Below are 144,179 nucleotides of genomic sequence, written 5' to 3'. Positions count from 1 at the left end.
ACTGGCGATAGTGGTGGCAGCGGAAGGAACATGAAGCTAGTCTAGCTCCCAAAGACCCTGAGAGTCATGGCGACGAGGGCCAGCCCCAACCAAAGTGTGAGTTCGACGATCCTGAACAGAACAAGAGTCAATGTCAAGGATGACGCGACAACCAGAATCAGTAAGTTGACCAGCAGAAAAAAATATTCATGGTAAGTCGAGGAACATGAGCAACATCAGGAATAGAGTAAGAAGGTGTGGTAAGATTGCCTCGACTAGCAACAGAAAGAGGAGTACCATCAGCAGTGAGTACATGAACAGGAAAATCAAGTGATTTAAGAGAGGACAAATTGGAAGAATGAGAAGACATATGAAAAGAAGCTCCGGAGTCCAGAACCCACGAGGATGTACCTGACTGTGTAGTGGGTGGTTGCTCAATGCAGGAAGCATCAGCCACAGAACCTGCAGTACCCGTCGAAGGAGAACCTGAAGCGGCAAGCAGACATTTAAGTCGCAAAATATCCTGCTCAGTCAAGGCGGTGGCTGAAGATGTTAGAAGAAGAAGTCCCTGAAGCTGATGATCGCGCCTTACGCAGGTGTTTCTTCTTCTGGAAGCACTGATACTCAACATGACCATCCATATTGCAGTAGCCGCAGTGAGGACGAGACCCACCCTGGTCGCCCGTAGGAGTAGGCAAGAGCGGAGGAGCACTGGAGCGGGATGGAGTCGGTGCAGCAGGCGACATAACAGGAACTCGAGCGGCAAGCACAGAGGGAACCTCAAGTAGACCAGCACCACGTAGGCGAGTCTCCTCAGCACGAATCTCAGAAAGCGCCTCCATGAGGGAGATACGACCATGAGCAAACAACTAAGCACGCCGGGGCTCAAACTCCTTACGGAGCCGAGATAAGAACTCGTAGACACGATGAAACTCCAAATCAGCCCACACAGCCTGGCAACACTGACAAGTACGACAACCAGCAGTGCGAAGAGAATCAAGCTGACGCCAGATAGCAGAACTCTGTGCATAAAAATCGTCAACATTGGAGTCACCTTGCTGAAGAGCATGTTCCTGCCGGACCACAAACAAATATAAGGCATCACCAGAGGGCTGACAGCGCTGACGAAGACGGGTCCACATCTCAGATATGGTAGGGAGCCCCAAGAACTCAGAGGCAAACTGAGGCAGAACACTAGCAGTGAGAACAGCTGCGGCACGGGCATCCTCATCAAGCCACTGAGTGTAAGCAGAAAGAGCCTCATGATAAGTCTGAAGAGCCTCCTCATAAGTCGAAACCTACTCATCATAAGCATGGACAGCAGCGTCATCTGCAAGCTTAGCTGCATTCTTCGCAGCTTGATCAGCATCGGCAGCAAGAACCGGTGGCGTCGGCGGAGTAGGGGCCACATGTGGAACCGGACACGGCAGACAACGGACCTCGCCAGAAAGAACGCCCCAAGGACGAATGGCACGCATATGAATGCGCATGAAGCCAACAAACTCGATGTAGTTAGTGCCATCAAAGATCACCGGACAGCGAGAAACTGCAACATAGCCTAACGGTGTAGACATTTTTTTTGCGTCAACAAGCAGGCAACAACAGCTTTCGGCCGTAAGGCTTAGAGCCTAGGCGAAGGCAGAACCAACAGCAGGACGACGGAGATCAGCGGCGGAATCCGGCAAGGGCGGCGAAGATGGCTGAGATCCGGCAAGGTCTGCAGTCTGGGATCCGGGATCGGTAGCTGGTGGCTGAGAGCCTGGTCCCGGAGCTGGTATGAGACGACGGCTTGTTGGCGGGGCGATCTGTCGAGTGAACGAAGATTGCAGGGGGGGCGATCGATCGGGAGAGGCCCGTCTGCGGGGCGAGAGCGATCGAGCGGGAGAAGCCCGACTGCGGGGCAACGACGACCAGATCGGGAGAGGCCCAAGGCCCGACTGCGGGGCGGGGCGGAGCGATCAGATCGACCTGGCGGGCGAACGAAGACTGCAGGGCAGAGGAAGACCGTGGGGCGAGGCGGGCAGAGAAAACCCAGCGGCCGGAGGAGCGGATCAATGGCACGAGTTGTGGCGTGCAAAAAATTGACCTAGCTCTAATACCATGTTAGGAAATATGCAACTTGTATTTCCAGAAGGCCATAGGCCAGTATATGTATATGTACAGGTGTGGAATATATGTAGAAAACCCCTTATACAATAGGGTAAATACAAAAGGTTACATGGCTATATATATATACACACACACTCTAATAGTGTGAACTATATATCATTGTGTGATGTATGGCCTGCAAAAATCCGGCCTGGCATTTGTGTTACGTATTTGTTTTGGTAAGGTCTGCAACGAGACTGAAGCAGCCGGAAGATCAAAGCAATTATGTCTCTAATGACCCTAAGTAAAAGTAGTTTTATTGTAAAAAGTTAATCATGCATTAGAGACAGTGAAAATTCGAAGAGCTCGTTATGTTTTGGAACAAAAGGGAGTGCTAGTTTTTTTTTTCTTAACGGTTATTTTGTGTCTTTCTTCGTCAACTCTGAACCCTAGTTCCTTTGACACTATATTCGTGAACATGGTAAAGGCACACAGAAATCCTTGGTTAACAAAATGCTAGCTGTAGATTAATCACACAAAATTATGCAGTAAATAGGTGCCTATATATGCATGACTTTTATCTACATTCGCCCTTGCGCTTCTTCTTATAGTAGTTGGCAAGCCAGCAGCGTGGGAGTGATTTGGCTGTGTGATCCAGAAGAAACGAAGGCATGATCATCTACCTCTTCTTCAGTAACCCAATTGATGGCTTAAAATTGTCCTCTGGTTGGAGAACAAAATGAATGTCCAGTTTATTGCATTGGCCATAATAAATGCCCAGTAACAAATGATGTGTCATGGTGATGTCCCGCTTGAGACAATCTGCTTTCCACCAATGGTTACGGAGAAGAAAGGAGCATGGCTGACAGTTGGGAGTGTGAACATTTCAATATCTAACCAGATGCGATGGATACAAGGAGAAGGACGAATTGAAACAAAGCGTTTCGCTGGGACTTCGTTCAACTTGCTAGGATGGACTCTGATTCCATTGTCATTGTCAGCTAGAACAAAAGGTAGAAACAGGGAACCTAAGTATACTGGCTACATATTTAGTACTCCCTCCGTAAACTAATATAAAAGCATTTAGATTACTACTTTAGTGATCTAAACGCTCTTATATTAGTTTACAGAGGTAGTATTAAGAAGATCACCAGGTAATCTAAGAAAAAGGAACTTGATAATGGGACAAGTAAATTGTTCAGTTCATTCAGCACAGAAGGATATTCAAACAAGTACCCGTATACACTTCATGCAACCATGAAACAAGCCTTTTGACCATAACTTGTATACATCAAAAACAAAATATAGCCGACTCATAGTGGACCCAGTTCATACACAATGCGCCGGTCACAGCAAAGAAAAAAACATGGCTGGCAGTCTAAAGGGGAACACAATCTGGATCTGAGCCTAACCATGGTAAATCTTTCTTCTGCTCGTCACTACAAGTTCCATTTCCCATCATATATTAAGGTCGACCAACACATGAAGCTTTGATTCATTAACATAGTTAGCAGTTAAAGTGAAATGATTTATTTAATTCCAAATGATGCAACTGGTGGTCAGAAGAAAACCACCTGTTGGCCAGTGAACTCCTTAAAGAAGATAAGACAACACTCCTCAGTAGATGGTGATTGTACTGATAGACTGGCATTTTACTTGGCGGATGGCCTCAAGGCACGCTTGGCTGGTATCGGGAGTCAGGTTTATCGCGACCTAATGAAGGGGCGAACAAGTACCGCATAGTGGTTAGGGGCTTTACAGCCTTTTTCTTGCATCTTGCCCTTTCAACATGGCGTCATACTACTTTGCCAACCAAACTATTCTTGATGTCTCACAAGGGCAGCGAAGGGTGCACATCATCGATTTTGGCATTGGCTTCGGCTTCCAGTGGCCATTAATGATTCAGAGGTTTGGATAGAAACAATAGGGAGCCCTTAACACTAGTAAAAAAGGGCCATTTGTCCCGGTTCGTAAGGGCCTTCTGTCCCGGTTTAGGAACCGGGACTAAAAGGTCGTTACTAATGCCCTTGGCCTTTAGTCCCGGTTCTTACACGAACCGGGACAGATGGGCCTCCACGTGGCCGCTACGGCCAGCCCAGGCAGGGGGCCTTTGGTCCCGGTTGGTGACATAAACCGGGACCAGAAGGCATCCACGCGTCAGCAACTGGCTGGATCTGAGTTTTTTTTAAAGGGGCTGGTTTAGGGGTTTTGGGAGTTAATTTAGGTTGTTATTAGCTAGCTAATAGAGAGAAGTGTCCTCTCTTATATCTCCGTGCTTGGTTTACCAACGCTACTGCTATGCCTAAACATGGCTTAGATTGAAGTGAAGGCAACATGTGGTGCATGTCGAAAGTAATACTAATCCTAACTTGATCAAGTTTGGATTGTACTACTTTCGACAAGCACCACATGCATGTTGCCTTCACTTCAATCCAATCCATGTTCATTTCACCCGCTCATATATAATAACTCTTCATGCTCGCATCATGCATCATCATATATAATAACAAGTCCTACTAATCATGCATCATCATACAACTTCTACTCGTTATTAATAACAAATCATACGATCATCATCCTCATAGTCATCGAACCAACCCTACTTAATTGTTCTTAGCACATGATCATCAGTATTAGGTAGGACCTAAATACCCTCTTTAAGGTAAAATAGCATAAAACAATATAGACCCTGACTCTCTATTATGGAGAATGGAGATCATCCTGTCTCCAATTCTTGCGCTTCACTTCCTTTTGCTTCCAAGAACCTCCTTACAACTGTCCATACATTTTTTCCATTCTTTGATTGTCATGTCTCCACTTCTTTTAGAAATCCGGTATGGACAGTTGAGATTCATAGGATGACCTGGTTGTATGTTCAAAACATCAAGGCGACCATGCTGATACATCAGATGAGGCACACAATCATTCGGGATTATCTGTTGAAAAACATAGTAATAACTTCGTAGTTAGCAATGATGTACTAGTTTTAGAAGTATGCAAAAGATGCACGGATGTCGTAATAGTAAAAAATCTTACCAGGGTATCTCCATGGTAGTTACCGTAGTTTAACACGTGCACTAGTGGCACGTATTGACCATAATGTTGAGGAGTTCGATTGTAGATATTGTAATTCTCAAGATCAGTACCAAAATGCGATCAGATGATTTTTCTCCTGATAAGTTAATTCGAAGCCATCGGTGTAGTGGGTTTTGTCTATCATCTTCCGCACATTCTTTAAAGAATGAAAATAAGCTGTCAATGGAAATAAGCTGTCAACTATTTTGAAATAAACAATATAAATTACTTAATAACTATGTTTGAGAAGCTCACATAGGGGAAGAATTGGAAGCGTATCAACAAGGACCCAAATGTCCATATTGTCTTGCTCGATTTTAGGGGGCGCGGGGCGGCGACGGCGTCTGGGCGGGGCCGGCGGCATCGGGGCAGGGGGCGCGGGGCGACTACGGCGACGGTGAGGTGCAGAGGGGCAGCCTGGCGGCGTCGTCGGGGCGGGGAAGACGAACTGAATGAAAATTTTCACAAGTGCTAGTTATATAGACGAAGCATTGGTCCCGGTTCGTGATAGCAACCGGGATGAATGCCTTCTTTAGTCCCGGTTGGTGCCATCAACCGGGACCAAAGGCCTCTTTTCAGCAGCCCAAAGGGCGGGAAGCAGAGGCCTTTGGTACCGGTTGGTGGCAACAACCGATACTAAAGGGCGGCATTGGTCCCGGTTGGCGCTACGAACCGGGACCAATGCTCCCCTTTAGTCTCAGTTTGTGCCACCAATCGGGACCAAAGGCCTTGCACAGCGGCGTGGTGGTGGGAGTTTAGTCCCACCTCGCTAGCTGAGAGAGAGCCGCACCTGTTTATAAAGTGCGGTGCGCCTGAGCTGTTGAGCTCCTCTCTAAAGCAGGCTTACGGGCCTAACCTCTCTATACATACCTGTGGGCCTACTGGGCCTTCTGCGGGACTGAATCCTGGCCCATGGATGGGTTTCTAGTCGTATTCAGGCCGTGGAGGCCCGGTAGGTGGCATAATTTTTATTTTTTCCCTGTTTTTTTATTTTCCTTTTTGCTTTATTTATTTTGTTTTGTTTCTACTTACAACAAAAAACTTATTTATTTTTTTATTTTGTTTCTAATTACTTATGTATTTTACTTTATGATAATTCTTTTTGCTATTAAAGTTTCTAACAAAAAAAGTTCTTTATGAAAATTCTTTTTGCTTTTAATGATTTTGAACAGAAAATACTTTGATAATTTTAGTTGCATCAATTTTATATAATTTTAGTTTCAATAATACTAGAGGTTTCTTATAATGTTTTGAACAGAAAATACTTTGATAATTTTAGTTTCATAAATTTTATTTATGTTATTAAAGTTTATTTTTTTATTTTTTTGTTTCTACTTATATATTTTATTAAAGTTTATATTATTTTGTTTCTAATTACTTATTTATTTTCTTTTATGATAATTCTTTTTGCTATTAAAGTTTGTAACAAAAAAGTTCTTTATGAAAATTCTTTTTGCTTTTAATGATTTTGAATAAAAAATGAACTCTGAAAAGGTTGAAAGTTGGCATGGTATCATCATTTCATCCACATAGCATGTGCAAGAAAGTTGAGAGGGTTACGGCAAAAACTGGATGCACTTCGTGTATAAAACGGACAATCTCTTTCGAAGTATCTGGATTTCATACGGAAACTTGTCTGTTACAACAGGAATTTCGAATGAACTACGAAAAGGTTAATGTTGGCATGGTATCATCATAATAGTTGTGGAGAAAGTCTTTACTTTTTCTTCGCTTGTGTCCTTTCCTTATTGCGCCGTAACCATGGATAATCTTCATCATTTATTAGGATGCTTGGGTCAGCCTTGACTTTGAAGGGAGGAATTTCATGAAACTTTTCATAATCTTCGGACATGTCTGTCTTGCCCTCCACTCCCATGATGTCCCTTTTTCCTGAAAGAACTATGTGGCGCTTTGGCTCATCGTATGATGTATTCGCTTCCTTATCTTTTCATTTTCTCGGTTTGGTAGACATGTCCTTCACATAGATAACCTGTGCCACATCATTGGCTAGGACGAACGGTTCGTCAGTGTACCCAAGATTGTTCAGATCCACTGTTGTCATTCCGTACTGTGGGTCTACCTGTACCCCGCCTCCTGACAGATTGACCCATTTGCACTTAAACAAAGGGACCTTAAAATCATGTCCGTAGTCAAGTTCCCATATGTCCACTATGTAACCATAATATGTGTCCTTTCCCCTCTCGGTTGCTGCATCAAAGTGGACACCCCTGTTTTGGTTGGTGCTCTTTTGATCTTGGGCGATCGTGTAAAATGTATTCCCATTTATCGCGTATCCTTTGTAAGTCAATACAGTCGAAGATGGTCCCCTGGACAACGAGTACAGCTCATCACAAACAGTGTTGTCACCTCTGAGACGTGTTTCCAACCAACTGCTGAAAGTCCTGATGTGTTCACATGTAATCCAGTCGTCGCACTGCTCCGGGTGTTTGGAGCGCAGACTGTTCTTATGTTCATCGACATACGGGGTCACCAAGGTAGAGTTCTGTAGAACTGTGTAGTGTGCTTGAGACCAAGAATATTCGTCCCTGCATATTATTGAGTCCCCTCCAAGCGTGCCTTTTCCAGTTAGTCTCCCCTCATACCGCGATTTAGGGAGACCTATCTTCTTAAGGCCAGGAATGAAGTCAACACAAAACCCAATGACATCCTCTGTTTGATGGCCCATGGAGATGCATCCTTCTGGCCTAGCGCGGTTATGGACATATTTCTTTAGGACTCCCATGAACCTCTCAAAGGGGTACATATTGTGTAGAAATACGGGGCCTAGAATGACAATCTTGTCAACTAGATGAACTAGGATGTGCGTCATGATATTGAAGAAGGATGGTGGGAACACCAGCTCGAAACTGACAAGACATTGCACCACATCACTCCTTAGCCTTGGTATGATTTCTGGATCGATCAACTTTTGAGAGATTGCATTGATGAATGCACATAGCTTCACAATGGCTAATCGGACGTTTTCCGGTAGAAGCCTCCTCAATGCAACCGGAAGCAGTTCGTCATAATCACGTGGCAGTCATGAGACTTTAGGTTCTGAAACTTTTTCTCTGGCATATTTATTATTCCCTTTATATTCGACGAGAAGCCAGTCGGGACCTTCATACTAAGCAGGCATTCAAAGAAGATTTCCTTCTCTTCTTTGGTAAGAGCATAGCTGGCAGGACCTTCATACTGCTTTGGAGGCATGCCGTCTTTTTCGTGCAAACGTTGCAGGTCCTCCCGTACCTCAGCTGTATCTTTTGTCTTCCCATACACGCCCAAGAAGCCTAGCAGGTTCACGCAAAGGTTCTTCGTCACGTGCATCACGTCGATCAAGAGCGGACCTCTAGGTCTTTCCAGTAGGGTAGGTCCCAAAATATAGATTTCTTCTTCCACATGGGTGCGTGTCCCTCAGTGTCATTCGGAACAGCTAGTCCGCCGGGACCCTTTCCAAAGATTATGTGTAAATCATTGACCATAGCAAGTACGTGATCACCGGTACGCATGACGGGCTTCTTCCGATGATCTGCCTCGCCTTTGAAATGCTTGCCTTTCTTTGGACATTGATGGTTGGTCGGAAGAAATCGACGATGGCCCAGGTACACATTCTTCCTGCATTTGTCCAGGTATATACTTTCGGTGTCAGCTAAACAGTGCGTGCATGCGTGGTATCCCTTGTTTGTCTGTCCTGAAAGGTTACTGAGAGCGAGCCAATCGTTGATGGTTACAAACAGCAACGCGTGCAGGTCAAATTCCTCCTGTCTGTGCTCATCCAACGCACGTACACCGTTTTCATTCCACAGCTGTAAAAGTTCTTCAACTAATGGCCTTAGGTACACATCAATGTCATTGCCGGGTTGCTTAGGGCCTTGGATGAGAACATGCATCATAATGAACTTCCGCTGCATGCACATCCAAGGAGGAAGGTTATACATACATAGAGTCACGGGCCAGGTGCTGTGATTGCTGCTCTGCTCCCCGAAAGGATTAATGCCATCCGCGCTTAAACCAAACCATACGTTCCTTGGGTCACGTGCAAACTCAGCCCAATACTCTCTCTCGATTTTTCTCCACTGCGACCCGTCAGCGGGTGCTCTCAACTTCCCGTCTTTCTTACAGTCGTCACTGTGCCATCGCATCAACTTGGCATGCTCTTTGTTTCTGAACAGTCCTTTCAACCGTGGTATTATAGGAGCATACCACATCACCTTCGCAGGAACCCTCTTCCTGCGGGGCTCGCCGTCAACATCACCAGGGTCATCTCGTCTGATCTTATACCGCAATGCACCGCATACCGGGCATGCGTTCAAATCCTCGTACGCACCACGGTAGAGGATGCAGTCATTAGGGCATGCATGTATCTTCTGCACCTCCAATCCTAGAGGGTATACGACCCTCTTTGCTGCGTACATACTGTCGGGCAATTCGTTATCCTTTGGAAGCCTCTTCTTCGATATTTTCAGTAGATTCTCAAATCCTTTGTCAGGCACAGCATTCTCTGCCTTCCACTACAGCAATTCCAGTACGGTACCCAGCTTTGTGTTGCCATCTTCGCAATTGGGGTACAACCCTTTTTTGTGATCCTCTAACATGCGATGGAACTTCAGCTTCTCGTTTTGACTTTCGCATTGTGTCCTTGCATCGACAATGACCCGGCGGAGATCATCATCATCGGGCACATCATCTGGTTCCTCTTGATCTTCAGCAGCTTCCCCCGTTGCAGCATCATCGGGCACATCTTCTGGTTCCTCTTGATCTTCAGCAGCTCCCCCCGTTGCAGCATCACCGTATTCAGGGGGCACATAGTTGTCATCGTCCTCTTCTTCTTCGTCGTCTTCCATCATAACCCCTATTTCTCCGTGCCTCGTCCAAACATTATAGTGTGGCATGAAACCCTTGTAAAGCAGGTGGGTGTGAAGGATTTTCCGGTCAGAGTAAGACTTCGTATTACCACATTTAGGGCATGGACAACACATAAAACCATTCTACTTGTTTGCCTCAGCCACTTCGAGAAAATTATGCATGCCCTTAATGTACTCGGAGGTGTGTCTATCACCATACATCCATTGCCGGTTCATCTGCGTGCATTATATATAATTATGTGTGCCAAAAGTAAGAAAATCAGACAAGTATCTATCTAAAGTAAGAAAATCAGACAAGTATCTATCTAAAGTAAGAAAATCAGAAAGAAGATAAGAACAAGAGGCTCACCACGGTGGTGTCGGAGACGAGATCGGCGCGGGCGATCAACGGCGGTGAAAACGGGGACGGGGCGTGACGGACCGCTAAATCTAGAAAAATCTCAGGAAAAATGGAGCTCTGAGGTCGAGCTTCGAGAGGAGAAAGCTTAACTAGTGTGGCTCGGGCATTTCATCGAACACCTCATGTGCATAGGAGGTGAGCTAGAGCACCCAAATGCCCTTCCCACGCCAGCCAGAAAAAACAGAGCACTATGGAGTGCTCTGCCGCGGCGATGGGTACATATAGGCAAATTATTTGTCCCGGTTCGTGGCAGGAACCGGGACTAAATTCCCCCTTCTATACCGGTTCAAGGCACGAACCGGTACCAATGGCTGTGGGCCAGGAGCACGGCCCATGGGTCCCGGTTCGTGCCTAGAACCGGGACAAATGGATCCAGACGAACTGGGACCAATGCCCACGAGGCCCCAGCCTGCCCCCTGGGCTCATGAACCGGGACTAATGCCCCCCATGGGTCCCGGTTAGTGAAGAACCGGGACTAATGGGCTGGCCAGGCCAGAACCAAAGCCCTATTTTCTACTAGTGTAAGCTTTGGATCACAGGTATAGACGTTCCCCAGCCAAGTTTACACCCCTGTGAAATGATTGAGGAGACAGGGAAGCGGTTGGCTGATTATGCACACATGTTCAAGGTACCTTTTCGGTACCAGGGGCATTGCCGCTTCAAGATGGGAGATCATTAAAATTGAGGATCTGAACATTGACGAGGACAAAATTCAGATAATCAACTGCATGTTCCGGATGAAGAATCACGGTCATGAAACCGAAGGCGTAAATAGTGCAAGGGATAAGGTGCTGAAAACTATGAGGAGGATGAACCCAAGAATTTTTATTTCTGGCACAGTGAGTGGGCTACGCGGTTCTCCCTTCTTCATAGAACGGTTCAAGGAGGTTATGTTCCATTACACTTCAATGTTTGACATGCTTGATGCAAATGTTCCACGGGACAATAAAGAAACAAAGTTGATTGAGAGGATCCTATTCGGGCAGGAGGCACTTAACATCATAGTATGTGAGAGTGCGGAAAGAACTGAGAGGCCAGGAAGTTACAGGCAGTGGCAAGCCAGGTGCCTCAAGGCTATGTTCCAGCCGCTTCCTGTCGATCCAGCCATCGTAAAGAACATAGTATAAATGAAGAACACACTTTCTATAAGGAATTCTTTGCTGCTGAAGATTGCGATTGACTGCTATAAGGATGGAAAGGGGGAGTACTTTATGCTATATCTAAATGGAAACCTAATGAAACATATGATGATAAGTAAGATTCGAACAGTTTTACAAGTGAATCTAGTGTTCTTTTAAACGAATATTAACTATGTGTACTTGGTCATTGTTTTGTGTAGTGTACAAAAAGGTGACTGTAAAATACTTTGCTTCTGTACACTACTGGAATCAGCATCTTTGCCATCCGCCATGGCAGACGGCAAAGGCATGGATCACGGACGGCAAACTTCTTTGCTGTCCGCCAGCGGACGGCAAACTGTCCGTCTTGACACGTGCCAGCAAAGGCCTTCTTTGCCGTCCGCTTCCTGGAAACGGACGGCAAAGGATTGTCCCGTCCGCCGTTGGTGTCCAGCAGATGGCAAAGATCGTGGACGGCAGTGAGGTGGGGTGAGAGCCGTTAGGGCTTAACGGCGTGATTTGCCGTCAGCCAGCGGACGGCAAAGAGGCTAAGGTCTTTGCCGTCCGCTGGCAGACGGCAAAGTGCTCAAACATGCTAGTCCCAGGAATCACAGGTAGCTGCCACGTGGCATGTTTGCCGTTAGCTAGCTGACGGCAAAGAGCCTGTACATCCCTGTTTTTAATTTAATTCATTCAATTTGACAGCAATTCACAGATATGCACAGATATACATATATACACAACAAGCATATCCAACGCACAAGTTTCATCATATATACATACATAACGAACACATATATAGTTCCATCCTTACATATTACAAAAGTTTCACATTGTTCATCCAACACTGTTATCCATCCATCCATATAACAAGTTCCAACCATGCAAGTTCATTGATACAAAATAAAAGCACAAATGGAAAAGAAGCACTCCATCCATGCAAGCTTCCGTGAATTAAATCATCTGCAAAATGATAAACAAGATGTTAGAAGAAGAAGAAGAAAATGAAGAAGAAGAAGAAGACTATAAGAAGTAAGCATACTTAAGTAAAATGGAGCTAACCTAGAATAAAATGAAGAAGAAGAAGAAGAAGAAGACTAGAAGAATACTAGAAGAAGACTAGAAGAAGAAGAAGAAGAAGAAGAAGAAGACTATAAGCTTATTATGTAAACTTGGTCATTTTGTGCTAACATAAGTAATTTTGGAGTTAACCTATAGGAAACTAAGTATATTAGAGCTAACTTATGTCATTTTGGAGAAGAAGAAGACTATAAGCTTATTATGTAAACTTAGTCATTTTGTGCTAACATAAGTAATTTTGAAGCTAACCTATAGGAAACTAAGCATATTAGAGATAACTTAGCATATTAGAGCCAACTTAGGTAAAATGGAGCCAACCTAGCTAATTATGCCATCTTTGAGTGAACTAAGCATATTAGAGCTAACTTAGAGCTAACTTATGTCATTTTGGAGAAGAAGAAGAAGAAGAAGAAGACTATAAGCTTATTATGTAAACTTGGTCATTTTGTGCTAACATAAGTAATTTCGGAGCTAACCTATAGGAAACTAAGCATAGTAGAGATAACTTAGCATATTAGAGCTAACATATGTAACTAAGCATATTAGAGCTAACATAGGTAACTAAGCATATTAGAGCTAACTTAGAGCTAACTTATGTCATTGCGGAGGAAACAAAGCTAAGTATATATAGATCATTTTGGAGAGTGGCGAGATGCGCCAAGAGTTGTTCTCCTTCTCCTTCCTCAGCCTGATGCGCCAAGAGCGGCAAGGCGGTGGAGGCAGTGGGATGTAGTCTTCTACCACAATTGACGTGGTCATGTCGCCCAGCTGTGGGATCGCCGGCGCCACCACCGGCGCGAGGTCATTGGCAGGCACCACCACCATCGCGAGGCCATCTTCAGGCAGGACAGGCACAACCATCGCTAGGTCATCCTCAGCCACCACCAACTCTTGCCCATGGTCAGCCACCACCATCTCTTGCCCTTGGTCAGCCACCACCATCCTCAGCCTGATGCCCACTCTGCTCCTCTTCTTCCCCACTCCAATCCGGATCATCCTCCTTGTTGTCTTTGTTGCAGCCAGAATCGCTGTTGCTTTTGCTACAGCCAGAATCGCTGTTGCTTTTGCTACAGCCAGAATCGCTGCTGCCTTGGCAGTAGCCAGTGTCGTTGCTGCTGCTCCCATTTCCTGTCCAAATGCAACAATCACCGTTAACAATCGATGCGAGACAAAGCCAAATGTAGAGGAATAAGAAGAGGCAGAACGTACTGGCATCATCGTTGTTAGCTTAGCACATGCGACACATAGTCGCGTTGAACACCTTCACGATGAGCACGGTGGCGTCGTCGTCGTACCTGAAGAGAAGGAAGTACCCCAGCCGCAGGTCATAGGCACGGTAGAACTTCTCCCAGCCATGACACAGGTACATGTGGCCCTCCTTGATCACCAACTTCACGTCCCACAGCCTGCGAAACCCGCTGCCGGCCTGTCGCAGCTTCACATTATTTGGCGGATCTTCACCCAGCATGTTCATAAAAGTGTCAAGCAGCCTCTGCAGTTTGGGACAATGAGTGATGTAGCAAACAACAGAGTTATCATAATGAGATGGGTGAAGGGGAGATCTCTCCTTTTATATACCTGCCTCATGGATGATACTGAAGTCCCAAGTATGATACTGAAGAACTCGAAAGCATCCAACTCGTACTCCGGTGTGGCAGCGCGGAGTCTGCGGTGGCGGCTTCCCCCCATCTCTGATAAGCAGTAGAAGAGACCAATTAGTACCCTTACAACATTATCATACAACATTATAACATAAGAAATTTTGAGCAGAAGATAATCAACTACACCAAGTTATCATTTCTCATTCAAAAAACAATGCACTTGTGGACATATGATGGCTCTAATTGAATTTATTAGTAGCACTAGTCATCAAAAATATTGACTTTAGTTGAATTTCATATAATAACTATTCTAACTTCTTTCGGTCAACAAACTAGGCAACTAGCTAGCAGTATAAAAATATTCAACTAAAGAAAAGAAAGAAACTGCAAAACGGGGCGGAACCCTAAATAAGAAAGTATACAAAGTGTCTTCTTCTTCTTCTTCCTCTTCTTCTTCTTCTTCTTCCTCTTGTTCGTCTTCTTCTTCTGCTTCTTCTTCTTCTTCTTCTTTTTCTCCTACTCTTCTTCTTCTTCCTTTCCCTTTCCCTCTTCTTCTTCCTTTCCCTCTTCTTCTTCCTTTCCCTTTTTTCTTTTTCCTTTTTTTCCTTCTTCTTTTCTAATATGTAAACTATCTAAAACTATTTATTATCTAAAACTATATCTAATATCTAAAACAGAAAAGAAAAAAAAAGAAAAAAAGAAAAGGGGGTGTGGAAGTGGAAGAGGGGGCTCACCGTGGGGAGGTGGAAGAGGTTGGCAGGCGACAGGGAGGGGCGACGACGGGGCGGGAGGGGGGCGGCGACGGGCGGTGACGGGGCGGCAGGACAGCAGGGAGGGGCGGCGACGGGCGGGAGGGGGACGGCGACGGGGCGGCAGGACGGCGGGGAGGGGCGGCGACGGGGCGGCAGGACGGCGGGGAGGGGCGGCAGGACGGCAGGGAGGGGCGGCGACGGGGCGGCAGGACGGGGGGGAGGGGCGGTGACAGGCGGGAGGGGCGGTGACGGGGGGCAGGACGGCGGGGAGGGGCGGCGACGGGCACAGGGGACGGGGCGACGGTGGCGGGCTGGTGGGTGAGAGAGAGAGAGCGCAGGTGTTCACGGTGGGGGGAGGTTAGCGATTCAACGCCGTGCCCGGGTGGGCCCCCTACCCTCTTTGCCGCCAGCCTAGCGGACGGCAAAGAATTGTTTGCCGTCAGCCAGCGGACGGCAAAGAAATGGCACACGGCAAAGAGCTGACCTAGCCACAGCCTTGCGTCCGTGGGCCCACAAGGTTCTTTGCCGTCGGCCAGCTGACGGCAAAGTACTGGCTGATGGCAAAATAACCTATGCCATCAGCTATTTCTTTGCCGTCTGCTTTGGAGAAACTGACGGCAAAGAAGCTCTTTGCCGTCAGCTAGCTGACGGCAAAGAAGTGGATTCCAGTAGTGGTAGTTCTTTTTAATTTCTGATGAACAAACTGTATTGGGCCTTCAAGACTCAAAGATGGCAACGGGGACGAAACCCGTCGGGCTTTGCTTGCCCGTCCCCGTAACAAAAATCCAAGCCCATCCCCGTCCCATCCCTGTACAAGGGGATAGTTTTTTGCCATCCCCGTCCCTGTCGGGTTTTTTGTACCCGGGCGGAACCCGTCCCCGCGAGCGATAAGCAAAACTAGCAGCAACATTCCATCAAAAAAGCATTTTTCGGGGTCTTTTTGGGCTAGGCCTAGGGTTTAGATGAGGCGGGCAGGCAATTAGAAGTGTAATTTTCGAGCGAGAGGGGCGGGATAATAGGGTTTTGGCTAGCCCATGTCTATTTCCAACCCATATGTCATATGTTTCACGGGTTTGGCAGGTTTCAAGTATGGAGTGCTGGAATGGGTTTGCACCCGAAAAACTCGATGGGTTTTAAAGTTTACCCAACAACCACCCCATGGGGATAGAAACTATCCCATCCCCGTACCCTAATAATAAGGTAAAAACCCGCAGGGATGCGGGTTTCAGGCCCTGTGGCCATCTTGATTGAAGACATGAGATTGGTGGAAATACCATGCCTAGACACCGGATTTGCTGTAAAGTGGATCATCGCGCTGAATATCTCTCAAAACTGGCCATATGGAAGATCAAAGGATTGTCATTTCTGATTTGAAGACGGCAATTGGACTTAATCTAAACAGGAATCCAATAGAATGCACTAGTGTTCACATACTCCCTCTATTTTTGTATACAAGGCCTCTTTGTCTTTCGTGCCAAACTTTGACTTATAATTTTGGTCAACAAAATATGAGTTATATGCCATCAAAAATATATCATCACAAAGTTCTTTGAAAATTGCATCCAATGGCACACTTTCCGTGGCATATAACTGACATTTGGTTGATAAAATTAATGGTCAAAGCTAGACATAAAAATATGAAGTGGTCTTGTATACTGGAATGGAGGGAGTATTATTACTCTCTCCATATCACAACTAGGTGGGTGACGTTCTGCACATGTTTTCATATAATTTTGATCATTCCGATTGGAAATTTAAAAATCATATGCATAGATTCTTCTCAAAAAAGATGTGGACAATATTATGGGGTGAGCTCCTAGTTCCCCGAGGGGACAGCCAAAATCACTAGGGTCTAGGGTCACAGAGACACATGGAACAGAAGACGGGGGAGGGAGGGACCTTGGAAGCGGGCGCAGATGGTGGGGTGGAGGCCGAGGTCGGCAAAGGAGCGAGAGGAGAAGTGCCCCTCCTCACCGTCTTCCTTGGTCTACGCCTTCGCATTCACCGCCGCCGGCGACCAGCCGAGCTTCCTCTCGGACGCCATGGAGAGGTCACGGACGAGAGGAGGGAAGAGAAGGAGAGGGATCTGTTTCCGCCTTCGTAGAGTGTTTACATTTTTTGAGGGATTCGTAGAGCATTTACATACTTGATGAAGTGTTGAGTCATGTTTTAACTAGGCCTGGGCCTGGGCCTTGGGCTGTGTCATGTTGGGCCCACCTGTTCAAAACTCTATCCCTCAAAAAATAATTTAAAACTCCACCAAAAGAGAGTACCACCCCTATAAAAAGGAAACTACCACAACGTTTTAATAAGAAATGGTGTGGGCCTCCAAGAGTCAAGGGTTCAAATATAGTTCCTGAATGATGAGGCGGAAAGAGGGCGGTTTTTGTAAACATCAATGATTCCTAAACTCGGAGGCATCAACATGGATTAATTAAGGCAAAATCTTACAGTTAAGGGTAATATCAGATTATGTGTGTGTGTGTGATGTCGATGTGGACGATTCTTCATTTCCATGTTGGTTTGATAGGTGTTCCTCTCTAGAGGATGTTGCTTCATCGATGCGAAGAAGCAGATTATGAAATGGATGTCAAGACACATCGTAAGGAAGAAAAAGTATTTGATGGAACACCTAAGTTTGATTGAGGAACGGAATCAACTATTGATGGACGGCATGCCCGTCCATGTTCACATCCACGTGGAAATCCTCGTGGATGCCTAACCCCCACTAGTAGAAAAACGACCTTATGTTCAGCTCATTAGTCCCGGTTTGTAAATGAACCGGCACTAATGTGACCATTAGTGCCGGTTCCAATGGCTAGGCGGGCAGCGATCAGTAGTACCGGTTCGTGGCGAACCTTTAGTACCGGTTCGTGGCACGAACCGGTACTAAAGAGGTGGTGGCAGGCTGGTGTCAGGCTGCGGCCCCACCAACACTTTTAGTCCTGGTTCGTGGCACGAAACGTTACTAGAGGCTGAGCTTTAGTTCCGGGTTGTGCCCTGAACCGGGACTAAAGGTGTTCCTATATGAACCCTTCGTCCACCCGCGATCGGGCTCGCTCTGTTCTTCCCCTTTTCCCTCTCCTCTCTGTTCTTCCCCTCTTCCTCGAGCTCATCACACGTTTTGCCCAAATTTTGTCAAGATTTGAAGGCCCCCATCCTTTCAAGTGATCACAAAGGTTAGCAACTTTGTCCTTTCATCTCTCATTGCTAGATTAGCTCTTGCAATGCTTTATATAGTGATTAATTTGTGAGTTTTAGTAATTTGGGAGGAATTATATGTGGTAGTTTATTTGATTTATATGCAATTTGAGCTCAAAATAACTCTTAGTTTGCATATGTAAGTGTGGTTTACTTAGTGCCTTCTCGTCTCTGTCCTAACCACCGTCGATCGTCCGCACCGACCCGTCGCCGGCACCACCTTGTGGTGAGCCTCTTGTTCTTATCTTTTTTATAAAAAAAAATCATGTTCCTGTGATTTAGATATATAGTTACTTGTATAATTATCTTACCCGTACGTTGTTTGTTATACATAGTGCCATGGTTTTGATATCCGTCCCCGTCGACCCTCGTCCCGGTTATGATTCGGATGTGGTATATTCTCTTTTAAAACTATTTGTTGCATTTCATGTTTATGACAAATTATGCCCATCAAGTTGACATAGATATTTTTATCTAGGAGGTATGTGAACCAGAAATTCCAACCGACCCTATTGTCGAGAGGTTAAATTTAGTTGAAATAGAAAACGAGTATTTGAAAGAAAAATTGAAAAGAATTGAGGAGGAGAAGATGGAATTGGAGTTGCATGTTGCCGACGTCGTGCATGATCACAAGATCAAGATGGAGAAAATGCGCTTGACGAATAGAAAGATTAGAAAATATGCCATTGATAGTGAGGCTTGGTATCATTATGCTGTTGGATCAATTGTTACCTTAGTTGCGATCTTGATCGCATTTGTTGTTGCATTTAAATGCTTTAGCTAGAGAGTTATTTGTATGTTTGTTTTATGATAATAAGTGTTGTATGAACTTTATGTATGAACTTGTATTAATTTGGTCTATTCGGTGCTGTGTAATGAAGATGAGCCGACAATGGATGTATGATGACCGATTATCTTCCTAGTTCGTTGATGGCGTGCATACTTTTCTGCTTGCGGCTGAGGCAAACAAGCGGGCGGATGGTTTTATGCCTTGTCCAAGTGCTGGCTGTAAGAATGGTCACAATTACTCTAACTCAAGAACCATTCACGTCCACCTGTTTGAGTCCGGTTTCATGCCCCACTATAATGTTTGGACCAAGCATGGAGAAAGAGGGGTTATGATGGAAGACAATGGAGAAGAAGAGGACGACGATAGCTATCCTGGCCATGGGTTCCCTGAATACGATGATACAACAATGGGGGAAGAAGCTGAGCCGGCAATGCGAGAAGAAGCTGAAGAAGAGGCATCAGATGAGCCCGCCGATGATCTAGGTTGTGCCATTGCCGATGCAAAGAGAAACTGCGCAAGTGAAAAGGAGAAGAAGAAGTTGCAGCGCATGTTAGAGGATCACAGGAAATTGTTGTACCCGAATTGCGAAGATGACAAGAAAAAGCTGGGCACCACACTGGAATTGCTGCAATGGAAGGCAGAGAATGGTGTATCTGACAAGGAATTTGGAAAGTTGCCGGTAATGTTAAAGAAGATGCTTCCAAAGGACAACGAATTGCCCGAGAGTACGTACAAAGCAAAGAAGGCTGTCTGCCCTCTAGGGTTAGAGGTGCAGAAGATACATGCATGCCCTAGTGACTGCATCCTCTACCGCGATGAGTACGAGGATTTGAACGCATGCCCGGTATGCGGTGCATTGCGCTATAAGATCAGCCATGATGACCCTGGTGATGTCGAGGGCGAGCGCCCCAGGAAGAAGATTCCTGCCAAGGTGATGTGGTATGCTCCTATAATACCACGGTTGAAACGTTTGTTCCAAAACAAAGAGCATGCCAAGGCGATGCGATGGCACAGAGAAGACCGTAAGAAAGACGGGAAGTTGAGAGTACCCGCTGAAGGGTCGCAGTGGAGAAAAATGGAGAGAAAGTACATGGAGGACTTTGCAGGTGAGCAAGGAGCGTATGGTTTGGTCTAAGCGCAGATGGCATTAATCCTTTTGGGGAGCAGAGCAGCAACCATAGCACCTGGCATGTGACTTTATGTATGTATAAACTTCCTCCTTGGTTGTGCATGAAGCGGAAGCTCATTATGATGCCAGTGCTCATCCAAGGCCCGAAGCAACCCGGCAACGACATTGATGTGTAACTAAGGCCATTAGTTGAAGAACTCTTATAGCTGTGGAATGTAAAAGGTGTACGTGCGTGGGATGAGCACGCACAGGAAGAATTTGACTTAAGGCATTGCTGTTCGTGAGCATCAATGATTGGCCTGCTCTCAGTAACCTTTCAGGACATACAAACAAAGGATATCGCGCATGCACGCACTGTTTGGATGATGCCGACAGTATATATTTGGATAATTGTAGGAAGAATGTGTACCTGGGACATCGTCGATTTCTTCCGAGCAGGCATCCCGTAAGAAAGAAAGGCAAGCATTTCAAAGGTGAGGCGGATCACCGGACGAAGCCTCGCCACTGTACTGGTGCTGATGTACATGATATGGTCAAGGATTTGAAGGTAATCTTTGGAAAGGGTCCTGGCAGACAACCTGTTCCGAATGATGCTGACGGACGCGCACCCTGTGGAAGAAGAAATCTATATTTTGGGACCTACCCTATTGGAAAGACCTAGAGGTCCGCTCCGCAATCGACGTGATGCACGTGACGAAGAATCTTTGCGTGACCCTGCTTGGCTTCTTGGGCGTGTATGGGAAGACAAAAGATACACCAGAGGCATGGGAGGACCAACAACGTATGCACGGAAAAGACGGCATACATGAGGGTCATGCCAGCTACACTCTTACCAAAGAAGAGAAGGAAATCTTCTTTGAATGCCTGCTCAGTATGAAGGTACCGTCTGGCTTCTCGTCGAATATAAAGGGAATAATAAATATGGCAGAGAAAAAGTTCCAGAACCTAAAGTCTCATGACTTCCACGTGATTATTATGACACAACTGCTTCCGGTTGCATTGAGGGGGCTTCTATCGAAAAACGTTCGATTAGCCATTGTGAAGCTTTGTGCATTCCTTAATGCAATCTCTCAGAAGGTAATCGATCCAGAAATCATACCAAGGTTAGAGAATGACTTGGTGCAATGTTTTCTCAGTTTCGAGTTGGTGTTCCCACCATCCTTCTTCAACATCATGACGCACGTCCTAGTTCACCTATGCAAAGAGATTAACGTTTTGAGTCCTGTATTTCTACACAATATGTTCCCCTTTGAGAGGTTCATGGGAGTCTTAAAGAAATATGTTCATAACCATGCTAGGCCAGAAGGAAGCATCTCCAAGGGCCATGAAAATGAGGAGGTCATTGAGTTTTGTATTGACTTTATTCCTGATCTTAAGCCGATTGGTGTTCCTGAATCGCGGCATAAGGGCGGAGTGGATGGAAAAGGCACGCTAGGAGCGGATCAAATAATATGTATGGACGGGCACTCTCTCACTCAAACACACTACATAGTTCTACAGAATTCCGCCTTGGTGGCTCCATATATGGAGGAACACAAGAATTTTCTACGCTCCAAACACCCAGAGATAAATGGGACTTTCGCCGGTTGGTTGCAGACACGTGCCATTCATGACTCCGCTGTTGAAGATGACCTGTACTTGCTGTCCCAGTTACCATCTTCGAATATAATGACTTTCAAAGGGTACGAGATAAATGGGAATACCTTTTACACGATCGCCCAAGATAAGAAGAGCACCAACCAAAACAGTGGTGTCCGCTTTGATGCAGCAACCAAGACGGGAAAGGACACATATTATGGTTACATAGAAGACATATGGGAACTTGACTATGGACGTGGTTTGAAGGTCCCTTTGTTTCGGTGCAAATGGGTCAATATGACACGAGGCGGGGTAACGAAAGACCCGCAATACGGAATGACAATAGTGGATCTCAACAATCTTGCGTACGCAGACAAACCATTCGTCCTAGCTAATGATGTGACGCAGGTTTTCTATGTGAAGGGCATGTCTACCAAGCTAAGAAAAAGAAAAGATAAGGAAGCGAATACATCATACGATGAGCCAAAGCGCCACATAATTCTTTCAGGGAAAAGAAACATCGTGGGAGTGGATGACAACACAGACATGTCAGAAGATTATGAAAAGTTTGATGAAATTGCTCCATTCACAGTGAATATTGACCCGAGCATCCAGTTAAATGATGAAGATTGTCCATGGTTACGGCGCAAAGGGACACACGCGAAGAAAAAGTTTCACACCCAAAGATCCCACTCTGGGATGTGATCGGCTTCACTGTCATCACTTTCTTCTCTAATGAGTTTCCGGACTTATATATCTGGAAAGTCCCACTTCGAACAAACCGGAGGGAATCTTTGTAATAGTTAGGGTACTTATGTGTTTTGGCATTTGAAACACGAAGAATATTATGTGCAAACAAATTCTTTCATGCATTATGTAGGACTTCATTTGCTATTTTTTGAGTTAAATGACCCTTAAATTGAAAAGCACTACAAATGAATGCAAGACATGATAGTCTATCAACAATGCAAGAAGATCCATACTTCTCTAACTTCAAAAATTGTGCGTTCAATATGCACCATTCAAAGCCACGTCATCAATTTTCAACCCTTTCTGACTTCATTTGCTATTTTTCATGCATTTACTGATTTTTTTAGCTAAATGACCCTGAAATTGAAAAACACTTCAAATGAACTCTGAAAAGGTTAAAAGTTGGCATGGTACCATCATTTCACCCACATAGCATGTGCAAAAAAGTAAAGAGGGTTACGGCAAAAACTGGATGCACCTCGTGTACAAAAGGGACAATCTCTTTTGAAGTATCAGGGTTTCGGACGAAAACACATCTGTTACAAAGACATTTCATTTTCTGAACTTATTACAACTCCAGACTTTTTGTGCGTTCAGTATGGACCATTCAAAGCCACGTCATCAATTTTCAACCCTTTCTGACTTCATTTGCTATTTTTCATGCATTTACTGATTTTTTTAACTAAATGACCCTGAAATTGAAAAGCACTTCAAATGAACTCTGAAAAGGTTGAAAGTTGGCATGCTATCATAATTTCACCACATAGCATGTGCAGAAAAGTAGAGAGGGTTACGGCAAAAACTGGATGCACTTTGTGTACAAAAGGGACGATCTCTTTCGAAGTATCAGGGTTTCGGACGAAAACTCATCTGGTACAAAGACATTTCATTTTTTTTAACTTATTACAACTCCAGACTTTTTGTCCGTTCAGTATGCACCATTCAAAGCCACGTTATCAATTTTCAACCCTTCCTGACTTCATTTGCTATTTTTCATGCATTTACTGTTTTTTTAGCTAAATGACCCTGAAATTGAAAAACACTTCAAATGAACTCTGAAAAGGTTGAAAGTTGGCTTGGTATCATCATTTCACCCACATAGCATGTGCAAAAAAGTAGAGAGGGTTACGGCAAAAGCTGGATGCACTTCGTGTACAAAATGGACAATCTCTTTCGAAGTATCAGGGTTTCGAAGAAAACTCATCTGTTACAAGGCATTTCATTTTTTAAATAACCTAAGTATGACCAAATTGAATATAATGATAAAACACACTAATATTAAACAAAAGAAAAAAGAATCCCTAAAAATCTATTTTTAAAGTTAAGTTATTCACAAACTAGTGATTCACACAAATTTCAAATAATTCAAATTTAAACTATTCAAATTTGAAAATACTGGCACTAACAGAAAGTTTGTAATTTTTTGTACCTAAAGCAAAAATATTCACAAAGAAACTCTAAATACACCAAAAACTAACTCAGAAATAAATAAAAGAAAATAAATAAAGCAGAAAAGAAAAAAAACTAAATAAAAAAATTGTGCGCTGCCCAACGGGCCTGCTTGGCCTTGGGCCAGGATGCAGGCCCACAGGGCAGCACGGCAAAGTTAGGCCCAGAAGCCTGCTATAGAGAGGAGCTCGACAGAGCTACCGCACTGGGGCTTATAAACCAGTGCGGACGCCCCTCGGCTGGCGAGATGGGACTAAACTTGTCACACGGCAGCTGCGCCAGCGCAGCCCTTTAGTACCGGGGCGTGGCTCCAACCGGTACTAAAGAAGGGGTCTTTAGTACCGGTTGGAGCCACCACCCGGTACTAAAGGGGTGTGCCTTCCCGCCGCTTGGCCTGGCCAAAACAGGCCTTTAGTACCGGTTGGTGGCTCCAACCGGTACTAAAGGTGCCTCCTATATAGGAAACACTTCAAAAAAATTCAGTTTCTCATCTCCCACTTCTCTCTGCTTCGACATCGCCGATGCCCCGCCCCCGTCCCCGTCGACGCCCCGGCCCGTCGTCGACGTCCCCGTCGTCGTCGTCTCGCTGCCGCCCCGTACGCCGCCACCGTCGCTACCCCCGTCACCGCCCCAGTCGCCGCCCCCCGTCGCCGCCCCCGTCGCCTTGCCGCGCCTCGGCCCGTCGCCCCGCTGTGAGAACCCCGGCCGCCCCCAAGCCCGCACACACACACACACACACTTAGATGTTTTTCTGTTTTTAGTTTTTAGTTTTTAGTTTTTTCTGTTTTTTATACAAAGGTTTTAGATGAATTAATTAATTAGATTAGATTAATGTCAAATATCAAATGTCAAATGTTAGATGAATTAGCTAGATATATATATTAATGTTAGATGAATTAGCTAGAATTTGCATATAGAAATTTCGTATAGAATTAGCTAGATATATATATATATTAATGTTAGATGAATTAGCTAGAGTTTGCATATAGAATTTAAAAAATGTTATATTTGCATATAGAATTTTGACATATGCAACGATATCATTTTTTAAATTTGTATATAAGAAATCACAATCCAATCATTTAAAAAATGTTACATTTACATATAGTATTTGTTCCCGACGATGCCCGGCCCGCATCCTCGCCGTCGACCCGTTCGCGACGACGTCCTGCTTCAGAGGACCCATGTCCGGGACTGGGCTCCGCCGGGCTGGCACTGGAAGGTGCTACCTTTAGGGGGGCGCCGCTTGGTGAGGACCCCGGCCCCGGGTCCCGTCGTCGACCCTGAGCTCCTTTGGTGGCCTTCGCGTGGGCCACTTTCGGTGCGGAGGGAGCCGGCCCCGCCGGAGGTGGTACGTCCACTACACCACGACACTGCATTCCCTACAGACGTGTGTTGGGAAAAGTCACTTTCACCGACCGACTATTTGCTGGTAAAACTGTTATCAGACAGTTGGTCGGTATTACTCGCATGTAACGACCAACTGTCAGTCGGTAATACTGAAATCTATAGCATTGAACCATTGGTCGGTAATAATTGCACTCTCGTCACACAGTCGGTCGGCAAATGTGTTTCGATTTTTTCGAAAAAGAGAGGTTTGTTCCTGACGGACGGTGGGTCGGCAGCTGGGCCGCCGGAAATATCAGTTTGCGCGCCTGCAAAAACTTAGCGCGAAGCCCATCCGAATTTTCATGCCGCGCGCCCCCACAGCCCAACCTCCTAATACACTGTCCACTTGAAAAAAAAACACCACACTGCTATCTCTCTGCTCTCTCTCCCTTACAGCATGTTTGGCAATATTTGAGAAGGGGAATGGGAGTTTAGAGTAGGGAGTTGGATCAAGATTAGACATGGGATAAGTCATTTTATTTCCAATCCTCTGTTGGTGCGTGATAGGAGTTATTCGTGAGAATTTGAGAAGAAAATATACTCCCTTGTTTGGTTCGTGGGAATTGACATGGGACTATACAAGGAAAGTTAAGATGAACGGTTAAAATTAACTCACTTAAACAATTCCCTTCCAACTCCCACCCCCTCCCCTGTTAATAAAACGGTGGGAGTTGGAGTCTCAATTCCCATGCCTTTTTCCTTGTAAATTTCTAATTCTTCCAACCAAACAATAGATTTAAAGTCTCATACCCCTTCAATTCCCATTCCCTGGCTCTAATTACCCCCAACCAAACACGCTGTTATCTCTTTCTCTCCCGATCTGAGCGGCGGCGGCGACGCTCGCATCTGGCAGCGCCCGGTGAGGCCACCTCTCCCCTCCGTCCCATGGCACCACCGCCCCAACCCATACCCAGCTCCCTCTCCCCCTCGCATGGTAGCAGATCTGAGCGGGACAAGGCCCCTTCGGTTCTGGTGGTTCGGAACGGGGCGGGTGACCTCTGCTCCCTTATCTTCTGGCGACTAGGAGCGTGGCGGCTGGTGCCCCCATCTTCTTAGCCGTCCATGGCGGCAACGACATCCGGAAGCCCCCCCCCCCCCCCCCCCCCCCCCTCTCTCTCTCTCTGCAGATTTTAACTCCCAGCAATGAACCTTCCATAGCTCTGGTGGTTGGTACGGCCATCTCTCTGCAGATTGTTCTCTTTTAAAAAAAAATCAGTGCTGCTTTGATTCATGGAAATAAAGAAGCTTTTGAAGCAGTAAAGTTCAAACCCTAGCCATCGATTACTATTATTGTCTATTTATATTGTGCGATTGTTAGCCACTGAATTGGATAATGGTTTTTGCAGGGCTACCTTTAGAATCCGCAGGTAGAAGATTTCTGCAAAGATAAAGCAAAATGAGGTACAAAAAAATTCATTGGAACTTCTAGCAGTAAGTTCTCCTTTGCTGAACATATACAACCATAAGAATAGAGAAAAGTATTTATGTACTACATGGAGTAAACATGCCCTCCAGAAGTTCAATCTAGTCTGGTAGATGTCATGTTACCATATCATACATACATATACTGTAGAAAGAAGATAAATCATGATGTTGTTGATGGATTGGCTCAGCTGAGAATGCATGAAGTGTATTTGTAAGAAAAATAACAGTAATACCATACGAAAATATGTAATAATAAATAAATAACAGCAGGTTAACATACAGGGGCTGAATTCTCATGGTTTTTGACACTAATAATCTCCAAGCCTGAATACTAGCTCTATATAAGACGACATTTACCATAAAAACTGAATTCTCATGGTAGTTCACATTAATAATCTTCAGTGTAACACAAAAGCGAGCATGACTCCATTTTGCTGCTCCAGACATAGTGCAACACATGTGCCCAGATGTTTCACATAATCACATGTGATTAGAAATTACCAAAAATGATAATATATCCATCCACGGTGCTCTTTATAAGACAACATTACAATTGATATTAGCCACTAAAGATGATCAGATTAGATTTTCAGGTAATAAGATATGTTACAATTGAATGTCGACAGTTGGTTGGACATTTTGCATCAGTCCTGAAAATTTTCTGAAATTTCAAGTTTGTACCTAACCAACTGAATATTATAGATGCATTTGTTACTTTACTTGACACCATTGACACTCTGAAGGTTGTAGGGTTCAATTGATACATGGCGTGTCAGCATTTGTCTATCTAACTAAAAGGTCAGCCATGAGTGTTCCCAATATCAGTGTGCTTTGTGCTGCAGAAAATGGATTTTCGAAAACCTGTAGCACATGGTGTCCTGGGAATTCCTCGCTATGTACAAGTTTAGCAAATACTGTATGGAAGTGGGCATCCTAGGTTGCAGTTGGATCTCTTAAGTTGGTTGCTGTTATTCTTGTTATTTTGCATGAAAATACAGTATTTGTGAATCACCTTTCTGCTGTTTTTTGAGAATATACACTTAGACTTCTAATAGACTAATTAATCAATAAGACAGAATCGTATGTTGTGTATGATAAAAAGAACCAGAACATGGATAAATTTTGTATAGTTGTAGTTGTAGTATCTTATGCACATATCTCAACTCATTCAGGAAAGCAGATAATAGCAGGCAATAGCTACTGTATCTGTATAGTCGTAGTCGAACTTAGCATTCAACTTTACTTTGTCACCATAGCCCTGTGTTGATACTGTAGTCAATAGGCAGCTGGGCTACCATGTACTGGTAGAGTTTGTTGTACGTTACCCTTCTGAGGAAACTGCATGTATCTATAATTTTGTTGGACAGAAGATCCTGAAGATTATGTATTAGCTTATTCCTTTTTGGTGGGCTGCTATTAAAGGTCTGAGCTATATAGAAGTCATCATGGTAAAAAAAAGTCTGAAGTATCCTGTAAACTCTTACTTATTTGTGGCCCATTATGTTTAATCTTTGTTGATAAATACAATTCCGCTCCATAAAATGAGTGAATGCCAGAGAAGGTCTCTCTCAGTTTCAGTTTAAATTTTTAATGCAGTCACAATAAAGTCATCTAGTGAACGGCTCCTTGTGTGTTTTAACTCTTTATGGTTATCAATGAACTTAGTGTCTAGAAATTAGGACATTTTAACTAGTGCTTAGCATGCCCTTTACATGGCCACCTATACCTGAATGGAGTGCTTTTCTTAGTAGGTGTTTCGGTATTAGCTTGCCCTGTGAAGTAATAGTTGTCAATGATATGATCTATACAATTTTTTTAGGTGCCATTGTCTTTATGAAGTATGAATGTAATCACAACTTCTTTACATTTTGTAGGCAAGACATGCAAGAGGACGAGGAACCATGAAGCTGGTGGTTCATGGCAATAGGATATTTTTTGTAATGGTGACTGAATCTTTGGAGATGCGTTTTATGTATCATTTTGTAAACACACATTGTGCCTGAGAAAATGAACCATATTGTTTCCTCTTTAATTAGTTACATTAGTTTATGGGAAATTTGGTTGGTCATTATGTTAATATTGGATGAACTATTTATATGTGATATTAATTAATGTGTTCTATTATTGTTTGATTATGGTTTAATATTGTTGAGGACATGCACATTATTTGTATGAAATATGAAACTTGATTGATATTTTGCTGGTAACACAAATGTAAGCTATCGAAGGGCTACTGGATGTTGGTTGGCAAAACAAGGTTTGGGAAAGCTAATGCAAGGGAAGTTGGTCGGCAAAACAAACCTTGACAGACAGTCGGTAGGGAAAGGCCATGGCAAGCCCAACAGACAGTCGGTCGGGAAAGGTCCATGGCAGGCCCAATAGATAGTCGGTCGGGAAAGGTTCATGCCATGCCCAATAGACTGTCGGTCGGGAAAGGTCCATGGTAGGCCCAACAGAATGTCGGTCGCGAAATGTACCCCATAGCTGACAAACAGTCGGTCGGCAAAGATATGTCGGTCGGGAAAGGCTTTTCCCGTCTGGACTTTCCCCAACAGACAGTGTCGGTCGGCAATAGTCTTTCCCGACTGTCTGTCGAGAGAAGCTGTTTTCCCAGCCAACCTAGCTGATAGGGATGTAGTGTTATGGTGTAGTGGTCGCCGTGTCAGGGAGGAGGACGAGCACGTCCGTCGCTACATGGCTGCTATGGACGTCAGGTTCTCCAATACCTGGCAGGTTCTTTGGGGAGATGACCCGAGCTATGATCCTGTGATGATTCCTTCTCTTTGGGTGTCCACCGCCCGCGCTTCAGGAAACGCGAGTGAACTAGATTATTCTGTAGTATTCGATCTTTATTAGCTAGCTAGCTAGTGATGTATTCGATATATAATATTCGAGACAATGTATTCGAGATTATATATATTATTCGAGACGATGTATTCGAGATTATATACATTATTCGATAATATTCGAGACGATGTATTCGAGATTATATTCGATGATGCATATTATGTAATATGATTCAGTTTTTCCTTATTGATTGCATGCATGCATTGTAATTTGAATACTAAATTATTTTATATTTCTTCTGGATTAGTTAAATAAAAGCTATGACGGACGATACCGGTAGAGAAGGAAAAGATGCCCTGTTCGAGATCATACGCTCCCCTCGCGGGCCAGATGATCAGAATGAAGAAGATGACGGCTCCGAATATCTGAACAATACCGGGGAGGGTGATATGATATTCGATCACGACGACCGAATTGATGAAGTCATGAACTATGATTATGATGACGAAGAAAATATTGATCTTGAAATAACAGAGACCGGCGAGGTATATTTATATATGCAGGCATCTAGTGATCATCACATGTTTTAAATGATTTGAAGATATATTAACGAATCGATCTTTCTTCTTTCAGCCCTCCGGATCGAGCAAATCTTTTACAGGCAGCAGGACAGTGTGAGGCCCGGCCAAAAAGTTGAAGGAGGGCGTAAAGTACAACATCGATGCCATCAAAACTGATGGCAAACCAATCGCGCCTAAGAACATTGCAAACAAGTTCGTTCATCAGTGCGGAGTTCTTGTGAAGGACCAACTCCCGATCTCCACGCAAGAACGGAAAAAGCCAGCAAAGGAACGTCCAGATCTTACTTGGGTCGACGACAGAGCAAAAGATCTGCTTTGGGAATCTCTCATGGAACATTTCACCCTACCAGATCATTTCACAGATGCAGATGTGCAGAAAGTGAAGGCCGCTGCTCTTAGGAAGATGGCAATTGCATTCAACAACCACAAGAAAACTATATGGGCCAACTACGTCAAAGGAGGAAAGAAGACTCCAGAATTCACGGGAACACTGGAGAAGCAAAGAGATCACTGGCCCGCTTTCGTGAAATTCAAGGAATCGGAATTATCTAAGGAACGGTCGAGAATAAACAAGGCCAATGCCGCAAAAAAAGGAGCAGTTCCATAAGCTGGGGCCAGGTGGCTACACGGTGGCAATGCCTAAGTGGGATAAGTCTGAGAAAGAGATGGTGGATGAAGCGGTCATTCCAGTTACATTGAGCTGGCACCCCAGGTGCAGGACTTGGTTCTATGCGCATGGGGGGGGGGGGGGCGGTTGGACCCGAAGACAGGCAAGGTTTCGAAGAAGGCAAGTCTTAAAGGAGCCGAAGAGAAGCTACTTGTTGCAATAGAAGAGGCTCGAACGGGGGTGTTCACGCCCAACAGAGAGAACGACGAGCTTACGCGCGCCCTGGGAAATCCTGAACACCCGGGAAGAACACAAGGCAAAGGCGTTGTTCCGTGGTATGAGGGGTTTGCGGACTGGAACGCCGACTACAGAAGCCGTGCGAGAAGGAAGATGGAGGAGGAGAAGAAGAGGAAGCTGTAGGAGGAGCAGAGGAAGAGGAAGCAGAACACCTTAAAGGCCTAGAATCAGCGCACGCGGAGTTGGCACTCCAATTCCAGAGGCAGCAGCAGCAGATCGACTCACTTAGCTAAGTAAGGGGGTCTCAGCAGCGGCAGCAGCTAGCGGATGATGCAGCATTGGATAGCACTGTCCCATCCATGCCGAGAAGCAGCGTGGGTTCCGCCCCGGGCGAGGGACTGCTGGATAGATACCCTGTGGATGACATCATGGAGAACACAAATTGTGAGCTACACTTCAAAATGAAGAACATATCCATGAAGGTGGCGGACGCCGATGCTTATACAAATCCCCCCGAAGCAACCTTCCATTGGTACCCGATTCCAGCTGGCTATGCTCGTGTCGTGGTTGATGAACTGGTGGACCAATATTCGGGGTTAGAGCTTGACATTCCTGGAGGTGACGAGGAGCACACACTGGGAGAGGCCATACATCGTATCATCCTATGGAGAAAGTTGCATCATCTTTCGAAGGCCACCGACAACATGTCAGCCGACTCCTCCTCGAAGTCCGCCACCGCGTCAGCAGACTCCCGCTCCTCCAAGTCATCAGCCACCGCCTCAGCAGAGTCCTGCGCCTTCAAGTCCGCCAACGCGTCAGGCCACTCCTCCTCCAAGTCCGGCACCGCGTCAGGCCACTCCTCCTGCTCCAACTCCGGCACCGCGTCAGCCCACTCCTCCTCCTCCAAGTCAGCCACGTCAGCCGTCTCCGCCGCCTCAGCAACCGCGGAAGAGAGCCGCCGCAGCTATGGTGCGGTAGCGGGACAAGTCGAGTTACAGGAGGTACAGGCGAAGGCAAGCGATTTCAATATGGTCCAAGCCTCGCGCCTCTTTCGATGAAGCCTTACGACATGACCGACGAGCAAAACGAAAGCCATAGTGAAGGCCCAAGTGGACGCCCATTTTGGGGCGAAACCGCCACCGCCGCCGAAGGAGAAAGTGTCTGAGGATATCGTTGACCACTTTATTCGTAAGGTTAAAAAACCAGCTCCCAATCCCGTTGACTCAGACTATGAGCGCCAAATCAGGAAGGCACATCGAGCACAACAAAAGAAGGATTCGAGCTCGAGCTCGAGCCAAGCAGCTGCCAAAAAAAGCAGGAAACCCGTTCCCCAGCTGGGAGAACAGGCGGTACAATCGATGCCCCCGCTCATTGTACCAACACATGCGAGTACCGGCGCCTATCAGCTGGTAATAACCGACGAGCATAGAAGGCAGGCTGAAGAGCTCGATATCACTGTTTATCAACTCCTAGAGCTCGAGCCCATGGATACGATTAGAGAGGTGGACATAAAACGGAAATATGTCCGCGACGAACCTATGGTCAAGCCCGAGGAGGTCAAGAAGCTCTCAACGAGAATGTATGAATTGCATCAATGGTACATGGAAATTACCAAGACTACCAATCGAGAGTCCCTCATGGTGAAAGTCAAGGAAGAGCATTACTTCCATGAGACAGCTCTGTCTGTTGAGTATACAGAATTGTTTCAGTTATTCAATCAAGACGCACTCGACAAATCTATCGTCAGTTGCTATTGTCTGTAAGTGATCTCTTTCTGTAATTTAAGTCTCAAGCTAGCTGTAGTGCTCTCGTTGATTATTACCTGTAATTATCCTCACTATATACTTTTCTGTGGTATTATGCAGGATGAAGATGTATGAAATGAGAAAAGCTGGACGCTATGGCATTGGGTTCATTGACCCAAATACCATTAATGAAGAGACATGGAGTTATGAATGGTAGAAACAAGAAGTAGAGAAAAACTTGCTAGAGTTCTTGAAGCGCCTCAATACCAATCGAGATATACTACTTCCTTACAACTTCCAGTGAATCACACTGTCTTGTACTACAAATTTTGTTTTTGCTTACTATCTAGATGTTAATAAGTGTATAGGGTTTAGAGTAGTTGATAAGTGTTATGCACATGCCAGCCTAATTTATACATGCAAACGTATGCGCATGCAGGTATCACTGGATCTTGTTAGTCATTCAAATTGAAGAAGGAACAGTTAAAGTACTGGACTCACTACTTAAAAAACCTAGTGACTACTCAATCCTGAAGGGGATAGTCAACAGGTAATTTCAATCATTATTGAACTTTATGTCGGCCTCTTTAGTTTGTCATTTCCTAATATCAACTAATTAATAACTCCTTTATTCATTTTCTTTGCCGGCGGGCAGGGCTTGGCAATAGTTCATCAAAACGGTTCCAGGCGAATGGAAAGAACAGCTGTATTGGTTTCGACCCAAGGTAAGTAAGTAGTACTAGCTAGCTAGCTACCATATCTTTAATTCTAGTTTCAATACCATTAATTATCATGCTTGATTAATTATTATCTGATTGAATTCTATTCTCGTAAAGGCCATGAAGCAGGCGCCGGGGACTATTTATGTGCATACTACGTTTGCGAGAACATTCGCATGATGGCGTCCGAAAAGACCAAATCTGATAGACAACTATGGATACGTTTGTCAGAACACTATTCACAATTTTTACATCATTATCAATATCTAATCACACGACGACTAATACATGCATATTGATCTCCTTCTTAAACGTTCAATGAGGTGCGGGATAAGCTCATACCAACGAATCGCGTAGCGGCAATTCAAGAGGAAATAGCGGGATTTTTGCTCGACCAGGTCATTGATCCCAAAGGAGAATACCATTACCCGCTACCGCCGCTACCGCAGTAATAATGCCTCCATGTAGGAGAAATTGTATATACCAAATTGTATATATATATATACACACACACACACACACACACATGTGTATGTGTGAATGGTGGTGCGAGATATTCGATGATATATATATATATATATATATATATATATATATATATATATATATATATATATATATATATATATATATATATATATATATATATATATATATATATATATATATATATATATATATATATGATCGGTTCTACAACAAATTCTATTTATATATATATGCATAACGTGTACAATATGTAATATCGTAAAATACCAACAAACGAAAAAGGTTAAATGGAAATCACAAAATTAAAGGAAAAAGAAATTATGAACCCAAAACCCCCCAAACCTTTTAGTACCAACCGGTACTAAAGGTCTCCCCGCCCCCGGCGCTGGCTCGTGCCACGTGGTGGCCCTTTAGCGGTGGTTCGTGCTGAACCGGTACTAAGGGAGGAACCTTTAGTCCCCACCCTTTAGTGCCGGTTACAGAACCGACACTAAAGGGCCTTACGAACCGGTGCTATAGCCCGGTTCTGCAGTAGTGCCCATGCCCACCTGGATAACCTGAAGAACTTTCTGCACTGTCCATGTCGGCAACCCTAGCAAACCCATGGGTACATAAATAGATGAAGGGGGGCAAAATGCAAGCCACTTTTGTTTAATCGTCCCGAAAGAGGGTTGCAATGCAATGGTACATATTCAATCAAGCAAAATTAAATTCTGATTTAGATGAAGCAAACAAAAATCTGTAATAGGAAAGAAAAAAGAGAAATGCAAGGCTATGTATTGAATCAAGCAAAATGAAATTTACATATGAATCAAAAGTCCAGAATAGAGAAAGAATCGAATTGAAGGCTAAGTATTCAACCAAGTAAAATTAATCTATATACTAGGGGAGAAGGAGCTGTGCCTTGCTGCTGATCTTGGGACTAGAAAAAGTTTCGCATCATCAGGCTTCTGGGGAACTTCAAGCTGTCAAAAATAAATAGAAGGGTCAATTCAGTAGCGCATGGGATAGCTAAATTTAGTTTTGATAATAGATGTGATGGTTTCCTTTTTAATAATTTTCCGCCCTGCATGGCGTCTGCTGTCATGAACGATTGTAATGACGTTTTAATTAATTAATATATGGAGAGCTGTTTAAAAAAAAGAGTTTGCATGTATGCACATTTGGAGACGTACGCATGCAGACTAACAGGAAGTAATAGTTTTGCTCGCTTGTTCGTTTGACCCCGTCGGTCACGTTAGGAAGCGTTCTGTTTTATCCCTGAAATTAGAACGATGGACAGATATGACAGTTGTTTTTTTACATGTCTGGCGCGTAGCCAGGCCTAGGATTAATCGAGAGGGTGACTGTTGCAATCTGGAGCATCCTCTGTCACAATCACCATGGCTGTAGTTGGGAACAAAAGACTTACCAAGTTTACATCAACACCACAGTCCACAGACACCCCTCCTCTCCCTCCTTCTCAAAGCTTCTCATTTGATCGTGCTGCTACTTAATATAACAACCAAGGTGTATGCTTCCCAGCTCACAGATCAGATGAGGAGCCACCTGCACAAAAAAAGGAACAATGCTATTAGGCGCGTCATAATTTCAAGGTTGCCTTCACAAGTACCAGAGGTGAGTCCTTTTTCTGTTATCGATGCTAAACATTTGAGGTTTAACCGGGTAAAATAGTAATGCTCGTTTCTGCAAGCCCCCTTTGGAAATTCAATTTTCATCAGTATGGCACATGCCAAAACAATCATAAGCTGAAGATGAGGCAAAAAAAGGTGCTCGCCGGGCAGAATTCCGTTTTGTAGGCAAAAAGCTGAGCAATGCGAACCAAAATTTATCTCACATAAATAAGCTTCAATCTCCCTTTTTTTTTTGCAGGCAACAAGCTGATTCATTTTCTGTGCTAGAAAGAAGAATCAAATGCGTCTTGTTCAGTTCTGCCAGGATTTGAAGTGGAAATAGGAACAAGAGATTTTCCAGAATGGCGGTTGAACCTCACCTTGACGATCTGGACACCGCCGCAGCAAACTACCAACCATACGACAGAGCTTCCTCTTTCCAGCAGCAACTCACCATGGACAGCTACGACCTAAGTGGTCCACTGTTCTTGGCCCAGCCAACAACCACTGGAGCAAGCACGTACCTGCATGCTGCAGTTACCAGCCCTGGGTTGTGCAAGGAGAACAGCAGCCTACAGACTGCCGCAGGGGGTAGCCCTGAGCACCGCCGGAGCAGATCAAACGATGCTCTTCACTATATAAGCCAGATGCTAATGGAAGACGCTGACGAGAGGGTCGAAATATGCCAAGGGGAGGGTGCCCTCCAGGCTGCTGAGAAACAATTCCGTGACCTTCTTGGGCAGGTACACCCGTTGTCTACTAACCCCCCGCTGTTGAATAGCAACAACGAGCCAGACAGCCCTGATAAGGGTAGGACCAGCTGTTACAAGAGGCTCTGGAGCACTAGCTTCAGTAATGACTGTCCCAGTTACAGCATGTTACAGCCCTTTACAACCACGTTGAGTCCATATATCTGCAATAGGAGTCTTTCTCTACAAAACCGTCCGTTCACAAGTGTTGGATCGACTTCTAGATCTGGTTTCCCCAGCTTGCATTGTCAGAGAGAAGTCGAGGAGGCAACGATGTTTGCTCCAAGTATCGATAAGCTGGTGATATATTTAGAGAATGGCATACTTTCTATTTCCAAACTGACTACAAAGGCAAAAGTAGGAGAGAGGAGCGAAAACACAAATTTTGAGGTGGCACACCAAAATGACTGGGATATCTTGGAAGGAAGGAGCAATAAACATCTTGCCTTCACCAGTTGTGCAATAATTCGAAATGAAAATTTCGACCAAGTTCTGCTATGCTATGGTCTGGAGAGTTTCAAAAAAACAACAAGACTGCGAAGAGGGTTGGCAGAGGAAGGAAACAAGAACTCACTGAAAGGCCGGAGCGAAGGACGTCAGAAGCTATGGCAGAGGAAGCAACCTAGGACAGAGTTGGTTGATCTCAAGACTATCCTCATCAATTGTTCACAAGCTGTGGCAGAAGACAACCATCTGTTGGCCAGTAAACTCCTAAAGAAGATAAGACAACATTCCTCAGCAGATGGTGACTGTTCTCAGAGACTGGCATTTTACTTGGCGGATGGCCTCGAGGCACGCTTGGCTGGGACCGGGGGTCAGGTTTATCGCAACCTAATGGAGAGGCGAACAAGTACAACAGATTGGTTAGATGCTCACAGCCTTTTTATTGCATCCTGCCCTTTTGACAGGACATCATACTACTTTGCCAGCCAAGCTATTCTTGATGTCTCACAAGGGAAACCAAGGGTGCACATCGTTGACTTTGGCATCGGCTTCGGCTTTCAGTGGCCATTAATGATTCAGAAGTTTGCACAGCAAGAAGAGGGAGCCCCTAAGCTTCGGATCACAGGTATAGATGTTCCCCAGCCAGGTTTCCGCCCCTGCGAAATGATCGAGGAGACAGGGAAGCGGTTGGCTGATTATGCAAACATGTTCAAGGTACCTTTTCAGTATCAGGGCATTGCCGCTTCAAGATGGGAGACCATTAAAATTGAGGATCTTAACATTGACGAGGATGAAGTTCTCATAATCAACTGCATGTTCCGGATGAAGAATCTCGGTCATGAAACCGAAGCCATAAATAGTGCAAGGGACAAGGTGCTCAAAATTATGAGGACGATGAACCCAAAGATTTTCATTTCAGGCACTGTGAATGGGTTACGCAGTTCGCCCTTCTTCATAAAACGTTTCAAAGAGGTTATGTTCCATTACTCTTCAATGTTTGACATGCTTGATGCAAACGTTGTTCCACGGGATGATAAAGCAAGAAAGATGATTGAGAGGATGATATTTGGGAAGGATGCACTTAACGTCATAGCATGTGAGGGTGCAGAAAGAACTGAGAGACCAGAAAGTTACAGGCAGTGGCACGCAAGGTGCCTTGAGGCCGGGTTCCAGCAGCTTCCTGTCGATCCAGCCATCTTAGGGATAATAGTATACATGAAGAACACGTTTTGGCATGAGGAATTCTTTGCTGTTGAAGACCGCGGTTGGCTGCTACAAGGATGGAAAGGGAGAGTAATTTATGCAATATCTAAATGGAAACCTGATGAAACATACGACGGTCAGTAAGATTCGTACAGTTTTTCAAGTGATTCTGGTGTTCTTCTATACGAATATTAACTATGTGAACCTGGTCATTGTTTTGTATAGTGAACAAAAAGGCGACTGAAACACTTTGCTTGTATTGTTCTTTTTTTACTTCTGATGAATAAACACTTTGCTGTAAAATCGATCCTAGCGCTGAATATCTCTCAAAACTGGCGATATGAAAGATCAGAAGATTGTACTTAATCCAAACAAGTTTTGTATGCACGAATTCAATAGGATGCACTAATGTTCACATGTTATTACTCTCTCCATATCACAACTTGGTGGGCGATGTTTTGGACATGTCTTTCGTCAAACTTCTACTCCCTCCGTTCCTAAATAGATGACTCAACTTTGTACTAACTTTATACTACGGAGGGAGTACTTCTTAAACTACGAATACCATTTTGACCATTCAGATTGGAAACCATATGTACAGATTGTTTCTCAAAAAAGACGTGGACGACATTAGGGGGTGAGCTCCTGGATTTTGCTGTAAACTTATTCAGAATGGAAGATGGGAGGATTGTAATTGCTGATTTGTAGACGGCAATTGTACTTCAACATAACAGGAATCCAACAGAATGCACTAATATTCACATAGCACAAATAAGTGGAGTTTGAACATGTCCATGTCTTTTGATCATTCAGATTGGAAATTTGAAAATCATCTGTATACATTTTTCTCAAAACATACGTGGACAAGATTAGGGGACTACCAAATCACGGGGAATCAGAGGGGGAGAGGGGGGAGGGACCTTGGAGGCGGGCGCAGAGTGTGGGGCCGGAGAAGAGGCCCTACGCGTCGTCTTCCGTCCCATTCGCCGCCGCCGCCGCCGGCGACCTGCCGGGCTTCCTCTTGGCGGCCATGGGAGAGGTCACGGAAAAGAGAAGAGCGAGGGACGAATTCCGCCTTCGTAAAGCGTTTACGCACCCGCTGATGTGCCGAGTCGTGTTTTAACTGGACCTGGGCCCTAAGCTGTGTCAGGTTAGGCCCACCTTATCAGGCCCCTCCCCTCGCAGCAAACAAAAGAATCACCCACTTCCGTCCTTTTTGTCTAAAAAAACACTTCCGTACTTTGTCTAAAAAAAACCACTTCCGTCGTACTCTCCCCATTTCAAAATATATAGTGCCTATTCATGTCAAATAAAATATATAAAGCGCATTGGTTTTTTGAAGTCAAAAGATATAAGTTTGACCAAAATTTTAGAAAAATTATAAACATGTTGATACTAAATCAATACCACTAGATTCATCACGAAATACATTTTGACATCGTGTATATTTGGTATTAAAAATATAGACAAAATTTTGTATAAACTTGGTCAAAATTGTGACACTTGACTTCCGTAAAAATCAATGTGCGCCTATATTGTGGGACGGAGGGAGTATGAACAAGGATGTCCCTAATGTTTTGTGCCTCTTAAATGACACTTGACTTCTGTAAAAACCAATGCGCGCTATATTGTGGGACGAAGGGAGTATGAACGGAGATGTCCCTACTGTTTTTTTTACCTTTTAAAAAACACACTTTTATTTATTGATCATAATCCAAATACCAAGGTATACAATTTAGGTATGGAGGATGGAGATGTCCCTACTGTTATGTGTCCCTTCCTTAAATGGGTTAGATTTTATGGGCCTGGGTGCATTAAATCTTGTGCATCAGCCCAATAAATTTCTGAAATTTCAAAGACCCATTGGAATTGCATGGCAAATGTGTAAGTTTAGTGCTCCCTACATCCAAATATAAAAGGCCTAATTGTTCGGGGTTGTCTTTGACCATTGGTAAACTTAATAATATATGAGATATATTTTGTAAAATATATATCATTACTAGTAAAAGGGTCTGTGTGTTGCAACGGGAGGAAGAAAAATCATATTCGTCAATGGCTATGACCACATTTTGTTGCATCGCCGAGATACACTATCACTCTCTTTCTCATTGCGTGTGTCGGCCCATATAGGGGTATTCCCAAATGTACTTCTCCAGCCGCAACCGTGGGGTCGGCCCAGGTGGGGGGATTCCGTTGTCTAAAACGTATTTTTCCAGCCACTACTGCATGGGGGTTTCATATTTGGCACGTAGCGACCTAGCGTGTACCCCCTTCTGACTTCAATCCTGTTTCGGCCGACGCATTTTTGGACTTCAATCCATTTTTTATTTGTTCTTCCTTTTTTTCCTTTTCTTTTTCGTCTTTCTTTTCTGTTTTTCTATTTTATTTTTTATTTCTTCCTTTTCTCATTTTTGTGAACATCTTTTCAAATTTTCGAATATTTTTGTAAATTAAGAATATTTTCTAAACTTGTGAAAATATTTGAAACTTTGCAAACATTTTTAAAATCATGAATATTTTTGAATTCATGAACATTTTATAATGTTTTCTAATATTTTTATAAATCGGTGAACATTTTTAACACTTATTTTGAATAGGCTAACATTTCTAGAACGGACAAACATTTGTGGAATAATTTTTTAAATTCACAAACTTTTATTGATTTAATGATTATTTTATGAAATGCATGATCATTTTTGGATTCAGTGAATATTTTATGAACCATTGAACTATATTTTGTAATTCAGGAACAATTTTTGAATTTTTAGGACATTTCTAAAAATTCAGAACAGTTTTTAAAATTTGTGAACATTTTTTTAAATTTCATTAACTTTTTTGTAATACATGAACTGTTTTTTTAATCATGAATTTTTGATTTCCTGAACAATTTTTTTTGAAAATCGTGAACATTATTTCAAATATCACAAACTTTTTTTGAATACACAAACATTTTATGATTTATTGAAAATTTTATTTCACAATTCTCAAAAAATTGAAATTTCAAAACTTTTTTGAAGTCCCAATTTATTTAAAGTAGAAAAAAGAAAAAGGAAAGAAAAAGAAAAGGAAAAACTAAAAATGAAAAAACCAATTTTAAAAAACATGCCGCCCACACATGGGTCGGCCTAAACGGACGCGCTTTGTCTTCTCTCAGCGTGTAGAGCATTGTATAGGAGGTCCCTACTGCGGGGGTCGTCACATTTAGGTGCCATTGGTGGGTAGTATTTTGTAACTTTGGGGGCAATTTCATGATAGATGGACAAAAACACTCCTCCCTTTATTAGTAGGTATATATATCACTACTAGGGAAAACCCTACTAGTAGCACTTGAAATATGCATAGCAGTAGCGCTGGGTCCAGCGCTACTGCTAGCGCGCTACAGCTAAGTTGTAGCAGTAGCGCTGGTATGGGCAGCGCTACTGGTAAGTATTGTTAGCAGTAGCGCTTCCTGGACCAGCGCTACTGATAACTATCTGTACCGCTTGTTCATATGAAGTGTTGTTGCTAAGCCAGTGCTACTGCTAGGTGCTTTCCAGCGCTACTGCTAATGTTCCTGCTTTCGCCGATCTGCACCCCTCTACGTATTTGTGCTGTATTTACACAGGCTTTGTACAATAGTTTCATCAGATCATACTAAACATACACTATTCTCATCATATCATAGACATACAGTAGTCTCATCATACCATCATCATCATCATCATCATTCAACACAAATATCATCACATCTCGAAAATAGCGATACACAAGTGCGATAATGTCATGTCTCAAATAAGTGCAACTGCATGGTCATGGCACACACACAAGTTTCATCATCTTTATCTAAATCATGATGTAGAAGAGAAGAGCGATCAGCATGAGCAAGAGCGCGACTATGTAGTACCGGCGGTCCCGCCGCTGCTCATTCTGGAGTGTCCACCTCAAGTAACTACTTTCCGCTTCGGCTCTACTGTCGAACCCACTATGGCTAGCACCCGGGTACCTGTGCACCTGGGCCTGAGTGGTTGGCCAGTGGTTGTAGACTCCTGGAACCCTCCCAACGTACACGGCGTAGTAGCCCTTCGCCATCTCTGATCTATGTACCTGCATCGTGAGTTGATGAATTGAACAATAATATGCAACATAATGTACTTAAGAAAACAAAGAGGCATAATTAGCAAAATACAAGCAACCAATAGTAAACATAAATGACAAAGTTCCTCATACCCAAACTAATTAACTAGAGCGATCTACGCTAGTTCAGGACGACGGTTTAGTTACATCACATAGTTTCGCCGTGCATAAATTCAAAGTTTTGCCATAGAAAGACAGTAGTGACACATTGTCATCAACAATCAGTCCTCCATGTCGGCGATCCAATCTTCATAGTTAGGGAGGAAGCACCCAAGCTTCTTGAAAGGCTTCAGGTCCAGACGCTGAGCGAGTAGCAGTGCTCGGACATCTTCCCGCGTGATTGGCCCATGGTAGAACATCCCTGTTGGTTCGAGGACCTGCTTCATGATCACTTGGGCAAGTTCACACTGTACGTGATAAAAGTCAGCTCTGATTCGATGATCCGGTGTCCTTCCTATGCTTGTGGCCCAGCTGACAATCTCGGCATCGTTGGTAGTAGGTGAGATGCGAAGGCGTTGATTATCCCTTCTGTACTCGAGCAGGTGATGCATGAGGTAGAATCCATCAGCCATACTGGTGTGCGGTTGCTGGATGCAGCAGAAGTCGGTCTTATGACCGAAAGCCAGCCCGCGATTCCTGTACTTTTTCACCTTGATATATCCACCAGACAGGCTGAAGGTTAATAGGGCACTATCGAGAACACTCTTTATGTGCTTGTAATCCTTTTTCCTAAGGTTCTTCGATGAGTCCAAGTACATCGCATGGGAGTATTCCGGGGACATAACGATGAGGACGGTGCCCCCCCCCCCGCTGCGCAAATTAAGTACACCTTAAATTAGCCTCCATGCTTGCAAAAGAATGATTAACACTTACGAAAGGATATGTGCGGATGACTTACATGGGATGATAAGGCAAGAGAATCACTTCCTTGTCCTTATTAGCAATCATGAATTCACCGAGGTACTTGCTCGCATAGTCAAGGTGCTCTTTGCAAACTGCCAAGAAGCTCTCGTGCATATAGAACGGGTCCGCGACGCAGATATATTTGATGTTCTCGACCCTGATGAAGTAGTTCAGATACAGCGCATACATGCGGATGAACTGGAAATCCATCTTGGTCATGTGGAACATGTCGTAGATGTAGTCAAATCGCAGGATGAACTTATTTGCGGGCCATCTCTCGACGTACAACTTCCCACCCGGCACCTGAGCCGCGTAAAGCGGGTATCCTGGTTTTTCTGCGACCAGAAGGCTTTTCTCTCTGGCCAGCACATCTTCATGGAGTCTCCTTAGATCATTGTTCAGTAATGTGCTCTAGCGCTTTCGCAGGTAGGATCGGCTGGCCGGCGACATGGAAGCGCTATGCACCTTCGACAGGCATTCTGTCTACCACCCAGGGCTCCAGAGGCGGCTGGCTGCTTGAAGCACCTCTGGCTCCTTTAGGGCCTTTGTTGTCCGGTCTCCTCCTTTGCTTCTTGGTGAAAGTGTGTTATATCGACTAGAGGGGGGGTGAATAGGCGATTTTTATGAATTCTTCACTGAGGAATTTCAGGGTGAGGAAATTCCTAAGCGAAGAACTACTTGCAGCGGAATAAGTACTCAGATGCATACATGACATAACATAAACATGGACATCATGATGAAATGAAAATAGATACAGAGTACAGGAAGCGTAAGCACAAGATAAAACAGGATGAAGACAAACAAACTGAAGAAATTGAACTGAGGAAACTGAGAAGGTCTTCAGTCAAAGTCTTCAAAACAGATATGAACAAGCACATAACACTGTAATGAGGAAATGAAAGGGTTGAGGAAATAGAACCAGTTAGCTCGGTGAAGATAATGATTTGGTAGACCAGTTCCAACTGCTGTGACAGTTGTACGTTTGGTTGGAGCGGCTAGGTATTCAAACCTGAGGACACACAGTCCCGGACACCCAGTCCTGAACACGCAGTCCAGGACACTTAGTCCTCACCGTATTCTCCTTGAGCAAAGGTCACACAGACCTCGCCCAATCACTCGTGGTAAGTCTTCAGGCGACTTCCAAACCTTCACAAACTCGGTCACTCGGCGATCCACAATTTCCTCTTGGATGCCCTAGACCATGACGCCTAACCGTCTGGAAGAAGCACAGTCTTCAAAGGTAACAAGCGTCGGATCCACGCAGGATCAATCTCTTCAGTGATGATCAATCACTTTGGGTTTGTAGGTGTTTGGGTTTGGGTTTTCCTCACTTGATGATTTTCGCTCAAAGTCCTCGAAGGATGGGATGCTCTCAAATGACAAGTGTCAGTTTCTCTCGGAGCAGCCAACCAGCTAGTGGTTGTAGGGGGCGGCTATTTATGGCCTAGGGAGCAGCCCGACATGATACTTTGGGACAGCTGGCGCGTAGCACAGCAACGATCGGATATTTGAGTCTCAAATTCCTCAGGGCTATCATGTTCCTCACTGTGTAGGCAATCCGCACTGGCGAATTCCTAACTCCTCAGTCAGAACAAATTCCTCAGAGACCAGAAGAACTTCGTCTCTGTCACTGAAGAATATGACTGAACTGTATGAGATTTCTAATGGCTTCACTCGAAGGGATTGGTGGATGTAGGATTTTGAGTTGAGCATCACAGGGAAATTTTTCCTTAGTATTTCCTCGACCCCCTTTAACAGTACGGTGTTTCCTATGACTCAAGAAAGAGAAAATGAAACTACGAAAACAAAAGTCTTCATGCTTCATGTTCCTCGAATGAATACCAAGTCTTCAAGGTCACACCAATTTCTTCACTTTTAAAATCTTCAGAAATCCAAAGTCTTCAGTTGAAGATATTCATTTTTAGGGGTCGACTTTCTCTGTAAATATCAAACTCCTCATAGACTTATAGACCTGTGTACACTCACAAACGCATCAGTCCCTTAACCTATAAGTCTTCAATACAAACGCATCATGAAGTAGCGGCTTCATCTTCTTCGGAGCTGAAGAATCTGATGAAGTTGATGCCTTCCTTTTCTTCACAGCTGCACGCTCTGCAGCCTTGGTCTTCTTCACATCTGATGCAGACGGAAGGATTGGAGTTGGAGTAGGCGCAGGAGGAGCAGAGGAAATTGGTTCAAACACTTCAGGCACAACTGTTGCAGTTGCCCTGATCTCTTCATTTTCTTCAGGCACAGCTGTTGAAGCTTCAGCTGCCCTGGCAGTTTCTTCAGGCGCAACACTAGTGGTTGCCCTGGCAATTTCTTCAGCGGCTGGAATGCAGTCATCAGCCCTGGTACTCTGAGTTTCATCAACAGCCTGATTTTCATCAGCGGTGTTGGCATGTTCTTTAGTCGGCTGAGCAGATGCCTCAGCCTGAGGAATTTCTTGTTGCGTTGGGGCTGCAACATTGGAAGTGAACTTTTCAATCAAATTTACAAACCTGACTTTGGCTCCAAGCTAGTCAGCGCGATATACTTCAAATTCATCATTGAGTTTCTTGATCTCAGCTTGAACATTGACAAGTTCTTCAGTTGTCATAGAGACAACATTTTTCTTCAGGAAGCGCTCCTTCTTGTACCGCGCTTTCTTCAACTGCCTAGCCTTTTCAAATTTCCATTTTTCTTCTTGAATGAAGGCAGTCAGCATATGACTTTGGCCAGGAGTCAGCTTGAAATCAGGCATAGTAGTGTTTGGGTCCTTGTGCCAGAGGTCAATGTAATCAAGGATCAATTTCGGATACAAAAACAGTGGCACATTTGTGCCCTTGGCTCTAGCGGCCCTGAGCTGTCTGTCTCTGATGATTTCGGCAAGATCCTCATCATCAGCTTTGTCTTCATCAGACAGTACTTGAAAAGCGACCTGCTTCTTGTGAGGACTTGGTCGAGAGCGTCGTCCAGTAGTGGCCTTTTTCTTCAGCAGAGAGGGGCCTGTTGAGGAATTGGGTGCTGCCGAGGAACTAGCAGAAGCTCCTGAGGCAATAGAAATGCCTGTCGTCCTTTGACACGTGGCGAGATGCACAGGTAGAGGATTTTGTGGGAGCAGCTGAGGACTTAGTCGGAGGAGCTGAGGGCTTTGAAGGAGCTGGAGGAGCCTGAGGAATTTGCCGTGAGGGCATTGAGGGTGAAGCACTTGGCTTGTGAGCAGGCTTCTTTGCCATGGCCTTCTTTGGCTTGTTTGCAAAGGCCTCAGCAGTGGTAGCAGCAGCAGCAGAGTCTTCATTGAATTTCCTCACTGCTTCTTTTGCTTGTTTGCCCAATTTGGCCTAGCGCTTGGCCCATTCATCAGGATAGTCCTCACCGCGCTTGAGGCTGGTGGGATCTGCTAATTGGCCAGGTGCCAATGGAGGTCTTGGGCATGGAGGATTAAGAGCGAATTTCTTCATATACTTGGGAGTAACATATCTGTACTCCCTCCATTCCCGTGCCCATCTCCTCTCGATCTTTTGAATGCGCACCTTGTGCTGATTTTTATCTTCCTCAGGGGGTGTGCAGTACCCAACATAAATATCATCAGGTATTTCAAACGCTGTATTGACCTCAGGCCTCTTTCCTCCCTTTTGTGGCTTCTTTCCATCAGCCATTTTCTTCAGTTGAGGAATATGAACAACTGAGCTCTCTGAAGATGTGTGCAACTGTTCTTCGAGGAACGCTGTAAATGAGTTAAGTTGATGAGAACCTAGTGATTCAGCAGCGGACATGTGTACCTTAGAGTGTTAGTCTTCATTTATTTAAGAAAAACGTCTCTTTGCGTGTTGCACATCTAAGTCATCAATTTTGCATAAGTGTTAGCATGAGTGTCCTTTTCAAAGAACATTCGAAGATTCTAGGATATTTAGCTCACACCTCAACTTGCTAAATCTCTTCTCATCCAAGGGCTTTGTGAAGATATCGGCTAGCTGTTCTTCAGTCCGTACATGCTCAATAGAGATGTCGCCCTTCCACACATGATCGCGAAGAAAATGATGACGAATTTGAATGTGCTTAGTCTTCGAGTGCTGAACTGGGTTGTGACAATCTTGATTGCACTCTCATTGTCACAGTCGAGAGGCACATTCTTCATGTTTACGCCGTAGTCCTTGAGAGTTTGCTTCATCCACAGCAATTGAGCACAGCAAGAACCAGCAGCAATGTACTCAGCTTCAGTTGTAGATAGTGATACGTAGTTCTGTTTCTTCGAGGACCAACAGACCAAGGATCATCCAAGGAAATGACATGTGCCAGATGTTGACTTGCGGTCCACACGATCACCAGCATAGTCAGAGTCTGAATATCCAATGAGATCAAAAGTCGAGCCCTTGGGGTACCATAATCCAAGTGTTGGTGTGAGCTAGATATCGAAGAATATGCTTCACAACCTTATGGTGTGATTCCTTCGGTGTAGCTTGAAATCGAGCACACATGCAAACACTAAGCATAATATCTGGCCTAGATGCACATAAATACAATAAAGAGCCAATCATGGAGCGGTATACTTTTGATCGAAGTCGATACCATGTTCATCAGTGCATAGATGACCATTTGTGGGCATAGGAATTTTGACGCCTTTGCAATCTTGCATGCCGAATTTCCTCAATACATCCTTGAGGTATTTCTCCTGAGATATGAATATGCCATTGCGCTGTTGACAAATTTGAAGACCTAAAAAGAATTTCAACTCTCCCATCATAGACATTTGATATTCTTCACTCATCATATAGGCAAATTCATCACTGTAACGTTGGTCAGTACAGCCAAAAATGATATCATCAACATAAATTTAGCACACAAACAATTCACCATCATAAGATTTAGTGAAAAGATTTGGGTCAAGTGAACCGGGTTTGAAGCCTTTCTTCATGAGGAATTCCTTCAAAGTATCATACCGCGCCCGAGGGGCCTGCTTGAGGCCATACAGGGCCTTATTGAGTCTGAAGACTTTGTCAGGATGCTTTGGATCTTCAAAACCTGGGGGTTGAGCAACATATACTTCTTCCTCAAGCTTACCATTGAGGAATGCACTTTTCACATCCATTTGATATAAAGTGATATCATGATGGTTAGCATAAGCAAGTAATATGCGAATTGCTTCAAGTCTAGCAATAGGTGCAAAAGTTTCATCGAAGTCAATTCCTTCAACCTGTGTGTAGCCTTGAGCTACAAGCCGTGCCTTATTCCTCACCACAAGGCCATTTTCATCTTGCTTGTTGCGGTAGATCCACTTTGTGCCAATGATATTGTGCTTGCGAGGATCTGGACGATTAACCAGTTCCCAGACGTTGTTGAGCTCGAACTGATGTAATTCTTCTTGCATAGCTTGAATCCACTCAGGCTCCAGAAATGCTTCATCTACCTTAGTGGGCTCTGTGATAGAGACAAAAGCAAAGTGCCCACAAAAGTTAGACAAATGAGAAGCTCTTGAGCGTGTGAGAGGACCTGGAATGTTGATGTCACTGATGATTTTCTCAATTTGCACTTTGTTTGCAACGCGAGGATGAGCTGGTTGTCGTCGAGGAATTTGATCGGCATTTTCTTCAGCACCAATTTCTTCAGCACCATTTTCTTCAAGTGCATCAGCTCGACGTTCTTCATGTTCTGGAATGAATTCTTCAGCAGATTCTTCGGTAGGAATGACATCCTCAGTAGCCTTGAACTTGATAGATTCCCCAGGTGCAGGTTCATCTATCACAGAAGGTAGGTGCTCTCTTTGCGAGCCAATAGTTTCATCGAACCGCACATCTACAGTTTCAACAACTTTGTGAAGAACGTTGTTGAAGACTTTGTAGGTGTGCGAGTCCTTTCCGTAAACAAGCATGAAACCTTCATGCGCTTTTGGTGCAAATTTAGAGTTGTGATGAGGATCTCTAATCCAATATTTAGCATCGAAGACTTTGAAATAACTCACGTTGGGTTTCTTGTCAGTGAGGAGTTCATAGGCAGTCTTTTTGAAGAATTTGTGAAGATATACCCTGTTGATGATGTGGCACGTAGTGTCAATTGCCTCAATCCAGAAACGACGAGGCGTCTTGTATTCATCAAGCATAGTGCGAGCCATCTCAACAAGAGTCCTATTCTTGCGCTCCACGACGCCATTCTGCTGAGGAGTATAAGGAGCAGATAACTTATGAGTAATACCAAGTTCATCAAGATAGTCATCAAGACCAGAATTCTTGAACTCAGTTCCATTGTCACTTCTGATGTGCTTGATCTTCACACCAAAGTTGGTTGAAGCCCTCGAGGAAAATCGTTTGAAGACTTCCTGCACCTCATGTTTGTAAGTGACAATATGCACCCAAGTGTATCGAGAGTAATCATCAACAATAACAAAGCCATATAGAGATGCATCATTTGTAACAGCAGAGTAATGGTTAGGACCAAAGAGATCCATATGAAGCAATTCAAATGGTCGAGTGGTAGTCATGATAGTCTTTGCTGGATGTTTGGCCTTGGTCATATTTCCAGCTTCACAGGCTCCGCACAAGTGATCCTTGAGGAATTTGACATTCTCAATGCCAATGACATGCTTCTTCTTCGCGGGTGTGTGCAAATTCCTCATGCCAGCATGACCAAGTCGTCGATGCCATAGCCAGCCTTCTGAAGCTTTTGCAAGTAGGCATACGGCTGGTTGTGGTCCTGTAGAAAAATCAACAATATACAAGTCTCCTCTCCTAAAGCCTTCGAAGACTTTGGAATTGTCAGCTTCCATGATCACAACATAACGATATTTGCCAAAGACAACAACCATATCAAGATCACAAAGCCTTACGAACTCATATACTTCATCAGTGAAGAATATGACATCAATTTCATCAGATAACAGAACAGCTAGAGCATCATGAGGACGTGTGAAATGAAAGTTCATTTCTTCATGATTAGCCTGCGTCCTTTCAAGCAATTTTCAGGTCTCCAGCAAATTCTTCAGACGTTTAGGCACGTCTGGAGACCTATTCCTGCATAAGAGATTAGTTCTTTTTCTTCACCGCCCACATCTGAAGGGGTGGCAAAGAGTTCATCACTCTGCGAGCTCCATATGAGAAAGGTGGCATAGAAGCCAGTCCACTTCGTTTCACATAAAAGGAATTAGGATAAGCATATGAATAAGCAGAGAAATTCTTCGAGGACTTATGAACATAATGATTAGAAGAATAATGCTCATATTCATAGCCCTTAGCTCTTCCCTGCGAAACAGAAGGATTAGCACGATAATGATCATATGAGGACTTTGATCCTTTTGAGGAATTTGATCCACGTGAGGAATTTTGTCCATATGAGGACTTGGATCCATATGAAGAATTTGGTCCATATGAAGAATTTGATCTGGGGTTCCTTTTCTTCAAAGGTGGTGTCATGAGGACATTCACCTGAATATTCTCAAGGCATCTTTTGGGAACCTAGATTTTCTTCATAGGGGAACCGTTCCTGCAGTTAGTGCCAACATATCTAGCAAATACTTCACCATTCTGATTTTTGAACAGTTTATAGCTGGAGTAAAATGACTCATCAGTAGAATGAGGAGATTCACATGTAAAGCCAGATAAATTGAATGGATCAACTGGAGGTCCCTTTGCAGCAACCCATGAGGTTTTGGGGTACTGCTCAGGCTTCCAATATGTACCATCAGCATTGAGTTTCCTCTCAAAGGCAATACTCTCTTTCCTAGGGTTCCTGTTGAGGATCTGCTTTTTAAGCACATCACAAAGAGTCTGATGCCCTTTGAGGCTTTTGTACATGCCTGTCATGTACAATTCCTTCAGTCCTGCATCATCAGTGATACTAGCAATGTCCTCAGATGAGGAATTAGTGATAGCAGAGATAGGTGAAGAATTTGTAGCATTAGGAGCATTTGAACATTCAGGTGAAGAATTAGCAGATTCATGTTCAATGCACTTCAAACATGGAGGAACAAATTCTTCCTGAGTAGCGCTGATTTGTTGAGCAAGTAATGAATCACGCTCCTTCTGAAGATCTTCATAACTCACTCTTAGCTTTTCAAGATCTTGCTTCTTTTGAAGAAATTCATAAGAAAGCTTCTCATGATCAGATAAGAGAGTGTTATGATGACCTTGAAGGTTGTCAAACCCAGACTGAAGTCTCTGAAGATTATCAGTCAAGGTTTTAGTGCGATCCATTTCTTCACCCAACATATCATCACTTTTGTCTAGCATGTTTTGAACCTTTTCAAAAGCCTTTTGTTGTTTCATAGCAATCTTAGCAAGTTTAGAATAGCTGGGCTTGAGGTTTTCATCAGATTCATCCTCACTAGATTCAGAGGAGGTATATTTGAGTACCTTGGCACCCTTTGCCATGAAGCAATAGGTGGGAGCGTAGTCATCGTTGCCTTCATCAGCCTTGTTGGTGAAGCCATTTTCTTCAGAGTTGAAAATGGACTTGCTGACGAAAGCAGTAGCGAGAGCTAGACTCACCACACTGGACTCGGACTCCTCAGATGCCTCCTCTTCCTCATGTTCCTCAGATTCTGCCTCAGAGTCCATTTCCTTGCCAATGAATGCTCGAGCCTTCTTGGAGCTGTCCTTCTTGTGAGATGAAGACTTTGAGGATTTCTTCTTCTTCTTTGCGTCATCAGAACTGTAATCCTTGTATTTCTTCTTCTTTGATTCCTTTTCCCACTGAGGACAATCTTGAATGTAGTGACCAGATTTCTTGCACTTGTGAAACAGCCTCTTCTTGTAGTCACTGGATGTGGAACCATTGTTCCTTGAGGATTTTCCAAAGCGACCACATCTTGAGAACTTCTGGAATTTCTTCACGAGCAGTGCTAGCTCCTGGCTCAGTTCTTTAGGATCACCAAGGCTACTACCAGAATCTTCACCTTCAGATTCAGAGATAGCCTTGGCTTTCAGGGCACGTGATCTGCCATAGCTCGAACCATAGAGATCTCTCTTCTCAGCAAGCTGGAACTCATGAGGGTTTAACCTCTCGAGGATATCAGCGGGATCAAGTGACTTGTAATCAACACGTTCTTGTATCATTAGTGCCAGAGTATCAAATGAAGAATCAAGCGATCTCAGCAATTTCTTCACCACTTCATGGTCGGTGATGTCAGTGGCATCAAGTGCTTGAAGCTCATTTGAGATGTTAGTGAGGCAATCGAAGGTTTGTTGAACATTTTCATTATCGAGTCTTTTGAAACGGTTGAAGAGATTGCGAAGAACGTCGACTCGAGAGTCACGTTGATTGAGACTCCTTCATTCACTTTGGACAGCCTATCCCAGAAAAGCTTAGCAGTTTCCAAAGTACTCAGATGCATACATGACATAACATAAACATGGACATCATGATAAATGAAAACAGATACAGAGTACAGGAAGCGTAAGCACAGGATAAAACAGGATGAAGACAAACAGACTGAAGAAATTGAACTGAGGAAATTGAGAAGGTCTTCAGTCAAAGTCTTCAAAACAGATATGAACAAGCACACAACACTGTAATGAGGAAATGAAAGGGTTGAGGAAATAGAACCAGTTAGCTCGGTGAAGACAATGATTTGGTAGACCAGTTCCAACTGCTGTGACAGTTGTACGTCTGGTTGGAGCGGCTAGGTATTCAAACCTGAGGACACACAGTCCCAGGCACCCAGTCCTGAACAAGCAGTCCAGGACACTTAGTCCTCACCGTATTCTCCTTGAGCTAAGGTCACACAGACCTCGCCCAATCACTCGTGGTAAGTCTTCAGGCGACATCCAAACCTTCACAAACTCGGTCACTCGGCGATCCACAATTTCCTCTTGGATGCCCTAGACCATGACGCCTAACCGTCTGGAAGAAGCACAGTCTTCAAAGGTAACAAGCGTCGGATCCACGCAGGATCAATCTCTTCAGTGATGCTCAATCACTTTGGGTTTGTAGGTGTTTGGGTTTGAGTTTTCCTCACTTGATGATTTTCACTCAAAGTCCTCGGAGGATGGGATGCTCTCAAATGACAAGTGTCAGTTTCTCTCGGAGCAGCCAACCAGCTAGTTGTTGTAGGGGGGCGGCTATTTATAGCCTAGGGAGCAGCCCGACATGATAAGACATAGATGCCTTTCAATGATATGACCGTTAGGTGGGTAGATATTTTGGGACAGCTGGCGCGTAGCACAGCAACGGTCGGATATTTGAGGCTCAAATTCCTCAGGGCTATCATGTTCCTCACAGTGTAGGCAATCCGCACTGGCGAATTCCTAACTCCTTAGTTAGAACAAATTCCTCAGAGACCAGAAGAACTTCATCTCTGTCACTGAAGAATATGACTGAACTGTATGAGATTTCCAATGGCTTCACTCGAAGGGATTGGTGGATGTAGGATTTTGAGTTGAGCATCACAGGGAAATTTTTCCTTAGTATTTCCTCGACCCCCTTTAACAGTACGGTGTTTCCTATGTCTCAAGAAAGAGAAAATGAAACTACGAAAACAAAAGTCTTCATGCTTCATGTTCCTCGAATGAATACCAAGTCTTCAAGGCCACACCAATTTCTTCACTTTCAAAATCTTCAGAAAGTCTTCAGAAATCCAAAGTCTTCAGTCAAAGATATTCATTTTTAGGGGTCGACTTTCTCTGTAAATATCAAACTCCTCATAGACTTATAGACCTGTGTACACTCACAAACGCATCAGTCCCTTAACCTATAAGTCTTCAATACACCAAAATCACTAAGGGGCACTAGATGCACTTACACTTGGCGGGTGGCGGTAGTGAGCCCACCATACCTTCCCTAACCACCACCACCAGTGTCGTCGGGCTAATCAGTGGACGGGCCTCGGGGGGTTGTTGGGTACAGGCGGCATCTGGAGGCGTCTCCTGCGAGGATCGCTTGAAGAGAGACTTTTTGCATTCTGCCTTACGACGTTCCGGCTCCGGCAAATCAGGCAGCATCAAGTCATCATCTCCACGCTCATAGCCTGAGTCTTCGCCGTCCTGAGCCATCAATCCTCCATCATCATAGGCGGTATTGAAATAATTGTCTGGGTCATCATCATCAACATTTTCTTGTTTAACTATGGGGGCTACATCATCTGGCACTAATGGAGACTCTCCCTCGCGTCGTCTGCTATCATTCACCACGACAGGTGCAGGTAATGTGGTAGGTGGGGTGGTGTTCATACCTTCTTGAGAAGGTGGCGTTGGCGTAATACTGGGCGCCTCGAGACGAAGAAGAGACTTCGGCCAAGGCAAGAACCAGCCCTTGCATGCGCCAATCATCTTAGGGGTCTCGTTGTCATCGACTGGTACCGGAGGAGGCAAATCCTCGAAGCCCGCAAAGACACTGGCCATGTTAACCTTGAAGACGCCATCGGACATCTCTCGATTGCGAAACAGGCGGTCCTTCGGCTTCACGATCGTTGCCTTCCCACCGGCCACCTTCTGGCCCTTGATGTCGTAGAGTACGGTGCACGGGGTGTCGTCGGCCTACGAAGGAGACATGTCTGCGAAGTCAAACATCCGAAGGCAACTGAAACAGAAGACTATAGACATGCTGGTGAAAAGGGTATGACGCATAATTACCGTGAGGGCGTCGAGCTCAGCTAGTGATGAAGGCCCACCGAGCATGCAAGAGACGGAGGTCGGGCTTCTATGAACAGGAGCGGGACCTTTTGCGGTTGCTTGAGCAGGTGCTGGTGCTCTAGTGTTCACCGAATTACTCCCGACAAAGCTGAGAATGGGAAAGTCCTCCGGCCGTGCATTTGGATTGTTCTTCGTGAAATCGAAAAGTGCTAGAATCAAGCTGACCACCGCGTTAGTGACCGCTGCATTGACGGCCCCGAGCAACTCTTCTTTGGTCTCAGCTTTGGTCTTATCGACCGCAATTTTGACCTTCTCGTCGATGCTCTGCTGAGTGACGACCGAGCGTCTCTTCTTTCTTTCCTCTGGCTCCTCGTGGTAGCACGTCTTCCACGAGGCGCCATGTCCAACGCCGTGCACATGTCCATAGGACGGCGGCTTGTCCACCGGGACCTTCTTCAGTATGTTCAGGGCCCGGTTGAATGGGGTGTCCCACTTGGGCCTCGCCGACGACTGTGATGACTCGTCGCTTTCGGCTGCCTTTTGGTGCTGCTCTTTCTGCAAAAGGAACGTGGATGGTTTAATAATGTGACAAAAATTGCAGTCGTATTGATTGGAAGCTATAATATGATAATGTGGTAATATAACAATTACCAGAAGTCTCATGAACTCCCTCGTGTTCGGGTCCGTGTAAAAGAGCTTTTTGACTTTGTCCCACTTGTACCGGGCCCTGATCCAGTCATGCTCCAGCGGGTCGGTGAATTCCACCAAGGGGTCTGGGATTCCGTGACTTTCACGTTCGGCGTCCTCCTTGGCCCATACGTGCCGCTTCCCCTCGTAACCATGGTTTCTGAGGCAGTGGGGAGGCGTGTTCCTGGCCTAGAGCGCCTTCATTTTCTCCGACCTTGCCTTGACTTCTTCTTTACCGCAATTCTCCTTGAATTTTGCAAAGTCCTTTTCCGTTATTGACAGATTATCAGCATGAATCTTGGACCACGGTTCATTCTTTGAAATCATTTTTTTCACCCGAACTTTCCAGGAGGACAAGTCGTTGGTGAACGTCACCATCGCCTTCTCGTTTATCTTTGTCATGCCAGGATCATCCCACGACTCTTTATATTCGCCCTCATTCGGGCCGAGGAACATGAACCTATTGTGCAACTTCTTTAGGAGCATGTGCTCCATATGTGGTATCTGCCTCAACCTCTCGTCGTTGACGTTGGCGGTTTCCCTGAGGATGCATCCAAGTTGATTGCCCCAGCAAGAGCGCGCATCCTCCGGCGCCGTTGGCTCTAACTTCTTGGGGTGCATCTCCGTGACCACAATTTGTCCGATGCCAAGCTCGTTTGGTCTTCGTGTCCTCTTCTTCTTCGGTGCTTTACCGGCTATGACAGCAGCGTTGCCGGTCTCGGGGGGTGGTGTCGGTCCCGGTGCTAGTGCTGGTGTCGGTGTCGGCGTCGGTGTCGGGGATGGTGCCACTGCCGCCACCATGCAACCCCATCTGGTGTTCGTCCAAGTAATCGAAATAATGATTTGCTGCCTCGATGGGGTCTTCGAGGCGAGCAGAACCACCCACGACTTCGGCGTCGGTAGACATGTTTCCTATTGATCAACAATTGTAAATAAAAGATATAATGAAGATGAAAAAGGGGCCTATGTTTGGTCGGAATGTTGATTCATTCCCCTTCTGGCAAATCCCGGGTACTCCATATGTCCTAGTTTCTAGCACACGTCATGCCAAAAATCACGGAAATTTTCGGCATGAACTTTGCTAAAAAATGGACATATGGAGCGCCTGAAATTTGCCGGAACGGAAATGAATCAACATTCCGTCAAAACATAGGCCACTCGGATATTTTTCGACAATTGGCACAAGTTCATATAACAGATTTGATGCTATCTCAAGAGAACATGGCAACATCATATGACAAATTTCGAGGACTTAGCAAATTAACCAAGTGTTAAAAACAGCAACATTGTATAGGCTATATGCTCCTAAAAAATTGGCCCTAGCTATATTTGCTACTGCCCTAATTAGCTACTGTTTTTTATAAATTTTTGCTACTGTTTTTTATAGCTAATTTATATACCTACAAAAACTAATTAGCTACTGTTTTTTATAAATTTTAGCTACTGTTTTTTATACCTACAACAACCAATTTGCTACTGTTTTAGCTACTGTTTTTTTTATAAATTTATAGGTATTTTATATACCCTAAACTAAATTTCCCTAGACAAAATTACCCTAAACTAAATTGCACTAAACTAAATTTCCTAAATTTCCTAAACTAAATTGCACTAAACTAAATTTCCTAAACAAAATTTCCCTAGAGAGAGCAGAGAGCAGAGAGAGAGAGAGGAGGGTAGGGGAGAGGAGAGCGAGAGGCTTACGGGGAGGTGGAGAGGGCGGCGGCATCGAGGGCGGGCGCAGGGGCGAGGGCCGGCGAGGTCGAGGGCGGGCGCAGGGGCAGGGGAGAGGCGGGGCGGCGTTGTTGTCGAGGGCGTGGGCTCGGGAGATGGCCGGCGACGAGGTCGACGGCGGCCAGGGGCGACGGCCGGCGGTCGAGGGCGAGCAGGGCGACGGACAGCGCGAGGGCGCGCAGGGCGACAGCGGCGGCGACAGAGTGGGGGGGGAGAGGGTGGGGGAGTGGGGGAATTGGGACTTGGCGGTTGGCCAAATTTGAGGTTAACTCAAAATAGTAGTAGCGCTGGATTGTGAGCCAGCGCTATAGCTAACTTAGCTATAGCGCTTAGCTATAGCGCTGGTTTGTATTGCAACGCTACTGCTAATGGCACATAGTAGTAGCACTTTTTTAGAACACAGCGCTATAGCTATATTAGCTATAGCGCTGGTTCTCAATCGAGCGCTACTGCTAACTGTTCCAATTTTCTTTTCTTTTCTGTTTATTATTTTCCTTTTCTAGTTTTTAGTTTTATTTTATTTTATTATTTTCCTTCTCTTTTCTTTTTCTTTTGAACTGCTTTCTCCCTTTTGTTTATGTTTTTTTTTGTTTTTCTCCTGACGACGGCGTCTCCCAATATCACCGGAACCATGCAGGTGGTGGTAACATATCAGTTGACCGATAATGTTTACTTAAGTGCGTACACAAAATAGATACATATATATAAATGTAGGTTGCTGATCAGCTGCGTCGACGACGTTTCACATTGAGCTTCTTCCCTTTCTTGTTTGTTGCCGAGTAATTGAGCCCCTCCTTGTGACTTTTCCGGAGCCATGGATTACGATCTTTCTTAGGTAATGTAGTATTGATTCTTCTTTTCACGTATGCCTCATCATCATCGTCATCTTCCCTCATCGGGTTGCCGTATTGGTCGTAGTCTTCCTCGTTGGCTACTCCATCCATTCCGACGATGCTCCTTTTGGATCTCCTCACGACAACATGGCTGGGATTGGCCTGGTCGGTTATGAAGAAGCATTGTGTCACGTGCTTAGCGTGTACCCATGGCTCATTTTTGGCGATGACGTTAATGTTTACAGGAGTGCTCTTCGTGTTGGGTATAGACATGGTGGTGAAATACTTGTTTTCTCTTACGACGTCCTTGGCCCATCTGACAACATCGTCGCATCGTGCATTCCAGCATAGTCAAGCTCCCAGATCTCTTCGACCCTTTCGTAGAATCTCTCAGTTGTGCCGTTGGCGTCAGTCACGCATTGAATTGTCACCCCGGAGTTCTGGTAATCACTGTCCATGTCTTTGGCCTCCGTGTAGAACGTGTACCCATTGATATCGTAGGACTGATAGGTCGCGAGCTTGGGCGCAGGGCCATGTGCTAAGGCGTGTATGAGCAATCCGTCCGAACTGCCCTCTTCCGGGGGGTTTTCAAGAACTTGCTCTTTGAACCAACGCAAGAAAGTGGCGTTGTGCTCTACAGTAACTTCGTCGTCCGTCTTGAGCATCCCCTTATCATGGTACTTCTTTGCGATGGTTTCTTTGTGATGTGCCACATAATCATCTACCACATCTAGGTGTTGTAGCACTACTAAGTTGGGCCTGTCAAAGTCGTTCCGTCAATCCGAGTAGTCCACGTGCAATTCCCTCTGGCCGTTGTTGTGACCATCTCCTTCGAGCTTCCCATCGTGTTTCTTGACGGGCAAACCAACAACAGGGTCTCCGACTCTTATATAATTCTCGCAAAAGGAGACGCACTCATGTGTCAGATACCCCTGGACGATGCTCCCTTCGGGACGGGACATGTTACAAACGAATCCTTTGATGACCCCATTTATCCTCTCGAACGGCATCATGCTGTGAAGGAATGTCGGCCCGAGGTCGATGATGTCGTCCACGATGTGGACACACAGATGCACCATGACGTCAAAGAACGCGGGCGGGAAGTACATCTCAAGCTCACATAGTATGACAACGATCTCTTCCTGTAGCCTTCAGAGCTGCTTCACACTTATGGACTTTCGAGATATAACGTCGAAGAAGTTGCAGAGACCAGTAAGCGTGTCACGGACGTGCTTCTCCATTATCCCTCTAATGGGAACCGGGAGTATCCGCGTCATCATCACGTGACAGTCATGAGACTTCATCCCGCTGAACCTTTTCTTTTTGGGGTCTAGAAATCTGCTTATCTTCCCACAGTAACCGGAACTGACTTTGATTCTCATAAGGCACTTGATGAATTGATCGACCTCCTTGCACTTAAGGTGAAGCAAGAAGGGGGGCAATAATTCTCCTCCTTCTTGTTGACTTTTCTGCCCCTTTCCCCCTCCTCCGTCTCCGTCTCCGTCTCCTCCATCAACTTTTTACGATGGAGATCTTTCCTGATCTTCAAATCTTCCAAGTCTTTCCTTGCCTTCGGCCCATCCTTGGTCTTCTTCGGCATGTTCATGAGTGTGCCAAGCAAGCTCTCGAGGACATTCTTCGTGATATGCATTGGATCAAGGCAATGAGGCATGTCATGATTGGGCTAGTACTCCAAGTCCCAGGAAACATACCTCGTTTTCCATACCTTCAGCAGCAGCTCCGGCGCCTTTTTGATCTTTCCCGGCGCGGGGCATTGTTCCCAGTTTCTCAACAGCTCGTCGATTTCGGCGCCGCTCCTCTTACGTGGAGGTCCTCGAAGCTCAGCCAACCCATTGAATAGATCTCCATGCTTTCTCCACGGGTCATCCTTCTCGAGCCATCTATGATGCCCCATGTACATGATTTTCCCGGACCCGCCATCTTTCGTTGACGTAAGCTGCTGAGACGTTGTATCATCCATGCACCTCGTGCATCCGCAGTATCTGTGGCACACCTGGCCCAAGGTGTACCCGTAACCGAGATAGTCGTGCACCGTCGTCATCAACGTGGCTCTCCTATGGAAATATTCTCCTTTGCTGGCGTCCCATGTCCATGCCGGTGTTTTCCATAACATGTCTAGCTCCTCTTGCAGAAGCCCCATATACAGGTTAATACTATTTCCCGGTTGTTTCGGCCCTTGAATCAACATGCTCATGTGTATGTACTTTGTCTTCATGCACTTCCATGGGGGGAGGTTGTACATCCATACAAACACGGGCCATGTGCTGTGGTTGGTGTTCTGGTTTCCAAACGGATTCATGCCATCGGTACTCGCACCAAGCACGATGTTCCTTGGATCTTCTGCAGCAAATCCATATACGGCGTTGAATGCTCTCCACTGGCTACCATCTACGAGGTGTCTCAGCCTCGGATCATCTCCATCTTCGGGCTTCTTCCTCTCCGCGTGCCAGCGCATGAGCTTTGCTTCCTTAGGATCTACGAAATACCGCTGCAGACGGGGAGTGATCGGAAAGTACCATACAACTTTCTGAGGAGCTTTCTTTCCCGCCTTCTTGTATTGAGAAGCATTGCACACTGGACAGCTGGTTTTTTCCGCGTCCCCCCCCCCCCGATAAATGATGCAATCGTTGATGCATGCGTGGTACCTAATGTGCAGCAAATCAAATGGGCAAACGATTTTCTTGGCCTCCTCGACACTAGTAGGACACAGGTTTCCCGCGGGAAGAACTTTATTATGTAGAAACTTCAAATGCTCATCGAGGCTTTTGTCTATCCACTTGTTTTTGGCCTTCTTCTTTAGAAGTTCGAGCGTGAAACTCAAGCGGGTCACCTCGGGATCACAACCGTCATACAATGGACTCCTCGAGTCTACTTCAAGTTGCGCCAGCTTGGCCTCCTCTCTAGAAGCAGCTCTCTCGCTAGTCTTACTCTTGCGACGGAGGTCTCGAACATGAGGGTCCTGCACGACCGCACTTAGTAGCGTCGAAGACTGCGGCGTGGCCGCCGCCTCTTCTCCGCCATGTCCGGACTCTTCTTCGCCGTGTCCGGAATCTTCTCCGCCGCTGTCGTCATTTCCGGACTCTTCCCCGCCGACATGTCCGGCGCCATCGTCTTCTTGTCAATCGGTCATCTCTTCGTCTAGCCCCATGTCGTTATTCCCTGCCATGTGGACGTCCTCATCATCATCATCTTCTTCACTTATCCACTGAGTATAGCCATCCATGAAACCATTCATCAGCAGGTGCGCCTTCAAAGTGCCACGATCAAAAGGGTCCAAAAGGACTCCTTCCTTGCATCTTGCACACGGACATCTAATCCTAGTCCGATTATTTGCATACATGTCCATCATCGTGGATTGCATGTACCGCTCCACCTTCCATCCACTCACCTTCATGACCGACTGCACGGTATAACAAGCAAAAGGGTTATGAAATAAATAATGCATGCTTCAAAGTCATATATATATATATATATATATATATATATATATATATATATATATATATATATATATATATATATATATATATAAATTTTGGCATGACCTTGCCTAAAAATAGGACATATGAGTTTGCTCGAAATTCACCGAAACGGAAATAAATCGACATTTCAGCAAAGCATAAGCAACTCGAGGGCATGTCACTAGCACAAATCTCTCCATATATATATATATATATATATATATATCCCAAACACACATATTCTCATTCACACAGATATTCCCATTCTTGAAATGAACAACTTTTTACTCACCTATATATATCTCCCGAGAGAGACCGAGAGCACGCGGTTAATTAGATATGAGAGAGAACGATCGACAGAGCACGTGTGGTTGGCTAAATAGCTAGCTAGATCTAGTTGTTGGGGAGGAGAGGTGAATCTAGCTAGCTAACTTATGGAGAGGGGTTATGGTGGATGGGGGCATTAATGGGGGAGAGGAGAGGTGTAGGAGAAAGAGAGAGGCCATTTATGGAGGAGGGTGCCATTAATGAGGAGAGAAGAGAGGTAGTAGGAAGAGAGAAGAAAAGCAACAATGGTGGAGAGTGGAGAGTGGAGAGGGGAAAGGAGGGGGAGAGAGGGCAAAGTGGGGGAGAGGAGGGGGAGAGGGTGGAAAAGGTGGCACCAGCCGCAACTACCAGTAGCGCTGCTTAGCAAAACGCGGTACTGCTAAGGGACTTAGTAGTAGCGCTTTCCAGGAAAAGGGCTACTACTAAGTGGGGCCCATTAGCAGTAGCGTTGCAACAAAACAAAGCGCTACTACTAAACTTTTAGTAGTAGCGCTGGATTCTGTACAGCGCTACAACTCCACCTACCGTCGGTGGCCTCGTCTAGTCCCACATAGTAGTAGCGTGTTTTTGTTTCCCAGCGCTACTACTACGGAGTTACTAGTAGCGCTTGCTAGGAAAAGCGCTACTGCTAACTAGCAGCAGCGCAGCGGTTACTATTTTACAGCACTACTACTAAGCTACTGTGTATAAGCATTTTCTCAGTAGTGTATATATATAGATAAATTTTGCACATACTAATTTTATTGTATACTTATTTGTAACTTACATATCATATATTATTGCTCTACCCAATGGTCAAAGACAACCTCAAAAAATGTATTAGACCCTATATTTAGATGGAAAGAGTATCATACTGCAAGTTGAGAAAGAGTAGTTCAACCACTCCATGTAGAGAGAAAAAAGAATAACAACGCGAGTGTTCACTCACTCACTTCATGCAAACACAAGTGGGTCACATCGCGTGAATTAACTTCGAGCTTGAGCTATATTATATGCCTGTTCGAAGAACACAAATTTTGCATGGAAGTGCACGGCCTAGCTCTAGGTGTACATGTCAATACTCGAGCTCGTTGTGGACACACTTTCTATTTTTAAAGAGTTCTTCCACCATGTGTCATGTGTTAGTTGCATCGCTTCACTCTCCTAGGTGTCCCCTCCGTGTAGAGGAAATGCAAAGTAGAGAGACTATACAAAATACACACAGCAATAAACAGGCCTGCTCTCTGGCTGAGTTACTTGTGTTGACCTGCTAGCGACCCCTTTGCGACCACATGCACAATCATCTGGGAGAGCAGGCCTGTTCAAAACCAAGTCACTCAAGAACCTGCACCAGGTGAGGGGCGGTAAGGTTTTTGGGGGTGTCTCGGCGCAACTGCCCGCTCAAGTTCGACTACATTCATGGTGATAGTTCGTCTGCCTCCTCGTGAGCGGGCATCCACCTCATATTCACCACTATGGCTAACGATGTCGTTGCACTAGAGTTTCTGCTGAACTCGTATGTTCTTAATCTCTATTTATTGACATGTGCCTCTGGCCCATATGCTAGATGTTCCTAGCCTGCGATTTGCCGTGTTAGTAATCTTGTGATAATGCTAATCTAGATTGAGCTCAACCAAAAACTGCCTAATACCTTAACAAAATGAAATCTCTTTTTGTGTGTGTGTGCGAATGCTCCCTAAATGGAGTCAGATAAACAAGATGTGAGTTCCGTATATTAGGTAAACAACTTACAACTGTTGGCGACATAGACATCAATACAAGGTCGCATTGGCACGGCCTAGGCAAAAACCAAGCACAAACTTGGTACAACAAGCTACCCTCCAAAAGTTCAACCATTATACTGTACATATCAACAATCAAATGAAAAGAAAATTTACAAGTTAGTTGAATAGTTCCTTCTCTTTTTTTCAATTATGTCAGAATTTTTTATAAGATTTTGTTTTAGTTTCTTCTCCTAGTTTATTTTGACCTGCTCTTCTAGTACTCCTTCAATCCATATTAGTTGTCGCTGTTTTACTACAACTTTTTAAACTAAAGTTGTACTAAAGCAACGACAAGTAACTTAGATGTGCATTTTCATGACCTGATAACTAACAGTGTTGTCGATGTTGTAAATAAAATTAAAAGGCAGTTACACTAATTAAACATTTGGTACAAAAAATTCAGATACGGCAGAACATAAGTCAAATCTCATCAGACTAGCTAGGCACCAACAATTAAATTTTGAACTAAGATAATCACGAAATAAAATCTGATTATTTTAATGAGATAAAGTACAACAAATTATCCTCGAAAAAGATTCAACCAATACCATTATATATATATATATATATATATATATATATATATATATATATATATATATTATCAAGTGGAAAAGAAAGAAAGAAATTCTTTGAATAGTGCATCTCCTTTGTTTGATTACCAGGTCAGCGCTCCTAATAATGATTGAAACCCAGGCCAGCGCTCCTAATAAACCCTTTTTTATAGGTCTGATGCGCGGCCAGGCCTAGAACTAATCGACAGGATAATTGTTTGTAATCTGGACCATTCTCTGTCACAATCTTATGACGTTGGGAACAAAGCTATAAGGTAGAGGAACGACAAATTAACTTCACATCAACACCACAACCTCACTACTCATCTTTCATAGTCCATATCCTCGCTACTCCTCTCTCAAAGCATTGGATCTGCTGCTGCTGCTGCTGCTTAATAACCAAGGTGTGTGATTCCCTACTTTTGCTCTTTGCTCAGATCAGATGAGGAGCCTCCTGCAAATAAAAAGGAACAGTGGTGTTAGGCGCATCATAGATTCTATGTTTAACCGGCTCAGTTAGTTATTCTCGTGTCTGAATTTGTTTTCTATCAGAAAGGCATGCCAAAACAATAATAAGCTGAATCTCTAATAAAAAGGAAGAAGCAGAACTCCGTTTTACGGGCATTCTAGATTGTAGCACATGAGCAAGGTGAACCAAAATTCATCCCACATAATTTAGCTTCTATTTCCCTTTTTTCTTCTTCCAGGAAACAAGCCGGTTCATTTGCTGTTGGACAACAATAACCATATATCTCATATTGAGGTGGAAATCAAACTTTCCACAATGGCGATTGAACCTCTCCGTGACAATCTGGACACCCTCGCAGCAACCAACCAACCATATGGTGATTCCTCTTCCCAGCAGCAACTCACCGTGTACAACTACGACCTGAGCTGTCCACACTCAACAGTTCTCTCCCCAGCAAACCAAGCAAGTGTCAACAGCAGCCCTGGACAAAACAAAATTCAGATTGCTGCAGGGGGTAGCCAAATCAGATCAAACGATGCTCTTCACTACATAAGCCAGATGCTGATGGAAGACGTTGACGAGGGGGTCGGCATATACCAAAGGGCTGCTCTTCAGGCTGCTGAGAAGCCATTCCGTGACATTCTTGGCGAGGGATATGCGCCGCCTACTAACTGGCCGCCATTGCATAGCAACAACATACCAGACAACCCTGATAAGAGTGGGACCAGTCGTTACAAGAGGGTCTGGAGCACTAGCTTCAGTAATGACTATTCCAGTTACAACGTGTTGCAACCTTTAGCAACCCCGTTGAGTCCATATATATGCAATAGGAGTCCTTTTTTACCAAACCAGCCGTTGATAAGTGTTGGATGGACTTCCGGATCTGGCTTCCTTGCCTTGCATGGTCAGAGAGGTGTCAGGCAGGAAAGAATGTTTGCTCCAAGTATTGATAAGCTGGTGATATATTCAAAGAATAACATACTTTATATTTCCCAACAGACTACGAAGGCAAAAGTAGGAGAGAGGACCGAAAACACAATCTTTGAGGTGGCAGACCCAAGGGGTTGGGATATCTTTCAAACAAGGAGCAATGAACATTATGCCATCACCACTTGTGCAATAATTCGAAATGAAAATTTTGACCAAGTTCTGCTATGCTATGATCGTTCTGACCGAATAACAAGATTGCAAGAAAGGATGGCGGGGGAAGGAAACAAGACCTCTTTGAAAGGCCGGAGCAGAAGTAGGAAGCAACTGAGGAAAGAGTTGGTTGATCTCAGGACTCTCCTCATCCACTGCGCACAAGCTGTGGCAGAACACAGCTACCTGTTGGCCAGTGAACTGCTATTGAAGATAAGGCAACACTCTTCAGCAGATGGTGATTGTACTCAGAGACTGGCATTTTACTTGGCGGATGGCCTCAAGGCACGCTTGGCTGGGACCGGGAGTCAGGTTTACCGCAACCTCGTGGAAAGGCAAACAAGTACCGCAGATTGGCTAGAGGCTTATAGCCTTTTTCTTGCAGCTTTCCCTTTCGGAAGGGCGTCATACTATTTTGCCAACCAAGCTATTCTTGATGTCTCACAAGGGAAACCAAGGGTACACATCGTTGATTTCGGCATCGGCTTCGGCTTTCAGTGGCCATTAATGATTCAGATTTTTGCACAGCGAGAGGAGGGAGCCCCTAAGCTTCGGATCACAGGTATAGACGTTCCCCAGTCAGGTTTCCGCCCCTGCGAAATGATCGAGGAAACAGGGAAGCGGTTGGCTGATTACGCAAATAGGTTCAAGGTACCTTTCCAGTATCAGGGCATTGCCGCTTCAAGATGGGAGACAATCAAAATTGATGATCTTAACATTGACGAGGATGAAGTTCTCATAGTGAACTGCATGTTCCGGATGAAGAATCTCGGTCATGAAACCGATGCCGTAAATGGTGCAAGGGATAAGGTGCTCAAAACTATGAGGAGGATGGACCCGAAGATTTTTATTTCTGGCACGGTGAATGGTTTACTCAGTTCTCCCTTCTTCATACAACGTTTCAAAGAGGTTATGCTCCATTACTCTTCAGTGTTTGACATGCTTGATGCAAATGTTCCACGGGATAATGAAGCAAGAAAGATGATTGAGAGGATCCTGTTTGGGCAGGATGCTCTTAACATCATAGCATGTGAGGGTGCACAAAGAACTGAGAGGCCAGAAATATACAGGCAGTGGCAAGCAAGGTGCCTCAAGGCTGGGTTCCAGCAGCTTCCTGTCGATCCAGCCATCTTAAAGAACATAGTACACAGGAAGAACTTACTGTTTCATCAGGAATTCTTTGCTGTAGAAGATTGCGGCTGGCTGCTTCAAGGATGGAAAGGGAGGGTACTTTATGCTGTATCTAAATGGAAACCTAATGATGATCAATAATAAGATTCAAACAGTTTTTCAAGTGCACACGCCTGTGCAGCTACTAGATTCTCAACACAACGGGTCTAAATTGCTGAACACCACAAGATGGATATTCTTTCGTCAGATGAGTATTGGGAAGTGCTAGCTTGGAAGAAGGTGGGATGGTGATTCGAATGTTGATATTATTCAACATGTTTTGATTTGGTCCATATGTAGCAAAAGGCAATTGTACAACTTTACCTCTGCCGCTCTATTTAATTTCTGAACAAACTAGATATGATGAGATTAGTGGAGATGCCATACCTAGACACTGGATTTGCTGTAAAGTACTCCCTCCATCCCATAATGTAAGACCTTTTTTGACACTACACGTCTTACAATCATTATGCTGAATATGTCTCAAAACCGGCGATATGGAAGATCAGAGGACTGCCATTTCTGATTTGAAGACGGCAATCGGACTTAATCCAAACTGGAATCCAATATAATGCACTAATGTTGACATATTATTACTCTCTGCATATCACAACTAGGTGGGAGATGTTTTGGGCATGTCTTCTGTCAAACTTCTACTTAAACCACGAATATCATTTTAATCATTCAGATTGGAAATTTGAAAATCATATGCATAGACTATTCTTTCTCGAAAAAAAAAACAAAGAATACGTGCACGAGATTAGGGGCTGAGCTCCTAGTTCCCTAGGGCACTACGAAATCAACAGGGCGACAGAGACACGGGGAATCAGAGAGGGGGGAGGGAGGGACCTTGGACTTGTAGGGTGGGGTGGTGGAGGCCGAGGTCGGCCAAGGAGCTCCAAGAGAAGATCCCCTCCGTGTCGTCTTCCTTCTCCTACGCCGCCGGCGCCGCCGGCGACCTGCCGAGCTTCCTCGTGGCGGCCATGGAGAGAGAGGTCGCGGAGGATCCAAGAGGAGAGAATTTACTTTTTTTTTAGACATACGGAGAGAATTTACTTACCCTGGGTCCTGTTTTAACTGGGCCTGGGCTCTGGGCCCTGGGCCGTGTCACGTTAGGCCCACCTGGGCACAGGAATGTAATGTTGCATCTGCATTTGTGGCGCTACCCGTGGACCGGACACCATACCGCATTTTTAAATGTCTCAGAAAAAATCTGAAAACAATCTAACACAATGACACAACATTAATGTATGTTGCCACAAAATTTCATATTAAAATTCGAAACATTGCACGGGATACAGAAATGACAAATTTAACATCAATGTGATAACGGGCCAAATCTAGAGCCCAACTTATGTCATGTACTATTCATTGTCGAATTTGTTACTTTTGTACCTCGAGCTTAAATTTGATGAAAACATAGACCAATGTTGTGTGAATGTGCTAATTATTTTTCAAACATTTTGAAATGCGCTACGGGCATCCGGTGCACCCGATAGCACCACAAGCGTCGGTGTATGAGATACATTCCCCCTTCCCCCGCAGAAAACAAAAGAATCATACCCACTTCTGTCATACCCCTTTGTTTCAACATATATTATGTATTTGATTTTTTTTCAAAGTTGGATGATAAATTTGATCAAATCTTTCAAAAAATTATAAATATGTAGAATACTAAATCAATAGAACTAAATCCATCATGAAATATATTTCTTATGGTGTATATTTGCTATTGTAGATATAGACCAATTTCTCTTCCAAGAGAGCACTAGCTTAGTGGTTAGGCATGCGATTGTGCAGGCTAACGACCCGGGTTCAATTCCTATAATCGATGGGTGATGCGCATGGGTTTTTCCCATTTGTTGAGAATCAAACTTGATGTGTGGTCTGTGGTGAGACCACTCATCTATATAAAATCTTTGTACTAATAAAAATAATATATTGAGGACCATGCTTGATGTGTGGTGCAAGTACACATCAAGATAAAAATCTTGATACTCATACTAAAAAGGTAGTGTATATCTCTAGTTGGTGCAGAGTCCAGGAGAAGTGAAATTCTCTCCCAAATTGTAAGGTCTCCTCTCAGTAATCCCATTGAGAAACCTAGTCCCCGCATTATCCTCGAGGTCGAGACGGGTGGTGGCATCGCCACTCCTTCTCTAGTACCCTCTCGTATTGTCCCTCCCTCATCGCCGCTGGCCAGGGCCACCTGGGCAAAGTCCCTCACGGTGGTCGGTGGCAATGGGTCCTCTTCGGCGCATCAGCCCCATCACCCACCCCATCTGACATAGATCTCATCTGGTGTCTCCGCCGGGCAGGCCCAGTCTCATCCCGGTTTCCTCCTCTTGTATTGTTCATCCACCGAAGGTGCCCGAGCATGTGGCTCACGGCCTTCGCTACTTCAACCGTATAGTGGAGATGCCCAGAAAAAGGGGTCAACCCCCGCGTCGCTCTTGGTGACTCGGGCGGTGCCTCCAAGCCGACTTCACCAACGCCCTCCTCCATGCACCCTCTTCTTGCTGTTGCCTTTGTGCCACTAGAAAAATCCCTCATGGTGGGTGGAGCTGAGGAGGCTTTGCCCGAAACCACTCCGGCCCATGGTGGCGGCCTTGCTATGGATTGTTGTGGCCGTCGAAAGGTCTTGATGAGGGTTTCTCCCTCCAGATCCTATGGTTGACTTTGGCGGTGACATGCAAACTATGGGTGACGACTTGACACAGAGGGATGGTTGTGCAGCCAGTAGTGGTACATCGCTTGTTGCTGCTGGGATTGCGGAAAAATGTGGCTGCAACACTTGAATGTCGTTGATGATGGTGCTACTCAAGTACCCAGTCTCAAGCTCCGGGGTGAAAGCCTAAATCTGACCCGAGTTGGTTATACTTGGCTATTGTGATGTTTTACTTCATTACCTAGTTTAAGGCATTACTCGGATATTTAGATTGACTCTTTGGAGTGAATATCTAGATTCCAGCCTTAGATGGTTGGATCCGGCGATGGCGACATTTTGAGCATCGCTCCCTTCCTGAAGGTGTTGTTGTTGAAGAATCTCGTTTTTTGTGTCGTGTCAATGAGATGGTTTATGTGGATATGTTCATTGTTGTAGTTTATCGACCACGAATCTGATCACTTTAATTATTTTTCTTTTTGCCTCTCCTAGGCATAGCTTTGGCCTTATATGACTTTGCTATTTGCTGTGTTTTTGTGTGTGCGCGTTGGTATTGGTTACGTGCATCCTAAATATGCTGAGGCCGGGTGTGTGCTCATTATTTGTGTATCCTCTTGATGCTCCATTTTGAGCCAATAAAATCCACCCTTTGTTGAGAAAAGATCAATTTCTCTATAAACTTTGTCAAAATTTGTGACCCCTGACTTTCGGGAAAACCAACATGCAGTTTATTACTCCATCCATCCAAACATATATCGCCTAATACGTTGTTTGAGGTTGGCTTTGACAATTGATAAAATTAATAATACTCCATCCCTTTCAGTTTAGAGAGCTTTCCTCAAAAGTAGAAATTTTCAATTTGTAAGGCTCATTGTCTTGGGAACATGCAAATATAACTATATACACATTAAATTTTGTCAAATTTGTATTCTCAATTTAGAATAAACCAATACATGAAGGAGTGAGAGGGCCATGCGTATAGTATTAATATGTTGTATAACACTTAAGTAGGTCCTTCTTGGTTGATGTAATTTGTAAGATGAGCCCAATAAACTTGAAGAGAGGGAGGGACTATATGAGCCGTTGGTGGCTATAAAAATTATATCATTAGAAACTATTTTCGTATACGAATTAAATCAATTCAAAATGTAGACAACTTCTATTTTTCGTCATCCAGTTTAGAAAACTATCAGTACATTTTTCACCTAGTATTTTTTCACCCCAATATTTAGTGTTTCTAAGCAGGTATCTTTCGTCACTAAAATATATCCTTTATGGAAATATTCTCAAATTTCAACAATAATTTATACATTTTCATTTTTTGGCTTCCAGTTAAGACAACTTTCAACAACAAATTCATGCAGTATTTCTTTTCTCCCCAACATTTCGTGCACACTGTTTAGTTTTCTGGGCAGGTGCCTTTCATCCCCAATATTTCCTTTTTTGGAAATATTCTCAAATTTCCAATAATATAGTCAACTTGTATTTTTGTACACCCATCTATGAAAATCTGAACACATTGCCCACCTAGTAATTTTCAAAAAAAAATTCATTTCGGGCAGGTGTCTTCCCTCCCCAATGTTTCCTTTCTGGTAATATTCTAAAATTTCAAATAAACATAGACAACTTCCATTTTTCGACCTCCAACTAAGACAACTTTCAACACATTTTCCACCTAGGTTTCAGAAAAATGTAGGTGGACTTTCAAAAATATATCCTTGTCGAAACGTTCAATTATTTGGTGAGCTTTTAGAAATTTGATTTCCTTTGATCCGGTTTGGGATGTAAGTATAGCCTTCTTTCATAGAGACCGTAGGTTATGGTACCACATGAAGTGTTGCTTGGCAAGGAGATTTCTTCAAGAACTTGTTGTCTCAAAATGTTTCGGCCTCCCTGATCAATCGAAGAGATGATAACAACGACGATACTAATAAGGAAATAGGCCACGGCTGAAGGTTTCACCTACAGCCGTGTACATACGTTTGGGTTCACTTGAAGCAGTGTGAATGAAGGATAGAGGGGCGTTTTCCAAGTTCGGAGAGCGTTTACGCACCTGCTCAAGTGTCAAGTCATGTTTTGATTGGGCCTGGGCCCTGGGCTGTGTCACGTTAGGCCCACCCGATGACGCCAGAACTCATTCATGAAAAAATAGACCCTGCCCCCCTCGAAGAAAACATAAGAATCACACCCACTTCCATGATGCTCCCTCCATCCCAAAACACAGTGTGTATAGACTTTTTTCCTAAAGTCAAACAATATAAGATTTGATCAAGTTTTTAGAAAATTTACAAAGATGTAGAATACTAAATAAATACCACTAGATTGATAAGGAAATATATTTTCATATGATGTATATTTGGTATTGTAGATATAGATAATTTTCTCTTTAAATTTGATCAAAGTTTGTGACTCTTGACTTACGCGAAAATCAATGCGTAGCTATATTATGGGGCATGGGGAGTATGAACGAAGATGCCCCTACTGTTCCTGTTTTTTGAAACGGAGCCCCTACTGTTCTATGTCCCTTATTTGGGTTAGATTTCATGGGCCTCGGTCCATTAAATCTTGTGCCTCAGCCCAGTAGAATTCTGAAATCTCAAAAGCCCATTTGAATTGCATGGCTAATGTGTAACTTTAATACTACTTCCATACAAATATATAGCATCTAATATGTTGTTCGAGGTTGCCTCTGACAATTGATAAAATTAATAATATATGAGATGTATTATAGCTATAAAAATTCATTAGAAAATATTTTCATATACGAATTTAACGTTAAATTTTTTTGTGACATGCACATCATATATTGTTGCTATAGCTAGTGGTCAAAGGCAACCACAAAAAATGTGTTAGACCCTATAGTTGCATCTATGCACTCCCCTCGCATCCTCTCTAGGTAGAGGAAATACAAAGGCGATAGGCTACACAGAATAGGACACACACTTGTGTTGAGTTGCTTCTCCAGCGACCCCTTTCTGGCACTATGCTCACAGTCGCCTGGGAGAGCAGGCCTTCGAAACTACGTCTGTTGTAATGGAGTTTCCGGTTAACTTGTCTCTTCTAAATCTCTCTCTGTTGACATGTGCCTCTGGCTCGTATGCATATATGTTAAATGTTCCTAGTATGTTATTTGGCATGCCAAGAATCTTCTAATGGTGCTAATTTAGATTAAGCTTAACCAAAAACTACGTAATTTTCTAACAAAATGACATCTTTTGTGTGTGTCTGAATGCCCCCTAAATGGAATTAGATGAACAAGGTGTAAGTTCTATATGTTGGTTGAACAAGTTACAATAGTTGGTGACATTTAGAAACATTATAACCGTGCACCATAGGAGCTCTCTCACGACATCACTGATTTTGGTTGTCAAATCAATTGTCCCCGTTATTCTTGTTCGTCGGAGTCGGATGCGCCAGGCTGGATGTTCAAGGCCCTTCTGGCCCATATCAATGCACACGTTGGGCGTAAGAAGGCACGGCACTCCCATGCCCAGCAGCACGGTATAGAAGCCGGTCCCGTTCCCGTTACTCTGGGAGCAAAATTGGAGGCGTCTTGTTCATTCCTTGACGGACAGTCCACGTGTCCATCATAAAAATATGCGACGACTCTGGGGTCTGGGCGATGCTACCCTTCCCGCACCTCGCTCCTCAATCCATCATCCTGCCCCTCCCCTCCCCTCCCGATCTTGGCCTAGGGCGAAACATAGTGCGCCGTCGAGTAGTCTCCCTAGGTGATGCCAACCTCCGAGCTCCCACCCCTCTTGACGAGTCGCATTGGTACGGCCTAGGCGAAAACCAAATACAAACTAGGTAGTTAGTGAAGATGGTGGTAACTCATCTAATTTATCACATAGTACAAACTAATCTCAAAGCTTTATACCACTATACCAATCTCAAAATGCAGAGAAAATAGTTACGAAAAAAGTCTGATGGTATAATGAGATAAAGTACAACAAACTACCCTCCAAAAACTCAGCCATCACATACATCAACTATCATATGAAAAACAATACAAGTTTCTTTAATAGTGCCCTCTTTTTTCTTTGAATACCAGCTAAATGCTATTCATGATATACATCAAGTGGAAAAGAAGGACAAATTTCTTTGAACAGTGCATCTGCTTTTTTTAACAGTTCAAGTAGGGACCTTAATAATGACTGAAGCCCAGGCCAGCGCTCCTAATAAACCCTTTTTTATAGGTCTGGTGCGCGGCCGGGCCTAGAACTAATCGACCGAATAATTGCTTGTAACCTGAACCATTCAACGTCACAATCTCATGACATTGGGAACTAAGCCATAAGGTAGAGGAACGACAAATTTAGCTCACATCAACAGCACAACCTCACTACTCTTCTTCCATAGTCCACATCCTCGTTACTCTTCTCTCTAAGCATTGAATCTGATGCTGATGATGCTGCTCAGTAACCAAGGTGCGTGCTTTCCTACTTTTGCTACTTGCTTAGATCAGATGAGCAGCCTCCTGCAAATAAAAAGGAACAGTGGTATCAGGCGTATCGTAGATTCAAAATCGCTTTAGGCATGATAATTCAATCAGCATCTAAAATAGGTATTCTGGTGTCTGCAAGCCTTCAGATTTATTTTTTTCAATTAGCATGGAATGCTAAACCAATCCTAAGTTGAATATCTAATAAAAAGGAAGAAGCAGAGGGTGAGGGGGAAAAAAGGAGCTCGCTGAGCAGAACTCCATTTTACGGAAATTCGTCTCACATACATAAGTTTCCATTTCCCTTTTTTCTTCGTCCAGGAAACAAGCTGATTCATTTGCTGTGGGGCAAAGAAGCATCATATAACTCATATTGAGGTGGAAATCAGACTTTCCACAATGGCAACTGAACCTCTCCGTGACAATCTGGACACCGTCGCAGCAACCGACCAACCATACGACGGTGATTCCTCTTCCCAGCAGCAACTCGCCGTCTACAACTATGACCTGAGAGATCCACACTCCACAGTTCTTTCCCCAGCCAACCAAGAAAGCACATGTGTGCTTGGTGGAGTCACCAGCCCTGGGTTGTGCAGGGTCAACAGCAGCCTTGGACAAACCCAATTTCAGATTGCTACAGGGGGCAGCCCTGAGCACCGCCGGATCAGATCAAATGATGCCCTTCACTACATAAGCCACATGCTGATGGATGACGTCGACGAGAGGGTCGACATATGCCAAGGGGAGGCTGCTCTCCAGGCTGCTGAGAAGCCATTCCGTGACATTCTTGGGGAGGTATACGCGCCGGCTACTAACTGTCCGCCAATGCATAGCAACAACAAACCAGAAAACCCTGATAAGAGTGGTACCAGCAGTTACAAGAGGCTCTGGAGCTCAAGCTTCAGTAATAACTGTTCCAGTTACAGCGTGTTACAGCCCTTAACAAACCTGTTGAGTCCATATACCTGCAATAGGAGTCTTTCTCTAAACAGTCCGTCGATAAGTGTTGGACCGACTTCTAGATCTAGTTTCCCTGCCTTCCATTGTCAGAGAGATGTCGAGGAGGCAACAATGTTTGCTCCACGTATTGGTAAGCTGGTGATATATTTAGAGAATGACATACTTTCTATTTCCAAACTGACTATAAAGGAGACAGTAGGCCAGAGGAGCGAAAACTGGGATATCTTGGAAGCAAGGAGCAACAAACATCTTGTCTTCACCACTTGTGCAATAACTCGAAATGAAAATTTCGACCGAGTTCTGCTATGCTATGGTCGGAAGACTTTCGACCAAACAACAAGACTACAAGAAACGATGGCGGAGAAAGGAAATAATAACTCAGTGAAAGGCCGGAGCAAAGGACGTCAGAAGCTAAGGGCTAGGATGCAACCGAGGAAAGAGTTGGTTGATCTCAGGACTCTCCTTATCCATTGCGCACAAGCTGTGGCAGAAGACAGCTACCTGTTGGCCAGTGAACTGCTATTGAAGATAAGACAACACTCTTCAGCAGATGGTGATTGCACTGAGAGACTGGCATTTTACTTGGCGGATGGCCTTGAGGCACGCTTGGCTGGGAGCAGGAGTCAGGTTTATCGCACCCTCATCGAGAGGCGAACAAGTCCCACAGATTGGTTAGAGGCTTACAGCCTTTTTGTTGCAGCTTGCCCTTTTGTCAGGACGTCATACTACTTTGCGAGCCAAGCTATTCTTGATGTCTCAAAAGGGCAACAAAGGGTGCACATCATTGATTTTGGCATCGGCTATGGCTTTCAGTGGCCATTAATGATTCAGAAGTTTGCACAGCAAGAAGAGGGAGCCCCCAAGCTTCGGATCACAGGTATAGACGTTTCTCAGCCAGGTTTTCGCCCCTGCGAAATGATCGAGGAGACAGGGAAACGGTTGGCTGATTATGCAAACATGTTCAAGGTACCTTTTCAGTATCAGGGCATTGCCGCTGCAAGATGGGACACCATTAAAATTGAGGATCTTAACATTGACGAGGATGAAGTTCTCATAATCAACTGCATATTCCGGATGAAGAATCTTGGTCATGAAACCGATGGCATAAATAGTGCAAGGGACGAGGTGCTGAAAACTATGAGGAGGATGAACCCAAAGGTTTTTATTTCTGGCACTGTGAACGTGTTACATAGTTCTCCCTTCTTCATACAACGATTCAAAGAAGTTATGCTCCATTACTCTTCAGTGTTTGACATGCTGGATGCAAATGTTCCATGGGATAATGAGGCAAGAAAGATGCTTGAGAGGATCCCATTTGGGCGGGATGCCCTTAACATAATAGCATGTGAGGATGCAGAAAGGACTCAGAGGCCAGAAAGTTACAGGCAGTGGCAAGCAAGGTGCCTCAAGGCAGGGTTTCAGCAGCTTCCTGTCGATCAAGCCATCTTAAAGAACATAGTACACATGAAGAACTTACATTATCATGAAGAATTCTTCTCTGTCGAAGATTGCGGCTGGCTGCTACAAGGATGGAAAGGGAGAGTGATGTATGCTATATCTAAATGGAAACCTGATGAAAAATATGATGGTCAGTAAGATTCGAACAGTTTTTCAAGTGCACAAACATATCGGCAACTTACCGCCTCTGTAGCTGCTTGCACGATTCTCAACATAACAGTACTTTATGCTAGTATATCTTGGAATAAGATGGGACGGTGATTTGAGTGCTGATATTTAACATGCTTTGATTTGGTCCAACTGCGCAACTTCACGGCCATATGTAGCAAAAGGCAACTGTGCAATGCTTTGCTTCTGCCGCTCTATTTAATTTTTGAACAAAGTGGTCTGGGAAGTGCTCTGTAAGTGAAGCTGGTGTTCTTTTAACTATGTGTACTTGGTTATTGTTTTGGTCTGTGTGTAGGGCCTACAAGACATGAGACTAGTGGAAATACTACCATACCTGGGCACTGGATTTGCTGTAAATTACAGTAGAATATTTCAAAACTGGCGATATGGAAGATCAGAGGATTCTCATTTCTGATTTGAAGCAATTGCACTTGTATTAATATAAACAAGGTTCCTATGCAAGAATCCAATAGAATGCACTAATGTTCACATATTACTCTCTCCATATCACATCTAAGTGACGTTCTGGACGTGTCTTCAGTCAAAACTTTTAAAATTTTAAACTAGGAGCATAATCTTAACCATCCGGATTAGAAATTTGAAAAACCATATGTACAGATTTTTCTCAAAAAAGACGCGAGCTCCTGGTTCCCGAGGGGACTACCAAATCACTAGGGCCACAGAGATACGGGGAATCGGAGAGGGGGGAGGGAGAGACCTTGGGGGCGTGCGTAGGGGGTGGGGTGGAGGGCGAGGTCGGCGAAGGGGCGCGAGGAGAACAGCCTCTCCGCTTCGTCTTCCTTCGCCTTCGGCGCTGTTGGAGCAGCCACCGCCGACGACCTGCGGAGCTTCCTCTTGGCGGCCATGGAGAGAGAGGTCGCGGAGGAGAGGAGATAGGAGGCGTTTTCCGCCTTCGGAGAGCGTTTACGCACTTTCTGAACTGCTGAGTCGTGTTCTAACTGGGCCTGGGCCCTGGGGTGTGTCACGTTAGCTTTCACCTGATATAACTGAGAGTGATCCCCTAAAAAAAACTGGGAGTGATAGAAAAAGCTGATAACTCAAAAACACACACACAGTGAGTGATAGCAAAAGCTTCTAATTATCTCAGCAATGTGTGCTTCCACAATATAAAAATTGTGATAAGCATTAGATTTACTAACTTGATCCACTAGCATCCCTTCGATCTATGCATGAGAATCCTCTATCATGTCATGCATGAGTGCATTCTAATTGAGTTTTAAATGCACCTACATTTAATTGTGACATGCACAACTTTTCCTGTTAAGAATTTCTTGCGGATGTAGAAATTTATCACATACTAGTTTAAATCGTAAGGACAAAATTAATATTCTACACAATATTTACAAATTGTATATTTCATTCCATGGCAACGCGAGATATCATGTAGTTCAAGAAACTCCCTGCCGATCCGTAAAATAACCGTCAAAATGCTGGTACGGGCCGGAAAGCCTGCCCGACCAGAGCCCGCATCCCGCCCCGGCCCGCAAAAATTTTTAGGGGGCGCGGCAAATTCCCGACCCCAACCCGGGAAAACGCGGGTTCCCCCTCGCGGCTGCGGTGCCCTGCATCACAGAGAAGCAGTTGGTGGGAGGGACATTTCAGCCCGCGCTCTTTTCCCCCTCCTTCCGCCGCCGCCCGCCCTTGCTTCCGCCCGCCCGCCGCCGGTGATTCCGGCCATATCTGCGGGCGGAATGGCTCCGCGGGGCCGCCCCACACCCTCCCGCGCCGAGCCGCTGCACCGCCCCTCCGGATCCGGCAAGAAGAGCCGCCCCCAGTCACTGCCGCCGCTGGGATCGACCACCGTCGAGCGCACCACCCTCGTCGCCGCCCGGGATCACTTGCCACCGGTTAGTCCCTTTTTTCTGATTTTTGCGAGCTGTGTAGTAGATTGACGCGCCGGTGTGCGTGTAGATGGAGTTGACCCAGTGCGAGAAGTTCTTGCTATCCGATTCGTCCGATTCGGACGACTCGGATGTGGAGACCATGCTTGCGACCTTTCGGTAGCAAACATTGGTCATGGCGCTTGCCGTGAAGGAGCATGAAGACGAGTACCGAAAGAGGAGGCGAGGATCTACTGTCGGGCGTCTGTGCATTCCGCGGAATCGCCATCTTGGAAACGAGATGTTGATGCACGATTGTTTTTCGGAGAATCCTACATATCCTGCACACCTCTTCCGCAGAAGGTACCGAATGCGCCGATCCCTTTTTGTGAAAATTGTTGAAGCTTGCGAGGCAAATTGCCGGTATTTCACTCAAAGAAGGAATGCCGCGGGCTTAAAGGGATTTAGTGCATATCAAAAAATCTCCGCGGCTATGCGGGTGATTGCATATGGCGTTCCGGCTGACTATGCCGATGAGTATCTTCGCATTGGTGAAGATAGCACAATTGAGTCTATATGTAGATTTGCGAAAGTGATCGTCCGTGTCTTTGGTCCCGAGTATCTTCGGGCACCAAATGAAGATGACACAAAGAAATTGATGGCAGCTAATGAGATGAGAGGTTGGCCTGGGATGCTAGGTAGCATTGATTGTATGCATTGGAATTGGAAAAATTGCCCCAAGGCTTGGCAAGGAATGTATTGTGGCAAGTCTCGTGATGCAACAATTGTGCTAGAGGCCGTAGCATCCGAGGATTTATGGATTTGGCATTGCTTTTTTGGTATGCCCGGCACACTCAATGATATCAATGTGTTGCAACACTCTCATTTGTTTGCTAGGCTTGCTAGTGATGATGCTCCTGCTTGCAACTACACTATCAATGGGCATGAATACACAAAGGAGTACTATCTTGCAGATGGTATATATCCTCCTTGGTGCACATTTGTCGAGAGCATCAAAGAACCCAAAACAAAAAAACAATGTGAATTTGCAAGGGTGCAAGAGGCAGCCCGAAAAGACATTGAAAGAGCATTCGGTGTTTTGCAATCTAGGTTTGCCATTGTCCGTGGTCCTGCTCGTTTTTGGGATAAGAAAACCCTGAAGAACATCATTACTTGCTTTGTTATCCTGCACAATATGATTGTTGAAGATGAGAGAGGAATGGACTTAGAACTTTTACGACAATGTGGGTAGCCGTGTCAAACCAGCTAGAGACCCAAACCGCATTAGAGCTTTTCTTCATTCATACAAGGAGATTGAAAATGCAAACACACACTTTCAGCTTCAGGAAGATCTCATTGAGCACCATTGGCAAAGGGCTGGACAGTGACTAATTTTTGTATTCATTTGTATTTGTATTCATGACAAGTTTTGTATTGCATTATTTTAAGTTTGCTACGGTGATTTGAATAATTATTTGTAATGCGGATGATTATTGTTTTATATTTGATTTGAATAATTCAGTTTGTTTTCGATTGTTGAATTATGTTGGATTTGATATTTGCGGGCTGATGATATGCGGGGATGCAGCGGCGCAAAGAGCAGAACCCGCATAGCCGATCCATAAAAAAGCATATTCCGCGAATATACTTTTTTACGGATCCGTTTGGGGGGTCTGCATCTATGCCAGCCCGCGCCGTCCGCAAAAGCTGTTTTACGCGAACTGCAAACGCGTTTTGCGGGGTCTGCTAGAGTTGCTCTAAGGTGGCCGGCCCAACCCGAGGGTCCTCCCCCGTCGCCTGGTCAAGGCCTCCATATCTAGACCAGGAGCTGTCATTGCAGAAGCCATGGCAACACTATATCAGTAATCTTGTAATGATGCTAATCTAGTTAAACTTAATTGAAAACTGCCTAATTTCTTAAGAAAATTAAAAAAAATGTGAATGACCCCTAAACGGAATATGATGAACAACATGAGAGTTTTATATATTATTAGATGAGCAAGTTACAATGGTTGGTGACATAGGCATCAATACAAGGTCGCATTCACACAGCCTAGGTGAAAACCAAGCACAAACTATACAGTTAGTGGTTTCTAAAAAAATAGGTAGTTAATTAGTGAAGATGGTGGTACCTCCATCCCATCGGAAATCAAATTTAAGGTTCAATTAGGTGTCTATCTTATCAAACCAGTTTCTATTTTCATAGTGTGTGATGTATTTTCATAGTCTTACCCAAGTTATTGATTCGAGAAAAAGAACGAACTCATGCACAGCCTAATAAAAAATAATATTATCTTTCCTTTCTCACACACAAAAAATAATAATGATGCTTATCTCTTCGAAATCAAAGAAAGTACAAACACTGCCTGTCCATTTCTGTAATTTTCTTCAAGGTAAACAACATTTGTTCTTTTGTTGTGTGATCTATATATATTTTTAAAATGGGGGCAAAATATTTGTCTGAGAATAGAGTTTTACAATCATCCCTTACAACACCGCATGACAATTTCTCGTGCAATACAATTTTCCCAAGCTTCTTTGCACCCATGGTGACCCATAGCTGGGCCTCCTGCACGATGATGTTGAGGACTATTGGGGGCAGCACACTTTTGTGCCGGAAGACGCGGGCGAGGCCATAGCTTTTCTATATGGAATATTCATGCTGGTTCTACTAGCCCACCAATGTTTGACGGAGCCCTTTAAATGCCAAGATGTAATTTATCAAACTAATTAATGTTGTTGATGTTGATGGAGCCCTCCAAATGACAAGAAGGTGAAATCTATTAGTTACTAATGGCCGCAAACACGTCTAATATATCACATATACGTGACCAATCTCGAAGCTTTTATACAATACCACTATACCAATCTCGAAACACAAAGAAAATAATTACGGAAAAAACTGATGGTTTAATGAGATACTACGCTCCAAAAATTCAGCAATTATATATATCAACTACCAAATGAAAAAATACAAGTTTTTTGAATAGTGCCTCCTTTTTTCTATCAATTACATCCAAAATTTTAACAGATTTTTGTTTTATTTTCTTCTAGTATTTATTTTGGCCTGTTCTTCTATTATTACAGATTGAATCTGGATGTGCATTTTCATGACATAGTAACTAACAATCCTGCCGATGTTGTAAATAAAATTCAGAGGCATTTACACTCCTTAAACATTTGGTACAACTGTATCACTCAAGCCTTGGTAAAATACTCCAGGTACGGCAGAACATAAGTGTCAGACTAGCTAGGCACCAACAATTCAACTTTGAACTAATAAGATAATAAAAAAAAATCTGATTATTCTACTGAGATGAAGTACAACAAACTATCCTGGAAAAATTCAACCAAGACCATTATATATATCAACTAGTGCATCTCAGAATATATCAACTATCGAGTGGGAAAGAAAGAAAATTTTCTTCAAATAGTGCATATCCTTTTTTCGATTACCTCAGAATTTTTTAACGACTCAATTAGGGACCCTAATAATGTTGATACCCAGGAAAGCGTTCCTAATAAACACTTTTTTATACCTCTGATGCGCAGCCGGGCCTAGAACTAATCGACAGGATAGTTGCTTGTACTCTGGACCATTCTCTGTCACAATCTTATGACGTTGGGAACAAAGCCATAAGGTAGAGGAACGGCAAATTTAGTTCACTTCAACACCACAAGCTCACTACTATTCTTTCATAGCCCACATCCCCACTACTCTTCTCAGAGCACTGGATCTGCTGCAGCTAAATAACCAAGGTGTGTGATTCCCTACTTTTGCTACTTGTGAAGCCTCCTGCAGATAAAACTGAGCAGTGGTATTAAGCGCGTCATAGATTATATATTTAACCTGGTAAAGTAGTTATTCTCGTGTCCGCAAGCCTTTGGAATTAGTTTTCGATCAGTATGGCATGCCAAAACAATCATAAGCTGAATCTCTAATAAAAAGGAAGAAGCATAAGGTGAAGGAAAAAAAAAAGGGAGCTCGCTGGGCAGAAATCCGTTTCACAGACATTGTAGATTGTAGCACATGAGCAAGGCGAACCGAAATTCGTCTCACATAATTTAGCTTCCATTTCCCCCCTTTTCTTCTTCCAGGAAAGAAGCTGATTCATTTGCTGTGGGACGAAGAAGATTTATTTATCTCGAATTGAGGTGGAAAAGAGACTTTCCACAATGGCGATTGAATCTCTCCGTGACAATCTGGGCACCGTCACAGCAACCGACGAACCATACGATGGTGATTCCTCTTTCCAGCAGCAACTCACCATGTACAATTACAAGCTGAGAGGTCCGCACTTCTTTCCCCAGCCAACCACTGGAGCAAGAACATATCTGCATCGTGCAGACACTGGCCCTGGGTTGTGCAATGTCAACAGCAGCCTTGGACAGAACCAAATTCAAATCGCTGCGGAACATCACCGGATGAGATCAAACGATGCTCTTCACTACATAAGCAAGATGCTGATGGAAGATGTCGACGAGAGGGTCGACATATGCCAAGGGGAGGCTGCTCTCCAGGCTGCTGAGAAGCCGTTCCGTGGCATTCTTGGGCCGGTATACACGCCGGCCACTTACTGGCCGCCATTGCATAGCAACAAGGAAACAGGTATCTCTGATAAGAGTGGCAGCAGCTGTCACTCAAGATGGCAACGGGGAAGAAACCCATCAGGTTTTGCCTTCCGAAACCCATCCCCATGAGAAAATCACAAACCCGTCCCCGTCCCCGTCACCGTGCGCGGGGCTAGTTTTTTGCCCGTCCCCTAAACCCATCGGGTTTTCTAAACCCACGGGGAAATTGGCATATTTAGACAAATATAGTAGCAACAAAGAATAACATTGCATCAGGAAAAATAGCATATTTCAGCAGCATAACTTGCGAAAATTTCAGCACAATACAATAGTACATTGTTCAACATGTACAAGAAGCATATGTCAACAACATAACTTGAGCAAAAAGAGTAATAACAGCAGCTACAAGGAGCAAATTTCAGCACAATATAATAATACATGGTTCAACATCTATAAGGAGCATATTTCAGCAGCATAACTTGAGTGAAAACAACAATAACAACAGCTACAAAGAGGAGTAACAACAGCTACATAAGCATATTTCAGCAACAAACAATAGCATATTTCAGCCATACATGGTTCAACAAGATGTCCAATTACGCTTAGTGTAGTATTTTGACGGGGATGGCGGGTTTCGGGTTCGGATATTACTCAGACGGGTTTGAACCCGCGAATCGTGTTGGGTTTTATACTTTACCCAGCAGCAGCCCCGCGGGGTTAAAAAGACGCCCATCCCCGTCCCCTAATAGGGTAAAAACCCGCGGGGACGCGGGTTTCAGGGCCCCATTGCCATCTTGAGCTGTCACAGGAGGCTCTGGAGCAATAGCTTCAGTAATTACTGTTCCGGTTACAGCGTGTTACGGCCCTTAACCACCCCGTTGAGTCCATACATCTGCAATACGAGCCTTTCTCTACCAAACCATCCGTTGACAAGTGTTGGACAGGCTTCTGGATCTGGTTTCCCCACCTTGGATTGTCAGAGAAGAGGCATCGGGAGGCAACGATGTTTGCTCCAAGTATTCATAAACTGGTGATATATTTAGAGAATGGCATACTTTCTATTTCGCAACTAACTACAAAGGCAAAAACAGGAGAGAGAAGCGAAAACGCAATCTTTGCGCTGGCAGACCAAAGGGAGCGGTATATCTTGCAAGGAATGGGCCATAAACACCATGCCATCACCACTTGTGCAATAATTCGAAATGAAAATTTTGACGGAGTTCTGCTATACCATGGTTGGAAGACTTCCGACCAGACAACAAGACTACGAGAAACGATGGCGGAGAAAGGAAACAATAACTCACTGGAAGGCCGGAGCAAAGGACGTCAGAAGCTATGGCAGAGCAAGCAACAAAAGAAAGAGTTGGTTGATCTCAGGGCTCTCCTCGTCCATTGCGCACAAGCTATAGCATTAGAAAACCACCTGTTGGCCAGTGAAGTCCTAAAGAAGATAAGACAACACTCCTCAGCAGATGGTGATTGTACTCAGAGACTGGCATTTTACTTGGCGGATGGCCTTGAGGCACGTTTGGCTGGGATCGGGGGTCAGGTTTATCGCAACCTCATGGAGAGGCGAACAAGTACCACAGAATGGTTAGAGGCTTACAGCGTTTTTATTGCATCTTGCCCTTTTGTCAAGACGTCATACTACTTTGCCAGCCAAGCTATTCTTGATGTCTCAAAAGGGCAACCAAGGGTGCACATTGTTGATTTTGGCATCGACTTTGGCTTTCAATGGCCACTAATGATTCAGAGATTTGCACAGCAAGAAGAGGGAGCCCCTAAGCTTCGGATCACAGGTATAGACGTTTGCCAGCCAGGTTTCCGCCCCTGCGAAATGATCGAGGAGACAGGGAAGCGGTTGGCTGATTATGCAAACATGTTCAAGGTACCTTTTCAGTATCAGGGCATTGCCACTTCAAGATGGGACACCATTAAAATTGACGATCTTAACATTGACGAGGATGAAGTTCTCATAATTAACTGCATATTCCGGATGAAGAATCTTGGTCATGAAACCGATGGCATATATAGTGCAAGAGATGAGGTGCTGAAAACTATGAGGAGGATGAACCCAAAGGTTTTCATTTCTGTCACTGTGAATGGGTTAAATAATTCTCCCTTCTTCATACAACTATTCAAAGAGGCTATGCTCCATTACTCTTCACTGTTTGACATGCTTGATGCAAATGTTCCACTGGATAATGAAGCAAGAAAGATGATTGAGAGGACCCCATTTGGGCAGGATGCACTTAACATAATAGCATGTGAGGATGCAGAAAGGACTCAGAGGCCAGAAAGTTACAGGCAGTGGCAAGCAAGGTGCCTCAAGGCTGGATTCCAGCAGCTTCCTGTCGGTCAAGCCATCTTAAAGAACATAGTACACATGAAGAACCTACACTATCATGACGAATTCTTTGCTGTTGAAGACTGCGGCTGGCTGCTACAAGGATGGAAAGGGAGAGTAATTTATGCTATATATATCCAAATGGAAACCTGATGAAATGCATGGTGACCAGTAAGATCCGAACAGTCTTGCAGGCTGCGGAGACAACTTCCTTGCATGGTTCTCAACACAGTGGATCTAAAATGCTGAAGACGGTAAGACATTCTTTCATCAGAGATGAGCATGGGAAACCTATCTTGGAAGGAGATGTGATGGAGATTCGAATGTTTATACTCAACATGGTTTTATTTGGTTCAACTGCGCAACATGCACTACCATATGTTGGAAATAAATAGAAGGCGACTGTAAAATAGTACCTTGTGTGTTGTTTTAAATTTCTGAACAAACTGTTATAGAAATTTGCTCTATAAGTGAGTCTGGTGTTTTTAAACGAATATTAACTATGTGTACTTGGTTATCATTTTGATCCATTTACTGGGCCGCCGCCGCCGCCGACCTGCCGAGGTTCCTCTTGGCGGCCATGGAGAGAGAGGTCGCGGAGGAGAACCGAAGAGAAGGAGAGAGAGGAGACGTTTTCCGCCTTCGGAGAGCGATTACGCACCTGCTGAACTGCTGAGTCGTGTTTTAACTGAGCCTGGGCCCTGTGCTGAGTGGTGTTTTAATAACTGTGCTGAGTGCCTGAGTCGTCTTTAGGGTAAATAACACTATTTTTTTCTGCTGTGTATATCAATCTCAAATCGAGAGTGGTGTTTTGACACATGGGAGCACACACTCCTGGTTTTAAAATGTGTTTTTTTTGCAGGATGGTTTTAAAATGTGTTTTAAACATTTTTTTAAATGTTAATAAAATCCAAACAAAAACTTGACACGTACAACTCGATATTGTACATGCTCAAAAAATCGTTTCGCGACTGAAAACTTATGTGTCGTATGTGAAAAAGACAAAATCCGGTTTAAAAAATGCTTTTCACAATACATCATTTTGTCTCTTTTACACAAGCCAAAAAAATGTCGGTTTTCTCCGAAACTTGACGGGCACGCATATAATATCGAGATGTATGCGCCAAATTTTTGTTTGGAATTTTTTCACACTTTGAAAAGTTTTTTCTCGCATATAAGGGCGCGCGCTCTCGGGAGCACCAACGGATTTCCGTCTCAAATCTTTATACTATGAAGACATGTCAAAAAACGTTTTATCTCAAAACATAGAAAATAACTACTCCCTCCATCCCGCACTAAGTTAGTGCTAGATACATCAATTTGAGCGACAAGTAATTCGGGAGAGAGAGACGACCTAGCCAGCCGCCGCCTCCCTAAAAAAAGCTAGGGTTCCTCTGCCTTAGGGCCATGGGGGCGGAGTGGATCCCGGCCCTTGCCGGTGGGAGGGCTCCATTTTTAGATTTTTTTTGAGTTTTGTTAGGGTTTGTGTCCTGCTCTGGAAGGCAAGACGGCGACGGCTCACTGAGGATGGAATAATTGTCTCCCCGCCTAGTCCCCGTTCCGTTGATGCGTCTACCATTGTCGGTGCGCGTGTGGAGGTGTGTCTCTGACAAATCTGTCTTTGGTGGATTTGCTCGGATATGTTCACTGTTCGTCTATGTTCTTGTGTCTTCAGATTGGATCCTTCTGATCTACACTCTTCATCGGCGGCGATTGCTATTCTGGTATGTTGGTTCTATGGGGCTTTAGCACGACGACTTCTCGACTGTCTAGTACAACAAGGTTTGCCCGGCTCCAGTGAGGGAGGGGCGATGATAGTGACGCGCTTTCGGCTCGCTTCAGTGCTTGTAGTCGTCGCTAGGTGGTCTACAGATCTGGATGTAATTTTTATTATTTCTAGTATTCATTGTACTGCCATTATTAAAGATGAATAGATCTGAAGTTTTTCTCACAAAAAATGGTAATTCAGGAGAGAGGGAGTACAACAAAAAATCTGATGGTTTAATGAGATAAAGTACAACAAACTACCCTCCAAAAATTCAACCATTATACATATCAACTAATAAATGAAGAAAAAAATAAATTTTCCTTTATATAGTGCCTCCTTTTTCAATTACAACAGAACTTTTAACAGATTTTGTTTTATATTCTTCTACATTAGTTTTCTCTTGTTTTTTACCTGTTCTTCTAGCAGTATAAATAGAATTTGGATGTGCATTTTCATGACCTGATAACTAACACTGCTGTCGAAGTTGTAAATAAAATTCAAAGGCAGTTACAGTAATTAAACATTTGGTACAAATACTTCAGGACAGAACTACACAAGTGAAAATCTCATCAGACTAGCTAGACACCGACAATTCAATTGTGAACTATAATAATCACGGCAAAAAAATCATTTTTTTATTGAGATAGAGCACAACAAACTATCCTCGAAAAAATCAATCAAAACCATTATATATATCAAAAATCAAGTGGAAAAGAAAGAAAATTTTCTTTGAATAGTGCATCTCCTTTTTTTCGATTACCTCAGATTTGTTTTAACTATTCAATTAGGAACTTTAATAATGTTGAAGCCCAGGCAAGCGTTCCTAATAAACACTTTTTTATGCCTCTGATACACAGCCGGGCCTAGAACTAATCGACAGGATAATTGCTTGTAATCTGGACTCATTCTCTGTCACAATCACCATGGCTGACGTTGGGAACAAAGCCACAAGGAACAAGAGGAACAACAAACTTAGTACACACCACCACAACCATTGGATCTGCTGAGGAAAAACCATTCTCTCAAAGCATTCAATCTGATGGAACAACCATTCTCTCAAAGCATTGGATCTGATGCTGCTGCTCAATAACCAAGGTGTGTGCTTCCCTACCTTTGCTACTTGCTCAGATCAGATGGGAGCCTCCTGCAAAAAAAAAAAATGAACAGTGGTATTAGGCGCGTCATAGATACAAAATCGCTTTAGGTGTTCTGTTTCTGTTGTTGATGCTTAAACATTCTGTGTTTAACCGGCTAAAATAGTTGTTCTCATGTGTGCAAGCCATCAGAAATTATTTTTTTCAAGCTGAATCTCCAGTAAAAAGGAAGAAGCAGAAAGTGAAGGAAAAAAAAGGAGCTCGCTGACCAGAATTCCGTTTTATGGCCATTCTAGATTGTAGCACATTTGCTAGGTGAACCAAATAATTTAGTTTCCATTTCCCCTTTTTCCTCTTCCAGGAAACAAGCTGATTCATTTGCTAAGACAAAGAACCATATATCTCATATTGAGGTGGAAAGCAGACTTTCCACGATGGCGACTGAACCTCTTCATGACAATCTGGACAATGTCGCAGCAACCGACGAAAGTGATTCCTCTTCCCAGCAGCAACTCACCGTGTACAACTACGACCTGAGTGGTCCACAGTCCAAAGTTCTTTCCCCAGCAAACCAAGAAAGCACAGATCTGCTTGGTGGAGTCACTGACCCTGGGTTGTGCAGTAACAAAAGCAGCCTTGGACAAAACCAATTTCAGATTTCTCCAGGGGGTAGCCCTGAGCACCGCCAGATAAGATCAAACGATGCTCTTCACTACATAAGCCAGATGCTGATGGAAGACGTCGACGAGAGGTTCGACATATGCCAAGGAGAGGCTGCTCTCCAGGATGCTGAGAAGCCATTCCGTGACATTCTTGGGGAGGTATGTGCATCGGCTACTAACTGGCCGCCATTGCATACCAACAACAAACCAGACGACTCTGATAAGAGTGGGACCAGCCGTTACAAGAGGCTCTGGAGCACTAGCTTCAGTAATGACTATTCCAGTTACAATGTGTTACAGCCCTTAGCAACCCCGTTGAGTTCATATATCTATAATACGAGTCTTTTTCTACCGAACCAGCCGTTGACAAGTGTTGGATGGACTTCCGGATCTGGCTTCCCTGCCTTGCATTGTCAAAGAGGTGTCGAGGAGGAAAAGATGTTTGCTGCAAGTATTGTTAAGATGGTGATATATTTAAAGAACGGCATACTTTATATTTCCCAACTGACTACAAAGGCAAATGTAGGAGAAATGAGCGAAAACACAATCTTTGAGGTGGCGGACCAAAGGGGCTGGGATACCTTTCAAGGAAGGAGCAATAAACATCATGCCATCACCACTTGTGCAATAATTCGAAATGAAAATTTCGACCGAGTTCTGCTATGCTATGGCCAGAAGAGTTTCGATGGAATAACAAGACTGCGAGAAAGGATGGCGGGGGAAGGAAACAAAAACTCACTGAAAAGCCGGAGGAAAGGGCGTCAGAAGCTATGGGTTAGGAAGCAACCGAGGAAAGAGTTGGTTGATCTCAGGACTCTCCTCATCCATTGCGCAGAAGCTGTGGCAAAAGACAACCACCTGTTGGCCAATGACCTCCTAAAGAAGATAAGACGACACTCCTCAGCAGATGGTGATTGTACTCAGAGACTGGCATTTTACTTGGTGGATGGCCTTGAGGCACGCTTGGCTGGAATTGGGAGTCAGGTTTATCGCAATCTCGTGGAAAGGCGAACAAATACCACAGATTGGCTAGAGGCTTACAGCCTTCTTCTTGAAGCTTGCCCTTTCAAAAGGGTGTCATACAACTTTGCCAACCAAACTATTCTTGATGTCTCACAAAGGCAACCAAGGGTGCACATCGTCGATTTTGGCATCAGCTTCGGCTTTCAGTGGCCATCAATGATTCAGAGGTTTGCACAGCGAGAAGAGGGAGCCCCTAAGCTTCGGATCACAGGTATAGAAGCTCCCCAGCCAGGTTTTCGCTCCTGCGAAATGATCGAGGAGACAGGGAGGCGGTTAGCTGATTATGCAAACATGTTCAAGGTACCTTTTCAGTATCAGGGCATTGCCGCTTCAAGATGGGAGACCATTAAAATTGAGGATCTTAACATTGACGAGGATGAAGTTCTCATAATCAACTGCATATTCCGGATGAAGAATCTTGGTCATGAAACCGAATCCATAAATAGCGCAAGGGATGAGGTGCTGAAAATTATGAGGAGGATGAACCCAAAGGTTTTTATTTCTTGCACCATGAATGGTTTACACAGTTCTCCCTTCTTCATACAACGATTCAAAGAGGTTATGCTCCATTACTCTTCAATGTTTGATATGCTTGATGCAAATGTTCCACGGGATAATGAAGCAAGGGAGATGATTGAGAGGATCATATTTGGGCGGGATGCACTTAACATCATAGCATGTGAGGATGCAGAAAGGACTAGGCCAGAAAGTTACAGGCAGTGGCAAGCAAGATTTCTCAAGGCTGGGTTCCAGCAGCCTCCTGTCGATCAAGCTGTCTTAAAGAAAACAGTACACATGAAGAACTCACTTTATCATGAGGAATTTTTTGCTGTTGAAGATCGCGGTTGGCTGCTACAAGGATGGAAAGGGAGAGTACTTTATGCTATATCGAAATGGGAACCTGATGATCAGCAAGACTCGAACAGTTTTTCAAGTGCACAAACCTCCATAGGCAACTTACCACCTCTGTAACCACTTGCATGATTCTCAACACGATGGGTCTAAATTGCTGAACACTGTAGATGAGCATTGGGAACTAGTATCTTGGAAGAAGATGGGATGGCGAATAATGTGTTGACATTCAACATGTTTTGATTTGGTCCAACTGCGCAACTACACAATCATATGTAGCAAAATGGCAAGTGTACGTACTTTGCTTCTGTCATTCTATTTAATTTCTGAACAAACTGTTCGAGAAAGTTGCTCTATAAGTGAATCTGGTGTCCTTTTAAACGAATATTAACTATGTGTACTTACTTGGTCATTGTTTTGGTCCATGTATTGGGCCTACAAGACATGAGGTTAGTGGACACTGGATTTGCTGTTCTCTCAAAACTGACGGTATGGAAGATGAGAGGATTGCCATTTCTGATTTGAAGACGGCAATTGTAGTCAATGTTAAAGAAAGTGTTCTTAGGCAGCGCTTAATACAGGCGGGAGGAGATAGGGGGGATATAAGGCCTGGGCCAAAATTGGCTTGGCGGCTAGGGTAAAAGGGTGGGGAGAGAAGAGAGGCCGAGAGAGTGTTGCGGTGGCGGCTGTTCTTGTCCGATTCGAGCGGCCCCTTTTCTCTGGTTCCAGCAGCGGCTGTGGCGATCCTCCTCCTCCTCGGCAGCCGGCAGGTGAGGATCGATTTATCCTCTCATCTGTGCTCCTCTGCTTGTCTTCCTCCACAGGTCCAGTGCCCCTCTTGCTCGCCCTTGCTCCTATGTGCCTATGTGCTGCTGCTGCTGCCTGCTGTTACAGTTTATGCACGAATCCAATAGAATGCACTAATGTTCACATATTATTATTACTCTCTCCATATCACAACTAGAAGTAGGTGGGTGACAAACTTGTACTGTACTTCAAATTACGAACACCAAATGTACAGTTTTGATCTTTCAGATCATTATGGGGACTCCTAGTTCCCCGAGGGGAGAAGAGCCCCTCCGCGTCGTCTTCCCTCGCCTACTCCTTCGCATTCGCCTCCGCCGGCTTCCTCTTGGTGGCCATGGAGGGAGAGGTGGCAGAGATCAGAAGAGAGAAGGAGAGAGGGGCATTTTCCGCCTTCTGAGAGAGTTTACGCACCTGCTCAGTGCCGTGTCGTGTTTTAACTGGGCCCGGGCCCTGGGCCGTGTCACGAAGATGTCCAGGTTCAAAAAAGAAAAGAAAGCAAGATGCCCCTCCTGTCCAATAAGAAAAATATTTTCCCCATATGTTTTTTTTTTGAAAAAAAGGATGAACCCCGGCCTCTGCATCACGGCGATGCATGCAACCATTTTTTTAATTATTCATCAAGAACTTAAAAGGCAATACATCAAATGTCCTTCATATGTACTCTGTAAGGAAAAGTGATCTAAATGCTCTTATATTTCTTTACATATATAGGGAGTACCCTGGATCTTATGCCTCAACCTAGTAAAATTGTGGAATCTCAATGGCTCATTCGAATAACATGACAAGCGTGTAAGTTTAACATCCTAATGCTAGATGAGGGAAAGTAGCACCAAGGGTGAAATGCCACTCGAACCCAGAGCTAGCTAGTTCTCCACGAAATGCGTTGAGGCGCGGCACTTGACTGAACATCTAGGGGTAAAGCATTATTTCCATGTGGGTTGCGCGAGCTGTATCAAATCGAGGAAAACTATTGTTCTTATTTTTAGCCTAGTTGAATAGTTTTGATTAAGGTGTATTAGTTTAATTATAAAAAGGTGAGTTGTTATACTACCCTTTGTAAGATGAGCAAAATGAGCAACAACACGTATGCTCGCTCACTCCTTTCATGCAATGCGTGGTTTCACGCACTCACTTCATGCAACGCGTGTGAATTGGGTTCGCGCTTGAGCTAATATTATGCGCCTTGTTTGGGAGAACTAAAATTTTGCATAGCAGTGCACTGCTTAGCTTTGAGCGTACATGTCAATACTCGAGATCAATATGGACACACTTTCTATTTTTAGAGAGGTCTGCCACCCACGTGTCAGTTGCATTTCTTTAGTTTCCCACACGTCCTCTCAATGCAAAGGAAATACAGAGAAGAGATGCTATGCAGAATACATCGACAAAAAAAGGCTATACATGATACACATAGTCGTAGATAGAACACACACACTCTGGCCAAGTTCTCTGTGTCGAGCTACTTCTTCAGCAATCCCATCCCGGCGTCTGCGTGCACAACCATCTGGAAGAGAAGACACCTCTGACCGCGTCCCTTGACAAGTTGCATCGGGGGAAGGGCAGTAAGGTTTTTGGGGAGCGTCTTTGTTCGCTCAGGTTCGACTACATCCATGACAACCATCCGTCTGCTTCCTCTACAACGGATGGACACCTTATCTTCACCATCATGGCCAATGACGTTGTTGCACCCTAATTTCCGGTGAACTGATATGTTTCGAATCTCTCTTTATTGGCATGCGCCTCTGGCCCATATGCCTATATGCTAGATGTTCCTAGTTTGTTGTTTGTGGTTTGCCATGTCAGTAATCTCATGATGATGCTAACCTGGGCTCAGCTTTTTTTTTAGAAAATGAGGATGACCCCCGGCCTCTGCATCTGGGAGACGCATACAACCACTTTATTGATTATTCTCGAGGACCTTACAAAGTATTACAACAATATGCCTGAATTCACCATCTTGGCAACATATGCCGCTACTCCGATCCATACGATGAAGGGGTGCTAGCTGGGCCACTCAGACCACTCACCTAAGCCTAACATCAAAAGCCGGAAGCCCTAGCTAAGCCACATACCGGGTCTGGGGCACAATCCGGTCAGACGCACTCGTATGTCGTCGCCGCCATCTTCCACAGGTCCGTCTTAGAACATATTGAGGCATCTACCTTGTCTGGCCACTCAGCTATCGACGTCACCATGACGCCAGACAGCTACCTCCTCCTGCGCGAGTCAATCCCGCGCATCGGACGCCGAGCCTCCACAGCACCATGCCGCCGATAACCGCCGCCATCAATGTGTGAGATGAAGCACCGCTCCGCCGAGTCCGGCAGGGCTGCTGAAGACCAAGCACCGTGAAAGAAGGACTCCGAGGTAGAGCACATAGGCGGCAGAGCGCCAACGCACCGCCACTAGACGAACTCCGACCACGCCACCAACCGCCGCCAAGCAACCAAAGCATCACATCCACCCCAAGCTCACCACGAACGACACCCCCAAGAGGGTGACGACGCCCGGAGCGCCGCTGTCGCTCGATCCGGCAAGGATTTGGGCTTTCGCTCGGCATACGAGCTGGGTGGAAGGAGGAGGGGAAGGAGGCAACCTGGACGGCGCCTACAAGAAGGGTACGGCGCCCTCGGGCGTCGCCGCCGTCGTGGCCAGCACTGCTGGCCTCGGATTTCTCCGGAGCCACCTCCCACCTCCAGCCGCTAAACAGGTACAACTCCGGCGACAAAGGCCGCCCAAAGCAGGACCATCGGAGGCAGCCCTGGTTGAAGTAGACGGAGGCCTTTAGATCTGGATCGGGCGCCGCCGAGACGCCCGCACCACAGCCGCACTACTACAAAAACAGCTACAGCCAATATGGACACTAATGGCGCACTATGCATGTGGTGCGCCATTACTAAATAGTAATGGCGCACCATGTGTTGGTGCACCATTAGTGTGCAAATACTAATGGCGCACCACATCCACGGTGCGCCATTAGTATTTTTTTTTCAAAACTAGTAATGGCGCACCAGGGGACAGTGCGCCATTACTAGTTCAACTAGTAATGGCTCACCACTCCCATGGTGTGCCATTAGTAATTATGTTTCAATTTTTTTTCAAATTTTTTTATTTTATTTTTTAAACTACTAATGGCGCACCGTGGGTAATTTGGCCCAAACATTCCCCAGAATGCACCACCCCCTCCCGTGGACCGCCTTTTCAGTTTAAAAAAAAAAAAGAAAATGATGGAAATGTCAAAAAAATAAAAGAAAATAAGTTTTCCATGTGATATGTGGTCTACTTGTTGGGAAAATTTACAAATATGAATTTCGACTTTGTTTGCAAAATCTCTCTGGAATTTGTAAAATGGGCATAACTTTTGCATACGAACTCGGATGAAAAAGTTTTTTATATGAAAAATCATCTACTCGAAAAGTTACATCCGAATTTAACAGGGGAACCTTGTTAAACATTTTAAAAATCCTCAAAAACCTAACAGAAAAAAGTTACGGGGCTTTTAAGATCTGGAGAGGCAAAAAAATTCAAAAAAATCAAACTCAGTAATGGCGCACCTGCCCACGGTGCGCCATTACTATGCCGTATATATGGCTGGGCGGGGTCCTCTCCTCCTTACCTCTTCATTGTTCTCCTCTACTCCACCTCTCCTCCACTCCATCTCCTCCTCTCCTCCACTCCATCTCCCCTTGTCTCCTCCACCATACTCCCCTCCTCCTCTCCGGCGACCTCCTCCTCCTCCTCTCCGGCGACCTCCTCCTTCTCCTCTCCGTCGACATTCTCCTCCCTCCTCTCCTCCCCTCCCCTCACGGTTTCTCCTCCCTCCTCTCCGGTGATCCCCTCCTCCCTCCTCTCCGGTGATCTCCTCCTCCCTCCTCTCCGGTGAGCTCCTCCTCCCTCCTCTCCTCCCCTCCCCTCACGGTTTCTCCTTCCTCCTCTCCGGTGCTCCGGTGAACTCCTCTCTGGCGACCTCCTCCTCCTCTCCGGCGATGTAGGTGAGCGCCTCTCCGGTGACCTCCTCCTCCTCCTCTCCGGTGACCTCGACCCTCCTCTCCGGCGAACTCCTCTCCGGCAAAAGAACACGGCAAAAGAACGTACAAGATCCAAAAACGAGAACAAAATTTGAAAAAATATCGTGCAAAAAGACGAGCAAAAAATGGGCAAAAAAATTGCGATCCAGATCCAAATTCAAAATTCAAAAATAGCAATGGCGCACGGTGGGGGTTAGACGGTGCGCCACTACTATTTTCCCGCCTTCAAAATTCAAAAATACTAATGGCGCACCGTGGCCTATACTAATGGCGCACTGCCTGATGCGCCATTAGTATACCAGATACTAATGGCGCACCATTGGTGCGCCATTAGTAAAAAATTCTAACGGCGTGGTGCTAGTGGCGCACCAGTAGTGCGCCATTAGTAGGCAAAACTGGAGCGCCACTGGCAGGCCTTTTCCTAGTAGTGCCGCCACCTCGCCGCCCCCGCGGCCGAGGAAGAACGGCCAGCACCAACGAGCACCGGTCACCGCAGACCCGGTGTCGATCCACCAGCCGAGGCCGCCGCTACGGATCCAAAGCCCCCCGAGGAAGAACGGGGCGGCCAGATCCTCGCCGCCACCTTCACCGGCGGCCACCTCCGGTGGCGACGAGGGAGAGGAGAGGTGGGGGAGAGGGCCGGCGGCGGGCTAGGGTTACGCCGCCCGAGTCGCCCCTGCGGGAGCGACGTGGGGGCCAGAGGAGTTTTTCCCCCTTCACAGAACAGGTTCGCCAACCTGGGCTCAGCTTAAGCAAAAAAATGTCTAATTTCCTAACAATCCAAAAACCTCATATGTTCAGGCAATTTCCTTGACTGATTTGTTGCTGTTCTAAAATCGCTACTGTTGATGGGTGCTCACTTCAAGAGGTGGCAGACCAAAACCATCAAGTGGATCATCGCTATGAACATGTACAATGTTTCAGCTGGTGTTTCGAGATGCCCTCTTACTTGTGAACAGAACAAAGCGTCCTTAGAGATGATTGTAATATTTGTGGGGTGTCGTCATAATTGCGTTGGGTGACAAGTTGGTTGATGCATATTTGCATACGCGTGATGCCAAAGAACTGTGGGGTGCACTTGAATCCAAGTTTGGATGCATCAATGTCGATTGTGAGTTGTATGCTATAGTGCAGTTCAATGACCACGAAATGGCTGAGCACCATTCTGTGGTCGAACACACATGAGCTACAATGGATGACAAAGGAATTCAATCTCCTTAGGTGTTTGTAGCTCAATAAATTTGTTGCCAAGAGCATTATTGCTAAGATTCCTCCTTCATTGAGAAACTTTGCCACATCTTTGAAACACCACATGAGATCTTTGTTGGGAGTCTCACTGGATCCTTGGATTATGTAGAGAAGGTGAGGGCAAAGGACACACGGGCTCAATGATCAAGGGACATTCAGCTGTCAATGTTGTGCAGAAAAATGTCCATAAGAAGGGACATTCTTTTAGTACTCCCTTCATTATATACAAGGCCACTTCATATTTTTGTGTCTAACTTTGACCATTATTTTTACCAATAAAAGTGAGTTATATGCCACAAAAAGTTTATCATTGAATGCACATTTCAAAGAACTTTCCTATGATATATTTTTTGATGGCATATAAGCCATACTAGAAGGGTTGCACACACTTTGTTGCACCGTTGGTGTTATTACATTTTTTAAAGTCAAATCTTTTTAAGTTTGACCAAATTTGTAGAAATATATTCAAATCCATAATACCAAATCGGTATAATTAGATTCATCATGAAATGAATTTCCATAATTTTTGGTTTATTATTGTGGATGTTGACTTTTTTTGGCTCTGAACTTGGTCAAAGTTAAAGGAATTTGACTTTCCAAAAAACTAATCACCTTATATTTTGTAACTGATGAAATATTTAGCTTGGCGGGGAGGGGAGATGATGGAGTGTGCTTTATTTTATTTTTATAAATTCGATGATTTGGTGAGCCTTTCTCGATGTGATTCCGTGTTATTCGCTAAGAAACCCATATTTATATGAGGAATTTTCTGCTTCGATAGTTGCATGTACTATGTTTCTATGTCGGTAATTTATTTGCGTTTTTTTTTGGGTGGTGGGAGGGTGCGCGGGATTGATATGTTTTATAGGCCGGTTGTTGCTGGTTGATTTAAAAAATGATTGGCCCGATCAAAATTGTAAACCAAATCCATAATTGAATACCTCAATTGAATTGAAGAGCTTCAAAATTAGGAGCAATAGTGACTTATGATAATTGAATGGAAGACCTCCTTGATAAATTGTTGACCAAGTCAAAATTGAGTGACTCAATTTTAAATTGAAGACCTCAATTAAGTGTGAGGCCTTCAAAATTAGGAAGCTAGTATATGTATAATATAAAAGAATTGAATGAGAGAACTTTGAGAAATTGTTGACCCGGTCAAAATCGAGTGACCAATTTCAATTGAAGACCTCAATTGATTGTGAGCCTTTAAAATGTTTGACAAAAAAACAAAGTGACCTTGTATGCAGAAATGGAGGGAGTAGTATAAATTTAATTTGGACGTGACTTTCATGACCTGATAACAAAATTCAAAGGCATTTACACTCCTTAAACATTTGGTACAACTGTGTCACTCAAGCCTTGGTAAAATACTTCAGATACGGCAGAACATAAGTGCATATCTCGTCAGACTAGCTAGGCACCCTTTCGCCAAAGAAAAAAGAGACTAGCTAGGCACCGACAATTCGATTCTGAATTCAGATAATCATGAAAAGCAATCTCATTATTTTAATAAGATAAAGTACAACAAACTATCCTAAAAAATTCAACCAAGACTATTGTATAGTGTATACGCTCTTATATTATGGGACGGAGGGAGTATATCAATATCAAGTGTCAAAGAAAGAATAATTTCTTCGAAGAGTACATCTTTTTTTTTATTACCTTGGATTTTTTTAACAATTCAATTAGGAACCTTAATAATGTTGAAACCAAGGCAAGCATCCCTAATAAACACTTTTTTATACCTCTGATGCGCAGCCGGCCTAGAACTAATCGACAGGATAATTAGTTGTAATCTGGACCATTGTCTGTCACAATCACCATGGCTGACGTTGGGAACAATGCCAACAAGAAAATACAGTTACATCAACACCGCAGCGTCACTACTCTTCTCCCAAAGCACTGGATCTGATACCGCTGCTCAGCAATAACCAAGGTGTGTGCTTCCCTACTTTTGCTACTTGCTTAGATCAGACGAGGAGCCTCCTGCAAATAAAAATGAGCAGTCGTATTAGACGCGTCGTAGATTCAATATCACTGTATAGGCGTGCTGTTTCTGTTATTGATGCTTAAACATTCTATGTTTACCCGGCTAAAATAGTTGTTCTTGTGTCTCCAAGCCTTCGGATTTTATTTTTTTCAATCAGTGTGCCATGCCAAAACAAATCATAAGCTGTGTTTCTAATGAAAAGGAAGAAGCAGAGGGTGAGAGGAAAAACAGGAGCTCGCTGAGCAGAAGTCTGTTTTACGGGCATTCTAGATTGTAGCACATGAGCATGGTGAACCAAAATTCATCTCACATAATTTAGCTTCTATTTCCCTTTTTTCTTCTTCCAGGAAACAAGCCGGTTCATTTGCTGTGGGACAAACAATAACCATATATCTCATATTGAGGTGGAAATCAGATTTTCCACAATGGCGATTGAGCCTCTCTGTGACAATCTGGACGCTGTCGCAGCAACCGACCAACCATATGACGGTGAGCAACTCACCATCTACAACTACGACCTGACTGATCCAAACTCCACAGTTCTTTCCCCAGCCAACCAAGCAAGCACATATCTGCTTGGTGGAGTCACCAGCCGTGGGTTGTGCAGTGTCAACAGTAGCCTTGGACAAAACCAATTTCCGATTGCTGCAGGGGGTAGCCCTGAGCACCACCAGAGCAGATCAAACGATGCTCTTCACTCCATAAGCCACATGCTGATGGAAGACGTCGACGAGAGGGTCGACATATGCCAAGGGGAGGCAGCTCTCCAGGCCACGGAGCAGCCATTCCGTGACATTCTTGGGCAGGTATACGCGTAGGCTTTGTATAGCAACAACAAACAAGACAACCCTGTTAAGAGTGGGACCAGCTGTTACAAGAGGCTCTGGAGCACTAGCTTCAGTAATGACTGTTCCAGTTACAGGTTGGTACAGCCCTTGACAACCCCGTTGAGTCCATATATTTGCAATAGGAGTCTTTTTCTACCAAACCAGCCATTGACAAGTGTTGGACGGGCTTCTGGATCTAGTTTCCCCACCTTGGATTGTCAGAGAAGAGGCGTCGAGGAGGCAACGACATTTGCTCCAAGTATTCATAAACTGGTGATATATTTAGAGAAAGGCATACTTTCTATTTCCCAACTAACTACAAAGGCAAAAACAGGAGAGAGAAGCGAAAACGCAATCTTTGCGCTGGCAGACCAAAGGGAGTGGGATATCTTGCAAGGAAGGGACCATAAACACCATGCCATCACCACTTGTGCAATAATTCGAAATGAAAATTTCGACCGAGTTCTGCTATATGGTCGGAAGAGTTTCGACCAAATAACAAAACTGCGAGAAAGGATGGCAGCGACAGGAAACAATAACACACTGAAAGGCCGGAGCAAAGGGCGTCAAAAGCTATGGGCTAGGAAGCAACAGAGGAAAGAGTTGGTTGATCTCAGGGCTCTCCTCTTCCATTTCGCACAAGCTGTGGCAGAAGACAACCACCTGTTCGCCAATGAACTTCTAAAGATGATAAGAGAACACTCCTCAGCAGATGGTGATTGTACTGAGAGACTGGCATTTTACTTGGCGGACGGCCTCGAGGCATGCTTGGCTGGGATCGGGGGTCAGGTTTATAAAAACCTCATGGAGAGGCGAACAAGTCACTAGTAGAAAAAGGGGTTTTTGAACCGGGACTAAATGATCGTTATTAATGCCTCTCCCCTTTAGTCCCGGTTCTTCTTACACGAACCGGGACTAAAGGCCGCGGCCACGTGGAGCTCCACGTGGGAGGATGAAATTTTTTGATTTTTTTTTTAATTTCTTTTTGATTTTTTTATTTTCAAATTTCTGAATTATTTTAACCTCTAATCTCTAAACATCACCCCTCATCACTGCTCAATTTATCCTTTAATCTCTAATCACCCCTCATCATTCCAAATCATCTAACTTCCCGAACGGTCACCCATCCTCCCACTCCCCCAGCCTGAGCACGCTTAACTTCCGGGTTCTATTCTCCCTCGTTTCCAAGTTTGAACTTGTTGTTTTCCTGACAATAGTAAGATGTCAATCCTATTAACCCTCAGGAATTTTGCTTGAGCATGAAGTGACACATTTCACTGTTTGAGTTTGAAACTATTGTTTTAAAAAACAATAATTATTTAGTAACACTAATATTTCTTGAATAATTAGTTTGACCATTGTTTGACCACAGTTTGACCAGATTTGACCAAAATTCAAAATAACTGAAATAATTATTTAGTAACACTAATATTCTAGAATAATTAGTTTGACCACAGTTTGACTAGATTTGACCAAAATTCAAAATAACTGAAATAATTATTTAGTAACACTAATATTCTAGAATAATTAGTTTGACCATTGTTTGACCACAGTTTGACCAGATTTGACCACATTTTTCCAATAAAAAAATTGAAACTATATTTTTTTCTGTTACTAGTGGCGCACCTAGCAAATGAGGTTTGAAATTTTTTTGATTTTTTCCACTCTAGATCTTAAAAGCCCCGTAACTTTTTTCTGTTAGGTTTTTGAGGATTTTGTAAATGTTTAACGGGGTTCCCCCAGTTAAATTCGGATGTAACTTTTCGAGTAGATGATTTTTCATATAAAAAACTTTTTCATCCGAGTTCGTATGCAAAAGTTATGCCCATTTTACAAATTCCAGAGAGATTTTGCAAATAAAGTCGAAATTCATATTTGTAAATTTTCCCAACAACTAGACCACATATCACATGGGAAACTTATTTTATTATATTTTTTTGACATTTCCATCATTTTCTTTTGTTTTTTCTAAAACTGAAAAGGCGGTCGGGGGGAGGGGGGTAGAGTTTGAAAATGGGACCTTTAGTACCGGTTCGTGCCATGAACCCGTACTAATGCCTCAAAGCCCATTAATACCGGTTGGTGGCACCAACCGGGACTAATGGGCATCGCACCCTTTAGTCCCGGTTCGTGGCACCAACCGGGACTAATGCCTTAGCCGCACGAACCGGGACGAATGCTCACATTAGTCCCGGTTCGTGACTGAACCGGGACTAATGTGAATACTGCCCTGTGACCAAAGCCCTGTTTTCTACTAGTGAGTACAACAGATTGGTTAGATGCTTACAACATTTTTCTTGCATCTTGCCCTTTTGTCAGGACGTCATACTACTTTGCCAGCCAAGCTATTCTTGATGACTCAAAAGGGCAACAAAGGGTGCACATCGTTGATTTTGGCATCGGCTACGGCTTTCAGTGGCCATTAATGATTCAGAGGTTTGCACAGCGAGAAGAGGGAGCCCCTAAGCTTCGGATCACAGGTATAGACGTTACTCACCCATGTTTCCACCCCTGCGAAATGATCGAGGAGACAGGGGAGCGGTTGGCTGATTATGCAAACATGTTCAAGGTACCTGTTCAGTATCAGGGCATTGTGGCTTCAAGATGGGACACTATCAAAATTGAGGATCTTAACATTGATGAGGATGAAGTTCTCATAATTAACTGCATATTCCGGATGAAGAATCTTGGTCATGAAACCGCAGGAATAAATAGCGCAAGGGATGAGGTAATGAAAACTATGAGGAGGATGAACCCAAAGATTTTTATTTCTGGCACAATGAATGGGTTACACAGTTCTCCCTTCTTCATACAACGGTTCAAAGAGGTTATGCTCCATTACTCCCCAATGTTTGATATGCTTGATGCAAATGTTCCACGGAATAATAAGGCAAGAAAGATGATTGAGAGAAGCCTATTTGGGACGGACGCACTTAACATCATAGCATGTGAGGGCGCGGACAGAACTGAGAGGCCAGAAAGTTACAGACAGTGGCAAGCAAGGTTCCTCAAGGCTGGGTTCCAGCAGCTTCCTGTGGATCCAGCCTTCTTGAAAAGAGTACACATGAAGAACTCACTTTATCATGAGGAATTCTTTGCTGTTGAAGATCGCGGTTGGCTGCTACAAGGATGGAAAGGGAGGGTACTTTATGCTATATCCAAATGGAAACCTAATGAAACATATGATAATCAGTAAGATTTTTTTTAGGGCTAATCAGTAAGATTTTAACTGTTTTTCAAGTGCACAAACATGCATAGGCAACTTTGGCCTCTGTAGCTACTTGCATGATTCTCAACAGAATAGGTCTAAATTGCTGAACACTGTAAGATAGATATTCTTTCGTCAGATGAGCATTGGGAACTAGTATATCTTGGAAGAAGATGGGATGGTGATTCGAATGTGGATATTCAACGTGTTTTGATTTGGTCTGATTTGATGACAGCGTTTTGCACATGTCTTCTGAACTTCTACTTTAACTAAGAACTAGCGGTGTGACCCGCGCCTTTGCGCGGCTAGATGTATAACGTATTGTCATGTTCATATTTTTACATGTATATACATATGTTAGTCATGGACTACTGGTTTTCTATTAGATAAGCATTCTAAATTGTATTAGACCATGGAGCCACATCATAACAGGCTCGAAATTATCTTATATTTTTACGCCCATCGATCATTGGCCCCATAGTGAATTTTAATCAATTTAATTTCACACAACGTGATTAGACTTTAGTAGAAACACATTCTGCACGTGGGTTGTCGGTAACTACTCTACTAACCCGAAGCTTTTTTACTTTGACACCCCTCATTTATCCATGGGCTTTATATGGAATGCACACAAAAACCAAATTTTAGTTCATCCTAGTATTTACTTCTGAACTTCGTGAAAATGGAATATTTATGGCCACCCAAATGGTTCCACCTACGCTGCTGTAATTTTGAACTCGTCACGATCAATAGTTGTGATAATTTAGCTTATGTGGAAGAACATAGTACCATGTGTACCCACATTTCTAATGTAGTAGATTGGGCCCAGCAGTAGCATCGATTTATGGTCTAAAATATAGAGGGTCTAAAATACATAGAAGTATTGCAACCAATATGTACATAAATCATCGTTGGAGTTGTGTTAGAGATCCTTCTAACAATTGTATTTGTCGGTAAGAACACTGATATATCTGTGACAACAAATGAGTGGTGTCGGTGAGATAAGTAACCTAGGGTGGTAAAAGAAAGACGAATCTTACAATGTTTCTAGCATCCTTTCCATTGCATCTCGCGAGTGGCCATCAATCCATGATTGCCTCCACTCTACTACATGTCGTGCCAAATCGTAGACTCAATATGATTCAAAATGACAACTTCATGCCGTGTCTAGATTCAATTTTGAATAGAAAACTTTTAATTTTAGTTCCGTATGGACTCTCTATATGTCAGCCGCAGAAAATAAAATTTATCTTTTTCCCTTTATTTTGAATTCATATATGTATAATTAATTGCACTTGGATGGACTATTGGAAATCATGTTCTGTATTTATGATTTTGCCCCTAAACAACCATATGCTATCTGTTGTTCATCATTGCTTTGCGAAGCCCGCCTACTTATCAGCATTAATCATCACATAAGCAATATGGAAATGCATGTAGTTGATCATGCATGTATTCTGGATAGTAAATTTCGTCACCACATGTGAATCTCAGTTATCCCAACCGGCTAGAACATGTTGATGCATCTATGACATGCCTCCATGGTCCTTGTGATCCGGCGTGCCATCCACCCGCAACATGCAGAATAGCTCTAGATTATATTTGGCGTTCTAAGAAAAGTAAATTCTAGAGAAGATTTAGAGTTGGGGAGTTGACAAATATTACTTTTATCTCCCACAAATTGACAAATATTTAATTCGGGTCATCATAAATAATTATTTACATTGACTCATAAATACATGTACTGTATAATGTCTTCTAGAATTACTTGCTCGACTTCTACCAATGGACATGCACGTGATATCAAGACATTTTTTATAATAATATTAGTTATAATTTTATAGTTTTTTTGCGAGAAATAATTATAGAGATCCTTCTAATAAACACGGTCCAACAATTTTTTTAAGTGTCAAGACTCTTTTTTATTGACCGATTTGGCTGTTTTGTAGGCAATTGAATGGTTCAGCTATTTAATTTTCGTCGGAATACATTTTTTAGAATTGTTTGTTGGAGCACATGAGCAACATGTATTCACGTAGGCGTTGGGCTTAGATTGGCCACTAAACGATTTAATGTACTTTTCTTTCTTTTTCTTTTTTGCGGGGATGCGATTTTCTGCTCTCAATGGGATATTATAATCTTTTTTAGGGAGGCAAAATATTTAAGCTAGGCAGAATTGATTGATCGTGTCCATGTTACAGGCGGGAACATACACATCCTTTATTTATTTAAAATATTTTTTAATCTGGACCATAAATTTTTATAATCAATGAATTAAATAATTTTGTATTATGAACGGATGTGGTGGCTTCTTTTTTGTTTTCTAACATTAATATTTTCAAGTACGGGCTGGTTTTAGCCTTTTTTAATAGGGTGCCTCTGGTTTATAGTTTTATAATTTTTTAATCAGTTGATTAGCGGCCGCTTGGTGGGTTGGCCTGTCGCCGTGTCCGATTGAAACTGTGCATCTCCCTGGGCCAGGTTTTATTTGGATGCATGCAAACGTATAGGTGTGTATTTCTATGGAGGCACGTGATAGATATATTTGCATGTAACTTTTTTATTTGTTAATTTTAACTGCCGCACGCTTCCCTATATATGCATATATATACATGTGACGGTTCAATGCGACCGTATATACATGTTTACCATGTTACGTAACAACTTTAAATCTTAGCCATTATTATTTTGATCAAACGGTGCAAATAATATATAGAAAGTTTATTAAGGACCCAGGCTGAAGAATAAGTAATTCTTCATCCCGATCCATCTACCGAGCCAGGATTCGGTCGCTCGGCCGTGTGGATGCAATTCCTTTTTTTTCACGCCCGCACAACGTAAGATTACCTCGCAACTTTTGGCACACGGGTAGCTCCTGGCCATTAAAAAAAATCCTTGCTTTGGTCGTGGCATTAGCAGGTTGCCCAGCCAGGTCCCCTGGTTAGGCAAGGCAACTGCGAGCGGTTGGAGCTCCGATGGTGATTAGCGGCGGTGGGCGGCGAGTGTGGTGGTCTGCGCAGAATCGGCGTCCCGGCCTGGTAAGTGCGCGTGTGGCCTCGGCGTCTCTGCGGGTTCGTCAGTGCCAGGTGACGCGGCGGGTGGGGGTTGACACGGTGCTGCATCGACCGCCATTGATTCTTGATTTCCGACGGCCGCGGCGGCGCTGCTCCAGTACGCGCGGCGTCATGGTGAGCTCTCCGCTTGGCTCCTCCCATCCCGGTTATAGACCAGATTATTCTTTCCCATCCATTGTGTTCTTGTTTAGATTGGGACGGAAAAAAGGTAGTTAAGCTTCCATCTCCCTGTGAATCTGTATAGGTACAGCTTAGGATATCTTAGTTTTGGAGAAAAAAGATTCAAGGAGGTACCCGACCGGTTCAAAGAGATTCGAATCCAAGCAATAATAATGAGAAGTATTCCGCATCCTGTTGCTCATATCTCTTCCCGTTGCTGGGTACTCCCCTCGTTGTTGGTGAGAAGTTGTACCTAGGGTTCTTAAATTAGGGCATTCGGGAGCTTAATCCATGGGTAAAACGAAATAGGTGGCCACCAGCTGGTACATGGGATCCATTTCCATTGAGCCACTAAAAGATGAATTGTTACTTGCAGGAATTTGAAGAGGTTGAGGCAACAAAGAGAACAGAGGAATAAGGTAGTCAGCTTTCTCTTCCTTTTCATCTCTTGATGCGGTGTCCTTTTCTTCCCATCACGATGGTGGGTAACCAGGTCTGCGCCGCTGGAGTTCTTCAGTATAGCCCCATCTCCATCAACATATGGTAAAGGCTCAGAGGACCAACCCGCCCGCCCCCGTGTCGCTCCAACAGGGGCGACACGGGCGGCTAACCCTAGCCGCCGCCGCCGGCCTCCCCTCCCCTTCCTCTCCTCCTCGTCGCCACCAGAGGAGCCCCCGATGCGTCGCGCGGCTACCGAGGAAGGTGGCGGCGGGGCCTTCGTCATCCCTTCGCGGAGATCCGGATCCACGGGGCGGCGGCCCCTGCTGGTTCGGCGCCGCCGTTCGCGCCCTGGACGGTGTGCGCGGGGACTCTGCCCGGTGTCCTCGACCGCTCGGGTGGTGGGGAGTCGGCGCTTGGCGGCGGTAGTTCGGGGGCCTTCGTCCTCGCCAGATCTGGAGGCCTGTTGCTCCCTCGTTCCCGCTCCTTCCCCTTTGCGCTTGAGGCCGGTGGATGCTGCTGGTTCCGGTGCTTCTGGGGATGGTGGTGCAGCAACACTCTTGTACTAACTATTAAAGCTGTTTTTTTTTCTTCAGAGAATGGTACACTTATCTGCTGGAAATAAGAATGTAATATGTATCTGTGGCATTGCTTTATTTTTTGCTTGATCTACATGTATACCATGAGGTGCCAGATCAAGCATTTTGACACACAGTTAAGGATTTAAGGCCGAAAAGGCAGACTTATTTATAAGGCCAGGAGTAGGCATTTGCTTAGCGTGCCACATTGCCACAATATTTCTAGTGTTAGTTTTCTAACAATTTGTGTATGAAGGCAACCTACTATTCTCTCTTCATCTGACTACATGGGTAACATTATTTTGATTATTCAGTTGGTTGGATGCTTAATTTATTCAGGGATAGAGAGGACTCCCTCCTATCCATAATAATTGTCGCTGATTCAGTACAAAGTTGTACTAAATCAACGAAAATTAATATGGATTTGGGGGGGGGGGGGGGGGGGGGGGGGCGATAGCAAAATTCAGGTTTTGATGAGAAGAAAAGTGAACCTAAAGGCTCTAAGTACTATTAGTAGGACACCAGGTTGCTTCAAGCCCTTGGATAAGAATGTTTCAGTCGCTGGAGAGAATGTTGAACAGATGACATGGATGGAAGATCTCTGGCCACCTGCAAATAGCTGTTTGAAGATCAAGATCGGGAGTATTGAGTTTTGTAATAGTGATTTCTGAAATTTTCTGGATGCTTGTTACTGAGTGCTAAGTGGCAGACAACATTGTTATTCCATGGTTACCAAAAAAATGCCTTCTTTACAGAATAATTAGTGGACCATGTTTCTTACGATAACCAAAGATGCCTCGTACAGAAAAGTGTTAGGGCATGTACAATGGTTCTATCCTAAGAGTGCCACGTAGGATGAATGATGAGGTGGAGGAGAGAGAAATCATAAGAAAAGGCTTGTCTTCTCTTATTTAAGAGAAGACAAGAGATGGTCTTTTAGCACAATTTGTCTCACCATGTTTTTAGGAACAACTAATTATTGAAGATAAGACTAAGAGATGACCCATTGTAGATATGTTTTTTTGTCATCTCTAATTTACATGCAAAACTTAAGATACGACTATCTTATCAATCATTGTACATGCCCTTAGTGGTCCATGTTACTTGCGTCAATTACCACATTTCAATTTTGGTAGAGCCCTGGTGTACTCAGTACAATACAGTAGTATATATAGGGATAATAATTGATCTAACGTAAAATACCTACCATACATGGACACAACCTTATCGGAAACAAAAAATCAGGAATCTCGCTTTAAATTTCCAGCTAAGCCATTTGTTTTCTAAAGGGCGTTTTTTACGCAGCAGATTTGTTCCTCGCATGCAGGACACAACTGACTTCCATGCTCGTTGTAAGGTTACCTTGACTTCCGTGCATGCACAACAATATATATATATATATATATATATATATATATATATATATATATATATATATATATATATATATATATATATATAGACACACACACACGTGACGGTTCAATGCGACCGTATATACATGTTTACCATGTTACGTAATAACTTTAAATCTTAGCCATTATTATTTTGATCAAACGGTGCAAATAATATTAGCATATGTGGATAAACGTGATGGCTTGTTTTACTTCTGTCTTAATTATATAATAGATAGATAGATAGATAGATAGATAGATACCATTTTGATCATTCAGATTCGAAATTTGAAAGAGACTGCAATTTTGACTACCGGGTGTATAGACACCCCACTATCACACCGTTCACATCAGTTTGAGTTATCTCGAGATCTGGACCAGTGCCTGCCACTCTTCTATGATTTGCAGAATAAAAAAAGTAATCCAAGCAGCCCGTGTAGGCATTATTGATTTGAGATTCCTCTGACACTGCCGCAGTATAGGGCTTGTAGCCATCGAGGCCCGTGACTCCAATAGTAGACAGCAAAGTTGACCATGACTACGCTTAGTATGAGCTCATTTGGGGCTTTGGGCACAGCCCCACAGTAATAAGCATAATAAAGTTTTACCTTCCCAGGTGTATCAAGAGTGCACAGTACCATGATTTTTCTAATAGGAACACAGACGCCACAGTACCAGAGGTAAGTGCTATATTTCCCTCCGCTTTCTCTGGTAAGAGAGAGAAAATAAGACCCTGTTGTTCAATAGGAAGAAAAAAAATAAGATCCCCCCCCTCTCAAGAATTTTCTTTTTTTTTGAAAAATAAGACCTTCCCTAAAAAAATAAAAAAATACCCTTCACAAGAAGAAAACAAAAGAATCACACCCACTTCCGTTATATGAACGAATATGTCCAGGTTCAAAAAAGAAAAAAGAAAACGAAGATATCCCTACTGTTCAATAGGAAAAAGAAAAAAGTATGTCCTTGGTACACTAAATCTTGTGCTTCAACCTAGTAAAATTGTGAAATCTCAAAGGCTCAGTCGAATAACATGACAAGCGTGTAAGTTTAGCATCGTGATGGTAGATGAGAAAAAGGAACACCAGGGTGAAATGTCACTCGAACACAGAGCTAGTTGGTTCTCCCTGAAATTTGTTGAGGCGCAACAGTTGACTGAACATCTAGGGGTAAAACACTATCTCGGTACGGGCTGCGCAAGCGGTACTAAATCGAGGCAAACTATTGTTTTATTTTTAGGCTAGTTGAATAGTTTTGATTAAGGTTCTATTAGTTAATTATAAAAGATGAGTTGTTCTTTACTCTTTGTAAGATGAGAAAAAAGAATAACAACACGCACGCTCACTCAGCCACTCCATGCGATGCGCGCTCTCATTCGCTCACTTCATGCAACGCACGTGAGTCGAGGTCACGCTTGAGCTAATATTATGCGCCTAGCTTTAAGTGTACGTGTCGGTACTTGGGATCATTATGGACACATTTTCTACTTCTAGAGAGTTTTTCAACTACGTGTGAGTTGCATTTCTTCAATTTCCCACACGTCCTCTACATGTGGAGGAAATACAGAGGAGAGAGGCTATACAGAATACAGTCGCAAAAGAGGCTATACATAATACACATAGTGGTAAACAGAACAGACACACTTTGCCCGGATTCTTTGTGTCGAGCTACTTCTCCGGCAATCCCATCCAGCTACTGCGTGCACAATCATCCAGGAGAGCAGGCCTTCGGAACCACACCCCTTGACAAGTTGCACCGGGAGAGGGGCAGTAGGGTTTTTGGAGAACTCACCTCATATGTTCAGGCACTTTTTGTTGATTGATCGGTTGCTGCTCTAAAATCGAGCCCGTTGACGGGTGCTCACTACAAGAGGTGGTAGACCAAGACCATCAAGTGGATTGCTGCCATGAACGTGTACAATGTTTCGGCTGGCACTTCGAGAGGTCCACTTACTCCTGAACAGAACAAAGCGTCCTTGGAAACCACTGTAATCTTTGTGGAATGTCGTCATAAGTGTCTTCGGTGACAAGTTGGTTGATGCATATTTGCATATGCAGGATGCCAAAGAACTGTGGGGTGCACCTGAATCCAAGTTCGGCTCCACCGATGTCGGTGGTGAACTGTATGCTACAGTGCAGTTTAGTGACTATGAAATGGTTGAGAACCACTTCGTGGTGGAACAAGCTCATGGGCTACGATGGATGGCAAAGGAATTCAATCACCTTAAATGTGTGTTGCCCAACAAGTTTGTTGGCAGGAGCATTTTTGATAAGCTTCCTCCTTCATTGAGGAACTTTGCTAAACACCAGACAAGAGATCTGTGTTGCAAGTCTCACTGGATCCTTGGATGTTGAAGAGAAGGTGAGGGCAAAGAGACATTCTGCTGCCAATGTTGTGCAGAAAAATGTCCACAAGTTTAAGGGACATTCTTTTACCACTCCCTTCATTTCTGTATACAAGGCCACTTCATGTTTTTATTTCTAACTTTAACCCTTAATTTTATCAATAAAAAGTGAGTTATATGCCACAAAAAGTATGTCATTGGATGCACATTTCAAAGAACTTTCCTATGATATATTTTTGATGATGTACAACCCAAACCAAAATTAGAAGTCAAAGTTAAAAAAAAATATACAAAGTGACCTTGTATACAAAAATGGAGGGAGTAGTATAAATTGAATTTGGACGTGCATTTTCATGACCTGATAACTAACACTGATGTCGATGTTGTAAGAACAATTCAAAGGCATTTACACTACTTAAACATTTGGTACAACTGCTCAAGGCTTGGTAAAATACTTCAGACACCGCAGAACATAAGTGCATATCTCATCAGTCTAGCTAGGCACCGACAATTCGATTCTGAACTAAGATACTCACAAAGAGAAATCTGATTATTTTGATGAGATAAAATACAACAAATATCCTCGAAAAACTCAAGCAAGACCATTTTATATATTAACTATCGAGTGGGAAAGAAAGAAAATTTTCTTCAAATAGTGCATATCCTTTTTTCGATTACCTCAGAATTTTTTAACGACTCAATTAGGGACCCTAATAATGTTGATACCCAGGAAAGCGTTCCTAATAAACACTTTTTTATACCTCTGATGCGCAGCCGGGCCTAGAACTAATCGACAGGATAGTTGCTTGTACTCTGGACCATTCTCTGTCACAATCTTATGACGTTGGGAACAAAGCCATAAGGTAGAGGAACGGCAAATTTAGTTCACATCAACACCACAAGCTCACTACTCATCTTTCATAGTCCATATCCTCGCTACTCTTCTCTCAGAGCATTTGATCTGAAGCTGCTGCTGCTTAATATCCAAGGTGTGTGCTTCCCTACTTTTGCTACTTGCTCAGATCAGATGAGGAGCCTCCTGCAAATAAAAAGGAACAGTCGTATTAGGCGCATCTTAGATTCAAAATCGCTTTAGTCATGCTGTTTCTGTTATTGATGCTTAAACATTCTAATGTCTGCAAGCCTTCGAATTGTTTTTTTCAATCAGTATGGCATGCCAAAACAATCATAAGCTGAATCTCTAATAAAAAGGAAGAAGCAAAACTCTGTTTTTATGGGCATTCTAGATTGTAGCACATGAGCAAGGTGAACCGAAATTTGTCTTGCATAATTTAGCTTCCATTTCATCTCTTTTTTTCCTTCCAGGAAACAAGCTGATTCATCTGCTGTGGGATAAAGAGGAATCATATATCTAATATTGAGGTGGAAAGGAGACTTTCTAGAATGGCGATTGAACCTCTCCGTGTTAATCTGGACGCCGTCGCAGCAACCGACCAACCATACCATGGTGATTCCTCTTCCCAGCAGCAACTCACCGTGCACAACTACGACGTCAGTGGTCCACACTCCACAGTTCTCTCCCCAGCCAACCAAGCAAGTGTCAACAGCAGCCATGGACAAAACCAATTTCTGATTGCTGCAGGGGGTAGCCCTGAGCACCGCCAGATCAGGTCAAACGATGCTCTTCACTACATAAGCCAGATGCTGATGGAAGAGAACGACGAGAGAGTCGACATATGCCAAGGGGAGGCTGCTCTCCAGGCTGCTGAGAAGCCATTCCGTGACATTCTTGGGGAGGTATGCGCACCGGCTACTAACCGGCCGCCATTGCGTAGCAACAGCAAACCAGACAACGCTGATAAGAGTGGTACCAGCTGTTACAAGAGGCTCTGGAGCACAAGCTTCAGCAATGACTGTTCCAGTTACAGCTTGCTACAGCCCTTAACAACCCCGTTGAGTCCATATATCTGCAATAGTGGTCTTTCTCTACAAAAACGTCCTTTGACAAGTGTTGGACCAACTTCCGGATTTGGTTTCCCCGCCTTGCATTGTCACGGAGGTGTGGACGAGGAAAATATGTTTGCTCCAAATATTGATAAGCTGGAGATGTATTTAGAGGACGGCATACTTTATATTTCCCAACTGACTATGAAGGCAAAAGTAGGAGAGAGGAGCAAAAACACGATCCTTGAGGTGGCAAACCAAAGGGATATCTTTCAAGGAAGGAGCAATAAACATCATGCCATCACCACTTGTGCAATAATTCGAAGTGAAAATTTCGACCGAGTTCTGCTATGCTATGGTCGGAAGAGTTTCGATCTGATAACAAGACTGCAAGAAAGGATGGCGGAGGAAGGAAACAAGAACTCACAGAAAGGCCGGAGCAAAGGATGTCGGAAACTATGGGCTAGGAAGCAACCGAGGAAAGAATTGGTTGATCTCAGGACTCTCCTTGTCCATTGCGCACAAGCAGTGGCCCAAGACAACCACCTGTTGGCTAGTGAACTCCTAAAGAAGATAAGACAACACTCCTCAGCAGATGGTGATTGTACTCAGAGACTGGCATTTTACTTGGCAGATGGCCTTGAGGCACGCTTGGGTGGGATCGGGAGTCATGTTTATGGCAATCTCATGGAAAGGCGAACAAGTGCAGCAGATTGGTTTGAGGCTTACAGGCTTTTTATTGCAGCTTGCCCTTTCATAAGGGCGTCATACTACTTTGCCAACCAAACTATTCTTGATGTCTCACAAAGGCAACCAAGGGTGCACATCGTCGATTTCGGCATCGACTTCGGCTTTCAGTGGCCATTAATGATTCAGAAGCTTGCACAGCGAGAAGAGGGAGCCCCTAAGCTTCGGATCACAGGCATAGAAGTTCCCCAGCTAGGTTTCCACCCCTGCGAAATGATCGAGGAGACAGGGAAGCGGCTGGCTGATTATGCAAACATGTTCAAGGTACCTTTTCAGTATCAGGGCATTGCCGCTCCAAGATGGGAGACCGTTAAAATTGAGGATCTTAACATCGACGAGGATGAAGTTCTCATAATCAACTGCATATTCCGGATGAAGAATCTTGGCCATGAAACCGAGGCCATAAATAGCGCAAGGGATGAGGTGCTGAAAACAATGAGGAGGATGAACCCAAAGGTTTTAATTTCTGGCACCGTGAATGGGTTACATAGTTCTCCCTTCTTCATACAACGATTCAAAGAGGTTATGCTCCATTACTCTTCAATGTTCGACATGCTTGATGCAATTGTTCCACGGGATAATGAAGCAAGAAAGATGATTGAGAGGATCCCATTTGGGCGGGATGCACTTAACATCATAGCATGCGAGGATGCGGAAAGGACTCAGAGGCCAGAAAGTTACAGGCAGTGGCAAGCAAGGTTCCTCAAGGCTAGGTTCCAGCAGCTTCCTGTCGATCCAGCCATCTTAAAGAAGATAGTACACATGAAGAACTTACATTATCATGAGGAATTCTTTGCTGTTGAAGATTGCGGCTGGCTGCTACAAGGATGGAAAGGAAGAGTACTTTATGCTGTATCTAAATGGGAACCTAATGAAACATATGATGATCAGTAAGATTCAAATAGTTTTTCAAGTGCGCCAACATGCGTAGGCAACTTACCCCCTCTGCAGTTACTTGCATGATTCTCAACACAATGGGTCTAAATTGCTGAATACCGTAAGATATTCTTTCATCAGATGAGCTTTGGGAAGTACCACTTCGGAAGAAGGTGGGATGGTGATTCAAATGCGCAGCTACACGACTACAATACTTTGCCCCTTTTTTTTGAGAAGACAATACTTTGCCTCTGTCGCTCTATTTAATTTCTGAACAAACTGCTCGAGAAAACTGGGGCTGCACTGTCCAGGACTGCGGCTGGGGCTGCATTATCCAGTAATGATGCTCAGTCATCACTGACCAACCTCTATGTTAAAACATGTCAGTACTGTGGTGCACAACGGTCTCCACAGGCTATCAACACTGTCAGGCCAGCCCATCTGTGTTATTTCACTACCACTGACCGGTCCTCCATAGTGGCTCGTCAGTGAAAGCATCCTTCTCTACATAGTCCTTACCGACTGGTCGGCCAGTCTGATAATCTCATCACATTCGGGTCAATTGGCCCGTCACTGATGAGGTAGTCATCACTGACCCCGAGGCACTGACCGGCTAGAAACTCGTCTGTGATGACACATTTTGGCCGATCAGTGCTATACAGATCTGTAGTAGTGAGACATCAATACAATATCGCTTTGGCATGGCCTAGGGGAAAACCAAGCACAAACTTGGTACAACAAACTACCCCCCAAAAAGTCAACCATTATATATGTCAACTATCAAATGAAAAACAATAATGCAAGTTTCTCTGAACAGGGCCTCCTTTTCTTTTCAATTACGTCAATTTTTAACAGATTTTGTTTTACTTTCTTTTCTAGTTATTTTTAACATGTTCTTCTAGTAGTATAGATTGAATCCGGACGTGCATTTTCATGACATGATAACTAACACCGCCGTGGATGTTGTAAATAAAACTCAAAGGCAGTTACACTAATTAAACATTTGGTACAAATACTTCAGATACGGCAGAACATAAGTGCAAATCTCATCAGAATAGCTAGGCACCGACAATTCAATTTTGAACTAAGATAATCGCGAAATAAATCAGATAATTTTAATGAGATAAAGTACAACAAACTATCCTCGAAAAAAATCGAGCAAGGACATTACATATATCAACTATCAAGTGGAAAAGAAAGAAATTTTCTTTGAACAGTGCATATCCTTTTTTAACAATTCAATTAGGAACCTTAATAATGTTGAAACCCATGCAAGCGTTCCTAATTAACACTTTTTTATACGTCCGATGGGCAGCCAGGCCTAGAACTAATCGACAGGATAACTGCTGTAATCTGGACTCATTCTCTGTCATAATCACCATGTCTGACATTGGGAACAAAGCAACAAGAAGAGCAACAAAAAAATTAGTTTACATCAACACCACAGCCTCACTACTCTTCTTTCATAGCCCACATCCTCACTACTCTTCTCTCAAAGGACTGGATCTGATGCTGCTGCTGCTCAATAACCAAGGTGTGTGCTTCCCTACTTTTGCTACTTGCTCAGATGAGGAGCCTGAGCAGTGGTATTAGGCGTGTCATAGATTCAAAATCGCTTTAGGTGTGCTGTTTCTGTTATTGATGCTTAAACATTAGTAATATGTTTAACCGGCTAAAATAGTTATTCTCATGTCTGCAAGCCTTCGGGTTTTTTTTTTTCAATCGGTAATGGCATGCCAAAAACAATCATAAGCTGAATCTCCAATAAAAAAGGAAGAAGCAGAAGGTGAAGGAAATGAAGGAAAAAAGAGCTCACTGATCAGAATTCCATTTAACGGGCATTCTAGATTGTAGCACATGAGCAAGGTGAACCGAAATTGGTCTCACATAATTTAGCTTCCAGTTCCCCTTTTTCTTGTTCCAGGAAACAAGCTGATTCATTTGCTGTGGGACAAAGAAGAACCATATATCTCATACTGAGGGAGGTGGAAATCAGACTTTCCACAATGGCGATTGAACCTCTCCGTGACAATCTGGACACCGTTGCAGCAACCGACCAACCATACGACTGTGATTCCACTTCTCAGCAGCAACTCACTGTGTACAACTACGAGCTGAGTGGTCCACACTCCACAGTTCTTTCCCCAGCCAACCAAGCAAGCACATATGGTGGAGTCACCAGCCTTGGACAAAACCAAGTTCAGATTGCTGCAGAGGGTAGCCCTGAGCACCGCCGGATTACATCAAACTATGCTATTCACTGCATAAGCCAGATGCTGATGGAAGACATTGACGAGAGGGTTGACATATGCCAAGAGGAGGTTGCTCTCCAGGTTGCTGAGAAGCCGTTCCGTGACATTCTTGGACAGGTATACACGCCGGCTACTAACTGGCCACCACTGCATAGCAACAACGAAACAGACAACCCCGATAAGAGTGGGATCAGCTGTTACAAGAGGCTCGGGAGCACTAGCTTCAGTAATGACTGTTCAAGTTACAGCTTGGTACAGCCCTTAACAACCCCAATGAGTCCATATATCTGCAATAGGAGTCTTTTTCTACCAAACCAGCCATTGATGAGTGTTGGATGGACTTCCGGATCTGGCTTCCCTGCCTTGCATTGTCAGAGAGGTGTCGAGGAGGAAAAGATATTTGCTTCAAGTATTGATAAGCTGGTGATATATGTAGAGAATGGCATACTTTCTATTTCCAAACTGACCGCAAATGCAAAAGTAGGAGAGAGGAGCACAAACACGACCTTTGAGGTGGCAGACCAAAGGGACTGGGATATCTTTCAAGGAAGGAGCAATAAACATCATGCCATCACCACTTGTGCAATAATTCGAAATGAAAATTTCGACCGAGTTCTGCTATGCTATGGTCGTTCCGACCAAATAAAAAGACTGCGAGAAAGGATGGAAGGGGAAGGAAACAATAACTTGCTGAAAGGCCGGAGCAAAGGGCGTGCCCATCAGAAGCTATGGGCTAGGAAGCGGCCAAGGAAAGAGTTGGTTGATCTCAGGACTCTCCTCATCCATTGTGCACAAGCTGTGGCAGAAGACCACCACCTATTGGCCAGTGAACTGCTATTGAAGATAAGACAACACTCTTCTGCAGATGGTGATTGTACTCAGAGGCTGGCATTTTATTTGGTGGACGGCCTTGAGGCACGCTTGGTTGGGAGCGGGAGCCAGATTTATCACAACCTCATGGAGAGGCGAACAAATACCACAGACTGGTTAGAGGCTTACAGCCTTTTTCTTGCAGCTTGCCCTTTCAAAAGGGCGTCATACTACTTTGCCAACCAAACTATTTTTGATGTCTCACAAAGGCAACCAAGGGTGCACATCGTCGATTTCGGCATCGGCTTTGGCTTTCAGTGGCCATTAATGATTCAGAGATTTGCACAGCAAGAAGAGGGAGCCCCTAAGCTTCGGATCACAGGTATAGACACTCCCCAGCAAAGTTTGCGCCCCTGCGAAATGATCGAAGAGACAGGTAAGCGGTTGGCTGATTATGCAAACATGTTCAAGGTACCATTTCAGTATCAGGGCATTGCCGCTTCAAGATGGGAGACCATTAAAATTGAGGATCTTAACATTACCGAGGATGAAGTTCTCATAATCAACTGCATATTCCGGATGAAGAATCTTGGTCATGAAACCGAAGCCATAAATGGCGCAAGGAATGAGCTGCTGAAAACTATGAGGCAGATGAACCCAAAGGTTTTTATTTCTGGCAATGTGGATGGGTTTCACAGTTCTCCCTTCTTCATACAACGATTCAAAGAGGTTATGCTCCATTACTCTTCAATGTTTGACATGCTTGATGCAAATGTTCCACGGGAAAATGAAGCAAGAAAGATGATTGAGAGGATCCTATTTAGGCGGGACGCACTTAACATCATAGCATGTGAGGATGCAGAAAGGACTGAGAGGCCAGAAAGTTACAGGCAGTGGCAAGCAAGGTTCCTCAAGGCTGGGTTCGAGCAGCTTCCTGTCGATCCAGCCATCTTAAAGAAAATAGTTCACATGAAGAACTCACTTTATCATGAGGAATTCTTTGCTGTTGAAGATCGCGGTTGGCTGCTACAAGGATGGAAAGGGAGAGTACTTTATGCTATATCTAAATGGAAACCTAATGAAATATACGATGATCAGTATGATCCAAGCGGGTTTTCAAGTGTGCGAACATGCGTGGGCAACTTCCCGCCTCGGTATCTACTTGCATGATTCTCAGCACCATGTATCTAAAGCTGAACACTGTAAGATATTCTTTCATCAGATGAGCATTGGGAACTATCTTGGAAAGAGATGGGATGGGGATTCGAATGTCGATACTCAACATGTTTTGATGTGGTTCAACTGTGCAACATACACGACATATGTAGGAAATAAATAGAAGGCGACTGTAAAATTGCACTTTACTTTTGTGTTCTTTTCAATTTCTGAACAAACTGTTCTAGAAAGTTGCTCTATAAGTGAATCCGGGTTTCTTTTTAACGAATATTAACTATGTGTACTTGGTTATTGTTTTGATCAGTTTATTGGGCATACTAGACGAGATTAGTGGAAACACCATACCTAGACACTGGTCTTACTGTGAAGGAGATTATTGCACTGCCTACCTCTCAAAATAAGCGAAATGAAAGGTCAGAGAAAATGTCATTTCTGGTTTGAAGACGGTAATTGTACTTAATCTAAACAAGGTTTCTATAAACGAATCCAAAATCCAATCAAATGAACTAGTATGCACATATTAGGTAATATAGGTCGTCAGCTGCGCAACTCGATAAGTGCAAGACAAATCATACCGAACAATCCTTAATTCTCTCAGAAACCCGTGAAGTGATGTTCACCCGTGTAAATTCTAGCTACTAAGTTATGTGATGTTTCATGCACAAAAGCTTCTCAGTTAACACAGTACAGAGTCTTAACATCAACGGCACAGAAATATCATGTTTTAAATAGAACGTGCAAATAAGAAAGTGAAAAAATAAATTTGCAAGTGAACAACGCATAAAAATCTCGGAAATGAGATTCAAGTTGGTTATATTGTTAAATCTGGTAATGTTGTGAGGAGCTTAGATAGCTGTGTAATTTTTAACAATCTGGAAGGAGATGACATGTCACTTCTACTTTTGCTACAGAACGAGCTTGTAAAAGATGGGCACTTTATATTCCTGACAAATTTACAATTCAGATTATACTCACCAACTAATTGGTAGGACTATAAATACGCAATATGGATAACCCTAAATGTTGTATAGACTAGCAAATGAATTAACTTGAAACTAAATCATGTAGACCCCAGAACATCATGGCAACATGACCCCTGAAGGACAAGCACTTCCTACCTTTATTTAACAAAATAAACTAACTGCAAATAGTAAGTCCGCACATCCATATTAGGACCAATCAACCAGGTAACAGAACGACTATAAACATGTTGTGCAGAATCAATTGACCACAAAGAAAAGAGATAAACAAAGAAATCACTATGGAGTAATCGTGCATAGAATAAAATGTTGCATTTCCTCAATTAATAAACAGAACACTAACCTGACCCGGTACAAATTCCATATCGCCTAATTAAAAAAACTGTCCCCATTTCATTGGCCAGAATGATCTTGTCTTCTTAGAAGCGAGTAGCAATTTGTGCAAAAACAGACTTAAAATCTGTCGTCGGTGTTCCTTCACCTTCAGGTTTTGAAGCCAGATCAAACGCCTTGAACTTTGCTTCCTCAAATAGCAAGGCCTACACATGAAAGGCACAGATGGATCAGTGGTGGTGACCACTAGCCAATAAGGCATAGATTGATGCAAGAAATATAGTGTTTGGTAGATGATGAAAAAAAGATTGAGCAGTTGTTTATCTACTGAAACATGTGTTCCGTTCTATAAAGATACCTGTATGCAAACTTCTGCAACATCTGCCCTGGCAATAGTTTTCGTTTCCGTCTTCAAGATCTCATCATCCTTTCCAACAATCAACTCACGTACACCACCATCTTTGTCTTGTAGTCCTCCAGCCCTGGAAAGAGATGGGATATGGGAAAGGTATTTTATCCACACACGATTGTTGGTGGAAAATACTCCAACAATTAATGTCCCTACGGAAGAAATTGAAAATTTTGATTTCTTATACTAAATTAATTTTTCTTTGTGGTGCTTCATACTCCATAATGCACTTCTATTGTTTTGTTGTTTTCTTCATTCATCACAGATATATAAAATTACTTTTATGACTGAACTTTTATGGGGAGAAAAAAGTGTCTGGCAGCCTATTACATAACTCAAATGTGACAAAAGAAATCTTTGCGGAACATGCAAGAATAAGTCTCATTCTGCAAATAGCACTAATGAATGAGTTTGTGTTATAACCTTATAATTGTATATGGTACACCAGAGTCCGCTAGGTACTGTTCTGCCTTCCGTTTCCACACCTGCAAATTAGTGGGGGAGGCAATTGATCGTCCTAAGTTCAAAAATGGTACATATGCTATCTTCATGCACACACAAGTATATTTCAGAACATATAAAAGAATCTTCGAATATGCTATATACCAGTATATTCCCATTCCCAAGCTTGTTTAATGGATGGTTGATATCTGTTCCGCCCATGGATCCAACCAAAACTATCTGCTTTACACCAATGCTCTTGGCTGCATGGATAATTCAAGACGGGGAAACTTAGAGAGCAGACAAGAAAAAGGTCGACCGGAGAGAAAACGACACATCAATCCGACCAATCATTTCAATGAACACGGTAAACATTGAATAATGCTCTAACGGAACAAGACAAAGGTGAAGATTTACCAGCGTCGATTTGGTTCTTTTGGCCTATCCAATCCACCTTAAACCAAGGAAAAACAAACACAAGGCATTGTTAGCTCTAAAGAAATGCACAAGTTGACATGTATTGCTAATATGAGTAATGCCATTGCCAGGTGGTTTCGTCAGTCACCTGCTCGGGATCAGACCCTTCCTCGAAGTAAAACTCCGGCCGACCGCCCTTGCTAGGATCGAACCCGGGCTTCATCTTTGGGACCCCACTGGTGAGGATGATGAGCGCGTCGATGCCGTCGATCGCCGGAGCAATGCTCCCAGGATCCCTAATGTCGCCGATGAACACGTCGTCGCCGCCGCCTATCTTACCCTTGCTGTCCGGCGTCCTGACTAGCCCTCTGGCAACAAATTGGTCTGCCCTCTCCTTCAGCTTCTTGTACACAATTTGGCCTGGGTCACCACAGCAGAGGCCAGAGGCGCACACCGGATTACAGTACGCATACGGGAGTGTAGATTGTAAATCGATGGGAGGTTCAATAGGTTGTGATTTGTGAAACATCTTGATTCCAAGAAACCGCCGCCTCCGCCGGCAAATTCTCCCACAGATACGAACTGAATCCCACTGGAGCACCAAGAGAAGGTGGCATCGTCCAGTAATGTGCGGCGAAAGTAAGCGGATGGAGAAAAGATAGCGGGATGTGTAGTATCTACCTGTCCGTCCTCCGGCGCCGGTGACGAGCACGGTGGGGGGCGACCCGGCGGCGGACGCGGAGACGGCCAGCCCGGCCCGCCTGGGGACCCGCATCGATGGCAGGACGCGGTGGCAGGGAGGACGGAGAGGCGGGGCCTTGAAGGGGGAAGACAGACGCATCGTCGCCGCCGCCGCCGCCGTGGTCATCTCTGCTCTGTTTCCCTCCGGCGAGTGAAGCGAGAGCTGTTGTCGGGTGAGCCGGCGGGCTGAGTGGCTGTCACGCTCCTTATCGCTTCGACGGTGGGCCCGCATGTGAATGTGGGCAACTGGGCATCACAGGGATTTGAGGTTTGTGGGCCTAGGCCCACTTCTCAAGTTAACATGGGCCTATTTGTACCTTTTTTTGAGGTTTGAGGAGGAGCAAGACGGTGGTGGGGAGGGACGACGCCATTGCCATCGCCGGTGACCTGAGGAAGGGGAGGACTGACTGAGATGCGAATTGGTATGCTCCTTCGGTTGGACTAGTCAACATACTACTACATTACACACAGACTGATGGTCTCAGCCGTTCATCGCTGATCCAATGGCCGAGGATTTACCTTTCCTTTTTTCCTTCTCATAGTTTTTCCCTTTTTCTTCAAATTATATCTGGTTTATATACGGTCGATAGAACATGCACGAAATTCACCGTAAACAAAGAGAGAGTCTATGTCTACCATTATATGCCTCAAAATTCTTGTCGAGCCCATGCCATTGTGGCACAATGATACATACATCATGCCGATATTGACAACATCAAGAAGTCCAACCATCTAAGTACCAACCAAACCCTCTATGTAGAGGAAAAAATCCCGTTGAATCACCGCAGTAGTAGACCGACGGAGATTGACCAAGCATATCATCGTGGGAACACCAAAATCTAGGTAGGCAGGTAGGTAGCCGCACACTAGTATCACCAGATCAAGTTGATGACCTTGACTTCAAAGGCTTAAATGAAGGGAGAGGTTGTCCAAGAAGACAATGTTGCCGCAACCGATGCACATGGAACCAAGCCAATGAACAACAACACATATAACCAACCCGTTATTTATGAAGAACAATAGAGAACACCTGGGCCCCTCAGCAACGCTGCATCAAGCATCACCTAGAAGGGATTGCAAGCGGAGGGTTTTTATTCTACCCAAATCCTAAAAAGTTACTATATATATTAACCAAACATGGCAGTTGACAAAATCCAACATATGTATATATATATATATATATAAACCCAACATGCAAGTTGACGAAATCAAACATGTATATATAAACCCCAGGTGGATTTCATTAAGAAGAGGTTCATATTAGACGGGGTAATCTTGTTACATGAAGTTTGTAGGAAGAAGAACAATGCTTTAGTGTTTAAGGTAGATTTCGAAAAAGCTTATGATAATTTGAATTTGATTTTTTTTATTTTCTGTAATTCGTATAAAGGGGTTTTCTGAACAGTATATGGGATGGGTTGAACAAATTGCACAGGGTGGTAGTGTGGCTGTAAAGGGTTGAGGCAAAGAGATCCCCTCTCACCCATTCTATTCAGTATTGTTATAGATGTGCTACAGGAATTGATAGTTAGAGCTAGAGATAGCGGTCTTATTAAGAGTATTGTGCCCAATCTGGTGGAAGGGGGTTTGAGCATGTTACAATACGCTGATGACATTGCTTTTTTGCTTAGAGGCAAGTATTGAGGATGCCAAAACTTGAAAGCTATATTGTGTCTGTTTGAACAATTGTCTTGTTTAAAAATTAAGTTTGGTAAAAGTGAAATTTACTATGTTGGTAATGCTTTAGATGAAGTAGAGAAATACAGAGAGAATTTTACTTGTGTTGCTGGGAAGTTGCCTATGAATTATTTAGGAATTCCTGTACATAGTGGGAAACTAAGAAATAGTGACTGGATAGGGGTAGAGAATAAGGAGGGCAAATTGGGGATGTGGCAAGGGAGGTTAATTTCTTACGGTGCCAAACTTATTCTTTTGAAGGATAGTCTTAGCAATATTCCATACTATGATGTCTATGTTTCCTATTCCTAAAGGCCTTCTTAAGAGAGCAGAATTTTTTATGAGGAGAATATTTTGACAAGATAGTGATGATTCTCATAAATATAATTTGGTTAAATAGGAGGTTGTGTGCCAGCCTATAAATTAGGGTGGTTTACATGTAGTGGATTTGAAAATATGAATATTTTCTTGTTAAGCAAGTGGCTTTGGAAACTAGAGAATGAAGAGGGTTTATGGCAAGATATGATCAGGACAAAGTATTGTAGTAAGGAGTTGCTGGTTCATGTTCCTAAGAGACCCAACCAGTCACATTTTATGCATGGAATTCTGAACTGTAGGAAGTATTTCTATAAGTTTTGTAAGAAAAAGATTGGGAATGGCATAAATACTAGGTTTTCGAAAGATGCTTGGCTGAGTAGGACTCCACTTTGTACCAAGTTTGCTAGATTGTATAATGTGAATGTGAGTTTTAATATTACTGTTACAATTTTTCTTAATGATGGCTGGGGGTGTATCAGGTTTAGAAGAAGCTTGAGAGGGGATTTAGATGATTCTGGCAAGAGTTGACGAAAATCCATGTTGAATTAAGGAGCATAGCTACCAATTATGTATACGCAACATGGTATTTGACGAAATCCGGCATGGTAGTTAGGCCTAGAAATTAAAGGTATACATAATGGGTTTCTGGAATGGTGTGTGTGTGCGTGTGGGGGGGGGGGGGGGGGGGCGATAGCCCCCTTTTGCCACAGGGAAGCTCCACCAGTACGCTCTTGCAGATTTGTCTGCAAAGAAAGGTAGATTCCTAGTAGCTTTATCCTTCTCATCTCCTCCTTCTTTGCCCCCCTTAGAACTAACAACATCTCCACGAGGTATTGTTTGCAAGGGGAGTCCTGGCCGAGAGAGATTTAATATCTGTTATTGTTGCATGTATTGCGTCTAGAGTTGTTCTGCTAATAATCGCTGCGATTGGATGTTGCTACTAATTCAGACGCAAGAAGAACGTTCCACCTCTAAATGGTGTGTGTCTTCTAACTACGAAAGACTGTCACTATGTGTTTTGGTCCAACTACCAATATTTTTGCAGCTGATTTAGCTCATTTGACAACCCCTCTTTTATTGCAGCACCTGAAGAAGAAGATCTTGTCTTGATCGAATTCCAAGCAAACCTGGCGAGATATACGCTATCCAATATTGAAATGGCCACAAATGGATTGAAGAGAAGAATAGGCTCTGGAGGGTCAGCAGACATTTACTACAGAAAGTTGGCAGATGGTACAGAGGTTGCGGACAAATGTCTAAACTCCTCGTAGAGCGCCGGTTATTTTACGAGGGAGGTTAGTTTCTTCTGAGTTCCTTTTCTACATGGTAATATATTCACGATCAAATAATTAGCTAATTGTTTGGATATATTATTTCAGATTACGTTGCTTTCTCGACTTCACCACAGAAATATGGTGTCACTCCTTGGATACAGTCAGCAGGGTGAGGAGAACATCATTGTGTATGATTTCATGTATATATAAGCCCAATATGATAGTTGAAGAAACCCAACATGTATAGATAAACCCAACATGCCAGTTAAGCCTAGAATTTAAGGGTATACATAATGGATTCCTAGAGTAGGCGGAGGAGGGGGGCAATTGCCCCCTTTTGCCCTAGGGAAGTTCCACCATTGCTTACAGATAATTTGTTTGTTTTTTGGAATCTAAATTAGCATCTTCTATTAAAGCCCGCAAAGAAAGGTACATTTCTGGTAGCTTTCTCCTCGTCATCTCCTTCTTCCCCCCCTCTGAACTTACAGTTTTTCCCGGGGTTGTCTCCCTCAGGACTACCATTTTAAATTGACAGTAAATTGTCACTCATTTATTAAGTATGATTTCGTTTGTGTACAAGTTATCTAGCTTATGCATAATTACCTTTCCATTTTTCATTTCAGAAATTTTGTAAGAGATTCTTCAGATAATATTCACAACTGACTTGTAACATATGTTCTTGTCAAAATTGTTTGGCATCATTATAATACAAGATGATTAGCTACCTTTCCAAGGAGATAGCTGCCAGGAATGGACAAAAGCACACTAACCCTTAATTAAGGGTGTATATAATGGATTTTCTAGATTAGGTGCGTTAGGGGAACTCCTTTTGGCCCTAGGGAAGCATGCATTGGTTATATTTTGGTGTATTGACAGAAATCAAGTAGTCCTTTGTGTGTGTCAAGTACAATATAGCATTGTATCATTACAAACTTGTCTGGTTACTATAGTAAATCGTTTCTATCAAAATAGGTATCACTCACTAACCTATCTCTCTCAACATGCAAACACGCCACCTCATCATGCAACATGCATAAGGAGTAGGTCAACCTCAACATGCAAAACCATGCATATGAAAAAGCCCACTTCAACATGCACGAGAATTTCCATTCTATTATGCTATTTATAAATTTAATGAACATTTTAGAATAATCAAACACCATAAGTTATATGTATTTTCAGTTTCAATTATCATATTGTTGCTCTGAATATTCACATGTTCCATGCGACCAAATATCACTGAAATATATTGTAAACATCCACAACAACGTGCGGAGTATCATCTAGTATCTTTAAATTCACTATGCTCCCTAATTTCGGAGCTCTCTCACGTGATTTACTTATCGAGGATTTTTCTGTCGTCGCCGCCACGGGTTTCACGATGATCCAATCCGGAGGCCTTTTCCGGTACTTTCCTGCATGGGTAAGTCATTGTCAGAGGCATCTCCAGCAACCTCACTGCCACCATGACGATGTGTGAATAGTCCTCTTTGAACTATGGGTCCATAATAGTAGCTAGTTGGCATCTTCTCTCCCCTGCGTTTCAATCAATGATCACATGCGCTGCTCTACATGATTGTGTTCCATCTGATGTAATTCTCAGTGTGTTTGTTGCCGTGTGATGAATTGTCCCTTTATGACCAGATCCATATATGGATTTATATTGGATTCTTTCGGTTTCTTTGTTGCATGATTTATAGACATATATATATTTGTCGATTATATTTCATGAATTACCCTTTCCTTTCAAACACCCTAGTATTCTTCATAGTACGTTGGATGACAAATGCGGACTTACGAATGTCCTCACCGAAAGCCTGATTAAATTCCTTTTTTTCATTGTGTGTGTGTGTGGAGGGGGTGGGGGGTTGAGAACAAGTAGTAAACAATTCAGATGGTGAGGTGACCATGCAAGCATAGGGTGGTTGACCTTACCCATCACTTTTTTTTAATCTGGCTATCCTGAACTGCACAGATTTTAAATCAAACACATGGCAACCACTTAAAAAGTGGCTATCCATAGCCACCCAACCAAACACACCCTTAATTATGCAAATGCATTACAATAATGCTACATTTAGAGTCAATAAAAGCCCCTTTTATAATATACGGCTCAATGAATATGAGTAATACAATAGGCTACACCAAAGTTGCTAGGCCAATATCCTGCTTACGGGATAATGTGACAATAAAAGAAATGTTCAATCCTTCGAAAAATATGAGAAGTTTTTGGTTTTCTCTTCTTCGGTGGTGCAAACTTTTGATCGCTCTTTTCACTTCTAGGCCGGTGTACTGAGCCCTTACCCAAGCAATCTCTCAGAGTCACAACAGTTGCAACACAGTCATTGAACGTGCACATGTAGGCCTCTTTTTCTTCCATCCAATTTCAAGCCTTGTCATTCTTCAAAGTAGAAAAATAAAATACAAACTATCACTCCTTACAACATACCAATTAAGAGAGAGCATAGCACTAACTAATTAATTGATACACAAGTTGTTTGTCATTCATTGTCAAACACAAGTCTGTATACATACATACATACTCCCTCCGTTTTTATTTAGTCCTTGTATTAGCTTTGGTCAAAGTCAAGCTCTGTGAATTTTGACAAAGTTTATCAATACAAATATTAACAGATACAATAACAGATTAATACCATTAGATTCATTATTGAATGTACTTTCACATCATATAGATTTGTTATGGTAAATGTTTATATTTTTTCTATAAACTTGGTCAAACTTTACGAAGTTTGACTTCAGTCAAACATAATATGCAGAGTAAATAAAAACGGAGGGAGTACATACATACATACATACATAGGCTCCACTTGCCTTTGAAACTATTTTTTTTTTGTTACGTTTGTTTTTGTTAAGCGCTCAAACTAGCTATGGACACTCAGATCCATCATGAGTAATATGTCTTTCCTTTATTTGGTTAACAATTAATTCTCTGAACTCAGGTTGGACGCTATCTCGAACATTCTCCCCGTTTCTTGTCGCCTCCTTGTTTCCTACCTCCTCCAACTATATATAATTGTCGTGTGTGTTCTTGTCGTGCGCATCTACCACCCTCCCTTGTCCTCTTACCATTACATTTTTTTTTCTCCAAGCGCGCGAACCGAGCATTGGCTCCACATAGGAGAAAGTCGGCAAGCGCCACCAAATAAGACATGACTCCACCCACACGGTACACATACCCTCCATCGTTGTCGACGTGAAAGGAGGACAAGAGAGGGCACCCACAGCTTGAAGAAGGGTGTTTGTTCTTTTTTCTCAACATGGTACTTTCGGCTTGGGGATTTAATAGAAGTTTCATCGTTCTGAATTTGATTAATTAAAAGCCCGGTTTTTGATTGTTGAAAGTTTGGATTGGTGTAGATGAAATCATGCATCAACCAGAAATTGTTTCCTGGTTGTAGTTTTTATTTTTGGTGGTAGCTATTTCCACACACATTATTTCTCGCCAAGAGAACTCAAAATGGTAGTACTATTTTCCTTTTTCGCCATCGTCGTCGAGCACCGATGCTTGCCGGCTGTCGCTGAAATAGGAAGTGAAGGAAGTCCAGATCCAGTCCTCCAGAGTACAGATTCTCCATTAGAGCAGAGATGGGAGGAAAGCCATGTACTCCCAAATTTTACATGGGTGTTTGAAAACACGAAGGAAGACCGTTACGATTCACTTTCATTCCCGCCTTGCTGCTTCGTCTTGCGCGCAAGCATGCAGAAGCCAACAACAAACAGCTACCAGCAGTATACTTACTGACTAGAAAACGAGGCCAGTTACTTCCGGGTCTCCCGGCAGTCCGTCCAAGCTCGACCTCCGATGGCGAGCGTACGCTGGCGGCTGGCCAGTGGAAGCAGTACCGGACGCGCGCGGACCCCACGATCCCCGTTGCCGCCCGCCACGGCATCGGACGGTCTGCGGCCGCCGGCGAGGAGCACGCGCGCTCCGCGACCTCTTGGTGGCGCCCACGCCCACGATAAGATCGACAGGGTGAGAGAAGCAGACCACTGCATTCATTCCCATTCATGTCATGCACCACTCTCCTCTCCTCTATATACATCCATCTCCAGTTGTCGATCTCGCCAGTAAAATACATCGCTCCAAGAAGATAGGAGGAGGAGGATGGAGTCGGCGAGGTCGTCCTCCGCCGAGACGACGACGGCGTCGACAGGCGCCATCACCGGCCGTCGGATGCTCGTGAGGAGCTACTCCGCCGGAAGCAGCAGCGGCCGCGTGAGGGCGCGGGTGGTGCGGCTGAGGAGGAAGGCCAGGGAGCACCGGGCGCGGTTCTACATCGCGCGCCGCTGCCTCCACATGCTCCTCTGCTGGCGCGACGACACCTGACCTGACGCTAAGCCAACCGGCCTCATCGTCCGATCTAGTCGCCATTGTTGTTCAACTCGGCTAAGTAAGCTCGCTCGCTCGCTAGCTCCGCGGGTCTCCCCGTCTGATTAGTTCTCAATTCTCATCCCTGCTGTTGATTCTCTGTACAATTATTAGCAAGCCTGGCTGGCGGCCTGTTGATCGATCGAGCTTATGAATAACACCCGAGACAATGTTGTTAACTTGTTGTATGTTCCTCGTCTCGTTTTGTTTTTCTGTCACTGACACCGTTGGTGGTTTCTACATTACTGCACCACACTTTCTTGTTCACTTACTAGTATGATACACTGCGTGCTAATGTGTAATTGGTAGAGAAATTCGTGCGATTATTGCATCTTTTGATCCATCGCGCGCATGCCTTCGTCGTTAGTCTCGTGTTGTGAAGACGTGTGGAATTATTCGGTCAAATCACATTTGCATTATGGTTGTATGCATCGTCCTGATGGAGAGGCTGTGAGTTATCCTCCTTAAAAGAAAAGCTCATGTGCACGCATTCAATGAGTTGCTAAAACGGATAAATTCCGCATTATGAGATTGTTCAGAATTCTGAGATTACAGAAGGGTACAGAGTATTGCTGTTTGTAAATTACCAAAATATTAGCTGGTCCGACCTTGCAATTTGAAGGGATGACCGCTGAGTTGGCAATGATAAAAGAATGACAGCTAATTCATGGTCAGCCACACAGCTAGGAGTGAGTTTTCCCCGCATTCAATTCCGGCATGAAAATTTTCCATTTCAGGCAGGTGCCTTTCCTCCGCAATACTTCCTTTTTTGGAAATATTCTCAAATTACAGCCAAAATGTTGATAACTTCCATTTTTCGACTTCCAACTAAGACAACTTTCAACACATTTTCACCTAGTATTTCTTTTCTCCCAAATATTTACTTCCCAGTATGGGGCATCGTCCCCAATATTTCCTTTTTGGAAATATTCTCAGATTTCAACAAAAATGTAGAGAACTTCCACTTTCAACATCCAAGTAACAAAAATTTCAACACATTTCCCCGGTATAGTTCAATTCCAACACGGCTTCCTTTTTCATTTCGGGCAGGTGCATTTCCTCCCTAATATCTCATTTCTGGCAATAATATTCTGAAATTCCAACCAAAATGTAGGCACCTTTCATTTTTCGACTTCACTACAGGAATATGACACGCTGCCGAGTATCTCAAAGTAATCCGAGTGTCAAAATATAGGTACTCGGCTTAAATCGTGTAAGCAGAGAATGGTTCCAAGTACACACCATAAAAGTAACACAATCAGCTTACATAAGAGTAAGCCGAGAGTCCGTTAAAAAAGATCTCAGCTTACACAACATGCTAGGGACAAATTTAAAAAGCACTCGGCTTACATAGGTCTCTCGGCGACGTTTGCCGCCACGTGGCCACCGTCGGTGCACTTAACGGCTAGCGTACCGACCGTTGGTATAAGTCGATTATATAATACCCCATGGGCCCCTTTGCTTCACATCTAGCCTGCGCCTCCCTCCACCTCGAAAGCTTGCTGGCGCCCTCTCCCACTACCCACCAGCCGACGCCGCCCTCTTCACCTCTCCCACTTCGCCGGCGGCCTTCACCCCCCTGCCCCCGGTCTTCGCCGCTCTCTCTCGTCGTCGTCGGGCACTGAGGTGAGCTCAGTCTCTAAAATTTGATATATGCATGTATGTGTGTGGGTTATGATAATTAAATTGCATATGGGTATGTGTGGAGGCAAAATATTTGGATCCATATAGCTAGACTGAAATTTGATATGGATAGATCGATTGTATGAATATGTTTCTGGCAGTAAAAAGATTGAATATATATTATTAATGTGATGATATGGATGTGAACGAATAGTATGGATGATATATGTTTTTGTCTATATTTTCTTCATGTACGATAGCACATGTTATAATTTGTATAGATATACAGGCCATGTCAATGTGCGTGAATTTAGCAATAATTTTGATAGCAAAATATTGGATCGATGATCGACGTAGTATATAGATTGAAATTTGATATGGATGTGATGGAGTATATGCATGGATGGTCGTTTAATATATCTGGATGATGAAATCATTATATGGAAATGATTGTGATTATAACCGAACTAATTAACGATGAAAGGTTTTTTGAGCAAACACCGAGGATAGTTAGATGTATAGCTATTAATTAATTAGTTTCTGTTTGTACAGGCCTCCCCACCTCCATATATGTCGCACCGTCAACGATTGATGGCATCCGCCGACCGACGCTGGCCGCACACATCGCCGCGACACCGCACCTCCAGCCGATTGGAAATATTCTCAAATTTCAACCAAAATGTAGATAACTTCCATTTTCAACAGCCAAGTAACAAAAATTTCAACACATTTCTGCAGTATCTTCAATTCCAACATGCTTTCCTTTTTCATTTCGGGCAGGTGCATTTCCTCCCCAATATTACCTTTCTAGCAATAATATTTTGAAATTTCAACCACAATGTAGACACCTTTCATTTTTCGACCTCACTACAGGAAAATCACACGCTGCCGAGTATCTCAAAGTAAGCCGAGTGTCAAAACACGGGTACTCGGCTTAAATCGTGTAAGCAGAGTATGGTTTCAGGTACACACAGTAAAAATAACACAATCGACTTACATAGGAGTAAGCCGAGTATCCGTTGAATAGGCTTACACACAAATTTAAAAGAGGTAAATACACCCACGGTCTTAGAACTTGCATTGGATGGTCACTTTGGTGCACAAAGTTGCAAAATATGCGTTTGTGGTCACGGAACTTGCAAAACGGTGCAAATACAGTCACTCCCTTCGTGCGCAGCCGTATGTGGAGACGCCAGCGTGGCATGGGCCCGCTGTCAGCGACCATGGCCTTCCCGCAAGGCGCGCGGGCGGTCACTTTGCAGAAAACCCCGTGGGTTTATTATTTTTTGTGCAAAAAAGCCCCTGGAGACGCGGGAACAGAGCGCTTTGCAAATAAGCGTATAGGTACCCCAAAATTGCTGGCAGCCCATTGTAATTCCCCACCGCTTCGTCTCCCTTCTCTGTCGATCGTTCCAAGGCGCTGGCGGAGGCGGAACTGCGGCACGGCAGCCATCGTCGGAGGAGATGGAAGAACCGCGCCGCCGACAGCCGGGGGAAGCAGCACCCACATACGGTGAGTGATCCCATGCGTCTACCTCCTCTTTTATTTACCGATTTTGTCAGCCCGCCGCGGGTAGGATTTGTTTGGTAGGATCGGTGGGTTGTACCAGTTGATTGAGATGTTCAGGCTTTGATTCGAGCGCGTATTTGGCCTATGGATTAGTTGCGACCGGTCAGAACTCTTGCTTCTCCAATCTGACCTAGGGTTTAATTGGGGGGTTTCAAGGAGGCGTCTTTTTTGCTTCAGAAAAGTTGATGAAAGTAATCCATAATTCATGTTAGGCACGCTATGTTGACATATTTCGTCGTTGATGCAGTGTGTTAACTAAACATATGTGGAACTGAACGTGTGCTTTCTGTATAATTAGCATGTCTGAAAATACTAAACATTTGCTGCAATTTTGTATGTGAATAATGTTGCTTTGTTCATAGAGATGTTAGTGCATGGATGTATACTGCTGTGCATTGCAAATTGGTGCGCTGATGTTAATGTATTGTTTTTTGTTAAATTTGAGAGTTATTTAACTGAATATGGCTGCACTGTTCATAACTGAATGTGAATGTTCTGTTTTTACTGAATGTGAGTGCTCTAGTTCTGGTATATGGCTGCACTGTTCATAACTGAATGTGAATGTTCTGTTTTTACTGAATGTGAGTGCCAATGGTAAAGAAAACATCAGCTATTCAGAGAAACAACCCAGTACAACAGAGAAGCTTTCAAGCCCAGTAAAGAGGTTTATGCCATTTGGAGAAGGATCTAGTTCTGGTATTGCAGCTGAAGAAGAGGAGAAAGAGTTTGACATTAGTGAAAATGGTGAAAGTAATGGTTCAGAGGGAAATGGAGAGGATGTAGAGGCTGAGAAACATGAGGATTTCTATGAGAGTGATTATGAAATAGCAGCAGGTGATGATGATCTGTTTGATGCCAATGTGGACAAAGATGTTGATGATCACAGAGAGAAAGAATATGTGCAGGACTGTGACGGAGAACTTCCAGAAGATGCATTAGAGGATAGTCATTTGAACTTGTCAAAAGAAAAGAGAAGTTGAAGCACAAATTCAGCACTTTCAACCCAAGCACTGATCTTAATGCACCTGTTTTCAAGCTTGGGATGGTCTTTGGATATATGAAAGAGTTGAGCCATGCTCTCATTGCATATAGTGTCAGAAATAGAGTGAAGGTGAGCAAGCGTAGGAATACTTCAAATTTGTTAGAGGTTGTATGCAAGCCAGGTTGTACTTGGTACTTGAAGGTAGGACATGATAACAGGTCAAGTAGCATCCAAATAAAAAAGTACATTGACAAGCATACATGCACCAAAGCTTGGGACCTGAGAGTTCTTACTGCACCTTTTGTTACTCACAAGTTTAGGAATGAATTCAGAGACAATGAGAAAATGCCTCTGAGGAAATTTTCAGAGAAAGTTGAGCAAGAATTCAACTTGGTTGCAAAGAGGACCAAGTTGGGAAGGGCAAGAAGGGCAGCAGTCAAGCAGATTAGGGGAGAAGATGATGATCAGTACAAAACCCTATGGGACTATGGGCAAGAGCTTAGAAGAAGCAATCTAGGAAGTCAGTTCTTCTTGTGCACAAAGGAGGTGTTTGATAACAAGGCCAAGATGACAAAGGACCACTTCTCGACATTATATTGGTCTTATGATGCATGTAAGAGGGGGTTTCTTAAGGCTTGTAGGCCAATCATTTTCCTTGATGGGCGCCACATTAAAACAAGATACAAGGGGAATTTGCTGACAGTAGTAGGAATTGACCCAAATGATTGCATATTTCCTATTGCATTTGGCCTATGTGAAGTGGAGTCAACACACAGCTGGGAGTGGTTCTTAACTTCATTGAAGGATGATCTCAACATAAGCAACAGTACACCATATACACTTATGAGTGACAAGCAGAAGGTGGGCACACTTCCTTCCATTTTATGCTAGGTTTTTCTGTTAGTTTATGCAATTATTGTTATTGATGATATTGCTATTTTGTAGGGTTTAATAAATGCAGTTTAGAATGTTTTTCCTTATTCAGAACACATAAATTGTGTTAGGCATATTTACCAAAATTTTCACAAAGTCCACAAGGGTGAGCAGCTGAAAAATGACTTGTGGGCTATAGCTAGATCCCCAAATGAGATGGCCTACACGAGAAGCATGAATCAAATCAAAGAGCACAACCTTGATGCTTACAAGTGGGTTGAGAAGTTAGCTCCGAAAACATGGATCAAAGCTTTCTTCAACCCATTTTGCAAGTGCGACATATTATTAAACAACATGTCTGAAGTCTTCAACAGGTTTGCATTGCCCTCCCACCTTTCCTTCATATCATGTCAAACAAAGCCATTAGGTACTATCATAACATGAACATATGAAAATATCTGCAGTTATATATTGGATGGAAGAGAGCTACCGATTAAGTCAATGCTGGATTATATTTTCACGAAGCTCACAAATAGGATAGTTGGTATGCAAAGGGAGTCAGAAAAGTGGACAGGAAGACTGTGCCCCAAGATTCAGAAGAAACTCGACAAATACATTGAGTGGGCAAAGAATTGCAGGGTGCAAGAGTATGATAGAGGTGTGTTCAAAGTTTTCTCTCTACAAAACTCATACATAGTGGACTTAAATATGCTAAGCTGTGACTGCAAAAGGTGGGTACTGTGTGGCATCCCTTGTCATCATGCAATAGCAACTTTCAGGCATGAGAGGATAGAACTAGAGAGCATGGTTCACTCCTGCTATACAGTGGAGGAGTACAGAAAGTGTTACGGATATAACATGATGCCGATGGGGGATACAAAGCTATGGGAGAAAATGACGGGATTGATGTGTATCCACCATTGTACACAAAAGTTATGGGCAGGCCAAAGAAAAACAGGAAGAAAGATCCAGAAGAGAAGAGTGACAAAAATGGAGTAAAGAAGGTGACCAAGCATGGTGTGACCATGCATTGTTCAATATGTGGAGCAGCTAATCATAACAAAAAAGGACACCATAATCATGTTGATAAGACTCCAAATGAAGAAGCTGCTAGGGAATCTGAAGAAGAGTATGATGATCCATCAATACTTGTTGTAATACACTTGTACTCTTATGCTTACTCCCATATACTTTTTCAGATTTAGGACACACTAAGTTCATACATTGCTTGTCTTGTGCATAACATAATGCCACACAGGGTATACCCACAGCTGGATCCAACACAAACACCTGATTGTATGGTGTACAAGATGCAGGAACATGTAATGATGATTTCACTAATTAACTTGTACACACTCATAAATCACTAGTATGTGTGCTCACACTTGCTCTGTCTTAATTTTTGCAGGAGAGATTCACGTACCCACCCCCTAGGGAATTTGGCCCCTTGCCTGAGTCTACATTTATTGCAAATGCTAGAGAAGCAATGCCAGTAGGCAGAGTGACAACATCAATGGCTAGGGGGAGGATGAGAAGTCAGCAAGCAGCACCTGCAAATGGAGAGGAAGCAGCTGAGTCAAGTTAGCACGCAGCAGCTACGACAAGACCCAAGAAAAAACAAGCAAGAGGGGGAGGCGGTGTAGGGGGAGGAGCAATAAATGCTGCAAGAGGAGGAGGAACTGCTGGGAGAGGAGGAAGAGATGGTGCAAGAGGAGGAAGAAGTGCTGGTAGAGGAGGAAGAAATGGTGCAAGAGGAGGAAGAACTGCAACTGCTACATTTGGAGGAAGAGGTGCTGCTCCTGGAGATGTCACAGGAGCAAGAGCTGCTGCTCCTGGCTTTTACAATCTCATGTTTGGAGATGATGGAGCTGCTGATAGAGCACAGTTTATGCAGGCTGAAGAGGAGGTTTTGTTTAGCGAAAATGCACCACATTCTGCTCTATCTCAAGATGGCCGACCTACTGATCAGCATGATTTTCTCTCTCTTTAGTTTACATCAGAACAAGTTAGAGTTCATGAATGAACTTTTGGTTAGGTTTAGTTCATGAATGAACTGCTCCTGCAGTTGGAGTAAAGATGTAGTAGCTAGGGCCTTTTCCAACTTTATTTTGCTTTGGTTTCCTCAATGTTCAGACTGTATGAAACTGTATTTTGCTACGCTTTGGTTTATGCTATGACCGTGCTAGTAGTTCAAGAGGCCTCCCAGATCAATATTAAGTAAATTTCTATGATATCTGTAATCTGGTTTCAATTGGTTCATTCTTGAGATTGTTTTGACAGTGCTTAATTTGCAGAACTGCTGCTGCAAAATGTATTTAATCTGTGTCGCCTGATGCAAAATAATAGAAAGAGCAAAAAAAGGTAGGCGATCTGGATTCAAACCCGAGATGACACCATATAGCCAGTTGGGTAATGGGAGGATTCTGTTACATTCTCCTCATCTCTCTGTTTTCTCCCATGTAGTGTGCATCGTCTCTTTCCTCTGCTCTGTCGCCTGTACGACAGACAGAGGATGTCCACTGGAGGGCGTAGCCGCGCCGGCGCCCGGCACGTACGGGCAGCTCCAGTGCCGGCTCAAGGCACCGTGCATCCGGTTCAAGGCGTCGTGCATCCGGTTTTGCGTCCGGCGGATTCAGGTCATCGTCCCGTGCCTCTGTGTCATCATGTAGCTGCTATCTACAGTTCAATAGCCGCTATCTTCAGTTATGTTCAGTTAAGTACGGGGTTTTCGGCAAAATATAATAAACCCACAGGGTTTTCTGCAAAGTGACCGCGCGCACGCCTCGCTGGAGGGCCATGGTCACTGACAGCGGGCCCATGCCACACTAGCGTCGCCACATACGGCCGCGTACGAAGGGAGTGACTGTATTTGCACTGTTTTGCAACTTCAGTGACCACAAATGTGTATTTTGCAATTTTCTGCACCAAAGTGACCATCTAGTGCAAGTTCAAAGACCGCGGGTGTATTTACCTCAATTTAAAAAGCACTCAGCTACATAAGTCTCTCGACAACGTTCGCCACCATGTGCCCGCCGTCGGTGCACTTAATGGCTAGCGTACCGACCGTTGGTATAAGTCGATTATATAACCCCCCCACCACCACCAGCCCCTTTGGTTCACATCTAGCCTGCGCTGCCCTCCACCTTGAAACCTCGCCGTCGTCGCCCTCTCCCACTGCGCGCTAGCCGATGCCACCCTCTTCACCTCTCCTACTTCGCCGTTGGCCTTCACCTCACCTCCGCACCACCAGCCTTCGCTCCCATCTCCCATCGTCGCCAGTCACTGAGGTGAACTCAATCCCTATAGCTTTGATATATGCATGTACGTACGTGTGTGGATTATGATAATTAAATTGTATATGCGTATGTGTGGAGGCAAAATATTTGGATCCATATAGCTAGATTGAAATTTGATATGGATAGATCAATTGTATGAATATGTTTCTGGCAAAAAGGGATTGAATATATATATACTATTAGTATGACGATATGGATGTGAACGAATGGTATGGATGATATATGTTTTCGTTTATATTTTCTTCATGTATAATTTGTATAGATATATTATATATAAGTCATGTCGATGTGCGCGACTTTAGCAATAATTTTGATTGAAAAATATTGGATCGGTTTTTTTTTCTTTTCGAAAAGGGGATCTCCCCGGCCTCTGCATCAGAATGATGCATACGGCCAACTTATTAACGAAATAAAAGGTTCCAACAAGGTTCCAAAGTCTCCGACTGAAAAGAAATAAAAAGACAGCCCACACAGAGCTAAAGAGGCTGGGCACACAGACTAGCCATGATAAGACGCCACAACCGGCTGGCTAAAGATAGATAGGTAAACTAATTACCTATCCTATTACATGACCGCCATCCAAACCGGTTGAAGATATCCCTAGCTACCATCTCCCAGCGGATAGATCCAGTAACCAAATGCTCCCTGGCCTCCATCGGAGTGAGTAGCGACCATGAACGGATCACGGCCGTGGCTCGGAAAATAACCTGCAAAAAGTGAATACGTGATATTCTGTTAAAAACCAAATCATTTCTGCAAGTCCAGATAGTCCACAACAAAGCGCAAACTCCAACACGAATATGTCTCGCTAATTCAGGCTCAATCCCAGTGAGCCATGTCCCAAATAACGTAGTGACAGAATTCGGTGGAGTAATGTTAAAAGCAATGTGGACCGTCCGCCAAAGTACTCTGGCAAATGGGCAATCAAAAAAGAGATGTTTGATCGTCTCGTCCCGATCACAGAAGCTACACCTCGTAGGTCCTGTCCAATTACGCTTAATCAAGTTATTCTTGGTTAAAATAACCTGTTTATGGACAAACCACATAAACACTTTTATTTTCAAAGGGACTTTGACAGCCCAAACATGCTTGGAGGTAGGAATGGAGCTCGAATTAATTACATCAATATACATTGATTACATCGTGAATACTCCAGACCTAGTCAGTTTCCAGCGTAATTCATCGGGTTGTTGAGAAAGATGGACATCCATTAGTCTCCGAACTAGACGGAGCCAATCTTCCCAACGATTGCCCACTAATGACCGTCTGAACTGAATATTAAGGGGGATGGATTGAAACACCGTAGCAACGAATACCTCACGTCGTTGAACAATGCGATATAAAGACGGATATTGAATGGCCAAGGGTGTCTCGCCAAGATTGAAAAATATTGGATCGGTGATCAACATAGTATATAGATTCAAATTTGATATAGATGTGTTGGATTATATGCATGGGTGATCGTTTAATATATGTGGATGATGAAATCGTTATATGGACATGATTGTGATTATAACCAAACTAATTAATGATGAAAGTTTTTTGAGCAACTAATGAAGATAATTAGATATATAGCTACTAATTAATTACTTTCTCTTTGTCCTGACCTCCATATATGTCGTGGCGTCAACGATCGATGGCGCCCGCCGACCGACGCCGACGGCGGACATCACTGCGGTACCGCACCTCCAGCTCTGATGATACTCCTGATGACGTTGAGTTTAAAGTTGAACCGAGGGAGGCAGGCGGAGACGAGAGGAGATTGAGAGCGGGGATGGGGCCCTTGGAGGAAAACAATGACCTGCTAGAACAAATCTCAAGGGAAGAGAAGATTGTGGAACTCCAGCACAAAATGGTGTGGGAGGACGTGCAAGAGAAAATCCCGCTCGCATCGCGCCTGGCTCGGATTCGTCGTGCCAAGGAGCAGGAGGCCTGGATGGAGTTCATCGGTAATGAGAAATTGGCATTGGGGGCGGTCTCTTGGACTACGTTCAAGGAGATGAGACAATTGTGCCCACATAACCGATCTCTCTCGGCCGTGGAGAGTAATGTTGGGCGACAGCGCATGCGAGATCAGACAACGATGAGCAAAGGGAGAGATGGTGGATTTCTGTCACGGTCGGGCGCCTTGACCTTTGTTGCTTCATTCTACTTTAAACCGTCGCTGTACTTTATTTATAGTATACTATTAGAATCTTAATTTGAGGGTCCGGCTTGTGGATGCCCTTCGTATCATGAACTATTTTTCCGTTGTAAAACTATTGTTATATGTAGTGATGCAATGCTCTCTATACATACAAAGCTTACTTGTTCCATGTATATACCCTACTATCCAAACCGCACGTCGACAGTCCAGTGGGAAGGTTCAAGATTTCCGCAGATTTCTCCACTTATCCTAAAAAATTAAACAAAATGATAGATTGTATTCGTAGCGGACATAGGGCAAATAATTTGGTACAGGTGAGATAAGGTAACATCAACATGACACAAATACACTAATTAAACATAAACCTTAAGATTCTCTGTAGTTTGAAATGACATCAGAAAATATTTCTTCTTTATCGGAGACCATCGTCGACCCCCAAATTCTTCTAGACCTCTTAGGTTGTCCAATGCAGTATGTTTTTTCGGTTTTGTCCTTCACTTGCAGAAGTTGCATCTCGAATGCCATGTTGAATTTAATTTTGCTAGTAACACAAGGCCCAAGATTGAGACTATCATATACTAACTTAGGGATAGTGAAAACGGTATCACCTAGATCACATAAAGCATTGAACTTATTTAAACCAATCTCAATTTCAATAGTAGGTTGAAAGATACCCTCTTTCTTAACGGGTAGCTTACCATATAGCTTCTTTTGTTTATCATCCAACTCACGTACCTTAATTCCAACATGATCAACGAAACGTTTGTATGCCTCATCATTTGATGCCTCAGGTAGTGGATGCTTTAGTGTCAACATCTTCACAAAATTTGCAACAAAGTAAGATTGTTCAGTTTATATGGATCCTATCAAGATCCTCTACAACTTCTTCGCGACTTCTCATCATTATGACACTCTTAACTGGATTAGGTTTCATCTTCCCTGCGAACTTTGCTAGAATCAATGTTTTACTCCCGATAATTTTCGCGACTTGTGCCTCCATGCCTCTAGTTCTCCCTTCTAGAGCCTGCACATTGTTAGTGAGCCCAACAATCTTACCGGTCAATTGACGTTATCATGATTCTTCAAGATATGGATAAATGTCTTACTTTGCTCGCTTTGCCTACTAAAAGTTTTGAGAGTTTTATCCAAAGCAATTCTATTATATTTGCTTGTTCAGTTAAAATTATTGGGGCTCCAATATTATTAGGATAAGGTGGTCTAGGAGCATACCCATTATTTTTTCAATTGGGTTTATAGTTGTTACGAGCAATGAAGTTAACACCATTCTTCAGTAATTGCATTAATGATTACCTCTTATTTACCTTGAGCTCATCAAGTTTTGTTGTCGGCTCTCCATTCTTATCCTCGAAGATAGCATTGACCTTTCTTGTGGTATACCTTTCTACATGCCATTAGCATGGTTCTCTTGCATATTGTCCAGAAGTTGCTTGGCTTCAGCAATAGGTCTTCCCGTAATAGTTCCACCTGAAGCTATATGAAGCATAGTTTTCAACATTGGAGTAAGAGCATTATAATACATATGAATAATTAACCATTCTTCCATCCCATGATTAGAACAATTTCTTATAGAATTCTTCATGACGTCCCACGCAAGCACTGGTGGTTCACGTTCTTCTTGCTTACAACTTGTATCTGTGAACAAAGTTGCATAACTTTTGCATGGAGACAAAACTTAGATACAAAATTGCTACAACATGCATTCCATGAAGTTATTGTCGGAGTAATGGGCCATGGGTAACCTAACCCGAGTCCCTAAGCATTTCAAGACATTGGGCCGGCTGTGCCCCTCAAGCATCAAGGATAGAGCGCCGCCTTCTGGGGGCCGGCTGCCAGAAGACGGCCAAGCTCCAGGAGACGGCCCAAGACGGGCCGACTCCTAGCAGGCGGCCCACAACGCTCTCAAAGTCTGCGCCCCATTAAGAAGACAAGACAGGATGTGGCTACAGTGCAGCCCATCACCCCCATATCCAGGGCAAGGCGCGGCCACAGTGCCCCGTACAGGCGGAGATCTCCGCACGGTGCGGCACTGTGGCCACTCCACCCACGACGTCATCCCTGGCAGGTGGAACCCTGTTCCCACGACGGCCTGTCGGTACGGCCTGCAGGCGGCGGGCCCTACTTGGCAGCGAGAGCCCGGAGGGCGGCAGAGCCTGGCCGGTCGGACTCGAGGGAGGCCGGCCTTTAGCAGATGGCCTACTCTTCTCTTGGAGTCTGTGCGCCATTAACCAGATGAGACACGGTGTGGCTACAGTGATCTCCCACCAGACGGCGGGACTGTAGCCACGCCACCGCCGACCAAGCGTGCGTCATTAGCGTTGCGGCTAGTAACCAGCAGCCGGCCGGGCCCGCAAGCGGTGGAGGCGGCCTGTTGGCTCCGTGCGGACCAGTCGGCGGGGCCCACCAGGCGGCGGGCCCCAGCAGCCGGCGGAGAAGCCGGCGACCAGAGACACTGACAGTCGGGTCCTACACCCGGCCAGATTACCATTGTACCCCTGGGGGGTAGGCCTATATAAACCCCCCAGGGCACCCATGCAAGGGGTTCCCAACCTGTTAGACCTAGACTCACACATAGAGGGAGGAGAGAGCAAGCCCTGCTTTCTTCCACCTCTAGCATACAGCTCAAGGAGCACCACTATACTCACTAGTGTACCTTAGTGATCATGCGGAGACCCGCAGAGGAGGACTAGGGGTGTTATCTCCGAGGACAGCCCCGAACCTGGGTAAAGTGCACCGGCGTTCGTGTCTACGCCTCATCCCGCTTCCAGGCACCGGCGACGTTCTACTCGCTCCCACCATGATAAGCCATCCTTTGGCATATGTCGCACCCAACTCCCGACATTTGGCGCCCACCGTGGGGCGAGGTGCATCGTCTCCCGGAGACCTGTTCTGGACGGGAACCTTGTTCCTTCCTGGCGAGCGCAGCCAGCCCGGCACGCCAGACGACATCTGCACCGACGCGCTGCACGATGCAGAGGTCATCTGCGCGGCGAGCTGCCTCGCCGATCTTGTTAGCGAGATTCGCCTTTCCGACGAGCCCGTATCTGACGCGGGCACAGATGGCCCTGAGAGCCGCCTCGTTAGCCTCCTCGACCAACTCCACGTCGTCAGCGAACCGGCTGTGGACCTGGAGTCGGTTGGCTCTACCGATCCGATGCTTGTCGAGTCCGACACGGCGTCGCTCGACGCCTTCCCCACCAACTTGGTGGTCTACGACGAGCTGCTCCCTTGCGCGGATAGTTGCGGAAGCACCGTCACGGAGGTTCTTGTCATTAGCCATGACGAGCACTCTGGCGGAGGTGCTCGAGCCCCGCTCGAGGCGGCACTGCAAGACCTGACTACGCCCATCCCAGAAGACGCCGACGCCGAGACGCTGGAGGCGCGCCGCGTCCAGCTCGTCGAAAGCGCCAACAGGCTGCCAGCACGGGACGCCTTTCGGAGGCCTACCAGCGTGAGATGGACCGCACCATTGGCGGCATGCCGGCTCCTGGTGGGCCTAGCCGCATTGGCGCGATCCGGCAGCGCGGCGCGGCCATTGCCAACATGTTCGTGGCAGATCGCCCCGTCTACGCCACCCGCGGAGAACATACGAGCAGCCCAGGCGGCAGCAGACGAGCTAGACAAGCTCGAGGGCGACAAGCATCGCCACATGACGGAGTGCGTCCAGCAGCTCCTTGACGCGGCTGCTAAGCAGGAAGAAGCCGGCTGCCGCGTCGAGGCACCCAACCGGCGAAACGACGACCCGCCTCCTCGCCGAGATCAAGGCGCGTCCGCGATAGAGGAGACAAGGAGCCGGATGCCAGCCACAGCCGGACTCGCATTACCATCGAGTGCGACCAAGACGGCCGCCCGAGAGCAGTGGAACGACGGGGCGACTGTCCGCCTCTCCCTCCACCCCGTAGGGAGAGGCGCTCTTCCCCTCCGCCTCTTGACCACCCGACACTCGGCGATCGCCTTGGCCGCCGGGAAGGAGTCGGAGAGAATGATGCCCGCCACCGGATCGATCGCCTCAACCGATCCCTGGCGCTAGAAGAAGAAGACGCGTTGGGCCCGCCTTGCTTTGGCCCCCGCATCCGCGAGGAGCCCTTTCCCAAAGGGTTCACGCTCCCAAGAGATACGCCCAAATACACTGGCTCCGTGAAGCCGGAGGACTGGCTGGTCAACTATTCCACGGCCGTCAGCATAGCAAACGGCAACAAGCATGCTGTTGTGAAGTACGTTCCGCTCATGCTCCAGGGCACAGCCCGGACATGGCTGAACAGCCTGAAGCCCCGCAACATCAACAGCTGGGTTGATTTCACCGAAGCCTTCATCCGCAACTTCACCAGCACGTACAAGCGGCCGCCCAAGCCTCGCCAGCTCTCCTTGTGCGTCCAAGGCCCCAACGAGTCGACTCGCGACTACCTCACGCGCTGGACCGA

At 44.1% G+C, this 144,179-nt stretch overlaps 7 protein-coding genes, 5 long non-coding RNA genes and 4 pseudogenes across 16 annotated transcripts; 12 read left to right on the top strand and 4 right to left on the bottom strand.

Moving 5' to 3' along the window:
* Window positions 1–6,859: 6,859 nt before the first annotated feature.
* Window positions 6,860–10,223, bottom strand: LOC141026816 (uncharacterized; annotated as a pseudogene).
* Window positions 10,224–18,903: 8,680 nt separating this feature from the next.
* LOC141026811 (uncharacterized) lies at window positions 18,904–22,361 on the top strand (annotated as a pseudogene).
* A 3,653-nt stretch (window positions 22,362–26,014) lies between these two features.
* On the top strand, window positions 26,015–28,801 carry LOC120976791 (uncharacterized). 2 transcript variants are annotated; one of them, XR_006662040.2, is made up of 3 exons: window positions 26,015–26,500; window positions 26,591–26,645; window positions 27,420–28,801. It is a non-coding gene; the product is annotated as an uncharacterized lncRNA (long non-coding RNA). The 2 variants fall into 2 exon arrangements; XR_006662043.2 differs by having other exon boundaries at window positions 27,413–28,801.
* A 5,653-nt stretch (window positions 28,802–34,454) lies between these two features.
* LOC141039382 (uncharacterized) lies at window positions 34,455–39,072 on the bottom strand. Of its 2 annotated transcripts, XR_012200322.1 has the most exons (4): window positions 38,764–39,072; window positions 35,246–35,382; window positions 35,010–35,094; window positions 34,455–34,799 (listed from the first exon to the last, which is right to left on the bottom strand). It is a non-coding gene; the product is annotated as an uncharacterized lncRNA (long non-coding RNA). The 2 variants fall into 2 exon arrangements; XR_012200316.1 differs by lacking the exon at window positions 35,010–35,094 and having other exon boundaries at window positions 34,526–34,799; window positions 38,764–38,934.
* Window positions 35,406–38,751, top strand: LOC120968922 (scarecrow-like protein 9). Its single transcript, XM_040395938.2, has one exon. It carries the CDS (start codon window positions 35,810–35,812, stop codon window positions 37,985–37,987), a length of 2,178 nt encoding a protein of 725 aa, XP_040251872.1. The 5' UTR covers window positions 35,406–35,809; the 3' UTR covers window positions 37,988–38,751.
* A 25,077-nt stretch (window positions 39,073–64,149) lies between the features above and the next one.
* LOC109784112 (uncharacterized protein At5g02240) lies at window positions 64,150–121,841 on the bottom strand. Of its 2 annotated transcripts, none has more exons than XM_020342711.4 (8): window positions 121,532–121,841; window positions 120,999–121,270; window positions 120,851–120,887; window positions 120,599–120,696; window positions 120,416–120,477; window positions 119,942–120,065; window positions 119,594–119,789; window positions 64,150–64,230 (listed from the first exon to the last, which is right to left on the bottom strand). In XM_020342711.4, the coding sequence occupies exons 1-7, from the start codon at window positions 121,821–121,823 to the stop codon at window positions 119,670–119,672; spliced, it is 1,005 nt and encodes a 334-aa protein (XP_020198300.2). In that variant the 5' UTR covers window positions 121,824–121,841; the 3' UTR covers window positions 64,150–64,230; window positions 119,594–119,669. The 2 variants fall into 2 exon arrangements, with proteins under 2 accessions (XP_020198300.2, XP_045083145.1); XM_045227210.1 differs by lacking the exon at window positions 64,150–64,230 and adding an exon at window positions 111,097–111,543.
* Window positions 64,452–66,750, top strand: LOC109784101 (scarecrow-like protein 34). Its single transcript, XM_020342700.4, has one exon. It carries the CDS (start codon window positions 64,561–64,563, stop codon window positions 66,655–66,657), a length of 2,097 nt encoding a protein of 698 aa, XP_020198289.1. The 5' UTR covers window positions 64,452–64,560; the 3' UTR covers window positions 66,658–66,750.
* On the bottom strand, window positions 73,184–77,204 carry LOC141039323 (uncharacterized). The gene is made up of 2 exons (XR_012200254.1): window positions 76,969–77,204; window positions 73,184–73,700 (listed from the first exon to the last, which is right to left on the bottom strand). It is a non-coding gene; the product is annotated as an uncharacterized lncRNA (long non-coding RNA).
* LOC109784102 (scarecrow-like protein 34) lies at window positions 73,711–76,959 on the top strand. Its single transcript, XM_020342702.2, has one exon. The coding sequence runs from the start codon at window positions 74,064–74,066 to the stop codon at window positions 76,218–76,220; it is 2,157 nt and encodes a 718-aa protein (XP_020198291.1). The 5' UTR covers window positions 73,711–74,063; the 3' UTR covers window positions 76,221–76,959.
* LOC109784103 (scarecrow-like protein 34) lies at window positions 82,268–85,251 on the top strand (annotated as a pseudogene).
* LOC109784104 (scarecrow-like protein 30) lies at window positions 88,307–90,529 on the top strand. Its single transcript, XM_020342704.1, has one exon. It carries the CDS (start codon window positions 88,307–88,309, stop codon window positions 90,527–90,529), a length of 2,223 nt encoding a protein of 740 aa, XP_020198293.1.
* LOC109784105 (scarecrow-like protein 34) lies at window positions 98,911–103,237 on the top strand (annotated as a pseudogene).
* LOC120976788 (uncharacterized) lies at window positions 104,435–107,099 on the top strand. 2 transcript variants are annotated; one of them, XR_006662029.2, is made up of 2 exons: window positions 104,435–105,708; window positions 106,130–107,099. It is a non-coding gene; the product is annotated as an uncharacterized lncRNA (long non-coding RNA). The 2 variants fall into 2 exon arrangements; XR_012200250.1 differs by having other exon boundaries at window positions 105,839–107,099.
* Window positions 111,782–115,232, top strand: LOC109784106 (scarecrow-like protein 34). The gene has a single exon (XM_020342706.2). The coding sequence runs from the start codon at window positions 111,909–111,911 to the stop codon at window positions 114,048–114,050; it is 2,142 nt and encodes a 713-aa protein (XP_020198295.1). The 5' UTR covers window positions 111,782–111,908; the 3' UTR covers window positions 114,051–115,232.
* Window positions 115,211–118,860, top strand: LOC109784111 (scarecrow-like protein 34). Its single transcript, XM_020342708.2, has one exon. It carries the CDS (start codon window positions 116,039–116,041, stop codon window positions 118,262–118,264), a length of 2,226 nt encoding a protein of 741 aa, XP_020198297.1. The 5' UTR covers window positions 115,211–116,038; the 3' UTR covers window positions 118,265–118,860.
* Window positions 121,842–131,432: 9,591 nt separating the features above from the next.
* LOC123497904 (uncharacterized) lies at window positions 131,433–136,529 on the top strand. Its single transcript, XR_006661998.1, has 5 exons — window positions 131,433–134,286; window positions 134,371–134,672; window positions 134,763–135,452; window positions 135,557–135,620; window positions 135,707–136,529. It is a non-coding gene; the product is annotated as an uncharacterized lncRNA (long non-coding RNA).
* Window positions 136,530–144,179: the final 7,650 nt, after the last annotated feature.

Source organism: Aegilops tauschii, chromosome 1 (assembly GCF_002575655.3).
Source record: "Aegilops tauschii subsp. strangulata cultivar AL8/78 chromosome 1, Aet v6.0, whole genome shotgun sequence".
Taxonomy (NCBI): Eukaryota; Viridiplantae; Streptophyta; class Magnoliopsida; order Poales; family Poaceae; genus Aegilops; species Aegilops tauschii.
This window is presented reverse-complemented; position numbering and strand designations above follow the sequence as displayed.

Excerpts from the sequence above, each read along its gene's own strand:
- LOC120968922 (XM_040395938.2), top strand. The coding sequence starts at position 35,810 with ATGGCGGTTGAACCTCACCTTGACGATCTGGACACCGCCGCAGCAAAC.
- LOC109784101 (XM_020342700.4), top strand. The coding sequence starts at position 64,561 with ATGGCGATTGAACCTCTCCGTGACAATCTGGACACCCTCGCAGCAACC.
- LOC109784102 (XM_020342702.2), top strand. The coding sequence starts at position 74,064 with ATGGCAACTGAACCTCTCCGTGACAATCTGGACACCGTCGCAGCAACC.
- LOC109784104 (XM_020342704.1), top strand. The coding sequence starts at position 88,307 with ATGGCGACTGAACCTCTTCATGACAATCTGGACAATGTCGCAGCAACC.
- LOC109784106 (XM_020342706.2), top strand. The coding sequence starts at position 111,909 with ATGGCGATTGAACCTCTCCGTGTTAATCTGGACGCCGTCGCAGCAACC.
- LOC109784111 (XM_020342708.2), top strand. The coding sequence starts at position 116,039 with ATGGCGATTGAACCTCTCCGTGACAATCTGGACACCGTTGCAGCAACC.
- LOC109784112 (XM_020342711.4), bottom strand. The coding sequence starts at position 121,823 with ATGCGGGCCCACCGTCGAAGCGATAAGGAGCGTGACAGCCACTCAGCC. Across the intron at positions 120,697-120,850 it reads AAAGAACCAAATCGACGCTG|CCAAGAGCATTGGTGTAAAG; the intron begins GTAAATCTTCAC and ends TTATCCATGCAG. Across the intron at positions 119,790-119,941 it reads TTGCAGAAGTTTGCATACAG|GCCTTGCTATTTGAGGAAGC; the intron begins GTATCTTTATAG and ends TTTCATGTGTAG.